The sequence below is a fragment of the Aegilops tauschii genome, chromosome 2, assembly GCF_002575655.3.
Source record: "Aegilops tauschii subsp. strangulata cultivar AL8/78 chromosome 2, Aet v6.0, whole genome shotgun sequence".
NCBI classification, from domain to species: Eukaryota; Viridiplantae; Streptophyta; class Magnoliopsida; order Poales; family Poaceae; genus Aegilops; species Aegilops tauschii.
In genome coordinates, this window is record NC_053036.3 from 198,240,906 (window position 1) to 198,385,084 (window position 144,179).

The window sequence follows — 144,179 nt, forward strand, 5'->3', positions numbered from 1 at the left end:
TGGGGGCCGAACTGAACATGGCCCCCATCGCCAGTCTCCATGGGGATCTGCTCCCCCATGTGTCCGGCGGCCGAGGTTTCGCCCTCTGGCGCTACCCCGACGGCCTCTTGGACCTCTCCCTAGCCCGGGAAGGTCCTTTGAGACAACACCTCGTCGTCGCCCTTGGCCTTGGGAGAGTGAGCGGCCGGCGGAGACTCGCTGGTGATCGCTTTTGAATCCAGCGAACCTCCTGATGAGGATCGCGGGGAGCTGTCATGGGCCGGACTGCAATAGCATAATTTAACATATTAAAACTATGAAGAAGAGAGTCCAGATATATGGACGCATCAGGGTTTTTAGTACTTACGATGCGGCCAGGGGCTTGTTTTGAGGGCGTGGCTCTGGGCTGCTGTCAACACCCCAAGCGGAGTTATCCGCAAGGGAACCCTTCCCCCTCTTGGAAGCCTCTGCCTCTAGATTTGTGGAGGCCGCCCTCTTCTTCCTTCCCCCCTCGGGGGGAGAGCTGCTTTCTTCCTCCTCGTCATCATCTTCAAGGGCGGAGGAGGGAGTCTCGTTGTCTTCGGACGTCCTGTCCGAAGCGCCCTTGCGGCGAGGGCCACTCTTGTCCCCCTTGGCATTCTTCTTGGCCTTCTTCTCTGGCACCTTGTAGGGCGCCGGAACCAGCATCTTCACCAGGAGCGGGATGACTGGTTCCTCGGGCAGCGGAGCCGCACACTGAATCCGCTCCGCCTTCTTCGTCCAGCCCTGAAAAATGAATGGTGAAGCCTAAGTATCTTCGCTAAACAAGCAAGTAAAGGATGCATCTTGAAACGGGAAAACTTACCGGACTGGCAAGATGGGCTAGGGCATGCCCACGATCCTCGGTCGTTGCCGGCGGCGTCTCCTTACCCGTGAAGAGCACCTCCCAGATGTCCTCATGCGTAGTTCCGAAGAACTGTACTGTTGCAGAGTCTAGTGCTTGGCCGGATCGAACTCCCATAAATGGCAAGCCCGGCTTTGGCATGGAAGGATCCGGCGAACTAGCATCACCTGGATCACGTTGATGAGCTTGACGTTCTTGTCCACCATGCTCTGAATGCACGTTTGCAGCGCTATTATCTCGTCTGACGAAGACCAGTTCAGGCCCTTCTCTAGCCAGGAGGTGAGCCGCATTCGGGCACCAGACTTGAATTCGGGAGCCGCGGCCCAAGTGGCGTCGCGAGGCTCTATGATATAGAACCACAACTTCTGCCACTCCTTGACAGTCTCCACGAAGTTACCTTTGGGCCACGTGACATTGGGCATCTTGCTCACCATGGCACCTCCGAATTCCGCGTGTTGGCCGTCCACCACCTTCGGCTTCACGTTGAATATCTTGAGCCATAGTCCGAAGTGAGGAGGAATGCGGAGGAAGGCCTCGCACACGACAATAAATGTCGAGATGTTGAGGAAGGAGTTTGGAGCTAGATTATGGAAATCTAGCCCGTAATAGAACATAAGTCCGCAGACTAAAGGGTTGAGAGGAAACCCTAACCCACGGACAAAATGGGGGATGAACACCACCCTCTCATTGGGCTTCAGGGTGGGGACGACTTGCCCCTTGGCCGGAAGCCGGTGGGCGATTTGTTTCGCCAGATACCCGGCCTCCGGATGCTCGACGATGTCATTCTCCTTGACGGAGGAGGCCATCCACTTGCCTTGCCCTCCAGATCCGTACATGGTTGAGTGATTTCTTGAGGCGGAAAGAATAAGGACTTGGGCGCTGGAGCTCAAGAATGAAAGGGCAGAGAAAGAGAGAACGCGTGGGTGAAGAAAGTGAACCCTTATCCCCTTATAAAGGCAGTGAATATCAACCACCTCCTCACTCGCTTTAAAACTCGCCTGTTTCGAAGGGTTGTGCAAACGGCACGGTTGGATTACCCACGTCCGTATTGATGAGAATCCCACAATAAGGGGACACGATCTCTGCTTTGACAAGACGTGACAATGAAAACCGCATCTCAAAACATGGAACGGCAGATGAAAACAGTTCAAAATAATGAACGGGCAGACGTGATGCACCTTATAAAAAGTTGTCAGCGGATTGGACTCGTGAAATATTATACTCTCTGCGGTTGTGTGTGTGGTACTTGTGTTGCAGATCCGGACACGTTCGTTGCGTCCGAAGACTATCTTGGAGTATTCGGAAAGGGGAACCCGCGTTGCAATGTCGAAGACAATCTGCGCGCCGGACACCTCATCAGTGAAGCCTGGTTCATGGGCTACTAAGGGAGTCCTGGACTAAGGGGTCCTCGGGCGTCCGGCCTGTTGGACATGGGCCGGACTAGTGGGCTGTGAAGATACCAGACCAAAGACTCTCTCCCGTATCAGGATGGGACTCTCCTTGGCGTGGAAGGCAAGCTTGGCGTCCAAATATGAAGATTCCTTTCTCTGTAACCGACTTTGTACAACCCTAGTCCCCTCCGGTGTCTATATAAACCGGAGGGCTTAGTCCGAATCATAATCATAGTCATACAGGCTAGACTTCTAGGGTTTTAGCCATTACGATCTCGTGGTAGATCAACTCTTGTAATACTCATATTCATCAAGGTCAATCAAGCAGGAAGTAGGGTATTACCTCCATAGAGAGGGCCCGAACCTGGGTAAACATTGTGTCCCCTGTCTCCTGTTACCATCGACCTTAGACGCACAGTTCGGGACCCCCTACCCAAGATCCGCCGGTTTTGACACCGACAACAACCGAGACGAATCAGGAGATGATTGTATGTGGAGAGGCTGACAGTAGGGACCCACCAGGGTCATTGTAGTACGCAAGCAAGTGCCTCGTTATTACAAGCCAAAAATAATAATTCCTCCTAATTGTTTGACAACTAGGTCCCACGCCATTGTCAATGTAGTCAATAAACGGGAAAATTACACAACGAGCGGATAACACCAGTGACCCAGCAGCTCGCCCAGTTGTTTTTTAGTTTTAGAGACGGAGCTCAACTGCGCGCTGTGCGGGGGCTGTGGCCCGTCTAGCCGACGCTTATGCTCTTATTTAAGCACATGACGAGCCCAGTTGATATCTTTTTTCTTTCTGAAAATGGCTAGCCCAGTTCTTTTTTTTAGAGTACCCAACCGAGGCCTACTTGCTTTTCTCAACCCTGTTGGGCTACAAATCTTTCAAGACGAGAAGGGATGTAAGTAGTAAGAAATGGGCTTCCCTAGCAAATGGGCTATAAGTTGCAAGAAATGGGTTGTAAATTTTTAAACCAAAGCCAGCCAGCAATTATATTCAAATATCGTTTTTTCTGGATTTCTCTAGTCTTATAAGAAGCAGAGTTGGTGATGATGGTGTGCCGGCCATCCTGCAATATAGGTCGTCCGATCTATATCTAACAGATAGGAAGGAAACTATGAAAATTTACGCGCACTCCTCTCCACATTTGTAGATACGACCTTCCCTCGTTCATCATTTTCTCCCACAAGATAAACTACGCGTACAAATGCATCTTGATGTTCCGTGCAACACACGGGCATCTTGCTAGTCAAGATTTCAAATTTCATTCATTTTTTTGCGAAGAAATTTTTTATATAATTTTTTTTAAAATATTTTAAATGTGACTCAAAATTTCGTGATTAAAAGAGTTCGAACCCCACCAAAATATGCAAAATTTCGTTGAATTTTTTAGCAGTGCCCAGAATATGGTCTGTAATGCTAATAAAAAGAATATGGCCTTCAAAATATCCTTAAAAATTAGCAAATGGGCTGTAAATTATTGAAAATAATAGCTGATGGGCTGTATGTTGTTTTCCATAGATTTGGAGGCTAACTTCTGGGCCTACTAGGTTGACGATGACGCCGTCCTAAAAAATTTGACGTGTACGCAAGGCTTTGTCAACTTAGTCAACACAGAGAAGCGACTGTTGGATGTCCATCCAACGGCCATCGTGCTTCTCCAATCTCTGATTTTCCTGCTCCAGCCGCCCAAACCAGCGCCGGCGGGACTGCTTGCTCCCTCCTCCTGTGGCCAGTTGTGCTGCCACCAGGCCATCCCTCTACCCACCCGCACATCCTGTTATTTTCCAGCGATGTCAGCCTCACCCCACAGCCGACCAGTCAGCGCCGGCTCCGGGTCGTTCCCTTCCTGGGCCTCGCCCTCGTCCATCGTGTGCTCTCGGTGCTGCATGGTCAACATGGTCAACCAAACAACAACCATTGGAAGAGCGATGTAAGTGGAGAGGCTGACAGTAGGGACCCACAAAAGCAAGTGCCTCCTTATTACGTGCAAAATAATGATTCCTCCACCTGACAACTGGGACCCACCGGAAGGGCCTCTGTATTTCGCGAAACAAATGTTCCTCCCGCTGACAGCTCGGACCCACTAGCTATATCTTCGCACGCAAGGAAGTGCCTCCTTATTACGCAAAAAATGAATACCCCCCTGCTAGCTGGGACCCACCATAGTGGGAGGCTGATAATCCCCAAGTGCAGGGAATCATCATAGCAATTCCCAAAGGTGGAAGTGATAAGTATGGAGTGTCGAACCCACAAGGAGCTAAAGGTAAGATCAATATTCTCTCAAGTCCTATCTGCCACTGATACGACTCTACGTACACCGAACGTTTGCTTCCAACTAGAAATGAGAAATAAAACTACGTTGTGTGTATGAAGGGGATAACTTTGCATGATATCAGAGAGCTAAAATATAAAAGTAGGTGATGTCATCATAAAGTTATAATATATTACTAAATATTATAAATAGCGAGTATGGACTAATGATGGATCGGTGTGCGGAATTGTCCTAAGAAATTGTTAACAAGACCGGTGGTCGTCATTGCAATTTCATATGAGGGACAAACATAAGCTAACATACTTTCTCTTCTTGGATCATACGCACTTATGATAGGAACTCTAGCAAGCATCCGCAACTACTAAAGAGCATTAAGGTAAAACCCAACCATAGCATTAAAGCATCAAGTCCCCTTTATCCCACACGCCACAACCCCCTTACTCCGGTTTATGCTTCTTTCACTCAAGCAACCCACTATAAGCGAATCATGAACGTATTGCAACATCCTACAGCGGGAATCACTCACGCTTGCGCGACACGGAGGGCACAATAGGACAGCACCAAAATAAGACATACAACTCGTACCAATCTAGATCATCAATCAACCCAAAGACAAAGGATATCTACTCAAAACATCATAGGATGGCAACACATCATTGGATCATAATTTGTCGCATAAAGCACCATGTTCAAGTAGGGATTACAGCGGGGTACGGGAGAGTGGACCGCGTAAAAGAGATGAGGATGGTGATGATGATGGTGATGTTGATGAAGATGATCACCGCGATGATGATTCCCCTCCCGATGGCACTCCGGCGCCACCGAGAGAGGAGGAGGAGAGGTTCTCCCCCTTGTGCTTCCTCCTCCATGGCCTCCCCCCTAGATGGGGAGAGGTTCTCCCTCTGGTCCTTGGCCTTCAGGGCGATGATGGCCCCTCCGGGATCCTCCTCCATGGCCTCCGGTGATGATGGCCCCCTCCGGTAGGGTGCCAGAGAGGGCCTAGATTGATTTCTCGTGGCTACAGAGGCTTGCGGCGGCGGAACTTCCGATCTAGGTTATTTTCTGGAGGTTTCTTTATTTATAGGAATTTTTGGCGTAGGTCTCACGTCAGGGGGGTCTCCGAGTCGTCCACGAGATAGGGGCCCATGCCCAGGGGGGTGGGCGTGCCCCCCACCCTCGCGGACAGCCCGGGACTCTTCTGGCCCAACTCTTTTACTCTGGGGGCTTCTTTTGGTCCATAAAAAATCAACGAAAATTGGCACGTCAATTGGACTCCGTTTGGTATCCCTTTTCTGTGATACTCAAAAACAAGAAAAAAAATAGAAACTGGCACTGGGCTCTAGGTTAATAGGTTACTGCCAAAAATCATATAAAATATCATATAAATGCATATAAAACATCTAAGATGGATAATATAATAGCATAAATACTTCATAAATTATAGATACGTTGGAGACGTATCAGCATCCCCAAGCTTAATTCCTGCTCGTCCCCGAGTAGGTAAATGATAAAAGAAATAATTTATGAAGTGTGAACGCTAGCAGGTGCACAATTTTGATCAATGATAATTCCAGTCACCTTTTCTAGCATCATTATATGTCATAACAGTAGCTCATCTCATAAAACTTTTCATGATCAAGTAACAAGCTATTCACATGTTAAAGTATAGATCATAAACTTTCTTGAAAACTAACAAACAGTGCTCTTAGTCATCAAACAATTGCAATTCATCTTATTTCTTGGAAGGGTCTATGTAAGAGCTTTGATTCATCAAACTCCACATACTCAACTATCATTTAATCTTGCAAAACTGCTAACATTCATGTGATATTTATGGGTTCAAAGTTTTAATCGGACACAGAGAAAGATAGGGGCTTATAGTTTCGCCTCCGAACCTTTTACCTCAAGGGTAATGTCAATAATAATAATTTATGAAAACCTACATCCAAGTGGATATATATATATATATCCGGATCGCTCCAACACAAAGTGCTTGCCAAATGAAAAAGTATAAAAAGGAAAGGTGATGATCACCATGACTCTTGTATAAGGGTAGAAGATAAAAGTAAAAGATAGGCCCTTCGCAGAGGGAAGCAGAGGTTGTCATGCGCTTTTATGGTTGGATGCACAAAATCTTAATGCAAAAGAACGTCACTTTATATTCCCGCTTGTGATAAAGACCTTCATTATGCAGTCCGTCGCTTTTATTTCTTCCCTATCACAAGTTCGTATAAAGCTTATTTTCTTCGCACTAATAGGTCATACATATTTAGAGAGCAATTTTTATTGCATGCACCGATGACAACTTACTTGAAGGATCTTACTCAATCCATAGGTAGGTATGGTGGACTCTCATGGCAAAACTGGTTTAAGGGATGTTTGGAAGCGTAAGTTGTATTTCTACTTGGTGCGAAGAATTTGGCTAGCATGAGAGGGAAAGGCAAGCCCAACATGTTGGATGATCCAAGACAATATAACGTTTCGGATATAGGAAAACATAACCCATTAAGTTGTCTTCCTTGTCCAACATCAACCTTTTAGCATGTCATATTTTAATGAGTGCTCACAATTACAAAAGATGTCCAAGATAGTATATTTATATGTGAAATCTCTCTTCCTTCAATATTCTTTCATGAATTGTTCAAGTGACCAATTCTGCGTTTGCTAACTTTCAATAAGTTTACTACCTATACTTATTCTGTGTGAAGTCATTACTCCCCATGGTATAAGCATATGAAATGTATATAAATTCAGATTTATGATATTCAATTCATTCAGCCATTTACTCATAGGATATACATGAAGCACGTGAGTAAATGACAAACTACTCCAAAAAGATATAAGTGAAGAACACTGAGTAGTCAAAAAAATTAACTAGCCATGGGAGGATTCTTTTTCATTCAAGATTTCAGATCCAATGATTTTATTCAAACAGCAATTAAAATTGAAAATACGCTCCAAGCGAAACACATATCATGTGACGAATAAAAATATAGCTCCGAAAAAGGTATACCGATAGTTTTGAAGACGAAAGAGGGGATGCCTTCCAGGGCATCCCCAAGCTTAGGCGCTTGAGTCTTCCTTGAATATTACCTTGGGGTGCCTTGGGCATCCCCAAGCTTAGGGTCTTTCCGCTCCTTATTCTCCTCATATCAATATCTCACCCAAAGCTTGAAAACTTCAATCACACAAAACTTAACGGAACTTCGTGAGATAGGTTAGTATGATAAAGAGTAAACCATTCACTTTGGTACTGTCAAAGACAAGGTTCATAATTGTTCTCACACAATGCCTACTGTACCATATCATTTCTACAATTTATATTGAGAAATATAAGCCATAGAAACTAGAAAACAAGCAAACTATGCAATGAAAACAGAATCTGTGAGAAATAGACCAGTCTGTAATGATCTGAACAGAAACCATACTTATGCTACTCCAAAAATTATGAAATAAATTGGTGGACGTGAGAAATTTATCTATTAATCTTCTGCAAAAATAATCAACTCAAAAGCAATCTTCTGTCAAAAATGACAGCTAATCTCGTGAGCGCAAAGTTTCTGTTTTTTTACAGCAAGATTACATTAACTTCCACCCAAGTCTTCCCAAAGGTCTGACTTGGCACTTTATTGAAACAAAAGCTATAAAACATAATTACTACAGTATCTTAATCATGTAAACACACAAAAATAGTAAGGGTAAATATTGGTTTGTCTCCCAACAAGCGCTTTTCTTTAATGCCTTTTAGCTAGGCATGATGATTTCAATGATCCTCACATAAAAGGAAAGAATTGAAACATAAAGAGAGCATCATGAAGAATATGACTAGCATATTTGAATCTAACCCACTTCCTATGCCTAGGGATTTTGTGAACACATAATTTATAGAAACAATAATCAACTAGCATAGGAAGGCAAAACCAGTATAACTTCAAAACTTTAAGCACATAGAGAGGAAACTTGGTATTATTGCAACTCCTATAAGCATATATTCCTCCCTCATAATAATTTTCAGTAGCATCATGAATGAATTCAACAATATAACCATCACATAAAGCATTATTTTCATGATCTACAAGCATAGAATTTTTTCTACTCTCCACATAAGCAAAATTCTTCTCATTCGGAATAGTGGGATCACTAATTCCTAAAGTTGACACTCTTCCAAACCCACTTTAGATGATAGTATTATTCATACTCCAAAAGATATAAGTGAAGTTGATGGAGAATTCTACAATTAATATAGACTAACTAATATCCAAGCTCAAAATATATAAGTGAAGCACACGAAGCATTCTATAAAACCATACTCAAAAGTTTTAAGTGAAGCACAAAGAGCATTCTGTAAGGTCATACTCAAAAGATATAAGTGAATCACATGAATCATTCTAAAAATTGATGAAGTGATATCTCATACTAGCATGGTTCTTAAAGAAAAAGAAAAACACAAAGGACACAAATCGTGTGAACAAAACAAAAACCGAGGTATACCGATAATTGTTGAAGAAGAAAGATGGGATGCCAACCGGGGCATCCCCAAGCTTAGATGCTTGAGCATCCCTGGAATATTTACTTGGGGTGCCTTGGGCATCCCCAAGCTTGAACTCTTGCCTCTCATTATTCTTCTCACATCGGTAACTCCTTGTTCTTCGAACACTTCATCCACAAAAACTTTGTGAGATCCGTTAGTATACTAAAGCAAATCACTACCTTTAGGTACAGTTGCAAACTCATTCCAATTTCATATTAGCACTTTATCTACTGTATTCCAACTTCACCATGGTTCGTACCCCCGATACTACCCATAGATTCATCAAAATAAGCGAACAACTCATAGAAAACAGAATCTGTCAAAAACAGGACAGTCTGTAGTAATCTGGAAGTTTAGTAAACTTTTGTAACTCCAAAAAATTCTAAAACAAATATGAAAATTTAAAAAATTCGTACAGAAGTAATGTGAAAAAAGTTTCAGACCCATTTGACTTTGCAATAAAAAATGTAAATTCACGCGCTACAGCCAAAGTTTCTGTTTTTGTACTGCACAAAGTAAACAAGCAATCTAATCATCCTAAAACCAAATCTTGGCACATTATTTTTATAATACAATGGATATATACAAGGGGATAATTATTTACAGAGAAACTTCCATGAAAAATTCAACATTGTTTCCGTGAGCATGAACACAAGTGCTCAAGGTCGACCCTCACTTCTTCAATGCATAACTTTCCAATCACTTCTCTTTTTGAAAAACTTTTTAGGCATGAGAGGCAAGTATTTTTTTGTTGTATTTTCATTCTTGTAATTTTTTTTGTATGTTTCACCCACATCTAAACAGAAACAAAAAGGAAAAACAAAATCTACTTAGTGAAGAAAGCAAACAAGCACTTATGATTGGAACTCTAGCAAGCATACGCAACTACTAAAGATCATTAAGGTAAAACCCAACCATAGCATTAAAGCATCAAGTCCCCTTTATCCCATACGCCACAACCCCCATACTCGGGTTTATGCTTCTGTCACTCAAGCAACCCACTATAAGCGAATCATGAACATATTGCAACACCCTACAACGGGAATCCCTCACGCTTGCGCGACACAGAGGGCACAATAGGACAACACCAAAATAAAACATACAACTCGTACCAATCTAGATCATCAATCAACCCAAAGACAAAGGATATCTACTCAAAACATCATAGGATGGCAACACATCATTGGATCATAATATGTGGCATAAAGCACCATGTTCAAGTAGGGATTACAGCGGTGTGCGGGAGAGTGGACCGCGTTAAAGGGATGAGGATGGTGATGTTGATGAAGACGATCGCTGCGGTGATGATTCCCCTCCCGATGGCACTCCGGCGCCACCGAGAGAGAGGAGGAGAGGTTCTCCCCCTTGTGCTTCCTCCTCCATGGCCTCCCCCCTAGATGGGGAGAGGTTCTCCCTCTGGTCCTTGGCCTTCATGGCGATGATGTCCCCTCCGGGATCCTCCTCCATGGCCTCCGGTGATGATGGCCGCCTCCAGCAGGGTGCCAGAGAGGGCCTAGATTGATTTCTGATGGCTACAGAGGATTGCGGCAGCGGAACTTCCGATCTACGTTATTTTCTAGAGGTTTCTATATTTATAGGAATTTTTGGCGTAGGTCTCACGTCAAGGGGGTCTCCGAGTCATCCACGAGATAGGGGCCCACGCCCAGGGGGGTGAGCGCGCCCCCCACCCTCGTGGACAGCCCGGGACTCTTCTGGCCCAACTCTTTTACTCCGGGGGCTTCTTTTGGTCCATAAAAAATCATCAAAAATTGGCACGTTAATTGGACTCCGTTTGGTATTCCCTTTCTGCGATACTCAAAAACAAGGAAAAAAACAGAAACTGGCACTGGGCTCTAGGTTCATCGGTTAGTCCCAAAATCATATAAAATATCATATAAATGCGTAAAAAACATCTAAGATGGATAATATAATAGCATGAATACTTCATATATTATAGATATGTTGGAGACGTATCAGAGGCTGTATTGTGGGCCTACTGACGCGGACGGAGCGCTTTGTCAACTTAGTCAATATGAACGATTCTAGCTCCAGTGACCGTACAATATCCATCCAACGGCCGTAGTGCTTCTTCAACTTTCTGGTCTTCTTGCTCCAGCCACCCAAACTAGCGCCGGTCCTACCGCCTGCTCCTGCCTCCCGTGGCCGGCTCTACTGTTGTGCAGGCTTGACCGCCCCACCCTACTCCAACCTCTGGCCAGGCCATCCCTCTACTCACCCACAACCCCTGCTATTCTGCGGTGACGGCAGCCTCAGATCGTAGCCAAACCAGTCAACCCTCGTTCCTCTCTCTGCGTGGGCATCCATTGCCGCGTCTTGCCCGGCTCCGTGCGTCCCCTTCCCAGGCCTCGCCGTCGTCCACCGCCTTGGTTCTCTCAGCATGGCATGGTCAATGTGGTCAATGAATGACTTCCATCGAAAGAGTACTGTACGTGGAGAGGCTGGTAGCTGGGTCCCCGGTCGCAGCAAAGAAGTGCCTCCTTATGACGCGCAAAATAATGATTCCTCCACCTGACAGGAGGGACCCACAGGATGGGCCACCGTATTTTGCGAAAGAACGTTTCCCCTTGACTGCTGGGACCCACCAGCTACATCTTCGCACGCAAGGAAGTGCGTCCATATTATGGGCAAAAAATATGATTCTCCCCCTGACAGCTGGGACCCACCAGCTATATCTTCGCACGCAAGGAAGTGCCTCCTTACCTCCCTGACAGCTGGGACCGACCCTGTCGAACCGTACATAGGGTTGTCTATCTGGTAGCGAACGTGTACGTACATACTGGTCGATCGGATTGTCTGCAGGCTGCAGTGATGAACCGTGGCCGAGTAAGGAAGGACACGGGTCGTAGTAGAGGCGCGGACGTAGCATGTCTCGCAGTCGCGTCTATACCGTGTACACGTACGTACAGCCAGGGTGCTAGAAAGTAAATACGGCCATGTACATACATACGGGCGGGGTCTCGAACGCCTACTCGCACATACGTATGGCCAGTACTCGTGTACATGGAGAGGCACCGAAGAGCAGCGATGGCGTTATGTTCATCAGCAGCCAGCCGGCTGGGTCGAAACGGAGAAACTGCGTCGTGTTCATCGGGAGGCAACAGAATGCTTCCTGTTCATTGGGAGCCAACCGGCTTGGACGGAACAGCCGAAACGAGGCCTGGTGTACCGCAGAATGGAGGAAATGGCCTTCTGTTCGACCGCCTACGGTCGAAATGAGATCCTGTTCATCGGGAGGGGTCTGGCGTACCGCAAAACGGAAGAAACAGACTTCTCTTCGACCTCCTATGGTCGAAACGGGGTCATGTTGATCGGGAGGGGTGTCGCGTACCGCAAAAACGTTCTCCATGGCCTACTGTTCATCCACCATCAACCTCCTCTAGCCTCCACCTGCTACTGTTCATCCACGACGTCTCCCACCTTCCTCCACGGGCTCCTGTTCATCCAGCCTCCACTGGCTACTGTTCAACCAGCCCTCCACAGGGTCCTGTTCATCCAGCCTCCACCGGCTACTATTCAACCAGCCCTCCACACGGGGTCCTGTTCAACCAGCCCTCCACGGGGTCCTATTCATCCACCCCAAACCGGCTCGGGTGTGTGGCGGCCTCCTCTTGATCGGGGTCCTGTTCATCTAGCGGCAACGACCTCTACTACCACGGGGTCCTGTTCATCCAACCCCCACCGGGAACTGTTCATCCAACCCCAACAACGCTCACTGTTCATCAAGAGGCAACAGGTTCGATCGGCTTCAGTTAGAAGGAGTAATGCGTAGCCTGCAGTGCAATTGCTCGGGTTCAGTTAACAGCCAGGGATCGATCGATCACTCGGGTTCAGTAACGCATAGCCTGCAGTGCAATCGCTCGGGTTTAGTAGGTGAACGCCTTGCTCTGGTTCAGTTAGAGCCCAATGCCTCGCACCCACGTGTGTACGTGTACGAGAGAAACGCGCATCGCTCGGCGCCGACCACCCATGTAACCGGGAACTCCCCGATATTTTCCTCGCCCTCGCTTCTACCACAGTTTTTTCCATCATGGACGGCCCAAAGAATGTCATGCAACTGTGTCTCCGGCCCGCCCAGGACGAAAGGCCCATTTTCTGCCATGAGTTTTTGTCATAGAAGTAGGAGCCCACCACATCTATGATGATACCGGGTTTTGTAAAAATTATCGTCATAGGAGTGTCATAAGCATGACAGAAAAAATTCGTTCGGCCCAAAATGTCACGGATGTGTCTTTTTTTGTAGTGTGATATTGCTCCCTAGACCATGAGAATATCGGGGTCACTTCTTACCGTACGATGGGCTTTGGGGTTGCTCAAATGTCACATGTAACACGGTGATCAAAATGACAACTTACGGATTCATCAGAAAGTTTGACAAGTGGTCGGATAGCTCAAGAGTGGGATTTGCTCCTTCAACGATGGAGACATATTTTAGGGCCCTCTTTGTGTGACGGCATCAATCATAGTCTAGCCATACACAAGTGACTTCATCACGGGTTTGAGGGAGTCATGGACTAAGGGGTCCTCGGGGCGACGACCCATTGTGCATGGGACGGATTTGTGGAGCCATATATTGACATGAGATCTATGAAGCCGTGGTGTGCCCTCCAAGTCAAGAAGACGGACGATCTCTTTAATTCCTTATTGTAATCTATCTCCTGTAACCCTAACCCTAATGGTGTCTATATAAACCGAGGGTTCTTAGTCTTTAGGGCTAGAGCTACATTCATCACATCATAGCCTTAGGGTTTAGCTCCTGCTGATCTCGAGGTAGATCTACTCTGTAAACCACGTTATACATTCAATACAATCAAGCAGAACATAGGGTTTTACCACTTCGGGAGGGCCCAAACCTGGGTAAATACTGTGTTCGTCGTCCCTTGTTACCCATCGATCCTAGATCCACAGCTCGGGACCCCCTACCCCAGGGTCTGCCGGTTTTGACACCGACATTGGTGCTTTCATTGAGAGTTCCACTATGGGGTCGCCAAAAGGATTAATGGCTCGCCTGATCATAGGAGAAGGCATCGGGTCCAGGGACTTCTTTGTCCCTGGGCAACTCTTCGCGTTTGGAAGCATCGTGCTGCACACCGACCCGACTGGCCGCTTGGGTCAGATCGACACCTTCGCTCCTGGACACCGAATTTGATTCGGCGGTCTGGAATATGGTGCGGACACGCGGGGCGATCTGGATTTCACTGGATTCACTTCCCCCTCCGCCCCTTCGCCATGCCCGACCCGGAATCCCTTTTTGATTTGATCAGCAGATCAGCCTCAACGGCTTCAAGCCAGGAGAGCCCCGCTTCGAGCGAGGGCCAAGCTTCACCTCCATCTGGGCACATCATGGCCGTGGAGGACCTATCCCCGGCTATCAAGGTAGAATCAGGAGGCAAAGCAAAAAGAGTCAACCTTGGCCGAACCTTGCTTTCACAACGCTCGCCTCGCCCCAAGCCCTTACGACAAAGCGGCAGCCAACGGCCAGGGGTCACCCTTGGCCCAAAGCAGCCCGATCTCAAAACCTGGCGGGGAAATCACATGCAAGGACCAAAGCTCGTCCTTGACCTATAGTGATGTGCCAGACCCCTTCAAGGATCAGGCTCCGCACCTCGAGCTTAATGCGGCTAGCGGACATCAAGGACCGGCCAGGGCATTGACTGCCCCCACCCCGTCACAACTGAATTCGGCCCGGAACCATTGAGTTCGGCGACCCTTGCAATGGTAAACGAGGCGTTAGACCGAATCCAGAAAATGACCATCCAGGAGGACCTACCCTCCGTATTCAACCACCAACTAAGTGGGTGTGCATCTAATCCTATAATGAAAAATTCCAACAAGTATATGAAAGTGACAATATAGGAGATTCTCCATATGAAAAACATGGTGCTACTTTGAAGCACACGTGTGGTAAAGGATACTAACAATGCCCCTTCTCTCTTTGTTTATTTTTTCTTTTTCTTTTTCTTTCTTTTCCTTTTCTTTTCTTTTCCTTTTTTTCCTTTTTCTTTTTCTCTCATTGTCCGGAGTCTCATCTCGACTTGTGGGGGAATGATAGTCTCCATCATCCTTTTCTCACTGGGGCACTGCTCTAAAAAGGAATAATGTTGTTCATCACACTTCTATTTACTTATAACTTCAAAGAAATAAAAATTACAACTCGATGCCTATGACAAAGTATGACTCTATATGAATGCCTCTGGCATGTACCAGGATGTGCAATGATCTAGCGTAACATGTATGAAAAATGATGGATAGTGGCTAAGCCACAACTACTATGTCAGCTATATGATCATGCAAAGCAATATGACAATGAATGCTCAAGTCATCAAACGGAAGTGGTGGAAGTTTCATGGCAATATATCTCGGAAAAGCCATAATAGGTAGGCGTGGTGGCTGTTTTGAGGAAGATATAATAAGGCTTATGTGTGATAGAGCGTATCATATCATGGGGTTTGGTTGCACCTGCGTAGTTTGCACCACGTCTCGATGTGAGAAAGGGCGATGCATAGTAGCGTAGAGGCTAGCAAATTGTGGAAAGGTAAGGGTGCGTCTAATCCATGGACTCACATTAGTCAGAAAGAACTCATATACTTATTGCAAAAGTTTATTAGCCCTCGAAGCAAAGTACTACTACGCATGCCCCTAGGGGGATAGATTGGTAGGAAAAGACCATCGCTCTTTCCCGACCGCCACTCATAAGGAAGGCAATCAATAATAAATCATGCTGCAACTTCACAGCATAACAAGAGGCTATACGTGCATGCTTCAGGAATCACAAACCTTAACACCAATATTCTTACGAACCACAACCGTTCACTAGTACCTCCCACATATCATACTCAGTGATCCATAAGTTTTATGTAGGATTTTATGACTAACCATGCAATTGACCAATTCCTGTTGACTCTCTAAATAGGTATGAGTGAAGCATGAGAGTTTAATTCTTTCTACAAAATACAATGCTCTAATAAATATAAGTGAAGCAAATGAGCATTCGTCAAACAACGGTTTTCTATGTGAAGAGAAACAGGCAATCCAAACTTCAAATGATATAAGTGAAGCACATGAAGCATTCTATAAAGCTACACTCAAAAGATATAAGTGAAGTGCAATGAGTATTCTATAAATAGACCATGGACTATCTCATACCAGCATGGTGCATAAAATAAAAATTAAAACTAAACGCAAAAGACGCTCCAAGATTCACACATATCACATGAACGAAATGAAGACGAAAACATATCGATACTTGTTAAAGAAAGATGGGATGCCTTCAGGGGCATCCGCAAGCTTAGATGCTTGAGTCTCCTTGAATATTTTCTTGGGGTGCCTTGGGCATCCCCAAGCTTGAGCTCTTGCCTCTCCTCATTCTCCTCATATCGTGACCTCCTTGATCTTTGATCACTTCATCCACACAAAACTCAACAGAATGCTCGGTAAGATCTGTTAGTATAATAAAGCAATTCACGACTCTAAGTACTGTTAAAAACCAATTCCTATTTTGTTTTTTCATTGTAGCTACTGTAATATAACTTTTTCATGGCTTAATCCACTGATAGAATCGATAGTTTCATCAAAACAAGCAAAACAATGCATCAAAAACAGAATCTGTCTTAAACAGGACAGTCTGTAGTAATCTGAAAATTCACCATACTTCTATTACTCCAAAAATTATGAAAGAATTAGGAAAAATAAATATTTTGTATATCAAGACTTTGCAAAATGTTTCATAAGCTTTCGACGTTCCAGTAAAAAATGTAAAATCGCGCACTACAGCCAAAGTTTCTGTTTCTGCACCGCACTTACCAACAAGCAATCTAAACATCGTAAAGGCAAAACTTGGCACATTATTTTTATAATACAATGGAATTGTACAAGGGGATAATTATTTTTGTTGAAAATTTTCTGCAATTCAAGATTCCCAAAGTTTTCATGGGCATGAACAAAGTTCTAGGCATGCTCCCGCTTCCACGTTGCTCGTCTATCTCACTTTCACTTTGCTTTTTGTGAAGTTTTAAGTTCCCCTCTATTTTTTAAAAAAAATTATAAAAGCACTCAACAGAAATAAATGGCTCTCTAAAACTTCCGGGTTGTCTCCCTGGCAGCGCTTTCTTTAAAGCCATTAAGCTAGGCATAAAGTGCTCAAGTAATGGATCCACCCGGATCCAAAGGTATATCAAAGCCAATTTTAATTAACTATGATTCGACATTAGTAATGAGTACAAAGCAACATATGTCATGCAATGACGAAGTCTAACTCTCTTCCTATGCATCGGCATGTCATACAAGAACAATTCATGCACATCAAGTAAAGGCTAATACATAGCATAAGCAGTTTCTTGCAATTTTATCGTGTTGTTAACATAGAGAGGTGGAGATGTAGTTCCTCTCTCATAATAATTGCAAGTAGGAGCAGCAAGCACATGCATATTATATTCATCAAAATAATCATGTGTAATGGTAGAATGCAACCGATCAATGTAATCCTTAATAACTGCAAACTTCTCCGATATAGTGTAGTTGGGAGAATTCAAAAAGATAATAGGACTATCATCTATGGGTGCAATAGCAACAATTTCATTCTTAACATAAGGAACTATAGCAAGTTCACCTCCATAAGCATAATTTAAATTGGCATCATGACCACAAGCATAGCAAGCATCATGAAAAAGGGATATTTCAAACGAATCAACGGGATCATAGCAATTATCATGGCATTCATCCTTCGGTAAGAACGAAGGGACATTAAACAATGTATGAGTTGAAGGGTTACTCTCATTAGAAGGTGGGCACGGGTGATCAATCCGCTCTTCCTCCTTTTGTTCTTCATTCTCCTCATCATCTTTTTCATCTAATGATCTCAAAGTTTCATCAATTCCTTCTTCCATAGACTCCTGCAAAATATTAGTCTCTTCTTGGACAACACAGACTTTCTCAATAAATAAATCAATATCGTAATTGTATTTATAATTATCATAGCAATATTTAAGGATAGCAAAACTTCCAGGTCTATAAACTGAATCATCAAAATCTTCAAACTTTTCAAACAAAGATTCAATTTCATAAGCACCCTTAAAAGCAACAAATTCTTCTATTCGTTCCACATCATAGTAATCATATATACCTCTAGCATAAGAAGCCAATGTTTCATTATCATTAAATTCACATGAAAAGGGAAGATGTGGAGTGTTCATCCTAGAGCAACAAGTATAATCATATCTCAAGCATAGCTCCCGAGCATACCAATGCAACATATGAATTTGATCCCATAATAATTTCCCTTTATGAGTCAAGCGATAATACCTAAAGTATTCACGTTGATCCAACGTTACTCCCATTATATAGTAGAATGGGGTTTTCTCAGGATTATCAAAGTAGTGCATAATATCTTTTACATAACGAGCATCGAGGGTTTTAGGAGGTTCCCCTTCACCATGAGTTGCAAGTACAACTATTTTTTGTGTGTTTCGTGTTCCATATCCATAACTAAAGATAGAGAACAACTTGGAAGAGGAAATAAAAACTACTAAGTGATAAAGCAAACAAGCACACACGAGAATATTCACCCCACGCTATTGCTCCCCGGCAACGGCGCCAGAAAAAGGTCTTGATAACCCACAAGTATAGGGGATCGTTTGTAGCCTTCTTTGATAAATAACAGTGTCGAACCCAACAAGGAGCTAAAGGTAGAACAAATATTCCCTCAAGTTCTATCGACCACCGATACAACTCTACGCACACTTGACGTTTGCTTTACCTAGAAAAAGTATGAAACAATTTTGCAAGAATTAAACTATGAGTAATTTGCGAGAATAAAACTATGAGTAAATTGCAACTTAATAAAAGTAGATAGATTTTGTCAACGAGAAAGTCATTTGTCCCTAGGCAATCGATAACAAGTACCGGTAATCATTCTTGTAATTTTACATGAGGGAGAGGCATGAGCTAACATACTTTCTCTTCTTGGATTATATGCACTTATGATTGGACCCCTAGCAAGCATCCGCAACTACTAAAGATCATTAAGGTCATGAAACTCAACCATAGCATTAAGTATCAAGTCCTCTTTACTCCCATACGTCATACTCCACCTACTTGGGTTTAAGTTTCTGTCACTCTCGCAACCCGCCATAAGTGAACCATGAACATATTGCAACACCCTACAGCGGGGGACCCTCACATTTTGCGAGACGGAGGGCACCGTAGGACAGCATCATAAATAAAATATGTAATCATACCAACGAAGATCACGATTAACCCACAGGACAAAACGGATCTACTCAAACATCATAGGATAACCATAGATCATTGGGAAATAATATATGGTGTTGAGCACCATGTTTAAGTAGAGATTACAGCAGGGAGAAGAGGTGTTACACCGCTGCATAGAGGGGGAGAAAGTTGGTCTTGACGGTAGCAGGATTGTTGATGTAGATCGGCGTCCCGATCATTGCCCCGGTGGCACTCGGGCGCCACTAGAAGCGAGGGGGAGAGAGGCCCCTACTTCTTCTTCTTCCTTGGCCTCTCCCTACATGGGAGGAGAGTTACCCCTCTGGTCCTTGGTCTCCATGGTGGTGGAGGGGCGGGAGCCCCTCCAAGATTGGATCTCCCTCTCTGTTCCCTTCTGTTTCACGTTCCCCCTGATCTGGCCGAAAACCGTTTCTTATATTCTGGGAGATCTGTAACTCCGATTGCGTTGAGAATTTAACACGATTTTATCCGGATATAAGCTTCCTTGCGCCCGAAGTAGAGCTCCAACCGACGTACGAGGTGAGCACAACCCACCACTGCGAGCCAGACTCCTCTAGCGTGCCCTGGTGTCTTGTGGGGTGTGTGGGTCTCCGTTTGCGGTGACTCCAACGCCCAAAAATCACATATATTCCAAAATTATTCTCCGTAAAAATTTATTGCATTTGGACTTCATTTGATATGGAATTTTTGCGATACAAAAAATATGCAGAAAGCAGGAACTGGCACTGGGTACTGGATCAATAGGTTAGTCCAATAAATCATATAAAAAGTTGCCAAAAGTATGTGAAAGTTGTATAATATTAGCAATTTAGCATTGAACAATCAAAAATTATAGATACGAGGGAGACAGATCAAGCTCGAGGACACTTTTCAAGCAAATTTTCAAGGCACCTATGTCCGGCCTCTGGATGCTGACGACCTAAATTGCATCAAGCAACAACCTAGAGAATTGGCCCAACAGTTTTGGAACCGATTCCTGACCAAGAAAAATCATATCGTTGACTGTCCGGATGCTGAAGCCTTGGCTGCCTTTAAGCATAGTGCCAGGGATGAATGGCTCGTATGACAGCTCGACCAGGACAAACCAAGAACCATGGCAGCCCTCACTTCCCTCATGACCTGCTTTTGCGCGGGCGAAGACCGTTGGCTTGCTCGCAAAAACACCAACCCAGACACACCGATACCTCCAAGGTTCATGACAGAAACGGAAAGCCCCAACGAAGCAAGAACAACCATCGCCAGAATGACGGCGAGGGTGAGGATACGGCAGTAAATGCCGGATTCCGAAACCAGAAGTCTGGACCCCGAAAGAAAGCCCCTAAAGGCAACGGTGATAACCTGTCCAGACTGGACACAATTCTGGACATGCCTTGTCAGATCCACGACACATCAGAGAAGCCCACCAACCACTCCAACCAAAATTGTTGGGTGATCAAACAGGTCGTTAAACTCACAGCCGAAGACTCGGGCAAAAGCCCCGAAGCGAGGACGATGATGAGCCCAGCAGGCCGAATAGTGGAGGCCAGAAACCCTTCCCTTCCGAGGTCAAGATGGTAAACATGATCTACGCAACCCACATACCGAAGGAGAGGAAGTGAGCGCTACAGGACGTATACTCCATCGAGCCAGTAGCGCCGAAGTTCAAACCATGGTCAGCTTGCCCAATCACATTCGATCGCAGGGATCATCCCACCAGCATACGCCATGGAGGGTCCGCCGCCCTAGTGTTCGACCCCATCATCGATGGATTACACCTCACTAGAGTCCTAGCTGATGGACAGAGGAAGCAGCCTCAATCTGATATACGAGGATACAGTGAGGAAAATGGGGAGCGATCCATCAAGGATTAACCCAGTTAACACCACCTTCAAGAGGGTCATTCCGGGAGTGGAGGCTGATGCTTGAAGTAGTGTTCGGATCTCCGGACAACTTCGAAGCGAGGACTTGATCTTTGATATTGCACCTTTTTGCAGTGGCTATCACGCCCTCCTCGGTCGAACCTTGTTCGCCAAATTCAATGTTGTTCCACATTACGCATGCCCCAAGTTGAAGATGTCGGGTCCTTCAGGCGTCATAACTATCAACGACAACACATAACACTCACTTCGAACTGAAGAGCACACTGCGGCCCTAGAGGTCGAAGACCACATCAGCCCATATAGGCCCGGATGCCGACCCGCCGTAAAGGCCGGCGACAATAGTAAATGGGTTCGAACCCGTTCCCCATCATGGGAACCCGCATGCGTTCGTCGCAAATAGGGATACGCGCCTCACAGTATGCCCACATTCTTCACGCTCCACGTGCCTCGTCAGCACAACTTTGCAGTCAAAATACCATGGGCGGCCATGAGGCATACATCAATCCAAAGTACATGCTCGGTTAAACCAAACTTCGGAATTATCTCGTCCTCGAACGACCCGGGGAGCAATTCCGGATACCCCCAAGCATAAAGCTCCACTGGCAGGGCCCTCGCCCATCAAGGTCTCATCGAAGGTCCCAACCCCCACCTATCAGAAGCAAAGGCGCAGACGTGCAGCAGGGCATAGTGAAGGCTTCAACTCACGCACCAAGGCCCTGTGTCAACCTTTACTCTATAAACTTTTGTTTTCTTAGAAGTACTGCCTTCGCAGTTCGAATTGTACAGTTAGACGTCCTGAGCTTATGAGAAATAATAAAAATACCCTTTGTGGTGTTCGGTATCCGCATCTTGCAATTCTTTCTGTCTCTTTTCGGATTCCCCACTCGCTCTTCAAACAGCCCGACATGAAAATATATTAATTAATCAAGAGTTCTCTCAATATCTTCAAGTCCGGCACCTCTTTCCGCTAGGTATTCGGCGTCTCATATATTGCACTATATGCATCTGTTCCGAACTATGTCTTGGGTCAATAATTGGCCTGGCTCCTGTGCTTGCCTCTTATGCTCCGCACGTTCAGCTAAGAGGGCAAAGGGAGAACCCCTGCGATAGTACTTCTGGTTTGCCCGGTCAAGTACCTCAGGAGGAAAAAGACCGTGATAGTAAGCGCGAATGGGTCCGCCATCCAATGCTGAGGTTTGACTCTAAAAATCGTTGGCGATTTTGCCGTGTCACACGAAGGGTTTGTCTTAACACAAACCATGTGATCGGAAAGGGCAGGCTTTGATCCCGAAGTACATCACAAATACACTAGGGGACTAGTCCCTAGTCACCACCGTCAAGCTCCTATGGCTAAGTGAAAGTATTAAAACCGAATAGTATGATCGCCTGGTTTCACTCCCGCACTACCGCCTCTGGGCACCAAGACGTTGGCTATGGATAATAGTGCGGAGATGAACACCCTTCGTGATATTCACTTGGGGCCTGAAGCCGACGATTGGTAGCTTTCAGAATAAACATACAGCCACACGGGAGTCAAAATTTAATCATTACAATATCAAATAAGTCCGTCGGGCACATAATGAAGCATAAGTCCCACCTGATACAAACTTAATACAACTACTCAAACATTACATCTTTCGAACACTAGCCCTCTGTCGCTCGCGCTCCGGTTATCTCCTGCGTGAAGTACTGCTCTGGGCAGTGATGTTCCTTCCTCTCGGGCGGAGGACCAGTGGCCATATCCATTGGATTAATCCTCGGCCAATGCACCATGGTCTTCGCAAATGCGAGCCTCGCCCCCTCAAGGCACGCTGACCGCTTTACAGCGTCAATCCGGAGCGGTGCCTCCTGTAGCTTCTGCACAAGGCCGAAGTAGGTGTCCGAAATGGGCTCGGTCGGCCACAGGATGATATAGAGGTCCTTCAAGAGCTAGCTCAGACGTCCGATGCATCTCCATCAGCTGCTTCATTTGATCGCCGAGGAGAGGCGGACGCTCGGAGTCCGGAAACTATGACCAGAAGAGCCGCTGCGTCGAGTCCTCCTCGAGGGTGGCATAGTGCCTCGCCGCAGCCGCCGCATTCTTCGAGAGTTCGGCGAAGACGCCTGCGGAGCGCCAGACCCTCATCAGCAAGTGAACCTGTTGCCTCCGAACGCACTCTGCAGTAAGTATTTCTTACCATTGGCAATTTGCGCGGCTTGCTGAAGCTCCTCCCGGACGCCTCGTGCTCCAGTCCTCGCCTCTTGGAGCTCCTTCTCCGCCTTGGATAGATGGGAGGATTGCTCCTCCCGCCCCTTCTCAAGGGCCTCAAGCTTCTCGGCAGCATCCTGGAACTCCACCTAGACCTCGACTACCCGAGCCTCATGCTGCTCAGCAGCAATCTTGGCCCGCTCAAACTCGGATACCGCCTTCTTAGCGGTTGTCTTCTTCTCGGCCGCCTCGGCCTCGACCTCCTTCAGGGCCTCCCTCAAGCCCTCTACCTCGGCGGCAGCAGCTGCAAGATCATCAAGATAAAAGGTCAGCAAACAATCCGTCCTGTCAATATCCGGCAAATAAAATCTTCTCATAGGGCTTACTTTGTGCCTCATCAAGACGTTTGTTGACAAGGTCAAGGTCTTGATCGGAAAGCTTAAGATTCCGATCCATCTCCTCTAACACCGCGACATTAGCAGCCGCAACCACGAAAGATGCATGCGTCAGCAAAAGATATGTCGACATTATTGTTTGGCCTACCGAATTTGATCCTCTGTAGGTCTCTCTGAGGTCCTTGTTGAGTCTCGGGGGCTGTTATATATACGGCCTACCAAAACTAACAATTACAACTACTTTATGAGGAAACAACATTACTTGACTTGCCTCAAAGCCTGTTGAACGGGTCGAACACTCTGCATAACCGCACCCATAAGAGTGTGGTGCCCTTCAATGATGACGGAGTTGTTCACCAACTCCTCCAGCTTGTCTGGCCAACCAACCGCCGCCCATTTGGAGGTGTTCAGCGCTGGCGTTGGCTCCCCGACCCCTTCCCCGCTAGGAGGAGTCTGTGCCGTTGAAGGCCTTGGGGGCTCAGGAGCGGTCGGCGGAGGGGTTCCAGATGGTCCTGACTCTTTTCCGTCGTCAGCCAGGAGGGATGCCCCCTATTGGTTGCTACCTCTTGAGCTTGCGTTGGTTTTTCCCTTGAAGAGGAAAGGTTGATGCAACAAAGTAGAGTAAGTATTTCCCTCAGTTTTGAGAACCAAGGTATGAATCTAGTAGGAGACACCGCACAAGCCACCGAATACCTGCACAAACAAACACCAACTTGCACCCAATGCGATAAAGGGGTTGTCAATCCCTTCATAGTTATTTGCAAAGCGAGAACTGTAGATGGATAAACGGTAAAGTAATATTTTTGGTATTTTTGGTTTATGGAACGGAAAGTAAAAGATTACAAAGAAAATTAATAGGAAACTAAAATTGTAGACCGGAAACTTATATGATGGAAAGTAGACCCGGGGGCCATATGTTTCACTAGAGGCTTATCTCAAGATAGAAAATATTACGGTGGGTGAACAAATTACTGCCGAGCAATTGATAGAAAAGTGCAAAGTTATGACGATATCCAAGGCAATGATCATGAATATAGGCATCACATCTGTGTCATGTAGACCGAAACGATTCTACATCTACTACTATTACTCACACACATCGACCGCTATCCAACATGCATCTAGAGTATTAGGGTCATAAAGAACCGAGTAACGCATTAAGAAAGAGGACATGATGTAGAGGAATTAACTCAAGCAATATGATAAAACCCCCATCTTTTTATCCTCGATGGAAATAATACAATACGTGTCGGTTCCCCTTGTGTCACTAGGACCGAGCACCACAAGATTGAACCCAAAGCTAAGCATTTCTCCCATTGCAAGGAAAACCAATCTTTTTGGCCAAACCAAATCGATAGTTCGAAGAGACTTGCAAAGATATCAAATCATGCATATAAGAATTCAGAGGAGATTCAAATAATATTCATAGATAAGCTTATCATAAATCCACAATTCATCAGATCTCGACAAACACACCGCAAAAGAGTATTACATCGAATAGATCTCCAAGAACATTGAGGAGAACTTTGTATTGAGAATAAAAGAGAGAGAATAAGCCATCTAGCTACTAGCTATGGACCCATAGGTCCGTGGTAAACTAATAACGCTTCATCCGAGAGGCAATGGTGTTGATGTAGAAGCCCTCTATGATCGAATCCCCGTTCGGCAGGACGCCGAAAAAGGCCCCTAGATAGGATCTCACGGGTACAGAAGGTTGCGGCGGTGGAAAAGTGGTTTCTTGGCTCCCCTGGAAGGTTTTGGGATATTTGAGAATATATAGGCGGAAGAAATAGGTCCCTGGAGTCACGAGGGGCCCACAAGGGTGGGGGGCGCGCCCTACCCCCCTGGGCGCGCCTCCCGACCTTGTGGCCGCCTCGTGGCATTCCTGACATGCACTCCAAGCCCTCTGGATATCTTCTGGTCCAAGAAAAATCATCGCGAAAGTTTCATTCCATTTGGAATCCGTTTGGTATTCCTTTATTGCGAAACTCTAAAACAAGGAAAATCAGGAACTGGCACTGGGCTCTAGGTTAATAGGTTTAGTCCCAAAAACCATATAAAATAGCATATTAATGCATATAAAATATCCAAAACAGATAATATACTAGCATGGAACAATAAATAATTATAGATATGTTGGAGACGTATCAAGCATCCCCAAGCTTAATTCCTGCTCGTCCTCGAGTAGGTAAATGATAAAAACAGAATTTTTGATGTGGAATGCTACCTAACATATTTATCCATGTAATTCTCTTTATTGTGGCATGAATGTTCAGATCCGTATGATTCAAAACAAAAGTTTAATATTGACATAAAAAACAATAATACATCAAGCATACTAACAAAATAATTATGTCTTCTCAAAATATCATGGCCAAAGAAAGCTTATCCCTATAAAATCATATAGTCTGGCTATCCTCCATCTTCATCACACAAAATATTTAAATCATGCACAACCCCGATGACAAGCCAAGCAATTGTTTCATACTTTTAACGTTCTCAAACTTTTTCAACTTTCACGCAATACATGAGCGTGAGCCATGGACATAGCACTATATGTGGTATAGACGGTGGTTGTGGAGAAGACAAAAAGAAGGAGATAGTCTCACATCAACTAGGCATATCAACGGGCTATGGAGATGCCCATCTATGGATATCAATGTGAGTGAGTAGGGATTGCCATGCAACGGATGCACTAGAGCTATACGTTTATGAAAGCTTAAAACAAAAACCAAGTGGGTGTGCATCCAATCGCTTGCTCACGAAGACCTAGGGCAATTTGAGGAAGCCCATCATTGGAATATACAAGCCAAGTTCTAATGAAAATTCCCACTAGTATATGAAAGTGATATCATAGGAGACTCTCTATTGTGAAGATCATGGTGCTACTTTGAAGCACAGGTGTGGTAAAAGGATAGTAACATTGCCCCTTCTCTCTTTTCTCTCAATTTTATTTATTTGTGCCTTCTCTTATTTATTTTTTGGCCTCTTTTGTTTCGTCCGGAGTCTCATCTTGACTTGTGGGGGAATCATAGTCTCCATCATCATTTCCTCACATGGGACAATGCTCTAATAATGAAGATCATCACACTTTTATTTACTTACAACTCAAGAATTACAACTCGATACTTAGAACAAAATATGACTCTATATGAATGCCTCCGGCAGTGTACCGGGATGTGCAATGAATCAAGAGTGACATGTACGAAAGAATTATGAACAGAGGCTTTGCCACAAATACGATGTCAACTACATGATCATGCAAGGCAATATGACAATAATGGAGTGTGTCATATAAACGGAACGGTGGAAAGTTGCATGGCAATAAATCTCGGAATGGCTATGGAAATGCCATAATAGGTAGGTATGGTGGCAGTTTTGAGGAAGGTATATGGTGGGTTTATGGTACCGACGAAAGTTGCGCGGTACTAGAGAGGCTAGCAATGGTGGAAAGGTGAGAGTGTGTATAATCCATGGACTCAACATTAGTCATAAAGAACTCATATACTTATTGCAAAAATCTATTAGTCATCAAAAGAAAGTACTATGCGCATGCTCCTAGGGGGATAGATTGGTAGGAAAAGACCATCGCTCGTCCACGACCGCCACTCATAAGGAAGACAATCAATAAATAAATCATGCTCCGACTTCATCACATAACGGTTCACCATACGTGCATGCTACGGGACTCACAAACTTTAACGCAAGTATTTCTCAAATTCACAACTACTCACTAGCATGACTTTAATATCACCATCTTCATATCTCAAAACAATCATAAGGAATAAAACTTATCATAGTATTCAATGCACTTTATATGAAAGTTTTTATTATATCCCTCTTGGATGCCTATCATATTAGAACTAAATTATAACCAAAGCAAATTACCATGATGTTTTAAAGACTCTCAAAATAATATGAGTGAAGTGAGAGAGTTCATCAATTTCTTCAAAATAAAACCACCGCCGTGCTCTAAAAGATATAAGTGAAGCACTAGAGCAAAATTGCCTAGCTCAAAAGATATAAGTGAAGCACATAGAGTATTCTAATAACTCACGATTCATGCGTGTCTCTCTCAAAAGGTGTGTACAGAAAGGATGATTGTGGCAAACTAAAAAGCAAAGACTCAAATCATACAAGGCGCTCCAAGCAAAACACATATCATGTGGTGAATAAAAATATAGCCTCAACTAAAGTTACCGATAGACGAAGACGAAAGAGGGGATGCCTTCCGGGGCATCCCCAAGCTTAGGCTCTTGGTATCCTTGAATATTACCTTGGGGTGCCTTGGGAATCCCCAAGCTTAGGCTCATGCCACTCCTTATTCTATAGTCCATCAAATCCTTATCCAAAACTTGAAAACTTCACAACACAAAACTCAACAGAAAATGTCATAAGCTCCGTTAGTATAAGAAAATAAATCACCACTTTTGGTACTGCTGTGAACTCATTCTTTATTTATATTGGTGTAATATCTACTGTATTCCAACTTTTCCATGGTTCATACCCCCCGATACTAGCCATAGATGCATCAAAACAAGCAAACAACACGCGAAAAACAGAATCCGTCAAAAACAGAACATTCTGTAGTAATCTAGATAGTTCACATACTTCTGTAACTCCAAAAATCCTTAAAAATTAGGACGACCTAAGAAATTTGTATATCAATCTACTATAAAAAATTCAGAATTTTTCTATACTCCTATGATTTTTAAAAATTCTGGGACTGAGCGCAAAAGTTTTTGTTTTTCAGAAAGATCAAATCAACTATTACCGCAAGCTATCCCAAAGGTCTTACTTGGCAGAAACACTAATTAAAACACAAAACCACATCTAACCAGAAGCTAGATGAATTATTTATTGCAAAATAGAACCTAAAAATCAAAAAACAAAAATAAAGTTGGGTTGCCTCCCAACAAGCGCTATTGTTTAACGCCCTTAGCTAGGCATAAAACACGAATAGATCTAAGTGTAATCGTAATAATGATAGGGCAAATCTCGAAAACTCACCTCATACTCCCTTCATTCAGCGGCAAGTTTTCTTTGTGGTAAGCAAAAGTAATCAAAAGTGCTAAATTTAATAGGATAAGAATCGCCAAGCTCGATCTTGGGAGGAATTGGTTCCTCCTTTGGCCCTTCATATTGTATGACCAACTCATCATTATAAACATTCTTTTGGCAAAAAGTCATGAGCTTGTGTCAAAGAGATAAACCCAATCCATTGTTTTGTATAGCAAAATCGTCATTAAGCTCAAAAATCTTATCAATTAAAACATCGGTAGGGACCCTCTTTCTTAAATTTTCGTTATAAGCAACATGATCTAAAAAACGTAAACGCATTATGGCCTCTTCATTAAAAAGAATTCCCTCTATGGGAGGACGACCACCATCTACTTTATAGTGAGCGAAAATTTCACTAGCTTCTTTCAGAATAAATCTAAATTCATGAGCTAGAAATATAGTGGCGGCGCGCTTAATAGAAGAATGCTCAATATTAGAAAACTCTAGTAAAATACTTTGTATGGATGGATGCATGTGAACAAATTGTCTTTCTAGTTCAACAACAAGCAAAGTTATAGCATCCGCAAGACTACTAGTTTTATGGAGGATAGATCCACCCATGGTGGGGAGTGCACTGGCACAAGTAAAGAAGTCTTGAATAACCCCCTTTCCAATAATATTTCCGCTACCTATGCGGAATTTCTTAGCATGCAAAATAGTAGTTTCTTCATGTGGTCTAGAATTAGCAAAAGCATCAAAGTTTCCCCCATCCTTACTACTATTCTTTTCAGCGATAACCTCCCTAGCTTCAGACATGGTGGCAGCAAACAGATCTAGCAAACGAGCAAACAAAAGGCACACGAAAATGACGAACGGAAAAGGGGCGAAGAAAACGCAAATCTTTTCAAAAATCGTTTTAGAAGTGGGAGAAAGGAAAACAAGAGGCGAATGGCAAATAATGTAATGCGAGGGATGAGAGTTTATGATGGGTACTTGGCATGTCTCGGCTTGGCGTAGATCTCCTCGGCAATGGCGCCAGAAATTCTTCCTGCTACCTCTTTGGCTTGCGTTGGTTTTTCCCTTGAAGAGGAAAGGGTGATGCAGCAAAGTAGAGTAAGTATTTCCCTAAGTTTTGAGAACCAAGGTATCAATCCCGTAGGAGACAACGCACAAGCCATCGTACCTGCACAAACAAACACCAACTTGCACCCAACGCGATAAAGGGGTTGGCAATCCCTTCACGGTTATTTGCAAAGTGAGATCTGATATAGATGGATAAACGGTAAAGTAATATTTTTGGTAGTTTTGGTTTATGGAATGGAAAGTAAAAGATTGCAAAGAAAGTAAATAGGAAACTAAAATTGTAGATCGGAAACTTATATGATGGAAAGTAGACCTGGGGGCCATAGGTTTCACTAGAGGCTTCTCTCAAGATAGAAAATATTACGGTGGGTGAACAAATTACTACCGAACAATTGATAGAAAAGCGCAAAGTTATGACGATATCTAAGGCAATGATCTTGAATATAGGCATCACGTCCATGTCAAGTAGTCCGAAACGATTCTGCATCTACTACTATTACTCCACACATCGACCGCTATCCAGGATGCATCTAGAGTATTAAGTTCATAAAGAACGGAGTAACGCATTAAGAAAGATAACATGATGTAGAGGAATTAACTCAAGCAATATGATGAAAACCCCATATTTTTATCCTCGATGGCAACAATACAATACGTGTCGATTCCCTTTCTATCACTAGGATCGAGCACCGCAAGATTGAACCCAAAGCTAAGCACTTCTCCCATTGCAAGAAAAACCAATCTAGTTGGCCAAACCCAATCGATAGTTCGAAGAGACATGCAAAGATATCAAATCATGCATATAAGAATTCAGAGGAGATTCAAATAACATTCATAGATAAGCTGATCATAAATCCACAATTCATCGGATCTTGGCAAACACACCGCAAAAGAGTATTACATCGAATGGATCTCCAAGAACATCGAGGAGAACTTTGTATTGAGAATCAACGAGAGAGAACAAGCCATCTAGCTACTAGCTACAGACCCGTAGGTCTGTGGTAAACTACTCACGCTTCATCGAAGAGGCAATGGTGTTGATGTAGAAGCCCTCCATGATCAAATCCCCCTCCGACAGAAGGTTGCGGCGTTGGAAAAGTGATTTCGTGGCTCCCCTGGAAGGTGTTGGGATATTTGAGAATATATAGGAGGAAGAAATAGGTCAGCGGAGTCACGAGGGCCCCACAAGGGTGGGGGCGTGCCCTACCCCCTTGGGCGCGCCTCCCGACCTTGTGACCGCCTCGTGGCTTTCCTGGCGTGCACTCCAAGACCTTTGGATGTCTTCTGGTCCAAGAAAAATCGTCACAAAAGTTTCATTCTGTTTGGACTCCATTTGGTATTCCTTTTCTGCAAAACTCTAAAACAAGGAAAAAACAGGAACTGACACTGGGCTCTAGGTTAATAGGTTAGTCCCAAAAATCATATAAAATAGCATATTAATGCATATAAAACATCGTAAACAGATAATATAATAGCATGCAACAATAAAAAAATTATAGATACGTTGGAGACGTATCTCTAGTCTTCGGTGACCGAGGTGTTAACCTTGGCCATTATGGCGTCTGCCTCCCCCTTTGTGTTTGGGGGAGGAGTCCTTTGGGACCGCACCTCCTCAACCTCTTCGAGGATCAAAGGAGGTGCGGAGTGCGCCATAGACCCACTGTCCGCCAGTTCGGCGGGCGGAGACGTCCCCTCCGAAGTCTGCTCGGTGGGGCATTCACGTGGGGGACTGCAACTCGGAGGGGTTAGCCTTCAACTAAAGCAAATTACTGAAAATGAGATAGCTAAATGCCAAAGCCTTACCTGCTGGCCAGGGGCTTGACCCTGGGTTCCTTCTTCGGAACCTTCTCAGACACTTCGGACTCCTTGTCGGAGTCTGAACTGTCGGAGAGGATCAGCTTGGGCCGGCATTGTCTCTTCGTGGCCGAACAAGGTTGGACCTCCTCGACGTCCTCGGCCGCCACCCTCTTCTTGGAGTGTGAGGAGGCACTCTCCTCTTCGCCCCATCCTGCACGGATAAGGCCGCAACGTCTCTGGACAGATTTCCCAGACGAACCTTGTAGCGGAGGCCCTCCCTGGCCTCCGGCACTTCCTTCTTCTTGCCCTTCTTGGCGGGCGCTTTATAAGGCACGACGACCAGCAGCTTTTCCAGCTGCTCTGATCGAGGCACTTCCGGCAAAGGCGTCGGGCCGCGGATATTCTTGGCCTTAGTAAGCCAGCCCTACAAAACCCACGTACCAGGGTTAGACCAAATCAAACATGGTGTAAATAACCGAACATTACTTGAAGAAAAATGCCGCTCACCTCCCTTGGGGGGTTCGTGGCATCGAGGTCGATGTCCTTCCCCTCATCAGCCACTCCTTCTGGGGCTGGAATAGTTGGCCCTATATTTTGTCAGGAGTCGTGCCGTAGAGGTGTCGCACGATGGCTGGATCCTCAGGCTCATGCTCCCACATGGGCTTGGCCCTCTTCTGGCAAGGGAGGAGCCGGCGGTGGAGCATGATCCGGACCACGTCGACCAGCTCCGCACCGGTCTCTATTATGCTGTTGACGCGCTTCTACAGCACCTTCATGTTGGCAACACACCCCTAGTCCGGGCTCTTGGTGGTCCAAGAGGCCAATCTGGTAGGGGGTCCGGACCTGAATGCGGGAGCCGCTCCCCAGGCGGCCTCCCTCGGGTCGGTGATGTAAAACCACTCCTTCTGCCACATCCGGACGATGTCAACAAAATGGTCGTCCGGCCACTAGACCCGCGTCAGCTTACTAATCATGGCCCCGCCACAGTTCGCATGCTCGCCGCCGACCACCTTGGGCTTGACATTGAACACCTTCAGCCATAAACCGAAGTGCGGCTAGACCCAGAGGAGTGCTTCACAGACGATGATGAAGGTCGAAATGTGGAGGAGGGGGTTGGGGGCTAAATCGTGAAAATCAAGCCCGTAGAAGAACATCAGCCCCCGCACGAAGGGGTGCAGGGGAAATCCGAGCCCCCTAAGGAAATGGCGAAGAAAATGACCCTCTCGCCCTACTAGGGTGTGGGGATGATCTGGCCCTCTTTGGGGACCCAATGAGCGACATTGGCCGGCAAGTAGCCGGCCTACTTTAGCTTCAGAATGTCCATGTCAGTGACAGAGGAGTCCTCCCACTTCCCATTGGCGCCAGATCCCGCCATGGTCGAAGGAGGTGAGGTGGGGATTCGTGGTGGAAGCAGGGAGAAAGGGCGCTGGAGCTCTGAAGGTCTGCGTGAGCGGAAGGTGGAAGAGGGCGTGAGTTGCAGACTTTAGCAGCCCCCTTTATAGACTGTTGGCAAGCCAGGGATTCCTTTTCCCACGCCGTTGGCTTCTCCACTTCCCAATATCTCTGCAACATTATGAGCGGGGAGGGGAATCGAAATCATTAACCATATCCCTCAAAAAGCGGGACACGATCTTCACCTTGAGGGGACGTGTCAAATATGGCGTCGGCCTTGAGCCAGGCTTCGAGAAATAGAACTGCTTGGCGTTATGGCCGGAAGCGACTCTTCATTGAAAGAGAAAAAGTTGTCAGATAAAGGCACTATTTGCGCTTGAACGATGTTTTCTATTATACCTTCGGTGTTAACTAAAACTACCATTTCAGATTTCGGACATCACTTGGTTCCGAACAGGGGAGAGACATACCGAGGAACTCTCCCCGCAAGCCGAATACTGGTTGGATGAATGGATACCGAATACAAGTCTTGGGGTTGGAGGCAAGTTCGGGGGCTACTGAGGGAGTCATGGACTAAGGGGTCCTCGGGGCGATGGCCCATTGCGGATGGGCCGGATTGGTGGAGCCACATATTGACAAGAGACCTATGAAGCCGTGGTGTGCCCTCCAAGTCAAGAAGGCGGAGGATCTCTTTAATTCCTCATTGTAATCTGTGTTCGGTAACCCTAACCCTACCGGTGTCTATATAAACCGAGGGTTCTTAGTCTTTAGGGCTAGAGCTACATTCATCACCTCATAGCCTTAGGGTTTAGCTCATGCTGATCTCGAGGTAGATCTACTCTATAAACCACGTTATACATTCAATACAATCAAGCAGGACGTAGGGTTTTACCTCTTCAAGAGGGCCCGAACCTAGGTATTCGTCGTCCCTTGTTACCCATCGATCCTAGATCCACAGCTCGGGACCCCCTACCCCGAGGTCTGCCGGTTTTGACACCGACAGGGATGCCGGAACACAATAACAATAAAGAAGAACAAAACCGGTAACGAGGATTTCAGTATAAGGTGCATAGTGATGACTCAGGAGGATACCGATGCATCCTAGGTTTTGTGAAGTATCACGAAGCAAAGGGAACATCACATGATAACCAAAGGTTCCCTCGAATATCAGTTGTGTGCTCACAGGGATTGATGTGGACGTCCATGGTCCTGCTATCGGCAAGGAGGCGTCTAATAATGATTAAATTACCACCCTCAAGGTAAGAATGGGCGGGCACCCATGCCGCGGTTGCCCTTCCCCCAGTCTATGGAGGACCGGTCCATGCATGTCATATCAACCATCTTGGTCCTCCTCCTAAGCTTGCGCTAAATGATTTTCCTAATTGGGCCACAAGGGCCCAGAAGGAAGTGGTGCCCCCTTGCCATATATGCACTACTAAAGGATGCTGCTAATGTGACACTACAATCAGAGACCCTTTGACGAAACTGTGTGCGATTGTGACGCCCCCGATTCAATTGTGCATTAATCATACACGCAATTGTACATGATCAAGATCAGAGACCCATGGGAAGATATCACAACACAACTCTAGATACCAATTAAAATAATACAAGCTTTATATCACAAAACAATGACATCTAGATCGAAAAGGTGCATGCCTCCTGCCTGTGAGCCTTCTAACTAGTCCTGGTCGTCGGTGGTCTCCACGTAGTAGTAGGCTCCGTCGGGGTAGTAGTAGTCATCAGTGGGACCAGCTGGTTCCTGTACTCTGACATCTGATCACAACAATCGAGTAGAGGGGAAAATAGGTAGCAAAGCAATCGTGAGTACTCATCCAAAGTACTCACAAGACTTACACCAGATCTACACTACATATGCATCGGTATCAATAAACACTACAAAAGACACATATGTGACATCTTGGGCCGAACGAATTTTTTTTCTGTCATGCTTATGACACTTCTATGATGATAATTGTGACAAAACCCGGTATCATCATAAATGTGGTGGGCTCCTACTTCTATGATAAAAAATCATGACAGAAAATGGGCTTTTTGTCCTGGGCGGGCCGGAGATGCAGCTGTATGACATTCTTTGGGTCGTCCATGACGGAAAAAACCATGGTAGAAGCGAGGACGAGGAAAATATCGGGGAGTTCCCGGTTACTGCGGGTGGTCGGGGGCCGAGCGATGCGCGTTTCTCTCATAAACGTATGTGCGTGGGTGCGAGGCGTTAGGCTCTAACTGAACCCGATAGAGGCGTTCGCCTACTGAACCCGAGCGATTGCACTGCAGGCTACGCGTTACTGAACCCGAGCGATCGATCGATCCCTGGCTGTTAACTGAACCCGATCGAGCGATTCCTTCGCTACTGCTGCTAACTGAAGACGATCGATGTTTCCTCTTGATGAACAATGAGCGTTGTTGGGGGGGTTTGGATGAACAGTTCCAGGTGGGGGGTTGGCTGAACAGGACCCCGTGGTGTTGCCGCTGGATGAACAGGACCCCGATCGATCGAGCCGGTTGGGGGTGGATGAACAGCACCCCGTTGAGGGCTGGATGAATAGGACGATCCCGTTGAGGGTTGGTTGAGCAGTAGCTGGTGGAGGGCTGGATGAACAGTAGCCCGTGGAGGGTGGTTGAACAGGACCCCGTGGAAAGGGCTGGTTGAACAATAGCCGGTGGAGGAGCGGTGGAGGCTGGATGAACAATGGCTGGTGGAGGCAGGAGGGGAGACGCCGTGGATGAACAGTCGCAGGTGGAGGCTGGAGGAGGTCGGCGGTGGATGAAAAGTAGCCCGTGGAGGCAGTCGACGGTGGAGATGAACAGTATCCCGTGGAGTCCTATTTTGCGGTACGCCACACCCCTCCCGATCAACAGGACCCCCGTTTCGACTCTAGCGCTCCAACACAAGTCCGTTTCCTCCATTTTGTGGTAAGCCACACCCCTCCCGATCAACAGGACCACGTTTTGACCGTAGGAGGTCCAAGAGAAGTTTGTTTCCTCCGTTTTGCGGTACGCCAAACCCCTCCCGATGAACAGGATCCCGTTTCGACCATGGCCGGTCGAACACAAGGCCGATTCCTCCGTTCAGCGGTATGCCTGGCCTCGTTTCGATCGGCTGTTCCGTCCAAGCCGGTTGGCTCCCGATGAACACGACGACGCAGTTTCTCCCTTCCGACCCAGCCATGTACATGAGCCCTGGCCATACATATGCATGAGTAGGCGTTCGAGACCCCACCCGTATGTACGTACGTGGCCGTATTTACTTTCTTGCACCCTGGCTGTATGTACGTGTACATGCTACGTGCGCGCCTCTACTACGACACGCGCGCGCCTATACTACGACACCTGCCTTTCCTTACACGGCCACGGTTCATCACTGCAGCCTGCAGACCGACCAATCGTATGTACGTACATGTTCGCGACCAGAATGACAACGCTACGTACGCTTCGACCAGGTGGGTCCTGACAGTCAGGCACTTCCTTGCATGCGGAGATGTAGCTGGTGGGTCCCAGCAGTCAGGGGGCGAATCATTTTTTTTGCCCGTAATATGGACGCACTTCCTTGCGTGCGAAGATGTATCTGGTGGGTCCCAGCAGTCAGGGGGAAACATTTTTTTGTGAAATATGGTGGCCCGTCCGGTGGGTTCCTACTGTCACGTGGAGGAATCATTATTTTTTGCGTAATAAGGAGACACTTCCTTGCTGCAGCCATGGACCCAGCTGTCAACCTCTCCACGTACAGTACTCTTCTGATGGAAGTCGTTCGTTGACCACATTGACCACGCCGCACCGAGAACACCAAGGTGGTGGACGACGGTGAGGCCTAGGAAGGGGACGACGCGGAGCCAGGGAAGACACGGCAGTGGATGCCCACGCGGAGAGGAGTACGAGGGTTCACTGGTTTGGCTGCGGTGTGAGGCTGCCGTCGCCGCAGGGCCTGGCCAGCGGTGGGAGTAGTAGGGGGCGGTGAGGCCTCCGCGGCAGCACAGCCTGCCATGGGAGGCAAGAGCACGCGGTGGTTTGGGCGGCTGGAGCAAGAAAAACAGAGGTTGAAGAAGTAGGACGACCGTTGGATGTTAACAATCCAACGATCACTGGTGATAGAATCATTTGTTGACTAAGTTAACAAAGCCCTCCGTCCGTGTCAACTTAGTAGGCCCAAAAGTCAGCCTCCCACTATGGTGGGTCCCAGCTTGCAGGGGGAGTATTCATTTTTTATGCGTAATAAGGAGGCACTTCCTTTCGTGCGAAGATATAGCTGGTGGGTCCGAGCTGACAACGGGAGTATTCATTCTTTTTGGCGTAATAAGGAGGTACTTGCTTGCGCGCGGCCATGGACCATGTGGGTCCCAACTGTCAGCCTCTCCATGTACATCCCTATTCCAATGTTGTCGTTTGTTGACAACGTTGACCACGCCATGCCGAGAACACCAGCGCGATGGACGGCGGCAAGACCCATGAAGGGAATGACCCGGAGGGGGTGAAGCCACAACAGTGGAGGGATGTGGGTGAGTAGAGGGATAGCCTGGCCAGCAGTGGGAGTAGTAGGAGGCGGTGAGGCTTGTGCCGGAGCATAGCCGGCCACGAGAGGCGGGAGCAGGCGGTCCCGCCGGCGCTGGATTTGGTGGCTGGAGCAAGAAGATCAGAGATTGAAGAAACACGACGGCCGTTGGATTGACATCCAACGGTTACGCCTGCTAGAATCGTTTGTTGACGTATATAATAAGTAAAAAAATCTTGCATACGCGTCAACTTAATAGGCCCACAAGTCAAGCCATTCCCTTTTTTTAATAATTTATATATAGCTTATTGCAAATTCTTATGCAATTTATTGCAGTCCGTTTTTTTGTGGGCCAGGGTTGAAAATTTAAACGAAATTTCGCTTATTTCTGTGGGTTCCAAACGATTTTTAATACCGAAATGTCGAGCTAGATTTAAAGTACTTTGAAGATATATTTAAATTAGGTTAAAGCCGAGTGAAATAGGAATATAAAAATGTGAAAACATTCAGAAATTATAAAGTAATTGCCAATTTGTCATCTGTTTTTATATTTACAACCCATTTCATATTACTTTCAAGATTTGCAGGCGTCTTGAAAGAGTTGCACCCCATCAGGGCGTAGAAAAATAAGTAGGCCTGGATTGGGTATTCTTCCAAAAAATAAACTGGCCTCATTTTCACAAAGAAAAAATAGCTGGGCTAGTCATATGGTGAACATAAAATATAAGCCTCGGACGGGCCACAGCCCAGTTGAAACCCTACTCCGTCTCAACAATAACAAAAAAATACTGCTCGAGCAGCTACGTCCCAGGTGTCAGCCGATCTTGTGTTGTTCTCTTGTCTATTGACTATATACTCTGACAATGTCGTGGGTCCCAGATGTCAGGAAACCACTAGGAGGAAGCATTTTCTTTTTCCATACGCTGACAATGGAGTATATATAACAAAAAATGAGGAACTTCCTTCCGTCCGGCCATGGACATGGTGGGCCCCTACTATCATCCTCTCCATGTACAGTCCTCTGCCGATTCCTGTTGTTTGTTGACCATGTTGACAACGCGAGAGGGAGGCGCCGCGGCGAGCGCACCAAAGCGCGCAGAGGACGACGGCGAGGCCCCGGACGTCGGTGTTAACGATTTAGGAGACAGTGGGGCGGCGATGCGTGCGCTGAGGCGCAGCCAGCCGTGGGAGGCGGAAGCAGGCGGCCCTGCTGGCGCTGGTTTGCTTTTGGCGGCTGGAGGAAGACTGGACTGAAGAAACATGACAGACTGTAAAAGTAGCAGGAGTACTTAACAAGCTTAACTGAAACCAGCAGGGGCACTTAACAACCATAGCTGAAAGCAGTATGAGTACTTATACAGGTTCAACCGTACAAAGCACGCCTTGAACAGTGCTACTTTGCCTACAGTTAACCAAGGGTGAGGCCGCCAAGCCCTAGGACAAGGCCCAGGCGCCACCACGCGCATCCACAACCTTCTAAAAACGGCTTCATCTTGCAATGTGGTTAATAAACAGGATATTCGCTTTGGAGCCATGGAAAAGCAGGAACATAATCTTCTGTCCTATTCTCCAAGATGGACATGCCTTCATTATCTGAGACCACCCATGAATAAGTATCTTTTCACCTCCAAGGGGAATGGAGTAGGTCGACATAAACATCATGTTGTGACCAAGCGCAAGTTTGACCCAACCATGGTCAGGCATATGTATAGGAACAATAGAACTGGGTAGTTTCTGTTTCAATAAGATCACAACTATAAAACTGTGTATAAGCAAGAGTTTATGAACAACATATATAACAGAAAACAGCTCGTACCATAAGTTTCTCGACATAGTTGGACATGTTCAACGAGTGCAGCAGTGGCACACATATCCCACGTGGCCTTCCACCATTGAAATGTCCCACAAGGACCTCAAGACGATCAATGAAGTGTAGGAACTTGTGGATGTCGTCCCAGTCAACTTCAGTGCCATCAGTAACAGCTGAGTTCTTACAGGATAACAAACGAGTAGCTTGCTTAACTCTGAAAAAACCTACACGTGCCACCAATTATAAGAAAATATTAGTTAGAAGTAGCATCTTCATGAGAGATTCGTTGCTACTTCTTAAGTTAAATTGTGATTAGTTAGACAGAATAGGTGGATTAAGAAGTAATCGAGGCAACAAGCAAGAACCAGATACAAAACTAACATGGATGAACAATTGGAACAACGTCGGGGTGGAAGATCGAAGTGAAGATGAGACCAGGTTCTACTATTTCCATCAACATTCGTGCGCCAACTTTCAGTTCGTAACACTTGAGAAAGTTTATCCATGTTCGGCCATAAAAAAGAAGCGATCTTCTTTGTTCATGAACACAATTCAGAAATTATATCCATGGCTTGTCTTCACCGTGACCATTAAACTGGTGTATTCAGTTATGGCAAGGCCGAGCATCTTGAGTACATGTGTTCTGGCAGAGTAAGGAATGCACTGCAGGAAAAGTAATCTGAGAACACAATGTATTCCCTATCCAAATCTAGAAATAATTTCCTCCTTCACGTCAGTGTTGACCATGGTACTAGTACCTTTTATCCAAATATAGCAATCAAAATTTCCAAATTAATCGACAACATGGTCAAAAAAACCCACCTTCCCGGATAGAAAAGCGGATTCTAGGAACATACTGTGCGCGTTTTAAAATCATGTGTTAGGATGAGAATGAACAAGTGTGGCGTCTCGCCAAGGGAGCAGAAACCTGTAGGGTCCTCGCACTTTGGCACTGCAAATGAAACACACTAGATTCAGTAGGAATCAAAATGCATCATCGGCAGCAGCTTCCATCCTAGGATTACCCGCGACCAAGGGACTTGGATTTATTGGGGATGGATGAAGAATTCGTACCTGGTTCTCCATGAGAAAACCCTATGCAATCGCCGAGAGGGGGGTTTCTCTGAACAAGCAGACGAGGGAGAAGGGTATTCAGGCGCAGTGAAATATTGCCGCTTCGTCCGTCCAGCTTACTGCTAAAGCTGGAAAGGTGGGGTTTTTTATGATTTGATGGCTCATTGGGCATTACTACGGCGCTACGACCGGGGTGTGTCTACCGTGCAGTTGTGCACTCTAATTTGGTGCATATGGCATGTGGACCCCGTTGTCGGATGCCCCACATATCAGCGAAAGGAAGTAGAAAGACATGAGTAACTAGTTACACATAAATATATTTTTGACAGAGAGACACTCCCTTTGTAAAGAAATATAAAAATCTTTTATATAACAACTTTATACATAAGAAAAATTAAGGGGGGTATATATAACATATATAATCATAAAAAACAGAGTTTTTTTAACATAGTATAGACGAGTTGGTGATGATGGTGTGCCTGCCATCCTGCAATATAGGCCGTTCAATTTATATCTGATGGATAGGAAGGAAACTATGGCAATTTTGCAAAAAGGGACCCACACACCTCTCCACATTTGCAAATGAGGCCTTCCCTCGTTCATCCTTTTCTCTCACAGGATAAAATACTCATACAAATGCATCTTGTTGTTACGTGCAACGCACGGGCATTATGGGCGATAGGGCGGGTCCTTCCCACATGACCCAGAAACCGTCGGGGGTATGCCCTCCTGGCACACACGTTCGGCAAAATGAGGTCGTGTGCGACCGGCGAGCACTCAAATATGGAAATACGTACAGTAGAGCTAAAAAATACAATTATACGGCAAAATTGTTTTCATTCGCAAGTACATCCCACACAGTCAGTCCCCGCTAAATTTTCGTTCGTATGCACATCCCACAAAGTCGCTCCAAGGAAAACGTTTCCGTTCACAGGTATATCACACACAATTTTTCCCGTTAAATCGTTTGTGTTATTGAATGTATCGCCCATGGTCCGTAGAAGAAACTGTGTGGCAAAGGTTGTCCATCACACACAGTTTTTATTTGGTAAACGTTTGCGCAAGGTGGCCTAACGCAAACAGTTTTCAAGAGAAAGTCGTGTGTGATTGTTCATTGATCCAACACGGTTGATTCCTAGAAACTGTGTGCGTTGCCTGAGGTCATCGCCCACGGTATTTTTTCAACAACCGTTTGCAATAGCAAAACACAATTAGCAGGCTAATTCGCCATTAGCAGGCTAATTATCCAATTATTCATAATCCATTTATTAATCTAATTGTCATTTCATATTAAGCACACAATATATTTCATTTCCATATTAAGGAAGTAGAACTTCATAATTGAAATACATGAGAGTACAACATGATATAGCTTCAGCACTCAGCTACCCCATTACAAAACTGCACCAGCAGCAAGTTCTACATGCAACATGTAGAACCTTTCGAAATTAGCATCATACACGGTATATAGACAGATGCATCTCATCTAGAAAATTGCTGAAGCGGAAGGCAAATATTGATCCTTCATTCATGTTGAAGGTCTATGCAACTTTAGGCCAGTGCCTGTGGATGATTGACCGTCCATCCTTCGTCCTCTTCAGGAACACTTCAATATTGAACCATGGGTGTTGTATGAAAACCTTCCTCGCCTCCTGACCATAGAGGTGGTTTGAGAGGTAATCATCAGTGAACTGCTTTGAAAAGTCTTGAAAACAAGGATGTGCATAAATATCTTCTCTATATTGGAAATGGGGCGAAGGAATAAAAAAAGGCAAGGTATAATAGTTAGTACCATCTTGTAGTGAACTAATGTCTTCTTCATTGTGCAGACAAAGATCTTGTTGTTTTTTGTCGCTAATTTCTTTATCCTAACAATCTTTCTAAGTTTCTTGATTTGATTGATATTCATGGACAACTCATTCCCCATATGCAAAAATGGTCGAACAGTGGGTCAAAACCTCTGACAGTAGGACCTACATGTGCAAGACCAAATTGTTGAAAACCAAAATATTAGAATGGTTCCTGCAATTGCACAATAATGTGCTATTAGACAACGGACCATGCACGTGCTAACCTCGATTGTAAACCTCAGTGCTTCCCATTGTTTCCCTGCAACACATATAAGGTAGTTAGTCATCAGGTTAAGTAAGGGTTCGCATGCTGTCAGTAAAATATGTTGATGAAAAATAAGCACATTGCAGATTCACCAGATTAGTTGAAGCCACACGGAAAACCCATTTACCCAAACCAAGCATGATTAAGAACTAGGAAATATAGCACTTGTATATGTTTCTCATGTATTAAGTGCAGCCAAATTCGATTTATTCCTCACATGCACAACAATACAAAATTCTACCCACGACAATTGGACATCGCATTGCAGAGTTGAACCAAGCAGTTAACTAAACACCACAACAAATGAACCAAACATTAACTGAGCACCACATTGCACAATATAACGTACTCCTAATAGAAGATCAGAGAGTTAACCAAACAGTTAACTACAGCCAATTGTAGCAATTGTATTTGTTTCTCATCTATTTACTACTTCCAAATTCAATTTATTCCGCACATGGTATACAATAACAGAATGCACCCACAATTTTGTAAAGATAAATTCGATTTATTTCTCACATGGAAGATAATACAAAATTGCAGCCTGAAGAATTGAACATCACATTTGCAGAATTGAACCAAACAGTTAACTGAAGATGACAACTAATTAACAAAATAGTTAATAAGTGAGCACCACACTGCACGACATATAGAACATATACACTAGAGCAATAGATTGCATGGTGAAATTAGATAGCACAATTCACTAGAATTTGTGAAGGAAAGGCAGGAGCAGCACATGCAACGGGTAAACCGAGCATGCTTAACCGGCGTAGCTAGCAATTGGCAAGGTGCTCCTTCAAGATCTGCGGGTCGGCACGAATGGCAGCCATCGCAACCTCATCCGCGCGTGCGGCCGTGATTTGCTTCTCCGCTGCCAAATGCTCCTTGAGGTCCTGGCTATACTGCATGCACCATGGCTTAGGTCGGCGCTTTTTTGGTGGAGGGGTTGGTGATTTGGGTGGAAGGTGTCGCGCCGGCGGTCGGGGCATGTGGGATGTGGAAGGAGGAGGATGATGGGGGTCGGGTGTGGATTACCTTCCTGGATAGAGGAGGCCGAGCAGCGTGAAGGAGGGTCGCCGGCCAGGAGGCGGCAGCGCTGCAAGCAAGGAGTGAAGGTTTCAACTTGGAAAGGAAGGCGGAAAGAGGGGAAATGTGGCTTTAGGTAAGGGGGAGGGGGCGGGGAGGTAGATATTTACGCGGAAGCCAAAAATTTTGAATTGCTTCAACCAAAAAACTGGCGCGCAAAGTGTCATCAGACACGGTCCCTTATTCAGAACTGTGTACGATATGTGGACATCACAAACGATTCAGATAGCTTAACCCGTGTGTGATGAGTTTGAACGTCAAAAGTTTTGGTTCGAATTTCCATGGTTAAAGTGGTCATCCACGTCATTGCATAATTTGGGTACACAAAGGAGACTACAACACACCCACACTTCTTAATCGAGCAAGTTCAGCAATTAAACAGAGCTACCTGACCTAAACATTACTCTAACAAATTAAAGACTGCCGCTCTTAATTAAACAAAACAAAGAGTACTACTACAACTGGTGCTCGTCGATCTCCGCCGCTGCCTCCATGTCCAGCTCGCGCCCGACGGTCTCCTGGGGAAGGGGCTCCATTGCATCCATCGCACCATACTCGGCAAGCATCTTGCCATCCTTGTCCGCCATCTCTTTGGAAAAGGCCGCCATGAGCTGGGTGTGGGCGAACGCGATCTGGGCTTGGACGGGCTCCGTCGTCGCAATGTATGCGGCGGAAGAACGAACGGCTGCTCAAACGCTCTCGGCGATTGCCAGCTCTTCGGCCGTGGGTTGCCGACTGTTGTCGGAGAAGCTTCGTTCGATTTGTGCGGTGATCGCCAGGAGCTGGGCGTGGGCGGCCTCCATCAGGGCTAAGGCCGCCGCTGCGGAACGGACAGCTGTTGTGCCGCTCTCGCCAGTTGCTATCCCTGAGGTAGATGTTGCTGCCGCCACCTGAGAAGCAACAACGGCCGTTTGGGCTGCCTTTGCCGCCCGGTCGCAAATTGCGGCCGCGCTCATGCACCTTGTTAGCACGCGCATGGCGGCTGCGACCGCGCTCTCGCTGGAGTGGGCCACCAAAGTTGCCCTCACGACGCAGGTCCATGTGCCCATCTTTCACTGGCGACAATTGAACAGTGAAATGATATTTGGGGAGCAAGCTAGTGTGCTTGAGACGCCGGCTGTGGACTGTAGCCGACGCACCTTCTCGCGTAAGCCATAGGCATACTATACACCGACGATGCTCCAAGATATTTTGTACTACATCTCACACGGTTGCCGATAATAAACTGTGTGCGATCTACTTGATTTTTCATCTTGATTTGAATTACATAATGGGGTCATAGCGGCAATGGACGGTGTTTGAATTGCTAGACCTTTTATCTGGAGTGAACATGCAACTATATGTGTGTCGTAAAAGAATTGGAGTTATTCAGGGTTCGTTTGAACATTTTATACATTAAATTGGTTTTCTAGCCATGTCAGGTGAACAATTCAAATTTGAACTACATGCACATGCTCCAGTGCGTATAAATTGGTTGAAAAATCAAATCTGTGTCCTTGGGTGCATGCTTAGATCCCATGCAAGAAATGGGAATGAATTTCAAACACCAGGGCACCGTTGATTACCAGCAAAACATTGAGATGCCAGGTTTTTAAATTCTAGTAAATCAAAAACTCGTCTAAAATTCATGAAACTTGGCATGCTATCATGGACCGGCATCAACATGCCGTGGTAAATTTTTTGTCCCATTTGGGGCAGGTTTGGGTATATGCTTCTCACAAACCGGAGCTTCTCACAACAACCATGATGGTTTTCGGTAGGGAACGTCCCACCTTTGGGGACGAAATGATATCCATTGCCTCTTATTGCTTTCAAATTTTTTTTCTCGTGTCGACATAGAACAAGAGGAGTGTTGTGTGAATTTTTGTGATTTTTCGGGGTTCGTTTGGACATTTTTTATGCATTAACTGAGTTTTCAATGCATTTATGTGCATAATTCAAATTTGAACTACATGCACATGCTCCAGTGCATATAAATTGGTTGAAAAATCAAATCTGTGTCATTGGGTGCATTCTTAGGTCCCATGCAAGAAATGGGAATGAATTTCAAACATCAGGGCACCGTTAATTTCCGGCAATACATTGAGATGCCTGGTTTTTAAATTCCAGTAAATCCAAAATTCTGTTAACCATTCACGTGACGCCACGTGTCTTGGTTTTAATGGCTGTAGGAGGTGCCGTGCGGACAGCTGCTTGACCTTGACTGAACGGGAGGCGTTCGAGCGCCGTCCAGTGCGCAGGCTGACCGAGAGGCGTGCAAGCTGTCCTTGAGTGCGCAGGCTCATCGGGAAGCGTGTGAGCCGTATGCTGCACAGGCTCACTGGGAAGCGAGCCCTTTGACTTCCATGGCCACCCGCTTTGCTCGCATCCTCTCCATTAATTCGCTTTCTAAATATAAAACACTCATCACAAACATTTTAGTTAGAACACCCGTATGCAAACCGACAGCTTCACTAGGAAGCCAAGAGAAAATGTGCCGAGCAGGATTTCTGCAGCTCTTGATCGCAAACGTTTTAGATAGAACACCCGTATGCAAAGTGAGAGCAGCGCAGGATTTGTGCATCCCTTCAACGCAAACGGTTGTTTTGGATGACCCGTGTGCAACCACGTACAAACAATTCGGTAAGATCTGTCAATCCTTGTAACACTGCGATTTGTCAAAATATGAAGCTAAAAATCACTAGCAGTATGTATTTTTTGAAACTAAAATTTAGTAATTAAGCATACATTTCATTCATAGTTTAAGCAATCATTCTTAATTTATACAAACAGTTCAACTCGACAGCTGAACCGACCAAACTTTTCCCCAATTGTTGCCAACCACATACTGGAATAGCTAATTTTAAGTACGTTGTACAGTTCAACCACATCTATAGTCAGATGAACTGAACAAGATAGCCCCTAGATACTAGTACTACTGCGGAGGGGCTTTGTACTACTTCCAGCTGCCTCTCCTCTGCCGAGCGCGCTCAATAAGAGGCGGAGGAGGAGGAGGCTACCGACGAGCTGGGCAACCGGAATGCTGTGCCTGGCGCTAATGCAGCTTCAGCGACGCTCACCTCGAACACCCTCTGCCGCTCCAAACGACCCCTCCTGAAGCGGTGGTTCCCCTTGTAGATTTCCTAATTCCTTGCCTCTGAGGCGGCATGTGCCGCGGCCACTACAGCGGTAAGGCTCTTTGCGTGCTCGACGAGGCGCTCCTCCTCCTCCCGCAGGAACTCGGTGTAGCGCGCAAGGTCGCTGTCGCACGTGTGGGCATCCACCTCTGCCTCCCGCCTTCGGGCGGCGGTGGCAGAGCGGGTGATGACCCCGGCGGTCGACGGTGGGCTAGCGGCCACGGCGGCCGACGACGGGGTGGTGGCCACGAGCACCACCTCCCGCCTTCGGGCCGCGGTGGTGGAGCGGGTGATGGCCACAGTGGCAATCAGTGGGGTGGCGGCCATGATGGCCACCTCCCGCCTTCGGGCCGCGGCGGCGGAGTGGGTGATGGCCCTGGCTTTCGACGGTGGTGTGGTGGCAACGGCGGCCGGCAATGGCTGCCAACGGGCACCGGCGGCAGAGCGTGTGGTGGGTGTTTCGCGCACACCCAACAGGAACGCCACGTGCACTACACTATGCCGGGGACTGCGCCGCCGCCGCAGAGTAGCCTCCCAACTGGAGCTGTCCTCTGATGACGGCGGAGTGGCTGAGCGACGATGATATACCGGTGCCATTGGTGAATGTGGGAGAAGCGGACGAGATAAGCTACAGGGATGGAGGGGAAAATGCGACGCAGGACTCGCCGGCCATGAGGGTTTTTATAGCAGGCCGGTAAGCATTGCGATTTTGGGTGACTTCACCGAGTCGGGCGGGAAGCTTGCGTGGGAACCTGCAAGGTTGCGCGGGAACAGGCTCACCGACGATTCATTGGCGCCACCGTTTGGCAAAAAGAACGCCCCCGCGCACTGCGCAAGCTTGCGCTGTAAGCCGTTTGCGGCAGCGGGGTGACAAGACGTGCGAGAGGAGGATCAAAGGCCACGTACACATACGGTTAATAGAAAAACGTTTGCGATTTAATTACCTACTATACCACCGTCCTGGTTTATAAGTATGATTTAACTAATAAAATATGAATGCATGTCGCCAAAGATTATATAGTTGGATTTGTATTTGAATATAGTTTCCAATTATATAATTTTTAAAACATGCACTAACATTTTGTTGGTTAAATTTGAGGGCAAAGTATGGCACGGAATATAAAGGAGACTATAGACTAGACGGAGGTGGTACCACACGGCCGCTCTCTATGCAGCGACGCAACTGTAGGCCGACTTGTAGGCGACCATTTCCTGCGTGTTCAACTGCTCTATGCATGTGGTTGCTTGCGGTTCAGGCGGCCGCAGCGCGCTCTGCTCACGTTTCGCCGCGCACGCTCTGCGCTCGCGTCCCTCCGGGTGCTCTACCCTCGTCCCTCCACGCGCACTGCCAGTGTTTGGGAACGTCTCACGATCACGCACGTTCGTGTGCAAGCGGTTGCGCCGGGTACAGCCCGACGATGCAGTTACCCGCTGCAAAAACTGCCATGCGGACGCGCCGAGAATCCACGCCACCCGGCCCCTTTTATTCTCTCGGCCATTTACCTTCATCTCTCGTCTCACACGACATAATAAGCACACCCACGAGGACACATACAGAGAGGACATCCAGCGGTTCCAATGGCGCTCCCCGTGGCTCCAATGGCGCTCCCAGCGGCCGACAACGACAACGGCGGGCAGTTCACCACGCATCACGTAGTGGACACCCACGTGAGGGTGAAGGCCCTCTCGGTGGTGTACATGAACGATCCGGTCTCAGTGGGGAGCTCCATCCAAACTATGGAGTAGTTCCTTGCCGAGGACAAGTACTGAGTGGTCGGCTTCGACCTCGAGTACACCATCGGTCGTGCCGGGCACGATCAGAAGGTTGCCGTCGCCCAGTTGTGCGTGCGACATGACGTCCTCGTCTACCACTTCCACCTTGCCACAAGGCCTTGCGAGCGTTTCTCCAGGTTTATCAACAGCTCCGACTACAGTTTCGCTACGGTGGACACCACCAACGATCTAAAAGCGCTCAAGGTTTCAGACTTGAAATGCCCGAATCTTGTCAACATCCAGCACCACTACAAGGTCTGGGGCAGCGACAAAAGCAAACTGAACTCCCTGGTTGACCTCGCCTCGGCCATCATCGACCCCTAGTACGCGAAGATCAAGCAAGAGAGCAATAAGGACAAGAACGCCTGGCACAGTGTGTGGCATAAGAGACTGGATGAACAACATGTCAAGTACACGACCATGGACGCGTACACAAGCTACGAGATGTACAGGCAGATCATTGACATGAGGAACTGTCTTCTTCCTTACCCAGACGAGGGATCGAGCCACATAGTAGTGGCGGGAGCGTCACAAGAAGTAGATAACTAGACGATCGTTTCTCCTACTTTAGAATGCATGCAATTGTTTATTGAGGTGTGTGCGAATGATCTATATAGTCACTTATGTAATTGGATGTTTAATTCGGTTTTATATATATACATGTATATATATACACACACACACACATATGTTATTCTACTGTAGACAGAGCAATTCACAGGGCTTATTAGCAGCAATTGTTTGTGTTATTATTGGTCTTCGCACACATTTCAGATTACGGACTTGTTTGCCGCGTATCACACACATCTTGTTCAGTTGAACCGTTTCCATTGTGTTGCCTAATCACACACAGTTCATCCCAATGAACCGTATGTTGTATATCGCACACGCCTTCATCTGGCTGCCCGTTTCTTTTGTGCCTCCTCATCACAAACAGTTCATTGAGCTGAACCGTATGCCCTGCATCGCACACGCAACTAAATTCTAAACCGTGTTTGATGCATCTGTCATCGCACCTTTTTTGATAGTTTTTTACACCACCGTTTGCGATTATGGCATCGCACATAGTTTCGTCGAAGGGTCTCTTATCGTAGTGTCGCGTTTGGACCATCCTGCAGTAGTGAACGTCTCTTGTTCTAGGCGATTCTTCTATTTTCCAAGCTTTTTTACTTATAATAACACCACGGCAAGCTGGCGCCACTCTTCGTGTGTGCCCGTGTGTCTAAAGGTTAGACGATGGAGAGGAGAGAGAGATCGTAGACCTGGGACCCACCAGTAAGTGAGTCAACAATCATGCACGTGTTGACGAGGCACTCCCTCTACTCTACTCAATGTAATACTATATAAAATCAAGTTATGGGACAAAGCCAACAACCATTGTTTTGTTTCAGGCTATCGACTTACGCTTTGTAGTCCAGGTTGCCAGTTCGAATCTCGTCTTTCAAATTTGTTAGTTTTAGGTCCAAATTTGATCAATGACAAGTGGGACCCCTGTGTGTTGTTCCGATATTTCAGTGTAGGATGGTTTTTTTGAACAAACACTTTGCGCGGTTAGACAAGTAACAGCACGAGTTACACGTATTTTGCAAGTTTACGAACAAAAATAACAGCGGCATAGAATATCACATCCACCCCGCAGCTTAGATGCTATGGTGATAAGAGTTTTTACATCGTTGGAACTGAGATCCATTGGCTTGGGAGTAGTCTTTGTAATTATGCGCAATTTCCAAATTCTCTCCAAGGGTTTTTTTGCAGATAAAACATTCGGGCCTCGTGTGTGCCGTTGCATCTTGGATCCAACGGCTCCCCGTTGCTCATATTAGGTGCTCCCTATAGCTTAATTAGCCGCTACGGTGATACGAGCAGATAGGTCGTATGATTTGTGATCAGATGCCATATGCGTAGTACTTGTACTTTCTGCGCAATTCCTAAACTCTCTGACGCGTATATTGCAAAAACATTCAAACCTCCTACTTTGAGCCATTAGATCTCTGTGAACTCGTATCACCATAGAACCTACGGTGCGGGAGCACCTCATATTCTCCCGTGCGAGAAAACATCAGGTGCTCTCGTAGGTTGGATGCTACGGTGATACAAGCTTCGAGGTCGTTTGATCTGAGATCCAATGGCATTTGAGCAGTCTTTGTGCTTGTAAGCAGTGGCCGAAATCTTTGGGGGCTTTTCTGCAAAAAAAAACATTCGAACCACCAAGGAGTTGTTGGGTCACAAATCCAATGGCTCCGAAGAGCTTGTATCACCAAAGCATCTAAGGTGTGGTAGCACATGATATTCTTACATACAGGAGAATATGATGTGCTGCTTCATCTTAGATGCTACGGTGATACGAGCTTTGAGGTCGTTGGATATGGGATCCAAGGACATCTGAGTAGTTTTTGTACAAATTGTGTGCAATTCTCAAACTCATTAAGGTTTCCTGTAAAAATATTAAGACATCCTGTGAGCTGCTATATCTCAGATCTACAAGCTCCAAGCAACTCGTATCAGCATATAGCATCTAAGGTGTGGGGGCACATGATATTCTCCCAGGGAGGAGGGGAGTGCACAACCAATCGGTGTTTGGGAGGGTGGGGACAAATATATCTAAACAATCCTAAACAGAGCTTCACAATTTTATCTAAGGTCGAGGGTTAACCCCCGACAATCTATACCACTACAGGAATCAGCTATTTTGCCGTCTGCCATGGCGGACGGCAAAGGCATGAGCGGCGGATGGCAAAGGCCTTTGCCGTCAGCCGCGGACGGCAAAAGGCTCCGGCAAAGTAGGCTACGGTAAACAGCTGCTTTGCCGTCTGCTTCCTGGCGGCTGACGGCAAAGGACCTTTGCCGTCTGCCGCGGACGGCAACGAGAGCAGACGGCAATAATTGTGCTCTCAGTCCGTTAAGTGGCTAACGGCAGGCCTTTGCCATCCGCCACGGATGGCAAACTTTCTAGTGCCTTTGCCGTCCGCTTCCGCCTCGCCCGCTTCCGCCTCGCCCGCCGCATCGGCCGCCCCCGCTTCCGCCTCGGCCTGCGGCACCACTTCCGCCTCGGCCGCCGCGTCACGTCGCGTCGGCCGCCCCCGCTGAGGCGCTGCCGCCTGCCCCCCTGCCCGCTGCCGCCTCGCCTACCCCGCGTGCCCCCCCGCTTCCCACTGCCGCGCTGCCGGCTGCCGCCTCGCCTGCCCCGCGTTCCCCGATGCCTCGCAGTCAACGCCGCCATCTCGTCTTTCGCACGCCGCCCTCTCGTCTTCCGCGCGCCGCCCTCTCGTCTTCCGCGCGCCGCCGTCTCGTCTTTCGCGCGGCCATCTCATCTTCCGCCCGCCGCCCTCTCGTCTTCCGCCCGCCGCTCTCTCGTCTTCCGCGGCCCGGTGCCTCCCTGCCGCATTAAATCCCGGCGCTATAAAACCCGCCCTGCGCGGCGAGTTTGGTCACACCGGCCACCTCCTCTACCGCCCCGCCCCCTCCTCTCCCTCTTCACACCGGCGTTCTCTTCGCGGGATGGCGTCCAGCGACTCGGACTCCGACGGCGCGACACCGGGCGGCCACTGGCCGTCGAGCCTCACGCTGGGGCAGACGGAGGACCTCGCTCCGTTCGGCCTCTACGTGCCGCCGGCGGCGAAGCTGCCGCGGCCGTGGAGGATCTCCGCGGACGGATTCCCGACGCAGGGCGTACCGGCGACGCCGGCAGAGCTTCGCGCGCACCCCGGGGGACGCTACAACCGGAAGGGCCGCCGCCATTTTTGGAAGGGCAAGCGGTTCGACGACGTCATCGGCGCCTTCAAGCGCGCCGCCTGAGGGCTCCCTGTCGGCGATCTCTCTCGTGGAGCCGGGCCCTCCCAGCCGCGCAGGGCACCCGCTCCCACCCCCGCCCCAGCAGCCCCGGCCGAGGTTGTGATCCCGCCGGAGCAGGCGACGCTCCAGCAGGACGGCGACCCGGAGGACACGCCGGGGCTCCTTGCGATCCTGGCGCAGTCAGCGGAGGAGGCCGCCGCGGCGGCGGCGCTGGAGGCCCAGGAGGAGGCGGCGCTGCAGGCGGCGCTGGAGGCCCAGGAGGAGGCGGCACTGCAGGCGGCGATGGCGGCGCAGCAGGCGGCGATGGCGGCGCAGCAGGCGGCGATGGCGCCGCCGGAGTGGCAGCAGGCGCCGGCGGCGGAGGAGGAAGAGGATTCGGACGACGCCCCGGTGGACTGGGACGACGTCGCGAACTGGTCCAGCAGCGACGATCACGGCGGCAATGGCCCGACCGTGATTGACCTAGATAGCGACGCCGAGTAGTTTTTTTACTATTTATGTACGAACTACTTTATGTACGAACTTTTTTTAGTGTGTTGTTTGCGGCCCTAAAACTAAACTAAAACTAAACCTAAAACTAAAAAAACAGCAAAAAAGGGGTATAGCTCACCTGAGGCAGGGCCGGTGGAGGAGGTCGCCAGTGGAGGAGGGGGGCGGGGCGGTGGAGGAGGTGGCCGGTGGAGGAGAGGTGCGGGGCGGCCTGGGGCGGCGGGGCCCCGAGGCGGTGGGGCCGGGGCGCCGGGCGGCGGCGAGTGCTGGGGGCGGCGGCGCGCGGCGGGCGGCGGCGGTGGGGTGGGATGTGGGCTGGGATGTGTGGTGGGATGTAGTGCGCGTCGGCGAGGAGAGAGAGGGAGAGAACAGAGAATAACGGGCGGGGGGGTACGGGCCGTTAGGTAGTCTCCTCTTTGCCGTCTGCCACTATTTGCCGTCCGCCCTTTTGCCTCGTTGTCGTCCGCTGGCAGACGGCAAAGAGCCCGCAGATGGCAAAGAGCTTCTTTGCCGTCTGCCACTTCTTTGCCGTCAGCTTCTGGGTAGCTGATGGCAAAGAGCTTCTTTGCCGTCAGCTAGCAGACGGCAAAGAGCTGGCAGATGGCAAATTAGCTGATTCCAGTAGTGTACATAGCTCCGGCTAAACACATCATTTGCATGTACAGTAGTACTAGAATTACTATTCATGTTTCATTTTCCTGTTCATTTTAAATATTGAATTGAGGACCATGCATGTCTTACATTTTACTCCCTTCGTTCCTAAATATTAGTCTTTTTAGAGATTTCAAATGGACTGTCACATACGGATGTATATAGACATATTTTAGAGTGTAGATTCACTCATTTTGCTCCGTATGTAGTCACTTGTTAAAATCTCTAAAAGACTAATATTTAGGAACAGAAGGAGTATTTTTGAATTCGTGTCATACATGCATGGTTTGGAAAAATAGATGCACTATACTTATTGGATTGTTGTTGTGTTCGTGTGTGTGTGTGTGTGGTCATATGCTTGATACATACAAAGTTTTCTCACCACCATACCGTTCATCTTTTAAATTTGAATTTGCAATGAAAATTACTAGGGATACCATGAAATGTGAAATCCACGTTGAGATCACTATATCACAAACTCATTCTAAGTCAAGAACTCGTCATAAATCAATTACCACGTTCAGATTACTATTTGCAAGAAAAATACGGGCATTGTAATACACATAGATTCGTTCGGCAATTTAAAAGATTCCTTCCGTATTCTCGAATGGTAGGACCCAACGGTGTACCAGCCAGACCATGGCTCATGTTGATCCTAAAAAAAGGGCCCGTGTCCTTCTACTGGCATGAGTGGTATGCACATTAGCCAACCCCAACCAGTCGAGCCTCCGCGTTTCGAGTTGAAATATCTGGCGGCCAGAATTCCAGCCCTAGGAAATTCCCCTCATGTCCCCGGTCCATAATGACTACCGATGAACAATGGAGGGATGCTTTAGTAACTAGACAACGTTACCTACCGTGCCGAGCACAGTTCAATTCCCATGGTCGCCGCTACCCAAGGTCACCCGTCAACTGCATTGCCTAGTACTAATAGGAGTACTACACCAGGATGAGCACAGAATTGAGCCCGTTTGTTCATGCCTAGTACTTGAGTTAATATATTAGGCAATGCACTGGTACGGAGGGATTATCCTTTTACCCTGGATATATAACTTGTTTGAAGTCTAACTAAGCAAAATGTTTGACCAAATCCTTTCTTAAGAAATACAATAGGAAAGATGTATCGCTTGAAAATTTATTGCATGATGCAGGTTATGATATTGTTTCGAATCCTGGATTTTAAATTTCAGAAAATCCAAAAGTGACCAGAAATTCATGAAACTGAGCATGGTCACGTGATATGGCACAAATATTCCTACGTATTTTTTTCTTCAATTTGAGACAAGCTGCTTATGAGAAGTTGCACAAATGAAGATCCAAGGTAGTTTGGAACAAAGACCTGTCACGTTAAGGCGAACGCTTTCACTATTCAAACTATGGGCGTTTACATGCCGCCACGAGTCCTGCTTCTCATCGGCAGGTGCCGTCCGAGCAAGCGTGCGAGTTGACGGGAGGCGTGCGAGCAGACCGCTGCGCCGGCTGACAGGGAGGCGTGCGAGCAGACCGCTGCGCAGGCTCACCGGTGGCGAGCGCTTTGACCAGGCTCCGCCGCCCACCTTCGTCCCAATTGCTCCCATTTTTAATGTCGCCGGCGCCGCAGTTTAAAATCAACCCCACACTACCTGGTGTCACTACAATCTTCTCTCTTCCTCTCCGATTCTCCTGTCATCTACCTCCAACCAGCTTGACCTAACCGTACGCCATGCTGCATCACGATGGTCTGCCCTTAGTCTTCCAGTTTCCTGAGGAAGACACCCAGCCGGAGTCTCAAGAACATAACGCGCTTTGGGACGAGCTTTAACCGGCCTTGCGGGAAGACGCCGCGCCAGTCCCCGCTCCCGTTTCGGCTCCCGCCACCCCGACTGTGCCAGCGCCCATCCCCGTGGCATTGATGGGCTGGGAGCCGCACGTTGTCGCCGAGCTTGATGCCACGGGGTTCCACGAGGTCCCCGCCGACTTTCACATGCCCGTGCACCGGCCAGCGCATGCGCCTGCGCGTGCACTAACGTGCACGCCCGTGCCGGTTCCCGTGCACCTGCCAGCGCATGCGCCTGCGTGTGCACTGACGTGCGCGCCCGTGCCGGTGCCCGTGCACACGAATGTCTCTGCCGCGCCGTTGCCAGCGCCTATCCCAGCGTGGGTGCCAGTGCCCCGCTCAGTGGCATCGATGGCCGCCATCGACCGCTACCTTGCACTAACGCCAGTTGCCTCCTTCCACCAGTTAACTCGCTCCTGGAGAGCGAAGTCCAGAACATTGTGGCCCTCCTTGAAGCTAGGGCCAACGTCCAGGAGTACACCAACAACAGTGCAAGACGCTGCCGTCGCCGTCGCCATCGGTCAGTGGCCCGACGACACACATAGCATGACAGAGGAGCCGCTTCCCACCGCAAGGCGCCCACGCCGTCGCGTAATCTAAATTTGCCATGAAAAACGTTCGGATTGCCATGCTTAAAATCTGAATGTTTACCATTTCCGTTTATTTTAGATCAATCGTCCTATGAATGTAAAGTCAGAGTCAGACTGAATGAAATCTATGGTTTGATCGATTGAATATTCCGCTAGAGCGATATCAAATTAAATATAAAACGTCATCAAACTACATGTATTCCTTCTCATCCAACGACCTAGACTGCTTCAATGTCGAGCGCTCAACACGTTCAGCGTGCAGTTAATTTCATGCCAAAAATAGTGCTAATCACATAATAACACGCAAATAATATCCTACTTAATATCCGCATGCACTTAATATACTTCCAAATTAATGTGCATTGCATGTACACATTGACTAGTACTACTGGTAAGTGAAATGGGTGCCGTAACTTGTGAACGCGTCCAGATATGGTCAATGGCAACATCGCCCGCGAGTTCTTCGTGTTTGCCCGTGCGTCTAAACGCAGAAGGGGGGGGGAGAGAGAGAGAGCACACACGGAACCCACCAGTAAGTGAAGGCGAATAGTACGTGCTAACGAGCCGGTCCAACTAATGTACTAAAAGTAATATTACATGTTATCCATTAAATAGGTTGTGGTAATATAAAAACATTATATGAACAAAGGGGGGTACAACAAACATTGATGTTCTACGTATGTTGCCTATTGACGTGCGGCTTGAAGGCCCTGGTCGCATGTTCGATCCTCGTCCTTTATTTTTTAATTTGTATATGGGTCCAAATTTTTTTCATGACAGGTGGGCCCCTCGGTGTGTAGTTTGTAGCACATTAATTTGTGGGTTGAAATTTTTTCCATTCCAGGTGGACTATCGGTGTGTAGTTTTGTAGCTTATTTGTAATAATTAAAGGGAACAACAGAGTTTTTTTTCAATAATACCATGGTGCGACGTTGAAGGCAAGAAAGGACGTGCAAGAGAGCGATGACCGAGCCAGAGGGAAATCTATTGGGGGAGGTGCGGGGGCTGCAACGGTGTTTGGGGTAGTTGTGGGCCGAATGCTACGAAAATATAATCTAAACCCACCGGAATAAATGGCTACACAAATTAATCCAAGGTTGGAGTCCCCCTGGCAATGTAAATAGCTCCGGCTTTGCGAGGGATGAAGAGGTAGCTTCAATGTGTGGAAGATACGGCGTGAGAAAGCGAGGTCAATCGAGAGACATATAGATAGAGAGACAAAGTGAGTGTGGTCCGACATTCATTGAAAAGATATATATGCTCTGGAGAGATATTATCCGATTGAGCTTTTGGGAAGGGTGAGGGCTGTAAGATAGAGCTTGAGAGATGATCCAGTCACAGACATGTAGATATATTTTGTGCGTGGGAGGAAGCAAGGTCAATCGATTACATATATAAAGGGAGAGAGATTGAGTGAGTGTGGGTCGTTGTGCGATCGAAAGAGTGAGACGGGTTGGAGAGAGTGACCTAGATAGACAATGTGTGTGAGAGAGTATACAGTATGAATATCTCGAACTGGGCTCAAACATGGAGATATATCGTTTGTGTCCGAGAAAGAGCGATGTCAATCGACACATAGAGAGAGAGAGAGAGAGAGATTGAGTGAGTGTGGCCCGCCATGAGGTCGAAAGAGTGGGGCGGCTTGGATGGACTGACCTAGATAGACAATCTTCGTGAGAGAGTATAGAGTGTGTCGATCGAGGCCCGAATAGGGAGATATATCATTTGTGTGTGAAAGAAAACGAGGTTAATCGAGACCCAGATAAAGAGAGTGAGATTGAGCGAGTGTGGACCACTGTGCGGAAGAAAGAGTGAGACAGTCTCGAGGGAGTGGCCTAGATAGACAACGTGCGTGCGTGCGCACGCGAGGTTGGGGGGCTAGATAAGCAATGCATGTATCTAGCGAGAGAGGGTGGGAGGGAGAGAGAGAGCTCGGCATGGGGTGCAATGGCAGGTGTGTGAGGTAAATACATTTGGTAACAGAGTGGAAAAAGGGGGTTGTGTAGTTGAGAGTGTTAGAGATCGAAACATGGAGAGAAAGAATGAATGTGTGTTGGAAACTGATAGCTTCCTAAGGTGGTTAGGAGAGGAAGATTGACCAATACAGGAAGCATGTAGCGTGTGTGCCGAGGAGGGGGGTGGGGGTGGGGGTGGGGCTAAAAACAAAATTTGAATGTAGATAGTACGAGACTTAATATCGATGTTTCCATTCGGTGTACATTGTAAGATTTGAACTGAGGACCATGCATATGGGTAATTATTTCGAATTCATGCCATACTAGGTTTGGAAAAGTTGACATTGACTCGATTGTTATGCTATTTTGTAGGTCATATGTTTGAATCCACCCAAAGTTTTCTCACTACCATGGTGTTCATCATATACATATGAATTTGTATTAAAAAAGTAGCGTGGATACCGTGAAATGCGAAATCCATGTTAGAATTGGAGATCGCTATGTGACACACACTCTAATTCAAATAACTCATTATGTGACACACACTCTAATCCACGTTAGCGTGGATACCATTTCGATTTTTTTCAAATAACCCATCATTAATTAATTTATAGTATCTCGTTTCGAATGACTAATTATTTGCAAGGAAAACACGGGCATGGTAATACATACAGATTCGTTTGCAAATGAAAGAAGATTCGTTTGCATTCTGAAATATAGGCGCACGAGGCAGACCAGGGTCCTGTCGTGGTGGTCGCGTGTGTCGTACGGACGCTTAGCACCCAGCCACCCACCCCCTCCCTCCCTCCCCCTCCTGCCCCCAAAAAAAGAACGACGACAAAATAAGTTCGCGCTTCCATGTTTCGGATTGAAATATCTGGCGGCCCCAATTCCAGCCCTGCAAAATCTCCCTTCTCCACCGTCCCCTTCCGTGCCCAGATTCCTGAAATCCCTAATTCGCTGCCAACCCAAGCAAAGTTCAAATCGCCCCTCTTCTCGTCTCTTTCACAACCTCTGTGCCGAACAACGACGACGAAGACGACGGTCGCGCTTCACCACCGCACCGGAGCTACCTCATCTACACCCTAGTCCACCGCACCGGGTGGTCCACCGACAACGTCGGCCGCCGCAACCGACGTGCCTCACAGAAACCAACTTCCACCACATCAGGTGCGCTTCACCGACGCCGTCTCCCACCTCACCGGGGTTACTTCACCGAGCACATCGTCGCACCTCCATCCGCTGAGGCCATTGGGGCTTCACCAACGGTCTCGTCCACCGCATCATAGCGCTCTGCTGCAACTCAAGATCTTCATCCGTGCGCGGCCAGCCAATGCAAGCGCATCACCCTCAACGGCTCTGAAGTGATCCGCACTCTAGCTAGGCGAGCTTGCCCAAACGCTAGCCCGAACTAGGTATCCACACATCACTCCCTTGTGCACTATTCCAACGATGTTTGGATATCCTTTCACTGCTCTCTTATCTTACACGCCTACGCAACTCTGACTTTAACTCTTATTTCTTCTGGAGATATCATCTGAAACAAGCAAAACCATTTTTTTAGAAAAGCATGACGGTGCTACGGGATCTGGTACAACAGTATAACCTTGTAAGTATAGGTCCTCCGGTACAACAGCAAGGTCGATTCCTCTTATTTGATCAACCGTTCGCCGTGTCAAAAATGTAGAGGGGGATGCAAGGAGCACAAAGCCTGCACATCCAAGCAATTGGTAACACGGACTTGTACATGGAACATCCCAAGTGCAAGCAAAGCTACAGTGAGCCTGTACAACGAGCTAGCGTAAGTCCTTGCATTTCATTTAATTTGTACTGGCGTGCGTGTATGATTTGTGTGTAGTGGCGGATCCATGAATTCAAGTTACTAGGGGCGAACATTTAACTTAAAAAAACGAAGGCACTTGCACTCCGGAAATCAACATAACTTGAGAAATGTGAAGCTACATGCACTTTGAAAACCAGCTAATGATCCAAAGTAGTTCGGATTATAAAACACTAAATGATGTAAGCACCAAAAAACACAAAATGCAACATGGTGTACAAGGACTACTAACATGGTCTGTACCTGCTTGAATAATTCGTTCTCTGGCTGAAAATATCAAAGTGTAATTGCACCTATAACCAGTGCGCAAACTGCATATCAATATATCTATCCTGCACAAGTATGCCAATAATTTCAAACAAAAGATTAGAAAAGTATTTATGCTACGTTGTCATGATACGGGGACTTTCTAGTAGATGGCCTCGACGTTTCCTCAAGCCGTGAAAATGTACAATAATTTGCTCATCAATGCCTTCAATGGGAGCTTGAAAAATGCTTGCATTAGATCCCTCATTAGACACTATATTTTCATCACCAGGAGCATGTAAAATGTTTGCATCAAATACTTCAATAGCAGTCTGTTCATTAGTCACTTCAGGCTCAAGAACAACATGAGCTTGTATGTTTGCACCGGAAACTTGATTAGACACATCAGATTCAATTAGTTCATTATTGATTGGGGGGGTTATAAAATAAGCAGAAATTGGTTTGATTTTATCATAGATTCCCTACATACAAGCAGTTTTACAACACCGTCAGGTTTAACTATTGGCCAGACATTGAACAGTTGAATTAGATATAACCAGGGATGTGATGTACCTGCTCGTTGTGCATGATGCTCTTGCAAGCCGCGACTGTTCGTTTGCGCAAGCTCGATGCCATGCCCATGCTACCGCCGATGCCTCCCACGCAGGCTACACCCAGTGTTGGATCTTCATCTTCTTGTCCTTCCATTCGCTTGAAGCCCGGCGACCGCCTCCAACGAGGGCGCGAGGAAGTGCTGTGTTAGTCTGTCCAGTGGTGGCTAGGTTAGGAGCGAACTAGACTGGAGCTTGGAGCAAACGAATTGGGATTTTTCGTGTTGTCGATCGATATGGGAGGCGCTCGTTTGGGCCGCGAGCCTGCTATAGGGCCTGTCTCGCACTTACGTTATTGGCCCATCCAAATTGAAACGTTTTTCTTCATTTTTTACATTGCCTCCTCGTGCGTTGGGACAAATAAAACTAGCCTGGGCCAACCTAGACGACTCAAACTAGGTGCACACTTTATAGCCACCCAAGGCGGCCACCCATACCAGCCCCTACGGTGGCGTCGCCCCTTTTTGCGTGTATGATTGGGGTAGTGAAAAATATTCCAGTGGCGCTTTCGATTTACCCACAAAATGGTTGAATTGCTTATTTCTATGAACTGAGTTCGCCAATAATGTGAAGGATGCCAGTCTTTTCATCCTATTGTAGATTGCTTAGATCTCGATATGCCAAATGTAATCGCATGAAATATACAGTAAAAGCCAATGTGATGTGTGTGGATACAACTAGTCTAACTACATGTCCTCATATTACATATCAAGGACGCACCATCTTACTAGATTAACCATTCGACTTACCGATGTAGTGTGGGAAGATAGAAGTATTGGGACTGTGTATCCAAGCAATTGATGCTATGGACTCCTTCGTAGAACCTTGTAAGATAAAAAGAAGTTGCAGTGTGCCTGTACAAAGAGCTAGCATAAGTTCAGTTACATGCTTCTCGGAATTTTAGTTAGCCACTTATTGCAAAAAAATTCAATTACGTTGCTTGGCTTAATTTAGTTTGCTACTGTCTACATAATGCCATAGCCTGTTAATCCTATTATAGATTGCGCCTATCTATGTGTTTGATACTTACTATTAAGAATTACCAGTTTGCCTAAACTTAAATAGCTACTTAAGCACGTAGATAGCTGGTCATATGTACTTCTAGGGTGCAGCAGAATTCACGTGGAATTTATGTTTTGATACCCTGTTTGTTTAAATGGTTTGCTGTTATCACTTGTAGCACTAGTAATGTTTGCATGTTCATAGATAGACAACTGTCGGGTTTATATGAGGGATAACGTCTTTTTAACTTATGTATGTGTTGGAATCATTTTGCTTACACCAAAGAAATTTACAGATGTCTGTATTGCTGGTAAATGGTACCAACTTGTTACTTTAATATGTTGCCAAGAACTTGTTAGTTTTACTAGTTCATGTGTAATTAAATACGTTGCCAAAACTAGCTAGTTTTACTAGTTTGATGTTAGTTTCTTATGGCTCTTGCAAAACTTTATTTATTGGTTGCTAACATTGAAGTTTGCAGGATCCAACTGAAACTCCGTTGACACAACAGGTATGTTTTCATAAACTTCCTTGTTTACCTGGTTTGCTACTGTAGCTGTAATCATCTTACCAACTTCAAGTTTTGAGGATCCAATTGGAAGTCCAACTGCACAACAGGTACATTTTCAAAAATATATTTGTGTAACAGGTTTGCTGTTGTAACTTGTTGTTCTAATCAAGTTACTGACTACTCAACTTTTCAGGATCCAAGAGAAACTCCAATGCCACAACAGGTTCCTTTTGCAAAATTTGTTTGTTTAACTGCTTTGCTGCTGCAACCGGTTGCTCTAATCACGTTACTGGCTACTCAACTTTTCAGGATCCAAGAGAAACTCCAATGCCACAACAGGTACCTTTTGCAAAACTTGTTTGTTTAACTGCTTTACTGCTGCAACAACCGGTTACAATGATGTTAATAACTACTTTTCAGCATCCAAATGAAAGTCTTTAATTCGTTGTTTGTTTAACTGGTTTGCTGTTATAACTCCCAGTTGAGATGTTTTGCTAACTTCAACTTTTTGGAATCCAATCGGAACTTTAATGGCAAAACAGGTTAGCCCAAGATCAAAGAGCGAGGTCCCCATGGACGTTGTATCCTCCCACAATTGTGGCACCGGCCCAATCGTGCATCATGAATTGCCAACTGCTGATGCTCTGGAGGCTAAACTAGTGGTAGAAAGAGATTCTACTTCTGCACTTAGAGATGAAGTTGACATGTTGAGGAAGCAAACATCACAATCACAAGCAGTACTCAAGAAAACCATTAAATATTTGGTGGATTTCAAAATGAAGCAACCTGAGACTAACCGCATTGTTAAGGTCCTGAAGGAAAAAAGGAAATTAAATTCCCACTTGGTACATCATAGGTGAAATGTTCTTTCCATCGTTGAATAACCTTTGTGTTGTTTGTTCATGTAATCAATCAAACCATTTGTTTTAGAGATCATGTAATAATTGTTTTTTGTTTTTTGGTTTGTAATTTTATTTGAGCACAAGTCTATCACTACAGGAAACAGCTACTTTGCCGTCTGCCATGGCGGACGGCAAAGGCTCGAAAGGCGGACGACAAAGACCTTTGCCGTCAGCCGCGGACGGCAAAAGGCTCCGGCAAAGAAGGCTACGGTAAACAGCTGCTTTGCCGTCTGCTTCCTGGCGGCGGACGGCAAAGGCTCTTTGCCATCCGCCACGGACGGCAAAGAGGGCGGACGGCAATATTTGCGATGTCAGTCCGTTAAGTGGCTGACGGCAGACCTTTGCCGTCCGCCGCAGACGGCAAAGAGCCTTTGGTCTTTGCCGTCCGCCTTATGATGTCATCTACACGTCACTAGATGGTAGGTTCTTTGCCGTCTGCCACTGATGGCAAAGTGCAGGTTCTTTGCCGTCTGCCACTGATGGCAAAGTGCAGGTTCTTTGCCGTCTGCCACTGATGGCAAAGTGCAGGTTCTTTGCCGTCTGCCACGGACGGCAAAGTCTTTGCCGTCTGCCATTGTAGGCAAACTGACCAAATGGGTCAGCTCCCAGGAAGCACAGTTGGCTGCCACGTGGCTTCTTTGCCGTCCGCCGCAGACGGCAAAGGCTCTTTGCCGTCGGTGGCAGACGGCAAAGGCTCTTTGCCGTCGGTGGCAGACGGCAAAGAGGCTGCATATTGTCTGTTTTTTCTGTTTTTTATTAAATCCCACAATTTGCAGCACATATCACATATATAAGTTTCATATCCAGCACATATCCAACACATATCTAGCACATAAGTTTCATATCACATATCACATCAGTTTCATCCATACACATTGTTCATACATAAGGAAGTTCCATCCATACACATTGTTCCATCCATATATATATTACAATGCAAAGTGTCATGAAGATAGCAAGCTAGATACAATGCAAAGTTTCATCAAAGGAAAAGCAAGCACTCCATCATAGCTAGCTAGCTTCCATCAAGTGAATGAAATCTGCAAAATGGTAAATAAGAAAGTTAGAAATAGGTGACTAGAACAAGAAGAAGACTAGAACAAGAAGTATATGTCATTTATGAGCTAACTTAGGTGAAATGGATCATATATGAGCTAACTAAGTTGAAATGGGTTGTTTATGAGCTAACTTAGTTGAAATGGATCATTTATGAGCTAACTTAGTTGAAATGGGTCGTTTATGAGCTAACTAAGGTGAAGGGCATCGTTTTTGAGCTAAGTAAGGTGAAATGGGTCATTTTGGAGCTAACCTAGTTGAAATGGATCGTTTTTGAGCCAACTTAGTTGAAATGGATCGTTTTTGAGGTAACTAAGGTGAAATGGATCGTTTTTTAGCTCACTTAGGTCAAATGGATCGTTTTTGAGCTAACTTAGTTGAAATGGATCGTTTTTGAGCTAACTTTGTTGAAATGGATCATTTTTGAGCTAATTTAGTTGAAATGGATCGTTTTTGAGCTAACTTAGGTGAAATGGATCATTTATGAGCTAATTTAGTTGAAATGGATCTTTTTGAGCTAACTTAGGTGAAATGGGTCGTTTATGAGCTAACCTAGGTGAAATGGGTCGTTTATGAGCTAACCTAGGTGAAATGGGTCGTTTATGAGCTAACCTAGGTGAAATGGGTCGTTTATGAGTTAACCTAGGTGAAATGGGTCGTTTATGAGCTAATTATGCAATTTTTGACATAAGTAAGCTAAGTACATATCGTTTTAGAGCTAACTTAGGTAAAATGGATGGTTTATGAGGTCAGTAAGCTTATTAAGTCATTTTGGAGGAAAAGAAGCTAACTCTAGGTCATTATGGTAAGCATATTGGAGGAAATAAAGCTAAGTCTAGGTCTTTATGCATTTGTTAAGCAAAACACTAGAGAAACTTACCGTGATCAGGGAGGTGTAGGAGCGGGCTGGCTAGTGCCGGTAGCTGGAGAAGGATCATGCGATGCCTTTCTGGAGTTAAGCTGCACCAAAGATCATTTCCAATGTCTCGTTAGCATTATGACACTCAAATGTTAAGACTAGCAAGTAATGTCCATTCAAATTAAACTCACCGTGGTCCCAGGAGCAATCACTGGCATCGGCGGAGCGGTCTGACCGGTCTTCTCGCACACAGACTGCACATTTGGTTTTGACGACTCAGTCATACTAGTTAGTAATGAGACAAACACTACATGAATGTTTTGGCTAATCTGCAGAAGAAACTTACCACAAGGAGCTCGTACATGGCCCTTGCCTGCATGTCATTCCGTGCCCTCTCCTCCTCCATCATCTTTGTCGTCCTCTCCTCCAACTCCCGCTGCCTCTCCGCCGCCTCCGCCAGAAGTTTCTCCATTCTATCTCTCTCACTCTGTATAGCAGCCTGCAACACCACTCACATGACCATTTGTAATCATTGATGGAAGCGCACACAATGTAATGGAGAAAGATAGCTGAGTACGTATCACTAACCTTGATGGCGAGTTGCACTGGCCGTTCACGAGGCCTTATCTCAGGAGCGGAGCTCGACTGGCGCGCCTTGATCTCCGGGAGAGTGCTAGGACAACGGATAAGTCCATCTCCAATGGCTATGGAGCCATGGGACCTCCCGCCACCAGATATCATCACCAGCTCTGGATCAATGGGACCCTGGCTCGGGTTAAAGTCCTCCCCTTTCCTCGCCTTCCCCTCATCTCTATATCTCACGAGCTTGTTGTGGGAGGAGATGTTGGTGAAGTTGTTTGCATCATCGAGGTCAGACTGAGAGAAAGCCTTGACTTTCTTGTAAGAGCCAGTGTGGGCCATGGCATACAGGTCGTACACCTCTGGCACCTTATCCGCCTTATTGTGGCGTGCCTGAAAGAGAGAAACAATGAAAATTAGTAACTAAAGGGCTCAAGCTAGCATGATGAATGAATTGCATGAATCATGAAGCAAACCACATACCCAGTTGCGCCCGAACTGATATAAGTTGAAGCTGCCTTGATGGTGTGGCACACCTTCCATTTGGGCACGTTTGTCCTTGGCCTGGTTGTGGAGGGCTAGCCATTCTTGTGAGCACCACTCATCAACCAACACCTCCCAACAATCCATCCAATCCGCACACCATCTCGGAGGCGCCTAAGTTAGCAAATAGAAACTTGAGCGCTACGGCTAAGAATTACTAAATGAAGGAACTTAAGTAGAAGGCCTTAAGAATTACCTTCATGTACTGCTCCTTACTCAGGAACTTATCGCGGCACGCCGGCTTGGTCTTCTTGATACCACGCAAGGCGTAGTAGTCTCGAACAGCCTGCACCCGAGCCTCGTGCCGTAAGTTCTGGAGTAGGCGCTTGCAGACGTTCTGGATAACATTTGCGCACTCCTCCTCGTATCCCTCCTCACACCTGTAGAATGTCTGCAATCAAATGAGACAATATTGATTAGTACAATTAATAACTAGCTAGTTGAAGATTTTGAAATGTGTAAAGGAGAAATTACCCAGAACGTCCTGATCACCATGTCTGCCCTCGTGTCGCACACGACACCGTCGATAATGACATCCGGCGGGGCCGGGGCAGCCACGTAGTGCTCCCAGCTCAACCCAAGCTCTGGAAGCCGACCCTCACCAGGCAACGTGACAAACCCCGGGAAGTTTTGCCGGCAAAGAACTCCAAGGACGGAGTTGGGCCGGCGGACACTATGATGGTGGTCCCAACCCCTGCAGCATGACAAGGCCAACGCATTAGTTATTTGAAGAAACGTGAATGCAGAAGCTACAAAAATATTAAATGCACTTACGTACCTCTCCCCATCAGGGAAGATCAACCACCTCTGCTCGCGGGTCGCCGGCACGGACGGGAGCCGTGTAGCACCACGCTGGTAGACGGTGCCACCCTCCTCCTCAAGATCAGTCGGCTCCCCGCCATCATCAGCATGGCCACTCGGCTCCTCGGGCTGATCCGGCCAGGTACCCCATCCGGACGTGTGCTCCTCCGGGGTCTCGTGGGCCGAACTCTCGTGGGCCAAAGGCCAGTCGACCCGAGGCTCGTGGGCCCAAGACCCGTGGACCGGAGGCTCGTGGACCGGAGTCCGTGTAGCCTCCTCCTCGGACGAGTCCACCCTAGCAGTCACGTGCTCGGGTGAAACAGCTGGGGGTGGCGGCGAGGAAGGCTCCCTAGCAGTCACCCTACCTCCTCTCCCGCGACCACGTGCCCCACCTCCTCTCTTCCTACCTCGTCCCCTGCTGGGCACCGCGGTGGACGAAGAAGGGCCCGGCGGTGTGGACATACTGTCCAGCAACGCTCGGCGAAGAGGTACGTCTGGAATCGAAGACCTCAGACCACGCGCCGAGGAAGAAGGGGCCTTGGCGCGCTCCCGACCAGCGCCCACCATCTTTCAACACCTGCCATGACAAACAGTAAACGAAATTAGTACAACATAAAAAAAAGACCGACATGAATAATAATATGTGTATCACTTAAGTGTATCATCATCAAGTACAACATTAAAAAATTTAATATCTGACACTACTAATAATCTCGATCAGTATCATCAATAAATGCATAATCATCATCATCACTATAATCAATGACGGGCTCATAGGGTTCAGTGGCATCAACATGTGCAAGGCCACCTTGACGTAATCGGTCAAGCAATGACAGGTCATCCGCAGCAGTAACCTCTTCTTGTTCCGGCTCTTCTTGTTCCTCCTCTGGGGTGATGTCGGATTCACTGTCACTGTCTACTTCAATGTTTTGGGGTGAAGTATAGCGGTTCTTGAAACGCTTTTTCGAAAGACGTGTCTCTTGGAAGAATTCTCCTTCATATGTGTCTGGGTTAATGTGAGGTTCATAATCCTCTTCCTTTGGGGGAGATAGTCTAGCACGTGGCGGCACTTCATAAACGACATCCCAACCTTTCAGATTTGGATTAGTTTGGCAGGCCCACGGTAGATAGAATACTTGGGTCGCCTGTTGAGCCGTAATATAGACATCAGGAACATTTAAATGGGTGCTTTGGTTGATTTCAACTAGCCCTATATGTTCATGAGTTCTTCTAGTCTCCTTCGGCTGAAACCAATAACATTTGAAGACTACGACATTCGGTGGGTTTTCACCATAGAATAGAAGTTCATAAATTGCTTCAACTCTCCCATAATACTCGGTACCTCCTTCGCCGATAGCAGATACACAACTGCATTTTCACCCACAAGATAATTTCCCTCATAGCCGGCCTTCCAAGATTGAACCATGCCTTTGGCTTCGTCCAGTTCTGCTTTCCTTTCGGTTCTTTCATGTTTTGTAACGGCCTATCACATAGCGCCTCCAGATCGACTCTAGCCTTAGTATTATCCTTTGACTTCCCATCTATGCCGAACAATGTACCAAAAAGTGCCTCGGCGATATTCTTCTCAGTGTGCATCACGTCGATGTTGTGTGGGCAAAGGAGGTCTTTGAAGTAAGGCAGATCCCATAAGCATGTTTTGTGAGTCCAGGCGTGCTTAGAATTATACCCCTTGAAGTACCCTGGACGCTCGGGATCTGGCTCGAGAGCGTTTAACTGATCCAGGGTCTGTTGGCCTGTCAATGCATGTGGTGCAGAGTTTTTGACAACTCTACCTCTGATGAAGTTCTTCTTGTCTTTCCTGAACTTATGGCGAGGATTCAGGAACTCTCTATGTATGTCGAAGCAAGAAAACTTGCGACCGGCCTGAAGCCAACGAAACTCAAGAGCTCCCTTGCATGTGGGGCACGGGAACCTTCCATGCACACACCAGCCAACGAATAGCGCATACGCCGGCAAGTCATGCGTCGAGTACATGTACCAGACACGCATTATGAAGTTCCGTTTGCTATAGGCATCGTATGTCTTGAACCCATTATCCCAGGCTTCTTGCAATTCGTCCTTAAGCGGTTGCATGTACACATTCATATTTTTCCCCGGATAGTTGGGCCCTGGAATTATCAACGTCAGGAAAATGTTCTTTCTTTGCATAATCTGTCCGGGGGGAGATTGAGTGGAAAGACAAATACGGGCCAACAACTGTATTGGGCTGCCGTCATACCAAACACACTGAACCCATCCGTGCTGATGCCGACTCGAGGATGCCTCGGATCTGCCGCTTTGTCACCATGTAATTCATCAAACTTTTTCCACGCAACACCATCCGATGTGTGTACAATCATCAGATTCCCATCCGCATCTAGTTCGGTTCTTTTGCCCGTTTTGTGCCATGTCATCTGTCTGGCCGTCTCTTCGACCATGAAAAGACGTTGAAGTCTTGGTACGATTGGCATATACCGAAGAACACTAACGGGGATTTTGGTCTGTGTCTTCTCACCCATACCGTTGTCTACCACAACATACCTGGAAGACTTGCAAATGGGACAACAGTTCAAGTCCGCATAGTCAAGCCTAAACAAGACACATCCTTTCTCACAGGCATGTATCTTATCATAGGGCATCTTCAGTGCACGGAGGATTTTGTCCGACTGGTACAGGTTTGCAGGCATTACATGGCCTTTGGGTAGAAAGCGTCCAAATACTGTCATCATTGCATCGTAGCATTCTCTGCCCAAGTTGAACTGAGCCTTCAGAGCCATTACTTGTGAGATGGCATCCAACTGACAAAGCTCAGTGTGCTCATGGAGCGGACGTTTTGAAGACTCCAACATTTCATTGAAGGCCTTTGCAGATTCCTCCATCTCCTCGTCCGAATCCCGAGCATCATCAAAGTCTTGCACCATGTTTTCCATACCGGTACCATGCTCGTTGGTGCGATGACGATCCACCTCAGCTCGGTCACGTTGGGCAGACTCACCATGAAATGTCCACACCGTATAATCGGGCGTAAAACCACTCTTCTGCAGGTGTTTGCCCATTTCAGCCTCTGTCCTCTTTTCCCAATTGCCGCACCGTAAACAGGGGCACCAGGTTTTCCTCTGGCCATTTGCAAATGCGGCTCACACAAACCCCTTGGTTTTTGTGAACCATTCAGTGCTCCATTTGTTCTGACCAGTGTGACCGGTGTACATCCACGCACGATCACTCATCTTGACTTTCAGAGCTACTAGACACACAACAAATATATATATATATATATATATATATATATAATTCACCATGTATGTATTCATCAGTTGATCTACTTTGTCAATTTTATTACGTCCATGCAACCTACACTCTAATAGGTAATGATAGGTCCTAATCCCACCCGAGTATGTTTAGATTGGGTTCATTTTCCCATGCTATGCCCCGGATCCTACGCAAAATTTCGGCAGCACCTCCCCGCTGTTCTCTTGATACACGTCTCTGCAATAAACAGAGAGGATGTGTACCCGGAGAACAACAGGGGAGGCACTGACGAAATTTATGCGTCGGATCCGGAGCAAAGCATATGGGAAAACGAACCCAATCTAAACATACTCGGGCTGTCCATGGATAGCGTTGGACAATTCGAAAGAATCAAGGTTATAAATATGCAAATGCATGCATATTTATAACTATGACGCTTTTGAACGGGAGACACATATTGGTTACGCATACTGATGATTCAAGACACATATATATCTAGCTATCAAGTTTCATCGAAATAGATCAAATAATTAATGGGGGAGGAGGACATGTCATTTGTGCTCACCCACGAACGAAGGGGCAGAGCTCGTCAAACGCACGGCGAGGTCGTCGAACACCAAACCTCGCAGCGATGAAACAACTGCACATTTAAAACTACCCGATCAACACAATTATATATGATGTTTTTCATAACAAAATCGAAAGATATATGACCTAACTAATAATTCACAAATATATGACCCCGTCGGCTTCTGGAAGGCCAAAGAACACCTTTTCGGGGTCGGGGTCTCGGGGTCGGGGTGTCGGGTCGGGGTGCCGGGTCGGGGTCGGGGTGCCGTGTCGGTGTCGGGGTCGGGGTGTCGGGTCAGGCTCGGGGTCGGGGTGTCGGGGTCGGGGTCGAGGTCGGGGTCGGGGTCTCGGGGTCGGGGTGTCGGGGTGTCGGGGGTGTCGTGTCGGGGGTCGGGGTGTCGTGTCGGTCTCGGGGTGCCGTGTCGGGGGTCGGGGTGTCGTGTCGGTCTCGGGGTGCCGTGTCGGGTTCGGGGTCTCGTGGTCGGGGTGTCGGGTCAGGGTGCCGGGTCGGGGTCGGGGTGCCGTGTCGGTGTCGGGGTCGGGGTGTCGGGTCAGGCTCGGGGTCGGGGTGTCGAGGTCGGGGTTGGGGTCGGGGTCTCGGGGTCGGGGTGTCGGGGTGTCGTGTCGGGGGTCGGGGTGTCGTGTCGGTGTCGGGGGTCGGGGTGCCGGGTCGGGGTCGGGGTTCCGTGTCGGTGTCGGGGTCGGGGTGTCGGGTCAGGCTCGGGGTCGGGGTGTCGGGGTCGGGGTCGGGGTCGGGTTCTCGGGGTCGGGGTGTCGGGGGTGTCGTGTCGGGGGTCGGGGTGTCGTGTAGGTGTCGGGGTGCCGTGTCGGTGTCGGGGTGCCGTGTCGGGGTCGGGGTGCTGTTTCGGGGTCGGGGCTTCGGGGTGTCTCCTCCTCCTCCTCCTCCTCCTCTTCTTCTTCTTCTTCTTCTTCTTCTTCTTCTTCTTCTTTCTCCTCCTCCTCCTCCTCCTCCTCTTCTTCTTCTTCTTCTTCTTCTTCTTCTTCTTCTTCTTCTTCTTCTTCTTCTTCTTCTTCTTCTTCTTCTTCTTCTTCTTTCTCCTCCTCCTCCTCCTCCTCCTCCTCTTCTTCTTCTTCTTCTTCTTCTTCTTCTTCTCCTTCTCCTTCTCCTTCTCCTCCTCCTCCTCCTCTTCTTCTTCTTCTTCTTCTTCCCCCTTCTACTTAACCTAAACCTAAACTAACCTAAACTAAAAACCTAAACTAATTAAAACTAAACTATTTAAACTAATTAAACCTAAACTTAAACAGAAAAAAACAAAAAAACAGAAAAAAAAAAGGGAGGAGGGGCTCACTGTGGGGGAGGGCCGGGGCGGGGCCGGCGACGGAGGGCCGGGGCGGGGCGGTGGAGGAGGCGGGGCGGCGGGGGCCCGGCCGGCGGGGGGCCGGGGCGGCGGGGGGGATGGGGGGCGGGGGCCGGGGCGGGGCAGTGGAGGAGGCGGCGGGGGGCGCGGGACGGCGGGGGGCCGTGGCGGCGGTGGGGCGCGGGGCGGCGGTGGGGCGCGGGGCGGCGGTGGGGCGCGGGGCGGCGGGGGGCCGGGGCGGGGGGGCGACGGGGCGGTGGAGAGCCGGGGCGGCGGGGCGACGGGGCGGCGGCGCGCGGCGGGCGGCGGCGGGGTGGGAGGAGAAGGGCGAGGCGAGGACGAAGTGAGTAACGGGCGGGGGGTACCTGCCGTTAGGCAAGTGCCCTCTTTGCCGTCCGCCTTTCTGCCTCTTTGCCGTCCGCTAGCGGACGGCAAAGAGGTGGGCCGTTAGGATTTTTTCAAACGAGCGGGGGGTGGGGGCCACCACACTCTTTGCCGTCCGCCAGCGGACGGCAAAGATTCTTTGCCGTCAGCTGGCAAACGGCAAAGACCTGGCAGATGGCAAAGAGCTTCTTTGCCGTCAGCCTTTTCTTTGCCGTCTGTTTATGTGTAGCTGATGGCAAAGAGCTTCTTTGCCGTCAGCTAGCAGACGGCAGAGATCTGGCAGATGGCAAATTAGCTGATTCCAGTAGTGTATATTAATTGATAAGACTCGGATACATTTCATTTTGATTATTGTGCCAGACCTACAAATATGCCAATCGGGCTGAATGTGCATTCAACAATAATAGTAGTATAGATGGACCATAAGTGGCACGCATTGGAAAGGGCCAAGATGCTGTACTAGCTTCGCTAAAAAAGGATGCTCTTCTAGCAAAAAAAAGTACAACGGCCTGTCTTATGTATGTTAGTTGATATTATTGATCCATATACTCTATAAGTGTTTATATGTCTGTTAGTTTTGTACAATATTGGTTGATTGACTCGGTATTTGAATCTTGATACAACGCTTGTGTACATATCTAAATGGGAGTGCGTGTGAAATTTGTGTTCGACATAAAGTGTTCCAAATATTCGAATTCACCTTAAACTGGATTCTAGCTTCTGAATTCAAGTATCGGCGTTTGTAAATCATATTCATTATAACAGTGGAATACATCTTTGTCATGCTTTTGAAGATATATAAAAACACATAGAATGATTTATAAAGATTCGTATAGGAATACAAAATGGATTCGAATTTAGTTGCCAGGGTAAACGTGGATGCTTATTGTCCCAAAATTTGAAAGAAGCGGCAAAATGTCCACTCCCACGTCGGCTGCCCGATGCCAAGTGTTTGGGAGATGGAAATTACTGTCTACCCCTTACATGGACAATTCATCAGCCCGATTTCCACTACTCTCAATAGGGGTAGATTAGTAACTTTAATTAGACATGACATGACCGCCTCTAAGCCCATTCCGACACCGTAGGTGCCAAACATGGGCGGCAAAACACATTTGATTCAAGCTCGTCCGAAAGACATCTGTTTCTCCCTCCATTTCCCCATTCATACATGGTGGGCGGCAAAACAAACTCGACTCGGCCGAAATCGATGTAAGCAAATATTTTAAATAGGGGCAGGTTTGTAACTTCACTCAGACGTGACACAACCGCCCTACCTGTCAGCCCCATTCATACACCGTGGGCGCCAACCATGGGTGCCAAAACACCCTCTCCTCGCCTGAAATCGCTCTGGGCAAATATTGGCGAGATGTGAGATTACCGTCCTATCCCCAACCGACGAGACGTCGAAATTTTAAACGGGGGCTAAGTTCGTAACTTTCCCATATTTCAGACAGGCGCATCCCAAAAACATGGTTCCCCGTACCTCTCCCTCCATTTTCCCATTAATACACCGTCCGCGCTAGAACACCATCCCCAGACCAGTCTCCTCCGTCCGCCACCCCATCCATCGCCACCATCCTCCACCCCATCCATCGCCATCGCACCCCATCCGGAGCGCCAACCAAGACTGCATCATCCACTGCTAGAGATGGACGTTTCTCATCCACGGCGACGGACCAAGAGCCTTGCACCGCGTCCTCTCGCTTCATCGATGCCATCGTCCTCTTTGTCGGGGCCACTCACACGACCTTCTCTTTCACCGCAACGGGACGTATCCCCCGATGCACCCATCTACCATCGCAGATCTGCTTCAACGCCACCGACAACCATCACACCCCCGATGCCTACACGGCGCCGCAAGAGAGGTGGTACTTCATATCTCCTCAACCTTTTGATCTCAACCAGAAAATAGATCGTAACTTGGTTACTGTACTTTCTTTTCAGCTCTTAGAATTTAGTTCTTAGTTCGAAGCAAACAATGGATGCTAAATAGCATTTCCCCGGTTTGCAGCTTCAAATCTGCCATGGCGCAGTCATAATAGGGTTTAATTGATCATGCTTAGGGTTTAATTGATCATGTTGGTTCCGTGGTAGTTTCTTTAATAGAAATCGGAGGGGGAACCCTCTTTTGCTAAAAAAATGCTTAGGGTTTCCCCCTTTTATGATCCCTATATGATGAACATACGTGCTTCGTGTCATGATAGCACTGCTCCACCCATCAAGCTAAGCAAGCTTAGTTGTTCAAATACGAATCTGATATTATTAAAACAGAGTCATTTAATTGGTCAGCTAAATATTCCTAATTTAGTTTTGAAAATGCATGTTCGCCGCTCGGGAGTGTATCTCTACAGGGTGGCCACGGTGGGCCACGGCCCACCCTAGGATTTTGGGTCGACCCAGGCCCCGATTCCCCTCTGTTCTACTGCGCGCTTCCAATCCCTACTCACCCCCAGCCGCCTGCCTCGCCGGCGACTTGCCGTCCCCAGACGGTGTGACTCTAGGAGGAGACGCCAGACTAACAGGAGGTCAGGAGCCGCTCGCCCAACAGTGTCACCGCTGCTTGGGCACGCCGTCGTGCCTACCTTCCCAGTCCGTTCAGGGCTCAGGCATGTAGCACCCACTAAGCCAACCCGATTTATCCTGAGATACGTCCTCAACACTCCGCAGCCACTCCTCATCACCCATTTTCTAATTGATTCATTACTCATTAGGCAGGACTGTAATTAGGGTTTGTTGTGTGCTGACTGCTACCTACACTTAATGGTTCAGATGTATTTCAGTAATCTTGAGTACGTGTAAAGTTCACAGGGTTTCAAAATTCTGGCCATAGGAACAGACACTAGTCATTTTGGATTGTTGGTCGTAGTGACATTGACCCAGATTACTACTGCAGGCCAGGTTTGTTGACAATTTTACTTGTCTTTCTTACTCATTTGATATGATCTCCAATTATTCACGTCGATTAGTTGCAAACAATAAGTGCTAGACAAACTTCTTGATTCAGATTTTGGACGGTCTCTTACTGCAGTTACAGTTCTGCATACTTGTCCTAGTAAGCTCACAAGTAAATGATTGATTCACTACATCTATGCTTGCCTTGCCATATTTGTTGTCAGTATTCTTTTAGGCTGGACCACCCTGTTTCAAAATACTGGAAACGTAGACATGAGTGAATAGTATTTCTTTGTGTGATCTCTTCCATCATGTGTGGGCAACGAACACTGCATTGTATAGAAAGACAGTGTCATTTCCATCTTTTACATAGACTACGATCTTTTACATGGGATACAATCTGCCTACTTGCTTTGTGTCGCACTTCCAGCACTCCACCCTTGAAGCTAAACATTATGACACTCATAATTCCTTAGTTTATTTGTTCAAATACGAAATTGATATGATTCTAATGTTCCTACTTCAGTTTTGAAATGTGTGTCTGCCTGTTATAGAGACATAAGAGGTTTGTATTTTTGTGTGTGGTCTGGTCAGCACGGTTGGCGGGTGAACTTTGCATGTGCAGGGGTTAATAGGGAGACACTCTTCGATTTGAATCCGCAATGCATTCCATAGATAATCTGACTACTTTTTATGTTTTCATGAATCTCAGATTCTTAACAGCATCATAATGATTATGAGCTTGCGCGCATGAAAAGAATAAAGCAGAACAATGCCATGGCTATCAAACTTGGCATTAAGGGACTGAAATCAAGCCTGGATGCAATGCAATGCAAATGCTCTCCATCTACAGATTCATGCTCAGAATATGATCCTAACAGTGATTCTGAGCTAGAGGGAGACCTAAGTCAATGAGCTCCCTAGTGGAGGAGTCAGAGGTAGATGCCCTATCTTATTCGCCCATCAAGGTGCTTGCTCTAACTTTCCAAGGTTATATTAGTCGCACATATTTTTGCAACTGATGCTTTGCATTGCTTCTACTTTGTTGCACTGCCATTAGCTTAGTTTACACATCGTGTATGTGAATACGCCCTGCCTATCCATTTTCAGTACATATTCCATCTGTCATCATACCATATTTATCCATTCAAATGTTGTTCTTGTGTATCAGACGTTCAAAAGGAAGAGGGCGATTGCTGATCGCGGAGGAACAGGAGCAATGTATTTGGAAAAGGTAGTGACACCTGATAAATCAAATAGCCCATTAGGTGTAGTTGCAATATCACCTGACCCACAAAACACCCCAACTCTAGCAGACTCTAGCCCTACTACACTGGTCATTTCTGATGCCCCAACTCAATTGACCCCAACTGCAGCAAACAGTATGATGATACCAGTTGACATAGCACTAGCTCTACAACGCAAAACCCCCATTCTAGCAAAGAGTACACCAAATCCAGTTGCCAAATCCCTTTTCGAACCAGATAGAGCCCCAATTGCAGCAAATAGGACCCCTGTTCCATTTCTTCCCAGTTTAGAAGACGAAGCTTATATTGTTGTCAGGAACTTTGTGTGCATATTTCCTTCATGGAAAGATTATACCGTAGACACAGAAAGATTTCCAGTCTTCCTCCGCAACTAACGCGTAAGTAATGTCTAATGTTATTCATGGTAATTACTGCATATGTTTCTGCTGATAGAAGGCACAAGATTTCATTCTTTTAAATAGGCGAGGACCAAACTGGTTTGTCAAGATGAGCAAGGGTTGGTTGCACTTTTCAAGCACTCGTTGATGAAGTGTCATTCCTACCTGAGGCAAGCGCGCTTCGATGGCAAGCCTCTAAACGAAATTTCTGTAAAGTCTCCGGTGCTACATTTATCAGACAGTGACTGGAATAATCTTGTTACACATTGCTCTCGTCTGCAGCGTAAGGTACTGTCTATGATATCACATCACAATTTGAACTACATTTCTGCATTTGCCTTAATGTCTCACTTGTACGAAAACTGTTAGCAGAAGAACATTCATTCTCAAGGGACCACAGAATATCGCAACTATACCGCACACTGCATTGCTCTTGTGAGTACCTCTTTCCCTGTATGACCATACTTACTTTCATAGCTATTCGATTATGTAGCATCACTGCACATGTTAGCCTCGTTATTGTCCATTTGGTGGACATTATAAGATCCGTATGGACTCTTACATAAATATAGAATCAACCCAATGCTTTTTGAAGAGGTTTAGCTCTGCAGTCCTCTTGTAAGGACTGAATGTCGTCTATCACCGTACTTACATTAACAGCTACTCCCTCCGTCCCATAATATAATAACATTTTGTACAGTACACCAGTGTTCAAAACACTCTTGTATTATGGGAAGAGGGATTGGTTCATTGTGTAGTATTCAGCATCTTATCTCCCTCGCCCACCATTTACTAAAAAATGTCAGATCTATATTTAATCTTACCAAATATTTGAATACACAGACAATGCTAGTGCAAAAGTGTAGCCCATTGCTCTTGTCAGTACATTTTGTCCTGTAACGCTTGTACTTCCAGGGATTGGTAGTTGATTATGTATCATCAATCTGCATCTTATCTTCATTATCCTCTGTCCCTTCCAGTATTATCATAACTATAATTACTCTCTACAAAATGTAGAGTATAGGCAATGCTTATGAAGAAGATTTTGTGCTAAAATTCTTGAGTTATCCTTCCCTTGACATGGAGAAGGGCATTATAAAGCCGGTGTTAACTGTTAATGTAAGTCAGTCCTTCTAAGCCTTTATCCTCAACTGTTGTTTAATTTGCTCAAACACCCTATCATTTATTGCTGTTTAGTTTGCTATTTCTATCAAAATGCATGTTCGCAAGAACCGTAAGTTCCAAGTTTTACTTGTAAAACCAAATTCCTTATTCATACCATGCACATTACTCAATACTCCCTATATGTATGCTTGTTTTTGTGGATCTATAATCCAGTGTGTGGTGAAGTAGCCCACGTTTGCACCTTGTCATCTCCTGTTTTATCTTACTGATGTGGCTGATGATATGAACAACATGCCATGCACATTAACCAAAATAGATACAATGATTGTCTTTGCCCTTCATCTATGCTTGTTATGTTGACATGGTAATCCAGTAGTGTGGTGAAGCTCCCCGCATTATGAACAATGCCAAATTATGCTATTGATATTTTGAACTTACTCTTTATTTTCTAATTTGAAATTGGATGGAATTGACAGCACAATTATCATCTTTGTTTATACATGTGCAAAACCTGTCATTGCTCTGCTTCTTTCAGGGTGATATGCCTGATGGCATGCACAAGTCTGCTGAAGGCTGTGAGACAAACCCAACATATATTGCAGCAAAGAAGGCAAAACATCTTGATGATAGCGAGACAACCCCAAAGTCTTGTCTTGATGAAGTGTTCAAGTTACTTGAGACTAGCAGTCAGACAAGCTCACATAATTTGTTGTCTGAATCTGTTCGACTTCTTCAGTCCCAAGTTCTAGCAGAAAGGCATTTTGCAACTCAACTTTGACTTGAAGTCCTATCTCTAAGAAAGATTGCGGAGAACACCAATGAGAACCTCATTGCTAAACAGCTACACCTGGAAGCTATGACCGACATGCTAGGCTGGTCTCACAGCCTTGCTCAGTAGCTCGCGTAGCAGTTTCCGCGCAAGGCTAACCTTTCTTGAACTGTCTTGGAAGTGGTCTCGGTTCAATATTATTTTGTTACGCAGCAATGGTGCCCGGTTTTTGTAATCTGCTTCTTCGTTGCGCTTTATGATCACTGGTGGCGAACTTCGAAGCCCAGCGGATGTAATATACCATAAATCCTTTATTGTATAGTGTAGGTTTACTCTAAGTTACTATGTCGTAATTTCTTTATTGTATAGAGTAGGTTTGTTCTTAATTCCTACTAGTTACTGCCATCATTCGCTACATGGAAAAAAAATTGATGTAGTCGACCGGGCGGAAACATTTGCCTCTAACGGGCCTGGTGTTTAGCAGGCCACAATTGGGCCGGCCTGCATCTTTCTTGGGCCTAAATGGCCATTGGGGCCTTCACACTTTGCGCCAGGCCCACAACTTACTCCGCCGTATATTTGACCCAAATTTTAGTTGGGCCTTTTGTGGACCCAGCGCTTAGTTTGGCCCATGTAGCATTGGGCCATTAATAGGCTGAATATTCTGCTGGCCTGTTACGGCCCAGAAGAAACCATAGGCCTTTAGCAGGCCGAAATGCATGTTGGGCCTCAATTTTCACTAGTCGTCGATGGGCCTTCAACAGGCTGAAATGTAGACCGGGCCTTTTTTGGGCCAGTTATATGACAGGTCGTTACCAGGCCGAAACATATCTCGGGCCTTAGTTGGCCCACTGATATCATGGGCCTTTAAGAGGCCGAAAGCTTAGTACAGGCACCAATGGGCCGAATTATACGATAGGCCTTTAACAGGCCCAAAGTCACGTTGGGATGAACTGTTCCCACCTTTATCACGGGCCGTTAGTGGGCCAGATGTTGCGTCAGACCATATATGGCCCATGGGCAGCACAGGCCATTCCCAGGATGAAAGAAACCCCGGGCTGAAATGGGCCCATGTCTACATCGGGCCGCTAATAGGCCAAAAGTCACTAGGCCATAATTGGGCTCAAATATTCGGCAAACAATTAACGGGCAAGATCTGGCTTTGGGCCGTAAATGGGCCTTTATTAAACATGTCGTTATTGGGCTGGCCCACTAGTACCTTAGTAAGTACTACGGGCCTTTGACTGGGCCAGCCTTTTTAACCTATATGGGCCTCTGTTGGGCCCTGCCATGTGTCGACATATCATAGGCATGTCTCCTCCAATGGACGGACGACATGTGGCCCACCGAGGAGCAAACACATGTTTCCTCCAGCCAATGATAATTTTACATGTGGAAAATTCCCATTGGTTTGGGCTGTTAATGGGTTATCGGTTCCAAACCGGAACCCGATAGCATAACGGCGACCCATTACGGTGGATGCCACATGTCGCTCACCCTTGATGAAAGCACTTCTATGACGCGCGATTTATCGTCATGGAAGTGGACACTTCCGTGATGATAATTTTGGTAATGTCATGGAACACTTCTACGACAGCACAGGTATGACTATCTTGATTCTGTCATAAAATTGTCATGGATGTACATGCATGACAGAAAACGTGACCTATTGTGACAAACACGTATCATCATGGAAGTGTGTTTTTTTGTAGTGAAAATTGGTAGTATCTGTGGACTAAACTGTAGAATGCCAGAATAAGGGGGGAAGCTAATCCTATCGAAGACTACATCTTCTGGCAGGCACCATCTTGAAGCAGTAGAAGAGAGTAGCTGGAATGGTAACAAGTATCATCGTATAGCAATAATCCTACCCGGAGATCGTCTCCTCGTCTCTCTATGAGAGAGCAATCACCGGGTTGTATCTGTCACTTAACTAGGTGTGTTTTTATCAAGTATTCAGTTTTGGTTGTAAGAGGTTGGAATACAACTCCAAGTCGTCCTGTTATCATGGACACAACTATTCGAATAGATTACTTCCCTGCAGGGGTGCACCACATTACCCGATACGCTCAATCACCTCTAGTCGGACACACTTTCATGGGTAATGCCCGACCTCGGTAGATCAATAGATCATAGTCCTACCTAGGCTCTCCAAAGAGGTCATCACGTCGGTCTACATTCTAAGTGCTCAAGGGTCTTGGGCCCTCGCCCATTGCACTTCTACATGTTGCATGACTGGCCGGGACCAGACCTCGCTACCTCTTTACAAAAAGCAGGTGCTTACGCGGTCCACCCCAACACTTAGCCCGCATCTCTGAACTGTGACATCTGGATCCTTTCGGAAGGAACTTACGACACCGAATGCCCATAACTCATCCCGCGTGGCTGTTAGTGGGAAAAGGCCAATGGCCAGCTTAGATCAAATACCCAATCTCGTTAAGCGTGTTATTTTAAAGTAACCGCGGACACCGACCAGGGACCATGCCCACCTCTCTCCTACGTGTCTCAACCTATCGTTCCTCCACAAAGAATCGCTCAGGGGGCCATCAGGAGAAATGTCCTTTCATCCCCTAGTCCGTGAATAACTCGCGGGTACTCTACAAGCCAACCTGACTTTAATCATATCATGTATAGTATGTATATATATACTCATGATCACCACCCTAAGGGATCACGACCTGATAGTATAGCATGGCAGACGGACAAGAATGTGGGGCCATTGTTGGAATATTAGCATACCTCTACTAAGAATTCAGGATAACAGGTAAAAGTATCAACAATAGTAGCAAGGACAGGCTATGCAGCAGTATAGGATCAACGGTGAGGCAGTAACAACAACGCTACTCTAATGCAAGCAGTAGAGGGGAAGAGTAGGCAGTATCAAAATGATCTAGGGGGTTTTGCTTGCGTGGAAGCTCTGCCGAGAAGGAGGGGTCATTGACGTCGTAGTCGTACTGGGGGTCACCAACAGTCTCGGGTCTACCGAAAGAAGAGGGAAGAGCGGGAAATAGATAAATAATAGAGCAAACAAATTCAGCACAATGCATGTCATGGCAGCATGTCATGATGAAATGCTCTAACGCATCCCTAGGAATTTTAAAAGAAGAGGGAAAACATCCGAAAATGTTTTCCCAGCTCGAGGCACTACTGCAGGATGGTCCAAATGCAACAGTACAATCAGAGACCCTTCGACCACACTGTGTGTGATGCATTAATTGCCAACGGTGGTGTAAGAAACCCGTAGAAAAGAAATGTTTGTGATGGTAGAGACATCAAACATGTTTAGATTATAGTTGCGTGTGCGGTATGTGGCACACAGTTCACTAGCGTGAACTGTTTGTGATGAGCATAACAATAGAAACGGTCAACCAGACGAAGGTGTGTGCGATATACGGCATATAGTTCACTCGGATGAACTGTTTGCGATTAGGCAACACAACAGAAATGGCTAGCCAGATCAAAGTGTGATATACGACATACAGTTCACTTGGATGAACTATTTGCGTTGAGCCAAGAGAACAGAAACGGTTCAACTTAACAAGATGTGTGTGATACGCGACAAGCAGGTCCCTAATCAGAAATGTGTGCGAAGACCGATAATAACACAGACCAGTGCCGCTAATAAGTCGTGTGTGTTGTGGGCAAACGTGTCCTGTTATACAATTGTCAGCGATTGATGAATTCATCACCGACGGTTTCCCTATTATGGTTCGTGTGCGATATGATTGCATACAGAACAACACCATATATATTAATAAGGACATGATTGCACAACCAAATTAAACGTCCAATAACATAGCCTTGGGCGAGCAATGTGCCCACATGCGCCGTGCTAGCTCGCTATTCCTTCTATGCTAAGTCTCCTTTAATTGATGGCATTTTATGAACACGCCACTGTTTCCCGCCATTTCCTCATCGGTTTCCCGCCGCCACCCAGCGATATTGTGCATAAAACTAGGCGGCACGTGATGCACCGAGGCACACAAGTGCAACCTATAGCACATCCACCTTTTCTAAGCATGCCAACCCACTGAAGCGCCGCCTCTGCCATCAACCTCCTCGATGAGGAAAACTAGAAGGCGCCATGGCCCATCGACACCGAGGTGCTCCCCAGCAACGCGCTGGATGATGCCCATGTTGCACTCATCACCAGGGTTGAGCAGACCTTTGGCACATGGCGCTTCAGTGTTGCGGATCAAGATAGGCATGTCAGCGCCGAGAGGCTGCAACTCACCGCACAACATGATCGATGGTGCGCCGTAGAGCAAGCTAGGCGCGTCTGTGCCAATAGGCTCCGGTTCGATTCACAGCGAACCGTTGGGGCACCGTAGAGCGAGAGGCACAGCACGCCGCACAGCAAGAGCGGGTCCATCAGCACTTGCCTGCTGTTGAAAGCACAAGTGGTCCCTGGGTGATTTTGGTAATTAATGTCAACATATCTCTTGTTGGACTAATATTTTTATCTAGTATATTTCAGAAATTTCAACAAAGGCATGGCATGGACAAGAGGATGTGGAACCCTTTCTAGATTCTAAGGACAGAAGATTGGCAAAAGCTCAAGACTCTTCATTTCTATTTTAGTGATCCAAGATCACATTGAGTCCATAGGAAGCGAATACTATTAAAAGGGGATGAGGTGTTGCTTAATGGATTGCTTTTTCAATGTGCTTAGTGATATTCTCGAAAGCCCTCAACCACTTTCTCATTTCCACATATGTCCTAAACCTAAAGTCAAACTCGGCCCACTGATTTGATACATCTGGCGCCACTGAGTTCACTTAACATAGCCACTGCCAGAAACCCTAATCAGTTTGGTCTCACCGATGGGATCTCGACCTCACCGAGATGGGCTTGCAAACTCTGTGTTGCCTGTTGCAATTATTTTGGTCCCACCAAGATATGTAGTTGGTCCCATCGAGTTTGCTTGACCAACTCTCTGTTTGCTTATTCCCAAAATCGGTCTAACCGAGTTTGCGTACTTGGTCAAACTGAGTTGAGGTTTTACCCTGACCCTAGCACATCGGTCCCACCGAGTCGATCATGTCGGTCCCACTGAAAACTCTAATGTTCACATTTTGAACCAAGTCGGTCTCACCGAGTTTCACTATTCGGTCCCACCGAGTTTGGTAAATTGTGTGTAACGGTTAGATTTTGTGTGGAGGCTATATATATCCCTCCACCGCCTTCTCCATTTGAGAGAGAGCCATCATAACGTGCCTACACTTCCAGCATTCATTTTCTGAGAGAGAACCACCTACTCAGGTGTTAAGACCAAGATATTCCAATCCAACTACAAGAATCTTGATCCCTAGCCTTCCCCAAGTTGCTTTCCACTCAAATCATCTTTCCACCAGAGCCAAATCTGTGAGAGAGAGTTGAGTGTTGGGGAGACTATCATTTGAAGCACCAGAGCAAGGAGTTCATCATCTACACACCGTCTATTACCTTTTGGAGAGTGGTGTCACCTAGATTGGTTAGGTGTCACTTCGGAGCCTACGTCAAGATTGTGGAGTTGAACCAAGGAGTTTGTAAGGGCAAGGAGATCCCCTACTTCGTGAACATCTACCCATGTGAGGCAAGTCCTTCATGGGTGATGGACATGGTGGGATAGACAAGATTGCTTCTTCGTGGACCCTTCGTGGGTGGAGCCCTCCGTGGACTCGCGCAACCCTTACCCTTCGTGGGTTGTAGTCTCCACCAACGTGGATGTACGATAGCACCACCTATCGGAACCACGCCAAAAATCTACGTGTCTCTAATTGTGTTTGCACACTCCAATACCATCCCTATACTTTCTTGCAACTTGCATGCTTTACTTTCCACTTCTCATATACTCTTGTCATGCTTGCTTGAAATGTATTGTGAATGTTTAAACTTGTGCTAAAACTCCACTTAACTTGAAGAACATAAAAATTGCTACTTTTCTTTGTTGAGGGTCTAGTCACCCCCCTCTAGACAGTTCTTCTCGATACTTTCAATTGGTATCCGAGCATTGGTATCCAATGCTTTGGTTTAATCGCCATTGGAGGAAGATGGATGAGTCTACGATGGGGAGTTTTAGACGTAGAGTGCCTATGCTTGATGGGGAGTTCTTTAATTCTTGGAAAATTGAGATGCTTGAGATTTTTTTGACTATTTACTGTAGAGCAACATCCCCATAGTCCTTTTATTCTGGAAATTTTTGCCCAGGCCTGTTTAAATCCGCTCCCACCGGGAGTCGAACCCAGGACCTGGGGTGGTACTAAGGACGCTGCAACCACCAGGCTACAGGGCCATTCGCGATGCTTGAGATTTTCAATGAATATCATTTGAACAATTACATTACTAGCCCGTGTGTACACCTTGTTGACCCCTTGCATCCTACCCCTGATGAGTCTCTTGACATGACCCGCAATCTTAGAACTATCAATCTTATCATTAGAGGATTGCCAAAAAAATTGATTGTTTGCTTGCCTACTCTTGATTGTGCTTACACCATATGGGTATTCCTTGAGGAACTATTTCCAAACTATTCCTTGCAAAGTCTAGATGTGATTTTTCAAAAGTCCATCGCTTTAAATAAGATGAATCCTAATGATCCTAAGTTTGGTGATTGTTTATTTGAGCTTCGTGACCTTATGCGTGCCAAAGGAGATGTTGGAATCATTAGTCACATCATCTCGGAAGTCATTAGAATTCATAAAGATGAACATTGTCATGATCATAAATCTAATGAATCACTCTCTCTAGGTAATGATCAATCACAAGACGATGTTGAACCTGGATACTACGATGAGGATGATGATAGTGACTTCGATATCGATGAGTCTATGAGACACTTTGGTCTTATGGCCAACCTTTGCGGCTACATGGCTGGAGGAAAGGAATGGGTTCTTGATAGTGGATGTACCGATCACACGACCATAGACAAGGATATGTTTCGTGAGCTTGCTGAAAATGACGGCCCTCGAAAGTATGTCACTTTTGGTGATAACTGAAAGGGTAAGGTGGTTGGCCTTGGTAAGGTGGCCATCTCACATGACATCTCCATCCAAAATGTTATGCTCGTTGAATCTCTTGGCTATAATTTAATTTCCGTATCTAGACTAGCTGACTTCGGTTTTAATGTCCTATTTACTGAAGTAGATTGCCAAGTGTTTCGAAGAGATAATCATAAAATGGTCTTTACTAGTATACGTAGAGCTGATATATACATTGTTGATTTCACTAAAAAGGCTCAACCTAGAACTTTCTTAATTGCTAAATCTTCTAAAGGTTGGTTATGGCATAGAAGATTAGTCCATGTGGGCATGCGAAATCTTGATAAGCTTATTAAAGGTGATCGTATCCTTGTAGTGAAAGATGTTATATTTGACAAGGATAGATTGTGTAGTGCATGTCAACCAGGAAAACAGGTTGGAGGAAGCCACCCCGCGAAGAACATCATGACCACGAGAAGACTGCTCGAGCTGCTTCATATGGATATTTTTGGTCCCAACGCCTACAAAAGTCTTGGTAGTAACTAGTTCGTTTTAGTCATTGTCGATGACTTTTCAAGATTTACGTGGGTGTTCTTTCTTGATGATAAATTGCAGGTCCAAAAGATCTTCAAGAACTTCACTAGGAAGACCCAAAATCAATTTGAAGTGAAGATCAAGAAGGTTCGCAACGACAATGGAGCGGAGTTCAAGAACGCAAATGTGGACACCTTTCTTGACAAAGAAGGGATTTCACATGAGTTCTCGGCTACGTACACGCCTCAACAAAATGGAGCTGTTGAGAGAAAGAACCGGACTCTTATTGAGATGGCGAGAACAATGCTTGATGAGTACAAGATGCCAAAACACTTTTCGGCGGAAGCGGTTGAGACAGCTTGTGATGCAATAAATCGTCTATATCTTCACAAGCTACTCGGCAAGACGGCATATGAGCTTCTCACCGGTAACAAACCCCAAGTTGGATACTTTCGAGGATTCGGCTCAAAGTGCTATATTCTTGATAAGCATCGTTGTTCTAAATTTGCTCCTAAATCTCATGAGGGTTTCTTACCCGGCTATGGCTCAAACTCTCACACTTACCGTGTCTACAACAATTTCACCCGAAAGGTTGAAGAGATGGTAGATGTGAAGTTTGATGAATCTAACGGCTCGCAAGTAGAGCAATTGCCAATTGATGTAGGAGACAAAGACCCTTCAGAAGCAATCCAAGACTTGCCTATTGGCAAGATTCACCCAATGGAGGTGAAGGAGAGTACCTCGTCCATCCAAGTGGAAGCTTCTACCTCACGACAAGGTGAACCATGAGTTGACTCGGAGGCATCCACAAGTGGGACACACCAAGATGAAGAAAACGAGGATGTACACCAAGATGAACCTCATCAACCTCCTTCTCCACCTCCACAAGAGAACAACGACACCAACAAAGAAGAAGGCCAAGAGGAAGAACAAGATGATGATGAAGATGTTCCACCCTGACCCAAAAAAAAGCTCTCACGAGTTAGAGCAAGAGTCTCAAGAGACCATCCCGTCAAACAAATCTTTGATGATATTCAAACCTGGAGAATTACTCGCTCTAAAACTTGTTTGGCTAATTTCTGTGAACATTATTCATTCATATCTAGCATTGAAACTATGAAGGTTGAAGAAGCGCTTGATGATCCGGACTGGGTGAACGCTATGCATGAAGAGCCACACAACTTCAATAGGAACCAAGTGTGGACATTGGTAAAAAAGCCGGACAACAACCAAAATGTCATTGGTACCAAATGGGTGTTTCGGAATAAGCAAGATGAAGATGGACAATTTGCACGCAACAAGGCCCGTCTCGTCGCTCAAGGCTACACTCAAGTCGAAGGTATGGACTACGGTGAGACATATGCCCCGTTGCTAGACTTGAGTCCATATGCATCTTACTTGCTTATGTGAATCATCATGATATCACATTGTATCAAATGGATATTAAAAGTGCTTTTCTAAATGGTGAAATTGAGGAGGAAGTTTATGTTAAACAACCTTCCGGCTTTGTTAATCCTAAGAAACCCGACTATGTTTACAAACTTCACAAAGCTCTTTATGGTCTCAAACAAGCTCCTAGAGCGTGGTATAAATGCTTGACCAAGTTCCTTATTGAAAAAGGCTTTGAGATTGGAAAAATTGATTCTACTCTTTTTACTAAAAGGGTTAATGGTGAATTATTTTTGTGCCAAATTTATGTTGATGATATCGTATTTGGTTCGATTAACCCTCATTTTAGTGAAAAGTTTGGAAGGCTAATGTCGAAGAAGTTTGAGATGTCTATGATGTGTGAACTCAAGTTCTTTCTTGGTTTGCAAATCAAGCAAACTAAGGAAGGTACCTTTGTTTCTCAAAAAAAGTATACCAAGGACTTATTCAAGAAGTTCAACATGCAAGAAAGCAAAGGTATGCAAACACCCATGCCTACTAGTGGACATCTTGACTTGACTAAGGATGGCAAACCGGTTGACCAAAAGGTTTATCGCTCTATGATTGGTTCATTGTTATATCTATGTGCCTCCCGTCCCGATATTATGCTAAGTGTGTGCATGTGTGCACGATATCAAGCGGCCCTAAATAATGTCATCTTAAGGCTGTGAAAAGGATAGTGAGATACTTAATTCATACACCAAAGTTTGGAATTTGGTATCCTAAGAGGTCTTCCTTTGATCTTGTTGGCTACTCCGATTCGGACTATGCCGGTGACAAGGTTGATAGAAAATCCACTTCGGGTACTTGTCAATTTCTTGGTAGATCTCTTGTGTCTTGGTCCTCCAAGAAAAAAACTCGGTATCCTTATCCACCGCCGAAGAGGAATACATTGCCACCAGTTCATGTTGTGCTCAATTACTTTGGATGACCCAAACTCTTAAAGATTATGGGATATATGTGAAACATGTTCCATTGCTTTGTGATAATGAAAGTGCTATTAAGATTGCTCACAATCCCTTGCAACATTCTCGAACTAAGCATATTGAAGTTTGTCATCATTTAATTCGAGATCGTGTTGCTAAAGGAGCATTGATCTTAAGCATGTTCGTACCGATAACCAATTGGTGGATATATTCACCAAACCGTTTGATGAGAAAGTATTTTGCCATTTGAGAGGTGAATTGAACATCATTGATGCTTCAAACATGGAGTAGAAACTCCATTTGGATGCATGCAAGGCATCATGAGCTTTTAACTAATCCTTTATATTTCTCTTATGATGATGATCATATGTCTTGGATCTATATTTGTACCCTTGCATGTAATCTAACCCTTGTAGGTACTTGGATGAATCCAAATCTATGAGATTGCAACTCATTCATATCTTGTGCAATCTCTACATCACCAAGCCTCCACAATATGGTCGTTGAAGACAAGGAAGCATGAATCCTTTCAATATATCCTTTGACAATTTCTTTATATCAAATTTCATTTGGTATCAAATTTCATGATTGTCACTTTGGATACACAAGTGTTCTTCCTTGCAAGACTAACCCATGTAGGTAGATGAACTCAAATTACAAGTGGTGCTCCCAACCATTGATGAGCTACATCAACCTTGAGCATCCTACACAAGATCAACTACATGACCAAGATCAACACCACCACCCAAGGTATGTCATTCCATCTTAGAGAAGCTTTACCCCAAGTCATGGGTCAAAACAGCTCAACAAGATGTCAATACATCAAAATGCTTAAATGAAAAATGGTAACCCTATTTTGAGCTTAAATGATGAGTATAACCTATGATCAAGTGTTCTCACTGGACTCCTCAGTCAAAATACTCTAACATAGGTGACTTTGTCGCAGACCCTCTCTAAATGAAGTTCTCTAGTGTTTCTTTGTGTTCTTGCATCTGTGCCTAGAATGTTTCCCTTTCACTTCATCTAGATTTCTTTTATTTTTATCTATTATGTTCTGCATTCCCTGCATCCAATTCATTGCAAATCCTTCAGTTAATTCCTTGCAGATCTTTGTGAGATCTTATTTGCCTAGTGAGCTGAGATGACAACTGTTTTCTCCCTGTGTTGAATTCGGCCTCACCAATTTGTTTCTTATCGGCTAAACCGAAACAACTCGGTGCAACTGAAGAAAAGAACTCGATGTTACCTATTTCAATACCGAGAAAACATTTTGCCATTTGCATCATGCATATTTATTCCAGCTCCACTCGATGATTCTTGTCCTCTACAAGCATCTTAAAATTACATGTTGCTTTGTAATGTGACTCAAGGACCAGACCTACTTTGACTCATGTTCCAGAAGGTCCCTTCTTGGAAATTGATGTGAAAGGGGGAGAGAGAGCACATCAAAGCTTGTCACATAAGAGAGAATAACCACCTTAAGCATCTCCAGATGCTTATTATCCATAAGGAGAGAAGCCACATGTCTTCAAGAGGGGAAAGACATGTTAGTATGTGTTATGGTTGTTATGATTGTTTTGCTCTGATTTTCTCTTCCCTGTCTTCTCCCATTATCCAATATCAGATTCAGGGGGAGAATGAGCTCATTTCTAAGGGAAGAAAATCTTTGGAATTCATTGCATATATTTACTCTTTGGGGACATGTCTATATCCAAATAGAGTACTAAGTACTCACTCACTACATGTCATCCCAATCTTGGTACTTTTGTGGTTTTCTCAATTTGCTTTGTTTAGTAGGTGTTCTTGTGTTATCTAACCCTGTTTTCTCAAGTTCACCTCCTCCAAAGCCAGCTCAAGACCACAAGGTATGTATATGCATCACACTCATGTGCATGATGATCTCTTGCTGATGTACATACTGTTTGCAAGAAGGACCAATGAACATGAAGGTATATTTCCTGTATCTACATCATTTGCTCTGATGCATATAGCCAAAATACATGTAACTCATTGCTTGCTTTAACATACTTATGCATTCACATGCTCTTATATTTTATATTTACATGATTGCATACATGTAGGGGGAGCCTATGCATGTTACATGTCCTTCCAAAGCTTTACTTGTTATTCTTCATATCTTTATCTAAAGCTTTGATGTATGTTGTCATCAATTACCAAAAAGGCAGATATTGAAAGCACAAGTGCTCCTTGAGTGATTTCGGTAATTAATGTCAACATATCTCTTGTTGGACTAATATTTTTATGTAGAATATTTCAGAAAGTTCAACAAAGGCATGGCATGGACACGAGGATGTGGAACCCCTTCTAGATGCTAAGGACAGAAGATTGGCAAAAGCTCAAGGCTCTTCATTTTTATTTTAGTGATCCAAGATCACATTGAGTCCATAGGAAAGCCAATACTATTAATAGGGGATGAGGTGTTGCTTAATGGCTTGCTTGCTCAAAGTTCTTAGTGATATGCTCCAAAGCCCTCAACCACTTTCTCATTTCCACATATGTCCTAAACCTAAAGTCAAACTCGGCACCACCGATTTGATATATCCGGCGCCACCGAGTTCACTTAACATAGCCACTGCCAGAAACCCTAATCAGTTCTGTCTCACCGATGGGATCTCGACCTCACCGAGATGGGCTTGCAAACTCTGTGTTGCCTGTTGCAATTATTTTGGTCCCACCAAGATATGCAGTGGGTCCCATCGAGTTTGCTTGACCAACTCTCTGTTTGCTTATTCCCAAAATCGTTCTAACCGAGTTTGCGTAATTGGTCAAACCGAGTTGAGGTTTTACCCTAACCCTAGCACATCGGTCCCACCGAGTTGACCATGTCGGTTCAACCGAAAACTCTAATGTTCACATTTTGAACCAAGTCGGTCTCACCGAGTTTCACTATTCGGTCCCACCGAGTTTGGTAAATTGTGTTTAATGGTTAGATTTTGTGTGGAGGCTATATATACCCCTCCAACCCCTTCTCCATTTGAGAGAGAGCCATCAGAATGTGCCTACACTTCGAGCATTCATTTTCTAAGAGAGAACCACCTTCTCATGTGTGGAGACCAAGATATTCCAATCCAACTGTCGGATCACGGTTCCGGAAAAACCCTTAAGGTTCGAACTCTGGGGTGCGTGCAAAGTTCTTTCCCCCTACCGATCCACGCCCTCGCTTTCTAAGATCTCGCGGACGAACTCAACGAACTCACAACACAAGAGACACGAGGTTTATACTGGTTCGGGCCACCATTGTGGTGTAATACCCTACTCCAGTGTGGTGGTGGTGGATTGCCTCTCGGGCTGATGATGAACAGTACAAGGGGAAGAACAGCCTCTTGAGGTTGAGGTGTTCTTGTGCTTGGTGTGCGGCTAAGGATCAGCTCAAGATCTGATGCCTCCGAATGAGTTATCTCCTATGGTGGTGTCTAGTTCTACTTATATAGGCCCTGGTCCTCTCCCCAAATATTGAGCAGGAAGGGAGCCAACAACGGCCAATTTGAAAGGGGACAGCTAGTACAACTTATCCTGACAAAAGCGGTCTTCGCCTGCAAAAGGCTCTGGTGGTGACGCCGCCTTGGGCTCCATGGTGACCTCTGTCTTGCCGTCCTGCTGGTCTTGGTCTTGTTGCACTGATATGGAAACCTTTGCTTGACGCCTCGGTACTCCGCGCCTGCGCTTGCTTCCTTAGCACCAAGGGGGAACTAAGGACACTGCGTGCGCTGGCGCCCGCCTGGTCTCGATCGTCATGGCTCACGTCACGAGAACCTCGCGAGGTTTGCCTTGCCTTGATCTCTCCGCTCCTCGTGAGCCAGCCCGGTGAGGCCGCTCCTGAGGAGGTCTTGTGTCGTCCGCCTCGTGAGGCTTGGCCCCTCGCGAGGGTCTTGAACGCCTTGTTGATGAATATGGGCCGTACAGGCCTGCTGGCACAACCACGCCATGGGCCGCAGGCAGGCAAGTCTGGGGACCCCCGTTCCCAGGACGCCGACAGTAGCCCCCAGGCCCAAGGCGTGCTCAGGCTTGGATTCAAGGCAAAGCCAAAGGTCAAGTACGGAGTGCCGCGGGCCCCAAAAGCCTGCGGCCTTGGTCGACGCGTGGCGGTTGATTGGGCGTGGGCGTCTCCGCTTCCCCACGCTGCCTCGGCAACTGCCCGACTTAACAAAAGGCTGGTGCAGACAGTGCTAGCCTTCATTGCTTCTCTTTGCCTTGCTCAGATCCCCTTTGTTGCGCCCTTCTTCCAAAATCCTTAGATCTGCTTCCATCCTCGCCTGCACCAGCGACTAATGGCGCCGCGCAAGGTCAAGCCCTCCGCATCGCCGGCTTGGTACGAACCTGCTCTCGACGCGCCCAATGTTTCGTAGAAGAACCTCGCCGCCACGTGCTTGCTGTTGGCGGGGGAGAACAACGAGAGGGGGCAGACGGAGCTCCGGGTCGGCTCCGATGTGCCGAAGCCCGAGGGGAGCATGTTCTTCCCCTTCTTCACGAGCAGTACCGCCGCCGGGTTGGTTCCTCCCTTCTCCGACTTCTTCTATGAGGTCCTCGGCCATTACAGGCTGCAGGCGCTGCATCTTCATCCCAACTCCATCCTTCTCCTGGCCATCTTTGCCTACTACTGCGAGGCGTATCTGGGCGTGATGCCGTCCGTGGCTCTGCTGCGCCACTTCTTCTTCCTCCACATCAGCGAGGGCCATATCTCCGGGTGCGCCAATTTCATTGCGGCCGGCAAGGCCATCTCGATCTCGAACACCGGGAAGAAGGCCGATAACCTCAGGGCCAAATGGGTCATGATGGGTGCCAAGTGCGTCCACCCGCACTTGGCGCTACCGACGGAGATGCCCCAATCTGACAAGGGGTGGTCTCGTGCAGACCTTACTGACGAGCGAGCATCGTCGGTGTTGGAGCAAATGAAGGCCGACCTGAAGCCGGGAAACGCGAGGGCGGCCAAGGTGACGGGGGCCATGCTCCTGAGGGAATTCTTGACGCTACATGTTGCTCCTCTTCAGGCGCGTGCGCACCCCTTGTGGAGGCTTGGAGATGAAGAAGACAAGACTTGCCTAAGCTCGGTGGCCTTGCCCGACGAGGAGCTATCCGCAGTCTTGCGCCTCTTAGTCGGGGACAACCAAGAGTACCCACCGAGCGCCTTTGTTCCTTTGTTCCGCCTCACGGACTGGGAGCAGATCGTAGCCGCCCGGCCGACTTTTGACGCGCGCGGGCTGGTGCCGCCGGCGCCTACCGGGGCCTCTGCAGCCCCGAAGCCGGTGGAGCTGTCTTCCGATGAGTCCCACGGGGAGGAAGAGGGGGAGGAGGAAGGCACGGAGGTGACCCCCGAAGAGATGGGGGAGACCTCCCCCTTGAGCAAAGCTGACATCCTCCGCGCCCTTCCTGATGACGCTGAGGTCGACACTCGCCAGGAGGAGGGAGAGCTGCCCGTTATCCCGATGAGGGGCAGGTCGTCGCTGGTTTCTCGAGGTGCTGCCTCCGCCTTGACGCCGCCTGGAGCTGCCACCGGCCCTTTTGCTGCGCCGTCTTCTGCTCCCGGAGCCCGTGTGCCCACTCCTCAGGCTCCGAAGCTTTCGGGTTTTAGGCTCCCCAAGCGGAAGGTGGACTATGTCGTGGTGGATCAGTAAGTGCTTCGAGCTTCATCTTGTTCCTGCTCGTACTTGCTATATTCTGACGTTCACCCTTGGTTGATCAGGCCGATGCCTTCGGCGAAGAAAAGGAAGGAGGATACAGAGGCCGCACCCCCTCTGGGGAGAAAGGAGGCGAGAACACTCACACCTCCCCAGCCCGGTGGCCCTCGTGAGGCCAAGAGGAGCATCGTCGGGAGGAGTCAGCCCCCGTGGTCCCTGTGGCTCTGGAAGTAACGGTGCCTAGCTTGGCTGATGAGGTCCCAAAGGCTCAGGACCCCTTGATCTCCCAGGCTCTGGTGACAACGCTGCCCCCTCCTCCAGCTGCGCCTCTGACCCCAGGTTCTTCTGCTTCCTCTGCCGCCTTAGAGCGAGTCCTTTCGGAGATGGCCCAGCTGCGGGAAGATCTCCTGGGCGCGGACCCGCGCGTGGTAGCTGGGCGCCTGCAGCTGGCCTCTGGTTGGCTTCACTCTGACTCGGCAGTTCGAGCATCGCTGAGCCAGGCCGCGGCGACCTCCGAGAAGGAGAAGCAGGCTGCCGCCAAAGCTGCGGCCGATCACGAGGCGGCGCGGAAGGACGCCGAGGCCGCCCGCGACCGCTGCCGAGAGCTGAAGGATTAGCTGAAGAGCCTGTGCGACCAGCGCGCAGAAGAAGCAAGTGGCCGCCAGGCAAAGGAGGAGGAGATGAGGGCCCGGGAGGACGCCATCAAGGGCCACGACGCCTAGCTGGGGGAGCTGGCGAAGGCGCAGGCCGCGGAGCGCAGCCGGCTGGAGGAGTTGGAGCGGAAGGCGAAGGCGAAGGAGGCCAATCTTGACGCCAAGGAGAAGGTCCTGGCTGAAGACCGCGTGGTCTTCTCGCTTCTTGAGGAGAGGTCCCGCGTGGTGCTGAAGTCACTGTACGAGAAGGGCTTGGAGAAGCTGCCGACCACCGACGAGGATGGCCCTGCTCAGCTGCTTCCCCACTTGGTGAAGGCGCTTGAGGAAGTCGTGGAGGGCATCGGTCCCATGGCTGAGGCAGAGGCTCGTGTCCTTTCTTCAGATGCACTGACGCGTGTCTTCAGCCATCTGTACCTTCGCGACCCGAGTGCCCGTCTTGCCGAGCTGCTGGAGCCTGTAGCCGATGAACACTGCACAGCTGCCACCGCAGTCGTGAAAGGTCAAGTGGAGGCCCTGCTGAAGATGTCCCGTGGCTTCGTCCTCGCGCCCTCGACCAACGATGCCACCGATCCTGCGGCTCCATCTGGCGGTGTAGGTGAAGGCGATGCTACCAAGGGAGGAGCACCTTCTGCGGGTGATGGCGGTGTCCAGGGGTGACTTGCTTGCGGCTGCTTCCCTGTTTTATCCCTGCAATATGTATCATGCCTTGTGGAGGCGTTTAAACTCGTGCTTGGTATTTGGGAGAACGATATAGCTTGTAATATTTGCTTTGAGATTTTGCGATTTTCTTCCTATTTGCTTCGTGTTCTGCGTCGGCAGAGCCCGGCCCCGCGTATACCTCAACCGCCATTGGGCCGACCGGAGACCAGGACGGACCAAGGAGTGAGGGGCTACGTGACCAGTTAGGCTCCTGAGTCGCGATGCTCGGGAGTCCCCCTTGACGCGCAAACAGCTTATAGAAAGAATACGCGAGGAAAGGTTAATGTTCTACGTCGGCAGAGCCCGGCCCCGCGCATACCTCAACCGCCGTTGGGCCGACCGGAGACCAGGACGGACCAAGGAGTGAGGGGCTACGTGACCAGTTAGGCTCCTGAGTCGCGATGCTCAGGAGTCCCCCTTGACGCGCAAACCGCTTATAGAAAGAATACGCGAGGACAGGTTAATGTTCTACGTCGGCAGAGCCCGACCCCGCGCATACCTCAACCGCCGTTGGGCCGACTGGAGACCAGGACGGACCAAGGAGTGAGGGGCTACGTGAGCAGTTAGGCTCCTGAGTCACGATGCTCGGGAGTCCCCCTTGACGCGCAAACAGCTTATAGAAAGAATACGCGAGGAAAGGTTAATGTTCTACGTCGGCAGAGCCCGGCCCCGCGCATACCTCAACCGCCGTTGGGCCGACCGGAGACCAGGACGGACCAAGGAGTGAGGGGCTACGTGACCAGTTAGGCTCCTGAGTCGCGATGCTCAGGAGCCCCCCTTGACGCGCAAACCGCTTATAGAAAGAATACGCGAGGATAGGTTAATGTTCTATGTCGGCAGAGCCCGGCCCCGCGCATACCTCAACCGCCGTTGGGCCGACCGGAGACCAGGACGGACCAAGGAGTGAGGGGCTACGTGACCAGTTAGGCTCCTGAGTCATGATGCTCAGGAGTCCCCCTTGACGTGCAAACAATCTCCATACCTGCCCTCGCCGAGGCTCCGCTCAGGAGGGGCGGGCGATGACCAGGTCCAAGGGACCTGGCATGGGCGGCGTGCGCTTGGGCGTGACCCGAGCGCAGCCCCGTGCCCAGCCCCCTCGCTCGACTCTCCCGAGGGGAGGCATTGCGGTGAGGCCGGACACTGAGCTCTGGGCTCCCTGAGGTTGGTACGGCCGTGAGGCCGCCCTCAGTTGTTTATCACCAGCGCGGAGCGTAGTGCTTCCGCTTGTGCACGGCATAGCCGCTCCTCGGCAGTGTTGACGGCCAGCACGGAGCATGGTGCTTCCACTTGTGCGTGGGAGGGGGGCTCCCTAGTGCGGAGAGCCCCCGGGGCATGTACAGCCCTGCCCTGACACGTGGCTTGCACGGCAGGGCTAGACGAGGTGTATCTAGGCACTCGTGAGCCAGCGCAGGACTCACGAGGCCCTACCTCAAGGTGGGTTGCACCTGGTCTTGGTTCTTGTTCGCTGTCCTGGTCCTGCGACATGGTCAGACAACCTTCATCGAACGAATCTCCTGAGGTTATCGCGTGAGGGGGCCAAGCACTAACTGCCCCAGGAGGTGACCTGAACAGGGCCGGCCCACCAGACAGAGCTCAGCCGTTGGATTTATCAACGCTGCAGGGAAGGGCCCGAGCACAGACGTCGTGCCTAGCCTACTCACACGAAGGATCCTGAAGAAAGATGGCCGGCGCGCGGCTCCCATGATGGGTGGCGATCGAGCAGGTAATAGTCATAGATAGGTTAGGCATGGAAAGCATACTGGCTTAGGTAAATGCAGAGAAGATACATGCCACCGGGTCCGGCCCGAGCAGCTTGGGGATGATGCAGCCCGAGGGGCGCCCCCAGCAAGGTAAGCTATAGACATGAAAAAAGGGATACATGCCATAGGGACGGACCCACGCGGCCTGGGAATGACGCAGCCCAAGGGGCGCTCCCAGCTAAATAAACTTGCAAAATGGCTAGAAAATCACTTAAATGTCTGAAAAATGTCAAATGACCCCTGAAATTTTCCAAATTTTGACATGACAGTATTATTAGTGCATGTTAACTGTTGAAAAAGTTTGAAGGCCATAAGAGAAAGCTATCGTCGATATGTCTTCAAACATGCATTGTACCTCTCGGAACCACGAGACTTCTAGTGAGTTGCTCTGGTTTGTGAGGGGTGTGTATCCAAACTTTCGTCAAATAGGCCAATTTTTTTACCACAGCATCTTGGTGTCATGCCATTACGTTAAGCAAGGTTTCACGTATTTCTAATCATTTTTTATTTTTTTGGAATTTAAATGCATGGCACTCGATGCTTGTGTCCAAGTCGTGACACCAATATGTTTAAAAATTCTTTCCAATTTACTGCACATGGGATTATCTCCCACACAAGTACACAAATACGATTTTTCAAACCCTTATTGTTAGCTGTTGCATGTACATATAGTTCAAATTTGAATTACAGCCATTAAATGGCTAGCAAATCACTTAAATGTCTTAAAAAGGTCAAATGAGCCCTGAAATTTTCCAAATTTTGACATGACAGTTGTATTAGTGCATGCTAACGATAGAAAAAGTTTTAAGACCATAAGAGGAAGCTATCGCTGGTTCGTGATCAAACATGCATTGTGCCTGTCAAAACCACGAGCCTTCTAGTGAGTTGTTCCGGTTTGTGAGGGGTGTGTGTCCAAAGTTTCGTCAAATGGGCCAATTTTTTTACCACACCATCTTAGTGCCATGCCATTACATCAAGCAAGGTTTCATGTATTTCTGATCATTTTTTAATTTTTTTGGAATTTAAATGCCATGGCACTCGATGCTTTGTGTCCAAGACGTGACACCAATATTGGAAACTGCGGGCGACTCAATATGCCGGTTATAACTACGACTAGGCAAAGGGGTTGGGTGCACACGCTGCCGACTGTAGGAATAGTTAGTTGGTTGAGCGACTGTCGTCTGCAACAACTCAATGGTGTCCGGGTCTCTATTGCAACTGGCGACTCACCGGTGACTGGAATTGCAGCAAGCCGGGTTGCCACCGCCACCATGTTATCCATCGGATTAGAAAAATGACCTAGTGGTGTTGGAAAGTGCGGCGGCGGTGTCCGACCAGGGAGCAGGTTAGATCCTGGCTCCTCCCTCCGGACCGGCTCTGGACGGTGAGGCTGAGCAGTCGTTCTGTTTCCATGCACATCCATGGTTAATTGGGGTATAACCGGCGCTCCAGCCATGCTTGGTCCTGCCCTCGCGTGTTGAACAAATTCATGGGCTCATAATTCAAGGGTAAACGGGTCTGGTGCCTCCTCCGAAGGACTGCATTGGAGGCGTTTTGATCCAGACTTAAACACCAAGCCTCTGCCTTTAGGCGTTCTAACTCGGCATGAACCTGAGCCTGTAACTCGGCCATCCGGGTGTTCTCGGCATTGATATCTTCTTGGGCCTTGGTCATCTACTCCCTAGGCTTTGCTATCTCTGTGTTACGTTCCGCTTGGTTTTCCGCTATGACCTCGGTACCCATTAAAGTCATCAACTCATTAACCAACTCAGATAAGACCTGAGCCAGCGACCTGACTGAGGCGGATCCTGAGGGGTCAGTAGCTGCTGTCGCTCCAGCCGTCGTGCTGTTGAGAGCCGGCGCCGTGCTTGCCATAAAGATGGCGACTCGGTTTGGCGGCTCGTATGGGTCCGGAATACTGTTGCCATCACTACAGCCCCAAGCCCGCCATCCTGAAGCTGGTAGATTAACTCCGTCTCTCTAGTTGAGGACTCATCACCTGAGTAGATGAGAGTCTCTCCTCCAGATGTAGAATCTTCCACAAGTTCCATAGCTTGCGTGCAGCTGACGGCTTGTATCCGCGTTAGTATTTCCTCGAAGAGGAAGGGATGATGCAGTACAACTTCAATAGGTATTTCCCTCAGTTATGAAACCAAGGTTATCGAACCAGTAGGACAACTAAGCAACACTATGTAAATAGTACCTGCACACAAAGAACAAATACTTGCAACCCGACGCGTAAGAGGGGTTGTCCATCCCTCTCAGGTACAAGATAGATTGGTTTGTATAATTTTGGATAAAGAGATCTCGCAATAAAACAAAATAAAATAAAGAAAGAAAAAGTGTAGCAAAGTATTTTTGGGTTTTTAGAATAATAGGTCTGAAAACAAAAGCAAATAAAAATAGATCTCAAAGCAAATGTGATAAAGAATAGACCTAGGGGCCATAGATTTCACTAGTGGCTTCTCTAGAAAAAAATAGCATATGGCGGGTAAACAAATTACTGTTGGGAAATTGATAGAACTTCAAATAATTATGACGATATCTAGGCAATGATTATTATATAGGCATCACGTCCAAGATTAGTAGACCGACTCCTGCCTGCATCTACTACTATTACTCCACACATCGACCGCTATCCAGCATGCATCTACTGTATTAAGTTCATGGGAAAACAGAGTAATGCAATAGAAGGACGACATGATGTAGACAATATCTATTCATGTAGGAATAGACTTCATCTTGTTATCCTTAATAGCAACGATCAATACATGTATTGCTGCCCCTTCTGTCACTGGGAAAGAACACCGCACGACGGAACCCATCACAAAGCACCTCTTCCCATGGCAAGAAAAATTGATCTAGTCGGCTTAACTAAAGCAAAGATTCAAAGAAGAAATACGAGCTATAAGTAATCATGCATATAAGATATCAAAGAAACTCAAATAACTTTCATGGATAAATAGATCTGATCATAAACTCAGAGTTCACCGGATCCCAACAAATACATAACAAAAAGAGTTACATCAAATGGATCTCCAAGGGACCATTGTATTGAGAATCAAAAGAGAGAGAGGAAGCCATCTAGCTACTAACTATGGACCTGTAGGTATACAATGAACTACTCACGCATCATCGGAGAGGCACCAATGAGGATGATGAAACCCTCTGTGATGGTGTCTAGATTGGATATGGTGGTTCAAGAACTTGCGGCGGCTAGAACTATGTTTCGTCGACTCCCCTAGCATTTTTGGATTATCGGGTATTTATAGAGCAAATTGGCGGTGCGGAAGGCAGCCGAGGTGGGCACAACCCACCAGGGCGCGTCTGGGCCCCCAGGCGCGCCCAGGTGGGTTGTGCTCAAGTACAATCATAGTGCCCCTTAGTTGGTGCTTTATAAGAGAAGATGAAGACTCAAATAAAAATAAAAATTGCATAAAGTAAATAGAAAGGCCCTTCGCAGAGGGAAGTAGGGATTGGAAGAGGTTCCAGAGCTCAAAGTGAAAAATATAGAGATAAAACATTTTGGGTGGTGTCGTGGAATTGTCACGGCAGATGTCGTATTGAAAGGACTTAGTTGTGGAGCCATGACGACGAGGTTAACTTAAAGGGGTTAAAACGGGACAAAGGACGTGAGGAGTTTATACTGGTTCGGCCCCTTGCGGTGAAGGTAAAAGCCTAATCCAGTTTGAGGTGGTATTGCTAGGGTTTCGATTACCAGGGAGCGAATACACTTTGCCTGGCTTTCGATCTGTTGTTTTCTTGCCCTAAGCCGTTGCCGGGTCGTCCCCTTATATACATGGGTTGACGCCCTGCGGCGTACAGAGTCCCGGCCGGCTCATACAAAGGTGTTCGGCCCGGTGACTCATCTTACATGCCTTACAATACAAGTTATGCAGATATGGCGGTTTACACTTACGGGCCATAAGCCGCCTTCGGGTTTGGGCCCTTTAATAAGCCTACTTCGTGAACCGCCATCTTCAACATACTCCTGGGCTTTAAAGAGATGAACCGCCATTGGGATAACCCGGCCCCTCCTGGGTGGGTCATATCCAATAGTCATATCCCCAACATTAGGCCCCAGGTTGATTTGAACTTGTTCATGTCAATCTTCAACACTTAGAAAAAATCCTTCTTCATCTTCCTATGTTATTTGTAACCCTCCATGATGTCATCTCCTGAAATTGCGGTAACCCACCATGACGTCACCTGTTATTAATATTACATACGGCCCAAATCTTAATAAATCCTTTCCTTTACTGAACCTCCGAAAATCGAGGCGCCCGCGCTGTCACATATCCATTTTCTTGTCTCCTCGATTCCCGCGCATGCCACTTATCCTTCCAGCCTTATAAATAGGGCCACAGGTCCTCTTTTCATTCTCCCCCTTCTACCTTCTCGCCTTCTTCTTCCTCCTCACAATGCTCCAGCACGCCCGAGCTTCGCCGCCGTCGACCTTTGTCTACTGCTTCGACTCCGGCCGCTGCATCACCCTGAACGGACCACAACGCCGCGGCGCCCCTCCGCTGTCCATCAGCATCGGTAAGCCTTCACCTTTCCTCGTAGTAGATCTATCTTTAGGGTTTCCTTGTTCGTCGGTGTTGATCACCGTTCCTCCTTCTCTTTCCTAGATTGCTGAGTTTTGATCTGAAAAACAACACAGATCTTGCGCTGTAGCAGTTTTAGCACTTGTTTTTTGATATTAGAACATATCCTCATTGCAACAGATCTCATCTGGGCACCCCCACTTTTCTGCTGCCGCCACCTTAAGGTTAGATTTTATTTCCTTTTTCTGAACTGCCGCTGATCCAATCTTATAGCTTTAATTTGTGAAACCTGTTTGTCCCAACACTTAGTAAAATTCACTCCTATCAGATCTTAGTTAACAGTACTTGTCATGGCGGCTTACATCACCGGCTTATAATTACCCAGATATCATTAGGCCCCATCTAAGCCGCCATTCTGAATATATACTGTAACTTTTGCTTCCGGCTTAATGAATCAATTTAAACCGGCAATTTCTTTCTTTCTTTTAGGCTTCTTCACAATGCCGCCAAAGACAGTCACTTCCTGTAACTGGGTTCCCTCCATCGTTACGGAAAGCACACTTAAAGACTTCGTCAAAATCTGCTACTTGCCTGCAAAAAATTTCATGCACTATCGCACCCCTGATCCTGGCGAAGAATGACCTCAACCAAAGGATGATGAAGTCATTGCATTTTCTGATCATATGAATCGGGGCTTCTCACCGCCCGGTTCTAAATTTTTCCGAGATGTTCTGCACTTCTTTCAACTTCATCCTCAAGACATCGGACCCAATTCCATGTCAAACATCTACAAATTTCAAGTCTTCTGCGAAGTATACCTTCAAGAGGAACCCAGTGTCGAACTCTTTAGGGAATTTTTCTATTTGAACCGCCAAAACGAGTTCACAAACGGGCCCAGCTTGGAACTTGGTGGAATCTCAATTCAACAAAGAAGAGACGCCATCTTCCCTTATGATCGCATGCCGAGTCACCCCAAGGATTGGAACCAGACATGGTTTTATTGCAAGGATACCTCTCCGGCTGACGAGAATCCATTGCCGGGTTATTGTGCTGAACGTCTTGACCCGAAGCATAATCTTCCTGAAAAGCTTACAACCACTGAACGTAAAAAGCTTGCCCCCACTATTGCGAAGGTCAAGGCTTTGCTGGGAAAGGGATTAACCGACATTGATTTAGTTCGGTGCTGGGTCTCGTGGCGAATCATACCCTTGAGCCGCCGATTCGGCTTAATGTGTACCTATACCGGCGGTACAAAGGAACCATTACGCCACAGCCCCTTGCGTTTTACTGATGATGCAATTACTGAAATGACCAAGACCCTTCCGAATGAAGACTCATAAGACTGCCGCAAAGTGGGTCTGAACCCTTTCTGCAAACTTAACCCGCCGCCAGATGTAAATCTCTAACTTACTTTACTTTTATCTCATTGTTCAAATATTGTATTAAGTCAACTTTGCTGACTTCTACAGGCTAAATCTGATTTCTGGAAGGCAAAATATGACCATGAAGCCGCCAAAAAGGCCAGGGCGGCGAAGAAAGCCGCCAAGAAAACCACCAAGAAGCATAAGAAGAAACCAACTGCCTCTGAAATGCTTAATCTAGATGACACCTCTGAGTCGGAGGTAGCCCTTGACTCTCTTTGCTCTTTTTTCAATTATCTTATTGACATTGATTACTGTCAGGATGATACGGGGGCCAGTCAAGCAGTTGAAGAAGAGGTAACTATTATTCCCTCCGGCTCAGCACATTTGCCAAGACAGAAAATTCAACGAGTAACCCGGAAAGTAAGCTTTTCACACCCCTTAGCTCATTTGGATCCTCACTTTCTTTTAAAGCAACAGCAGCATGAGAGCCGACGCCAGACTCAGAACAACGAAGGTGAAGAATTGTCCTCCGGCTTACCGAATACTCCAGTTCCACGAAAACGCCAAAATGAGGTCCTTTCAAACTTAAATTCTCTTTACCCGCTGGCGGGTCTCATTCGCCAGCCACTCAATTCCTCTGATTCAAACTACCAGGAGGTTTCCCTCTCTTCCTCTGGCGACTCATCACAGACCCAGTTGCTGGCTTTCAAGACTGCTCCAGGGTAACCATAATTACCTTTTATTCTGTACCTCTTTATACTCTTACAATCATACCAACTTGTCACAACCCGTGCAGTGGACAAGCAAAGCCTAGCAAGAAGGCAAGGGTGACCAAGCCTGCTGAGGATCCAAAAGTTGTTGAACTGGAATAGCAAATCTCTGCACCCGATGCTTCTGAAAAACAACCAGATGAACCTGCCCCTGATGTTCCACCTTAAATTCCTGATCTCCCCATTGATGATACCAATATCAATTCTTCGAACACTGCACCATCAAGCCCACTTAAGCCATCGGAGACTCATACTGATGACGTTCTGATCACTGGCACCAGCTTTACAGAACCGGGAAATCCAACAGCTTTGGCCAAGCACTCTACCAAACAAGAGGTTATTGAAAGGCAGAAAGTGAGGTTTGACGTCTCCCATTATGCACAATTGAGGAGCAGTGAAATACTCTCTGGCTACCTCAGCCAAGTACACTCCAGCCGCGATCTTGAAATTGATATGGTGAAGCAAATGCATCAGAAATATGAGTTATGACTTCCTGCTTAAATAAATTATGTCCATCTGGCCGACCCCCAAGTCTACTGGGTATGATAAGATTGAATAGGCTGTAGACTTAGAATAACCATAAACATCTGTAGTGAAATCCTTCCAAAGCCGGCTTTCATCTTTATAATTGAATCGGATTTTCCAACAATTAATTTTGCATCTGTAGCCCCCAAGGGCCGGTTTAATCTGTATGAATGAACCGGTCCTGTCCACCATTGTTTAGAAAGAGAGCTGACTTGTATAGCCCCCATCACCCGGCTATGATTATTACAACATAACCGGGTTATCATAAGCAGTAAATAAACACAAGCAATATGCATTAGCCCCCAAGTGCCAAGTACTCTTGCTTGCAAAGTGCTTGGGACTTTATTGACATGAGCCGTTGTATAGAGAATTGTTTCGGCAAGCATTAGCCCCCAAGTGCCAAGTGTTGTTGCTTGCAAAAGGTTTGGGACTTATATTCCTGTAACCTGAATAAAAATATTTTTGCAATTCTTGTGTTTGTCCAGGATGCCACTGCTGATCTTCAATCAAAATTGTCTGATGCAAAGGCCCGGCTGGAGAATCAAGAATCTGAGACCCGGAAAGCTGGGTCAAAGTTCCAATTTAGCATAGCTGAAATGGAAAAACTGAAAACCAGCTTTGAGGCAGAGAGAAACACTTGGGCTGAAGGAAAGACTGCTTTGACGCAGCGAACTGAAAAGGCGGAGGCGGCTCTTCAAGAGGTGACCACTGAGCTCACCGGTTTAAAACACCGTGTATCTCAGATGGTTTCTGCTACCTTTGGTGAGTCACCTTCATAAGCATAAAAAAAGTGAATCTTTCCTTAATAGTATAAACCGCCTCTAACCAATCTTATGACTTACTCAGGTCCCAGGAGCAGTAAACTGAACCAAGATATGCTTGTGAAGCTCAAAGCTGTTTATACTCTTGTTGAATGGCTATATACTGAAGCTCAGTGTGCACTGGCTACTATTTCTCCAACCAATCAAGCACCTACTCTATTGATAGATGTCTTGAAAAACTTTCTGTGCTGCCTGCTAGGGTAGATGAAATGAAGCGGTCGTCTGCAGGAGCCGGTGCCGTGACGGCTTTGAGCCGGGCCAAGGCATGGGTACCAGAGTTAGACCAGTCTGAGGTAGCCACTGGATACCCAAGCTTAAAAGAAGATGGTACTCCATTTGACCAGAAGGACTTCTCAGCTTGCGTGAAAGAAATATGTCCAATGGCGACTCTGATTCCCAATGACTCGGACCTTTCAATGTACCATCCGACTTATAATAGGGAGAATCAGAAGATGCCTACGCCAACTTATAGAGTGATGGGCCTAATCCCTCCAATCCTTAAGCATACTTTGCCCCTGAAGTTGAGCCGTCTAAACTTATAGAAGATGAAGCTAAATTTCAAGCCTTATGTGGCATCGATTGGTCATCACCAAACTTCCAGATGGCGGAAGAAGACGAAGAACCGGAAAAGGATGACCCAGAAGCCTCAAGTCAGCAAGGCCAAGAAGAGTGAACCGCCGGGCGGTTTATATATTTGATCCTTGGAAAAAACACTTTGATCTGTTTGACTCACGGAGTCATGTAATAGGGTAGTAAAACTTTAACCTGCCGTGCCATCGTGCACGTTTCTGTTTTGCGCAATACTGCTGATCCGACAGTTTAAGAAAACCATCACTTTATTCTTATGACATCAATGATTTATGCAGATTTGATTGATCATTACCCTGCACACAAAGAGATCACAAGTGCCCTGGTGGCTTACCGTCGGGCGGTCATGATACCACTACTGGAATCAGCTAATTTGCCATCTGCCAGCTCTTTGCCGTCTGCTAGCGGATGGCAAAGAAGGTCTTTGCCATCAGCTACCCAAAAGCAGACGGCAAAGAAATGGCAGACAGCAAAACAGGCCTTTGCCATCAGTCACTTCTTTGCCGTCAGCTGGCGGACGGCAAAGAATCTTTGCCATCAGCTGGCGGGCGGCAAAGAATCTTTGCCGTCAGCTGGCGGACGACAAAGAGAGAGGTGGCCCCCCACTAACGAGCCGTTTACGGAAAAAAACGCCCCCTCTTTGCCGTCTGATAGCAGACGGCAAAGAGACAAAACAGCGGACGGCAAACCAGATCCACACCCACCGCACGTTATCTCTTCTCTCCCTCTCTCCCCCTGCCGTTATCTCTTCTCTCCCTCTCTCCCCCCTGTCGTTATCTCTTCTCTCCCTCTCTCCCCTCCCCGACGCCCACCAGATCCGCACCCACCGCCGCCCCCGCCGCTCCTCGCTCCACCGCCTCCTGTCCTCGCCGGCCGTCTCTGCGGCCTGCCTCCTATTCGGCCTCGCCGGGTTCCTCGCCGCCGCGGTCTCCCTCTCCCGGGCGCCCGCCGAGGCCCCGCGGGGCCGCTGCCCGGACTCCTCGCACCAGCTCTCCGTCTCCGTCGCCTGGGACCGGCGCCCCGGGGATGCCGCGGGCGGCGCCATCGACCTCCCGGCGGGCCTCGCCACCGGATTGCGCGGCAGGCACAAGGTCATGGCCTTCGTCGGGATCTTCACCGGGTTCGGCTCCGTCGGCCGCCGCCGCGCGCTCAGGCGGACGTGGCTCCCCTCCGATCGGCAGGGTCTCCTTTTGAATTGCTGCAATCTTCTCACTACTACTGATAAATAGTGATTAATTAGTTTCTTTCCTGAGTTCGAAGAATGATGCATGAAGTTGGACAATCTATTGTTCTGTACAGGGAATTTGTACATTTGCTTCTAGAGTTCTAGTGGTAAACGTGCCCAAGTTCTGTTGCTTGATGATTGTCACAACTATTTTTTATTTTGGTTTCTATCCAGTGATGATGCCGCTTAAGTGCTCTTGCAATTCTCATCATGTTCACTTTAGTGCAGGTTGGAGGAAGCTACTGGTCTGGCATTCAGATTTGTGATCGGCAAAAGCAATGACAAGTCTAAGATGGCAGCTCTTGAAAGAGAGGTTGAAGAATATGATGATTTTGTGCTTTTAGATCTTGAAGAGGAGTATAGCAGGCTTCCATACAAAACGTAAACAGTATAGCTAGTATCATATCATTATGTTATCTCTTCATATGGGAACTGATTTGATCTTATGTTTTAGGTTAGCATTCTTTAAGGCTGCCTATGCGTTGTTCGATTCTGATTTCTATGTTAAAGCTGATGATGACATTTACTTGAGACCAGGTGACCAAGAAACTGACAACATCCAAGATATATGCTCTCGGTGGCTTTGACCAACATACACAAATTTTATTTTTGTAAGGTACACATACACAAACATACATTGGATGCATGAAGAAGGGGCCTGTTTTTACTGATCCCAAATTGAAATGGTTAGTTTCTTCTTTTCATTTTTTACCTAACACTTTTCCTTGTGAAGGATGTCTAACTCTAAGAAGCAATACATGCTGTTACATGCTAAATATATGGAAAGTACTCCCTCCATTCGGAAATACTTGTTGGAGGAATGGATGTCTCTAGATGTATTTTAATATTGCAAAACCTGAACCAAAAGTGATTTTTTTTCTACGACATAACAGTAGTGCATCAAAACTGTAGTCTTATGGTCTCACAAGTATTTGTGTTAAGATTCGTAATAGTTATCTGAAACCAAAATGGTTGGCATTGTCTGGTGGGCAAGGAGTGATGCCGCCAGTGATCCTTGTTTCACCTATCATAGGAGATATGGAAGCAGTGGAGCTCACATGGATTGGTCTAGTGGGCAACATTTGCCATAAGGGCCTATTTTTTTCCCATGTTCAGCGCTGATAACTGCTTTGGATTGGATCTAGTACTTTCATATCATAGGATATAAAGAAGTAGTGGGGCTCACTTGGATTGGTCTAGTAGGCAATATTTGCTGTAAGGGCCTAAATTTGTTTTTATATGTTTAGCGCTGACTGTTTTGGATTGGGTATAGTACTTTCGTATCTGCATTTTTTTCATAGTTAAGTTCTGAGCTTCCTGAGATATGTTTCTTTTAGAGCCAACAATTGTGCTCGAGTATTGGAAGGGAATGCAATGGTTAGCATGGAATGAGGTACTGGACTGTTTAGAATAGGTTAAGCAGCTTGTTGTTCTCAGTGAATAGGGTATGTACTACTAGCATGGACATGTATGTAATGGCCGGGAGAAAGTTGGTTATAGTGTTTCCATTTAATAACTGGATCCGGTGGGGGTGGGGGGGCTGTCTAAGAAAAACAGTGCGAACTTAGAGAAAAATTGTGTGGTTAACTGGTTAAGAACCTGAGAAATGCAACTGCAAGTTTAGGGGTACATAAAACATACGGTGTACAAGTTGAGGGAACAAGAGCGCAATTCATACCATATGTTTTTTTGTATTTGCGAACGCTCACCTGGGCAATTATACTGTGTAGCACTCGTCGCTGCCTGCTTATTGTTTTGATTGTTCTCTTTTGATGAACGCAGGTATGAGCCACAGTCCTTCCTACTTGGATCAGAATACTTCCTTCATGCATATGGGCCTATTTATGCTTTATCAGCTGATGTGGTGGCAAGCTTAGTTGCTCTGAGAAACAACAGGTAAATATTCTAAAACTCACCAAAATGTACCAGTAAATATTATTTTTTGGGTCTTAGCATGCCAACTAGTACCAAGATTTTTTTTAACTTGGTACCACAGAAAGATGTATACCTAAAAAGTGCCCTGGGGCCACATGTTAGTGACACATGAATGGCACTTCACAACTTGAATGTGCCGTGGTTGTGGTTGTGGGATGTGCCGTGGCGCGGTGGTGCTGGATGTGCCCACGTCGCCGGCGGTGCTGGATGTGCCGTGGCGCAGTGGTGCTGGATGTGCCCACGTCACCGGCGGTGCTGGATGTGCCGTGGCGCGGTGGTGCCCCTAGGTGGCGCCTCCGTGCTGCGGTGCCCCTGGTTGGCGCCTTCGTGCCCGTGCTCTCACTGGTGCCGCCGTTGTGGTGCTCTCTGGCAAGCTCCGGCTTGTTGTGGTGGTGTTGGTTGTGATGCTGGTCACACCATAGTGATGGTGTGGCTGCATCCTACTTCGGCTACAACTCCTTTTGGTGAGCTTCTCCTTGCTCCCCTCCTGATCTCTCTAATGCATAGCTCTAGATCTTGATCTTGTGGGATGTGAGGCTCTATTAGCTGTGGTTAGCTGTTGTAGATGAGCATCAACTTGTATTGGAGCTCTCTGTGATGGATTCTTGCTGTGTCAGGGTTTTGGTCAGTGACCATCTATGTGTATTTGTGAAGTATATATACTCCTGTACTGCTCTGTTCTGTTTAGTTGATCCTGGAGTTGTTACTTTGGTCAGTTACTTTACTCATGAACGGATACTCACTTGTTCTTAGTTATTTTACTTATAATACTGATATGAACAGATACCACTTGGTTTGGCTATTCCTATTTGTCTCTTTCTAATAGCCTATGAACATATGCTATACTTGGTTTTGGCTGTTACTTTCCTAGTTTTCTACTGATAAGACAGATACTACATCTGATTTGGGCAGTGATGCTGGTCTGAGCCCCCCTCTCTTAGGCTTAATTTACATGTGACTATCCCTGTGCTGTGATGAACTAGCCCTGGCACATCCAGGCTGTCTGAGCACATAATCCCTCAAGTATACCTTGAGGTCTTCTGTAGCTCTCCTTAATAGTTATCTCTTCTAAGCTGCTGGTGGTTGGATGTGTTGGGACTTGGTCTGGTTGGCTGATTATCTTGATCTCAAGTACCGGCTCCTAGGGCATTGCATTTCACCAAGTGAAATGCTACATTTCTACTCCTAACCCATTCTCTCTTTCTTAGTGTTTTTGTTATGCAGGTTGGAAGAAAAGTAGAAGATCCGGAGAAGATCTTAGTAATAAGATAGTCTTTTAGGAAAATAGATATTTAGTTTTAGATCATTCCTTGTAATATTTGTTGGATATGTGTTGGATATATATGTGTTCATGACTATATATTGGTAACATGTGTTGGATATATATGTGTTCATGAGTATTGGTAATATGTGTTGGATATGCTATATTGGTCATATATATATATATGTGTTTGATTTTCTGTGAAATGAATTGATATAAGAAGAAACAGAATTAATGCCTATTTGGTCTCTTTGCCATCTGCCAACAGATGGCAAAGAGCCTGCAGCCTTTGCCGTCAGCTGGCGGACGGCAAAGGCTGCCGTTAGCCACCTAACGGACACTAACACTACTCATTTTGCCGTCCGCTTCTTTGCCGTCCGCGGCAGACGGCAAAGGCGCCTTTGCCGTCAGCCGCCGAAAGCAGACGGCAAAGTAGGTCTTTGCCGTAGCCTACTTTGCCGGAGCCTTTTGCCGTCCGCGGCTGACGGCAAAGGCCTTTGCCGTCCGCCGTTCATGCCTTTGCCGTCCGCCGTGGCAGACGGCAAAGTAGCTGATTCCTGTAGTGTACCCAATTGAAACCACTGGGGATAGATAGTCCATAACCAGGGCCGGTCTAACCATAATGCTGACATAACAGAATATCGTACATGTGGTGTATGCTTACACTGCCGGCTTAGCAGCTTTATGCAGTTAAAGTTTGTAGAGCTATAACTCCAAACATAAGATGATGAGGCTCTGAAGACTTAGAGTCTACCATCCTGGCGGGTTGTAGAGACCCAAAAGATGCTTCAAATATGAGCCATAAGTAGGGCAGCGTGGCCCGATTTGTAAAAACCAGATGGCAAAAAAGAGATCATATAAAGAAAAGAAATAAAAAATAAAAAATTCGAGGCTTTTGCAGGACGCCAAGCCAAAGTTTCTTCTTCAATGAAACTAGCCTGATGGCCACTGGAAGGTACGCGCTATCCGTGAGCCGGCACTCACAGTACCCAATCGACATTTGAACCCAGATAAGTTCAGGTCTTATTGAAAGATAGACTTATCAGGAGTACGCGGGGTCAGAGTAGTAGCATGCATCATAGGACGATTTATCCAAGTTTCAAGGAAGGCGGCTTATGAAGCATGGATCTATCCTGACAATCTGTAAGCCATGCTCTCATGTGACAAACCGGTGTTTTAACCTTAACAAGCTCAGGATCTTTGATGAATACACCATAAAAGACTGATTGTTAAGAGTTCGGCGGGTCAAACAGGATTACCAGATGGAGTTGAAGCAGCTGGTATACAGGTAGGATGACCCGGAAAGGTTATGTCCTCTTTGGTGAATACACCTATGTTTGAACAAGATAACCTGGCCAAGAGGGTAGTAGCGCTATGTTCTCTTTGGTGAATACACCTATGTTTGAACAGGAAGCCCCCAAGTGACATACTGACAAGCTGTGCTCGTCAGGGACCTATGTTTGAGTTGTGCCGTGCATCCAACTCTCTTTGATCCCTGTGATTTGGGTGTCAAGCCTCTTAAATGAACATGTAGGACGATGATAAAGACTCAGCTTGGAAGAAGTAAAACGATAGAGGCCCTGAATTATCAGGGATGCCGGCTTTATTATACTGTTTATAATATAGACATCATCAGGCTATGTACATCATGAGAGCTGGTGGCTCAAGTATAGTAGGGCCGAAGGTGAGCAATATTCCACGGCCGATGGGTCTCCTCCTCTGATTTGCGTGAGTCCTTGTGGTCTCGAATGTCGATAAGATAGTATGACCCATTATGCAGATTCTTGCTGACCACAAAAGGTCCTTCCCAAGGCGGTGATATCTTATGCATGTCCGTTTGATCCTAGATGAGCCGGAGTACTAAGTTGCCTTCTTGAAAGGTTCTGGTTTTGACTCGGCGGCTATGATAATGACGTAGGACTTGCTCATAAATCGTCGAACGAGCCACTGCGAGGTCATGCTCCTCATCCAACAGGTCAAGTGCATTCTGACGTGCCTTTTCATTATCAGCTTCAACATAAGCCGCCACGCGGGGTGAATCGTGACGGATGTCACTAGGGAGAACCGCCTCTGCCCCATAAACCATGAAAAAAGGTGTGTAACCCGTAGACCTGTTGGGGGTTGTATTTATACTCCATAACACTGAAGGCAACTCCTCCACCCAACACCCCGGTGTTCTTTGCAAAGGAACCATAAGCTGGGGCTTGATACCTCACAGAATCTCTTGATTAGCTCGTTCCGCTTGACCATTGAACTGAGGGTGAGCCACAGAGGAAACATGAAGCGGAATATGCTCCCGTTGACAAAATTCTTTCATAGCGCCTTTAGAGAGATTAGTACCATTATCTGTTATAATGCTGTGTGGAAAGCAAAACAGAAGATCACCTTCTTGATGAATTGAACCGCCGTTGCAGCATCACACTTACTGACCGGCTCTGCTTCAACCCACTTAGTAAACTTATCAACTGCCACCAAAAGGTGGGTCTTCTTATCCTTGGACCTCTTGAAAGTGCCAACCATATCAAGCCCCCAAGTCGCAAACGACCAAGTAATTGGAATCATCCTCAACTCTTGAGCCGGAACATGATCTCGTCATGAAAACTTCTGACAACCGTCACATTTGCTGACCAAATCCTCAGCATCAGCATGAGCTGTCAACCAAGAAAAACCGTGACGAAAAGCCTTGGCTACGAGAGATTTATATCCGGCATGATGACCACAGCCTCCTTCATGAATCTCTCGCAAAATCTCACAGCCTTCTTCAGGAGAGACACAATGTTGAAACACCCCTGTGGCACTGCGATGGTGCAACTCCCCATTAATAATCGTCATTGACTTAGACCGCCGGGTTATCTACCTGGCTAAGATCTCATCCTCGGGTAATTCGCCCTGGGTCATGTAAGCCAAATACAGCACTGTCCAATCAGGAATGGCATGAAGAGCCGCCACCAACTGCGCTTTTGGGTCAGGAACAGCAAGATCCTCCTCAGTAGGTAACTTGACAGAAGGGTTGAGCAGAACATCCAGGAACGTGTTGGGTGGCACCGGCTTACGCTTAGACCCCAACCGACTTAAAGTGTCAGCCACCTCATTCTTTCTACGATCAATGTGCTCAACTTGGTAACCCTTAAAATGACCCGCAATGGCATCAACCTCTCGACGATAAGCCGCCATGAGCGGATCCTTAGAATCCCAAGTACCAGAAACTTGCTGAGCTACCAGATCTGAGTCACCGAAACATCTCACCCAGCTTAAATTCATTTCCTTAGCCATCCGAAGACCGTGTAGTAAGGCCTCATACTCAGCTGCATTGTTAGTACAAGGGAACATTAACCGTAAATAAGAAAACTTGTCACCTTGTGGGGAAGGCAAGACAACTCCAACCCCCGAGCCTTCCAACTGCCTGGATCCATCAAAGTGAATAGTCCAATATGTGTTGTCCGGCTTTTCCTGAGGCGTTTGCAACTCTGTCCAATCATTGATAAAATCCAGAGTGCTTGGGACTTGATGGCCGTACGAGGTACATACTTCAAACCATGGGGTCCAAGCTCAATGGCCCACTTGGCAACCCGGCCTGTGGCTTCTCTGTTTTGGATGATGTCCCCCAAAGGAGTAGAGCTAACCACCGTAATGGGATGACCCAGAAAATATTGCTTGAGCTTCTGGCTTGCCATGAAGACCCCATACACAAGCTTCTACCAGTGCGGATACCACTGCTTGGACTCAATAAGTACCTCAGTGATGTAGTAAACTGGCCATTGAACCGGGTACTTCTTGCCTGCCTCTTTAATTTCCACCACAATAGCTACACTGATGGCCCGGCCATTGGCAGCCACATATAACAATAGAGGCTCCTTATCAATAGGGGCAGCAAGAACCGGTGGCTCAGCCAGTTGCTTCTTAAGCGCCTCAAACGCCTCATTAGCCGCATCACTCCAGACGAAATTATCTGTCTTCTTCATCATCTGATATACAGGAATAGCTTTTTCTCCCAGACGGCTTATGAACCGGCTCAAAGCCGCAATCTGACCCACCAAACGTTGGACGTCATTAACACACTTTGGCTTAGCCAGGGAAGTAATGGCCTTGATTTTTTCCGGGTTAGCTTCGATACCTCGGTTTGAAACCAAGAAACCCAAAAGCTTGCCCGCCGGCACACCGAAAACACACTTTGTCGGGTTAAGCATAATCTTATACACCCGGAGATTGTCAAACATCTCCTTCAAATCACCAATCAGGGTCTGCTTATTTCTGGATTTTACCACAATGTCATCTACATAAGCATGAACATTACGCCCGATCTGATTGTGAAGGCAATTCTGCAGACACCGATGGTAACACTACAAAAAAAATACACTTCCGTGATGATACGTGTTTGTCACAGTAGGTCACGTTTTCTGCCATGCATGTACATCCATGAAAAATTTATGATAGAATCAAGATAGTCATACCTGTGCTGTCGTAGAAGTGTTCCATGACATTACAAAAATTATCATCACGGAAGTGTCCACTTCCATGACAATAAATCGCGCGTCATAGAAGTGCTTTCGTCAAGGGTGACCGACACGTGGCATCCACCGTAACGGGACGTCGTTAAGCTATCAGGTCCAGTTTTGGATCCGATAACCCGTTAACAGCCCGGACCAATGGGGATTTTCCACGTGTAAAATCATCATTGGCCGGAGAAAACATGTGTTGCCTCACCGTTGGGACAGATGTCATCCACTCATTGGACAGGAGGCGCCTATGATAGGTCGACACATGGCACGGCCCAACAGTGGCCCATTCCGGTGAAAAAGGCCAGCCCAGTAAAAATTAGCAGGTCGGCCCATATAAGGCCTACTTGTGTCAGGTCCATTTAAGCCCACGGCCCATACGAGATGTGCCAATTCGGCCCGTCAACGGCCCGTTAAAGATTTGACACCATTGCAGCCCATCGTCAGTTCGAGCCCGTTAACAGCCCGCTATATATTTGGGCTCAATATCGGCCCGATGAGATTTCGGCCTACTAAAGGCCCATTCAATGGATGGGCCAATTTTCACGATGTACATCTTTTGGCCTTTTAGCGACCCATTTGAATGTTGGGATAATTTCTGGCCCGGTGTGTCTTTCAGCCTGTTGACGGCCCATAAATCAGTTGGGCCATTTGTAGTCAGACCTAAGTTTCGGCCTTTTAGCAACCCATTTAAGTGTTGAGCCAATTTCCGGCCCGGTGTGTCTTTCAGCCTGTTGAAGGACCATATATCAGTTGGGCCATTTGTAGTCGGACCTGAGTTTTGGCCTTTTAGCGACCCATTTAAGTGTTGGGCCAATACCCGGCCCTGTGTGCCTTTCAGCCTGTTAACGGACCATAAATGAGTTGGGCCATTTGTAGTCAGACCTGAGTTTTGGCCTTTTAACGACCCATGCCCTTCATGGTCCAATACCAGCCCGGTTTCTCTTTCGGCCTGCTAAAGGCCCATAACACAATTGGGCCATTTACAATACGACCTGACTTTCGGCCTCTTAGCGGCCCATGCTCTTCATGGTCCAGTACAAGCCCGCTGTCTCTTTAGGCCTACTAAAGGCCCACAGTATTGTTGGGCCATATGTAGCCCGAACTTAGTAACGGCCTGTTAACGGCCCATGGAATCAATTGGGCCCACCTATTGCCCGCTTTGATGTCGGCCTGTTAACCACCCGGGAGTTAAGAGGGCCGACCATTAACTTTCGGCCTGGTAACGGCCCATTAACTTAATCGGCCCACTAAAGTTCCTACATGCCTTTAGGGCAAATTAGATCATTTGAGCCCATTACGATGAGCAATTATGCACAGGGCCAAAACCGATGAAGCAAAGGTACGTCATACAGGGAAAAATGTTGCACATCCAGCATATATTACAGGAAATTACATCCACTGGGCTCAAAGATTGATGCCAGTGCAAATAAATCAACAGAACCTAATGATCTACAACATCACAATCTGCAACCTCAGCACGGATGATGCCCATAAGCATGTGGGCAAGTTCTTGCTGCTTTGCTACACTGTCTCTGAAAACATTGATCAGTTGTTGTGTCGCACGACTCTGCACCTCTGATTCCTCCACCATTTCCATCATTGCTTCAGCCATTAATTGGTTCACAACCATACATTTTTTCCATTGCATTCGAGACAGAGGATACTGAATAGATTCAGATGGCAATTTTGGCAGGCATGTATTATTGATAGTGGAGAGTGTCTCGACCACTGCATCATAACATAAATTAGGAGGGGAACCAAACAGATTAATCATGTGTTATTGCCATATTACCTGGCCTAGATTTATTGGAAAGAAACAATGGGGTTGCCTTGCTGTTTTTAGAGTTTGTCTTCTTATCTTCAGCAGCCTGCACCAAATTAACACACTAGCATTGCTATCATTGGCCAAGTCAGATAATAGGAAAGCAACATTGTCACAACGAACGTTTGGGCAATTAGCCAACACCAAATTAACACAATATGGCACAGATATCATCAGCCAGGTAAGGTAATACGAAAGCAACATTGACACAATGAATGAATGGGCAACCAGAGCAGCACTACAATTCAGTAATGTGCATGATATGAGATAGTACACTCATGCAGCTCAGTATGCAAAACTACCAGGCAGTTTTCTTTACAAAAATCAACATTGGCGCCTTTAACATTTTGCTACAACTAATTTTAGATTAGATAAAGGTTGGATTCACGCCGATTAACAAAATACATGCTGATGTTAAAATATAGTGATATGCAACAGGTGCTTACATTAGCATTGGAGCACAGAGAATTCCCGCAAGATATTTTCCTCGAATACAATCCCAATGAAGGAAGTCTTCTATCATTTAACCTTATTTTCTAAAAGAGAGATGGGTAAGAAACATGTAGAAAATATGATCAGAATGCTATAAACTTTCATGATGCGAGGATACACACACGCTTCTTAGAATGGAGTTGACATTATTTTGCTGGACTGGAGCGGACTAGTTCTTTGGCCACTGGAATCTGCTTATTATCAGTGGGAGTTGGGTTTCTCTGTGCTGGAGCAGTATCTATGAAAAATGGAGTTGGTTTATTATCTCCTGGCATTTGGATCTCTTGCAAAGACCTGGTTTGTAACCCTTCAGATTCTAACATAGCCATCTTCCCCTTGCATGCCTTATATAGAAGAATGGTGCTTCAATTATAAAACATGCTACAGTAGAAATGGAATAGGTACTGAAGAATAGAAAGGCATGAAATATTGACATGTATTCCCTCCATCCGGAAATAAATGGATGGGTCTAGGCGTTTTTCAGTTCTAGATACATCCAGTTTTATCCATTTCTGCGACATGTAATCTGGATGGAGGGAGTATGATGTAAGAGCTAGGGATACGACAGGACAACATAGTAAAAAAACACTAAAAACCCACTGCAGAACCAAAGTATTCAAACCCACTGATATGAGATAGTACACTCATGCATCTCAGAATGCAAAACTACCAGGAAGTTTTCCTTACAAAAATCAACATTGTGGCCTTTAATCATACATTTTGCTACAACTAAATTTAGATCAGATAAAGGTTGGATTCACGCCGATTAACAAAATACACGCTGATGTAAAAATATAGTGATATACAACAGGTACTTACATCTGCATTGGAGCATAGAGAATTCCTGCAAGAATCTTTCCTCACAGACGACAGTGCAGAAATTCTTCTATCTGTTAAGCTTATTTTCTAAAAGAGAGATGGGTAAGAAACATGTAGAAAATATGATCAGCATGCTATAAAATTTCATGATGCAAGGATACGCACACGCTTCTTAGAATGGAGTTGACATATTTTTGCTGGACTGGAGCGGACTAGTTCTTTGGCCACTGGAATCTGCTTATTATCAGTAGGAGTTGGGTTTCTCTGTGCTGGAGCCGTATGTATAAAAACTGGAGTTGGTTTATTATCTTCTGGCGTTTGGATCTTTTGCAAAGACCTGGTTTGTAATCCTTCAGATTCTAACATATTCGTCTTCCCCTTGCATGCCTTGTATAGAAGAATGGTGCTTCAATTATAAAACATGCTACAGGAGAGAGATGGAATAGGTACTGAAGAATATAAAGGCATGACATATTGACATGTATTCTCTCCATCCGGAAAAAAATGGATGGGTCTAGGTGTATTTCAGTTCTAGATACATCCTTTTTTATCCATTTCGGCAACATGTAATCCGGACGGAGGGAGTATGGTGTAAGATCTAGGGATACGACAGGACAACACAGTGAAAAAAACACTAGTTGAATGTAAAATTGTATGCTAGCGGAATACGTACAGAAAAAACTAAGGCAACATACACGTGTATGATTGGGAAACTAAGATGGCATTGCAACAGAGCACTAGAACATCACTTCAATGTAAAAAAACATGGTATGGTAGAAAGATGAAGTACATACTGATGAATAACAATGCATAAGATATTCAGAAACATGATGTCCAAATTAAGCAGATGGCATTGCGATAGAGTAGAATGACAGTACTTGAATTTGCAAACATGTTATCATGAATGGAATAGGTACTTAAAAACGGGAAGGCATGACATATTTTTTTTGAATATTTACTGTGGAGCAAAGCTCCACAGCCCTTTATTATTAAAAAGAACAAGGTATCAACTGTACAAGCTAGAGGAAATTACAAGGGTTAAAAGGAAGAAAAGCAGAACCTACCTACCTACCTGTAGTTAAGTGAGAGAGTTAATCCAAGCAGACAACTTGGCCCTATTATCTACTCTCATATTTACATGCATGATCAGCATGCTAAGCACATGGCATTGCAACAGAGTAGATACACTCCAGGACATTATATGCATGTTGTACCCATATCACGGGCCAAGTTAGAGCAAGGACCTTGTGGGGTGAAGAGGATTCAACATCTTTCTGCAACTCTTCTGAAGAACTGCCTTTACATGTTCCATCATATTGGGTATCATTGACATCAAGTTTATTGGCCCTTACATTGCTCCGTGAGGTTCTTTTGGATATATCAGTGTGTGCAATTATATCTGACATGCATGGAAGACAACTAGTAGTTAGATTTATGTAATGAGTGCCTGTAGGAGACGACATAAATAGTAGGACTGGGTTAACTAGCAGCAACAGGTCTCAAAAACTAAAGGGAGAACACAGATAAAAGCTACAGAATACGTATCGTTTGTACTCAAGATTAACTAGATGGCACACAAAAGTATTAAAGAACAACATAGGTAATACTAGAAGTGGTATAATACTATAATCACCAGCCTGTGGGATAGCATTGGCGGATGGATGATAACTATGGAACAGCGTTACCTAAAGAACAAGTATCTTAGCTGAACTATCGAACAACGTTAACTCCTGAACAAGACCCGTAAGAGATCAGCATGAATATACAGTGAAATGTGATAATCTATTTTCCATGCTTAGATGAATAACAAAGCCATAAAATGTTGCACACAAGTAAGATGAGGGTACAACCTATTTGGCCGCCATCCATAGGAGTGAGCATCATGTGCTGACTTGTCGATGGCCCTGTAGTTGTTGTGGCTGTCCATGTTGGGCATGCGCATTCGATGCAGGGAACTGTTGAGTGGGGACTATAGCTCCCTTCTGGTGTATGCTTCCCTTGTTCGAGCAGCTGCGGTGAGTCGGAAGACGGTGTGGCTGAAGATGCAGATAACGCATAATGTTAATAACGACACATCTCTTTGATCTGAAGAAATACACTAAGAGATCAACAGCAAGGTACGAGAGTGGTCACACGTCTGTTGACTGAAGACTAAATTGGGGTCACACGATTTTATTTTATTTTGGTACTGTCCGATCTACGCCGGATGGCTTGATGGTCGTCTTGTGCCTCCCGGCTGACACTATTAGGAATCTTCCCCAAAGAGCCAGCGACCAATGGCAGAGCAGCCTGCCTCCGCCGTCCGTGGCCCCGGCCAAAATCCCGCTCCCCACACCACCGCACTGTCGTGGTTGCGCCGCCCCCGGGCCAATCCACAAAGACTCCCCATCATCCAGATCTGGCGACGACAGTACCTTCAACCCACACAACTCTAAGATAGCCATCTAAGCGTTGCTTCCGCGGTGAACTTGCGGCCCCGCACCCTTACGTTAGACACCAGCCAACCGGCACCCTAGGAGCTCCGCCGCCTCGAGGGGTGTTGCTTCCCATTGGGAATCGATTGGCCCGGAATAAAAAAATCAGACAACTGACGCCTAAATAAAGTGATTTGAGATGAGGGTGCGACCTATCTGGTGGCATGGTGAAGTAGGCAGGTCCAGCTGCCGAGTCGGTGAGGCCGGCGCAGTTGCGGTGGCCACCGGCGGTAGGGAAACAACAATGTCGCGACGGTCGACGGCTACGGGGAAGCAGCGCCGGGACTCTGGACGGATCTAAAGTTGGAGCCGCTCCGGCGCCGTGAACAACGATGGGGGTGAATCGGCTCCGGTACTGTTCACGCGGCCGTCGTCGAGGCAGCTCCAGTAGCACGGAGTAAGAGGAACACGGACTAGTGCACGACGACAAATGGACAGCGTCTCCGGCATTAGGGAGGAGGGCGGCTGTGAAATTGGTGCGGTGGGGGGCGCCATGGAGGAGGGGCTGAGGTTTCGCGGCTCGGGAGAAGGTGATTTGGCGCCCACGAGGTATGAATGGGGGGGATTGGGAGGGGAGTGGAACCATGTTTTACGGACGCATTTGTCGAAAATGTGAGGGGGAGATACAGTTCTACCCCTGCCTTTAGGCTTCTTGGCTTGGGTCTGTGTACTGAGGGTCGGGGATAGTAGAGTAACTTTGCTTCTCCCCAAATAGTGGGCGGGAGCGATTTTGGGCGAGGAGGGCATGTTTTGAAATATAGTGGGCTCGAGCGATTTCGGGCGAGGAGAACGTGTTTTGAAATAGTGGGCGCGAGCTATTTCCGGCGAGGAGAGCGTGTTTTGCTGGCCATGGTTTATGAATTATTCGGCACATGTCATTTCGGCCGAGAAGGCGCACTTGGATGAAGTTACGAACCTACCCTCGATGTACAACGGGCCAATTGATGCATGTCCCACATAGGACGGTAATTTCGCGTCTCCCATTTATTTGCTCGGGAGAATTCCAACGAGCAGAGGATGTTTAACGGTTCATTCAAAATTTGGGAGAACGAGCATCCACGTCTACCTTACCAAGTTGATTCAAATCAAATTTTGAAATATTAGCTTGCCACTTCTTTTTTAGATGGAGAGATGATGCACGGGAGTAATGTGTTTTTACATGCTCGTTGCTAGCGATTTACTATATGACAAATAGTTGACCCACTCAAAAATGGGAATCAAACCCAAAATGAAATATCTCGATTCAATGAAATAGCTCGTTCACCAGGTCAAAATAGTGAACTAAATCCAAAATTGAACACCTCAATCGAGTAGCATGTTGTACAGTATTATAGTACTCCATGAACATGTTGAAAGTCAAATTAATGAACTTGTTTGATATACGCATATATCCGTTCATGTGTGGATTGTAGACAACATGTTCTCCAATTTAAATATTTGAATGCAAGTTTATATCAGTCTTTGGTGCATAAAATGCGACCTCCCCCTCTCCCGGACTCTCTCTCTCTCTCTCTCTCTCTCTCTCTCTCTCTCTCTCTCTCTCTCTCTCTCTCTCTCTCTCTCTCTCTCTCGCCGACAATCTTCAATTATGTCACACGCATCCAACACACAAACCTTGTTGGTCCCTCTCGCTTTCTATCCATCTCTCCCTCCCTCTCTCTTTGTGTGTGTGTGGGGGGGGGTCTTTCTAGTTCGCATGCATATATACTCCATCTATAGGTCTCTCTCGCACACTATGTATGATTCTCTAGTCCAAATTTTGACTTCTAAAAAATTTACATGCACTGCATTATCGAGCGGATGGAATATCTCTTTCCCCCCTCTCAGCTATCTGACACACCACTCAGCCTTATCGGGGCTCCTCAATCTCTCTCAAACTTTATATCTCCCTGGTTCACACATACACATGTCTCGCTCGCGCTATACATATAGACCCATCCAACACTCTCCGCCCTTGTTCTCTCTCTATGTGACACGCACCCCCCTAATAAGTACCATAATCCCTCACTCCATCATAAGCGCAAGCACTCCACCCCTAAGTATGATTATCTCTCACTAGCCATGAGGAACACACGTATTGTCTCCTTCCATCCATACGTCTATCTCGATATCTCTCGGGGTATCTTCTATCACGCACACACCTTGTCACTCGATCTCCCACCCATGTAGTCCAATCACGATCTCCAGGGGATCTCTCTATGACAAACATACACTCTCTCCTCCCCATGTCTACATTTTTTTCCGTACGTCTCTCTCGACCTCTCTCCCTTGTTTGTCAGACCCCTCTGGCCACGTGCTAGGGGTCTTGCTCTCTCGGTTGCAAACAACCACACACTATCTCCTCACCTTGCTTCCGTTGTCGAAGATGCATGTGTGATATGTTTGCATAAGACACACACATTTTTTGTCGACTTTTATCGAGTGTTGTCCATGCATCTTTCACACACGCACACACACCTTTTTTACTCACTCTTTCTATTTCACTCTCTCTCTCTCTCGTTAGGTACTCTCTCACGTCCATAAGCATATGGATGTTTTGAAAAGTCAAACCTCAGCAAATTTGACTAGGTATATGTGGAGAGAAACATTTACATCTGGAACGATCATTAGATTCATCACAACATGTACTTACTTCATACTATCATTTATCTTTGGTATTGTAGATATAAGTAATTTCTTTATAAACTTGGTCAAAGTTTCAAAAGTTTGAGTTTTAAAAAAATGGTGGAACTACATTATCGAATGGAGGGACTAGCTCTTTCTCTCTCTCTGCTATCTCTCATGGGCCTCCCCTCTCACTCGAACACTCTATACCGACGGATTATATGCTCACTGTGTCAGCGTATAGCTCCGTATATTGTTTAATTGACCGGTCAACCAATCCACATGCTGCCTTGTCAGCTCGTGTTATGTATCTTCGTGTGCTGGCCCATGTGGCAGTGGGTGAAAATAAGAAAACTAGAGGCCCATCTGACACGCGGTGAAGTAAACAAAGTTGAAACCACTCGGTCGGGGTAGCACCCCACGCGCTAGTAAATTGAAGGCGCATTGAGGACACACTTCTTCCGCGTGAAGGACGCACTCGCGCACAATTCACCACTGCGCGGCGGCATGCATAGAAGGACGCACTCACGCACACCCAGCACACAACACAAACCAGCACACGTGTACACCAGCGTCGCCGCCGGTTGAGATGGACGGCGAGGCAGCCAACAAGCGGAGGCGGCTCGAGCCAAAACCGCATCCGATGAGCCTGGACTTCATCAGCGGCCTCCCCGACGACATGCTGCTCGTCATCATCGGCCTCCTCCCCACCAAATATGCCGTGCGTGTTGGGGATCGTTGCAGAAATTAAAATTTTCTACGCATCACCAAGAACAATCTATGGAGTCTTCTAGCAACGAGAGGGAAAAGAGTGCATCTACATACCCTTGTAGATCGTGAGCGGAAGCGTTCAAGTGAACGGGGTTGATGGAGTCGTACTCGTCGTGATCCAAATCACCGTTGACCGAGCGCCGAACGGACGGCACCTCCGCGTTCAACACACGTACAGTTGGGGAAGACGTCTCCTCCTTCTTGATCCAGCAAGGGGAGGGAGAGGTTGATGGAGATCCATTAGCACGACGGCGTGGTGGTGGAAGCAGCGGGGATCTCGGCAGGGCTTCGCCAAGCTCAGCGAGAGGGAGAGGTGTCACGGGAGGGAGAGCGAGGTGCCAGGGGCTTGGGTGCGGCTGCCCTCCCTCCCCCTCTTTATATAGGGCCCCTGGGGGGCGCCGGCCCTAGGAGATCCAATCTCCAAGGGGGCGGCGGCCAAGGGGGTGGCTTGCCCCCCAAGCCAAGTGGGGCGCCCCCACCCCTAGGGTTTCCAACCCTAGGCGCAGGGGGGGCCCAAGGGGGGCGCACCAGCCCACCAGGGGCTGGTTCCCTCCCACTTCAGCCCATGGGGCCCTCCGGGATAGGTGGCCCCACTCGGTGGACCCCCCGGGACCCTTCCGGTGGTCCCGGTACAATACCGGTGACTCCCGAAACTTCCCGGTGGCCGAAACTGGACTTCCTATATACAATTCTTCACCTGCGGACCATTCCGGAACTCCTCATGACGTCCGGATCTCATCCGGGACTCCGAACAACTTTTGGATTTCCGCATACTAATATCTCTACAACCCTAGCGTCACCAAACCTTAAGTGTGTAGACCCTACGGGTTCGGGAGACATGCAGACATGACCGAGACGACTCTCTGGTCAATAACCAACAGCGGGATCTGGATACCCATGTTGGCTCCCACATGTTCCACGATGATCTCATCGGATGAACCACGATGTCGAGGATTCAATCAATCCCGTATACAATTCCCTTTGTCAATCGGTACGTTACTTGCCCGAGATTCGATCGTCGGTATCGCAATACCTTGTTCAATCTCGTTACCGGCAAGTCACTTTACTCGTACCGTAATGCATGATCCCGTGACCAAACACTTGGTCACATTGAGCTCATTATGATGATGCATTACCGAGTGGGCCCAGAGATACCTCTCAGTCATACGGAGTGACAAATCCCAGTCTCGATTCGTGCCAACCCAACACACACTTTCGGAGATACCCGTAGTGCACCTTTATAGCCACCCAGTTACGTTGTGACGTTTGGCACACCCAAAGCACTCCTATGGTATCCGGGAGTTGCACAATCTCATAGTCTAAGGAAATGATACTTGACATTTGGAAAACCTCTAGCAAACGAACTACACGATCTTGTGCTATGCTTAGGATTGGGTCTTGTCCATCACATCATTCTCCTAATGATGTGATCCCGTTATCAATGACATCCAATGTCCATAGTCAGGAAACCATGACTATCTGTTGATCAACGAGCTAGTCAACTAGAGGCTCACTAGGGACATGTTGTGGTCTATGTATTCACACATGTATTACGATTTCCGGATAACACAATTATAGCATGAACAATAGACAATTATCATGAACAAGGAAATATAATAATAACCATTTTATTATTGCCTCTAGGGCATATTTCCAACAGTCTCCCACTTGCACTAGAGTCAATAATCTAGTTACATTGTGATGAGTCGAACACCCATAGAGTTCTGGTGTTAATCATGTTTTGCTCTAGGGAGAGGTTTAGTCAACGGATCTGCTACATTCAGGTCCGTATGTACTTTACAAATATCTATGTCTCCATTTTGAACATTTTCATGAATGGAGTTGAAGCGACGCTTGATATGCCTGGTCTTCCTGTGAAACCTGGGCTCCTTGGCAAGGGCAATAGCTCCAGTCTTGTCAGAGAAGAGAGTCATCAGGCCCGACGCATTGGGAATAACTCCTAGGTCGGTAATGAACTCCTTCACCCAGATTTCTTCTTGTGCTGCCTCTGAGGCCGCCATGTATTCCGCTTCACATGTAGATCCCGCCACAACGCTTTGCTTGCAACTGCACCAGCTTACTGCCCCACCATTCAAAATATACACGTATCCGGTTTGTGACTTAGAGTCATCCAGATCTGTGTCGAAACTAGCATCGACATAACCCTTTACGACGAGCTCTTCGTCACCTCCATAAACGAGAAACATATCCTTAGTCCTCTTCAGGTACTTCAGGATATTCTTGACCGCTGTCCAGTGTTCCATGCCGGGATTACTTTGGTACCTTCCTACCAAACTTATGGCAAGGTTTACATCAGGTCTGGTACACAGCATGGCATACATAATAGACCCTATGGCCGAGGCATAGGGGACGACACTCATCTTTTCTCTATCTTCTGCCGTGGTCGGGCATTGAGCCGTGCTCAATTGCACACCTTGCAATACAGGCAAGAACCCCTTCTTGGACTGATCCATATTGAACTTCTTCAATATCTTGTCAAGGTACGTACTTTGTGAAAGACCAATGAGGCATCTTGATCTATCTCTATAGATCTTGATGCCTAATATAAGCAGCTTCTCCAAGGTCCTTCATTGAAAAACACTTGTTCAAGTAGGCCTTTATGCCTCCCAAGAATTCTATATCATTTCCCATAGTATGTCATCCACATATAATATGAGAAATGCTATAGAGCTCCCACTCACTTTCTTGTAAACACAGGCTTCTCCATAAGTCTGTGTAAACCCAAACGCTTTGATCATCTCATCAAATCGAATGTTCCAACTCCGAGATGCTTGCACCAGCCCATAGATGGAGCGCTGGAGCTTGCATACCTTGTTAGCATTCTTAGGATCGACAAAACCTTCCGGCTGCATCATATACAATTCTTTCTTAAGAAAGCCGTTAAGGAATGCCGTTTTGACGTCCATTTGCCATATCTCATAATCATAGAATGCGGCAATTGCTAACATGATTCGGACGGACTTCAGCTTCGCTACGGGTGAGAAAGTCTCATCGTAGTCAACCCCTTGAACTTGTCGATAACCCTTAGCGACAAGTCGAGCCTTATAGATGGTCACATTACCATCTGCGTCTGTCTTCTTCTTAAAGATCCATTTATTTTCTATGGCTCGCCGATCATCGGGCAAGTCAGTCAAAGTCCATACTTTGTTTTCATACATGGATCCTATCTCGGATTTCATGGCTTCTAGCCATTTGTCGGAATCTGGGCCCGCCATTGCTTCTTCATAGTTCGAAGGTTCACCGTTGTCTAACAGCATGATTTCCAAGATAGGGTTGCCATACCACTCTGGCGCGGAACGTGTCCTTGTGGACCTACGAAGTTCAGTAGGAGCTTGATCCGAAGTACCTTGGTCATCATCATCATTAACTTCCTCTCTAGTCAGTGCATGCACAACAGGAACATTTTCCTGAGCTGCGCTACTTTTCGCTTCAAGAGGCAGTACTTCATCAAGCTCTACCTTCCTCCCACTTACTTCTTTTGAGAGCAACTCTTTCTCCAGAAAGGATCCGTTCTTAGCAACAAAGATCTTGCCTTCGGATCTGAGGTAGAAGGTATACCCAATGGTTTCCTTAGGGTATCCTATGAAGACGCATTTCTCCGACTTGGGTTCGAGCTTTTCAGGTTGAAGTTTCTTGACATAAGCATCGCATCCCCAAACTTTTAGAAACGATAGCTTAGGTTTCTTCCCAAACCATAATTCATACGGTGTCGTCTCAACGGATTTCGACAGAGCCCTATCTAAAGTGAATGCGGCAGTCTCTAAAGCATAGCCCCAAAATGAGAGCGGTAGATCGGTAAGAGACATCATAGATCACAGCATATCCAATAGAGTGCGATTACGACGTTCGGACACACCATTTCGCTGAGGTGTTCCAGGCGGCGTGAGTTGTGAAACTATTCCACATTTCCTTAAGTGTGTGCCAAATTCGTGACTCAAATATTCCCCTCCACGATCTGATCGTAAGAACTTTATTTTTTTGTCACGTTGATTCTCAACCTCACTCTGAAATTCCTTGAACTTTTCAAAGGTCTCAGACTTGTGTTTATTAGGTAGACATACCCATATCTACTCAAGTCATCAGTGAGAGTGAGAACATAACGATAGCCACCGCGAGCCTCAACACTCATTGGACCGCACACATCAGTATGTATGATTTCCAATAAGTTGGTTGCTCGCTCCATTGTTCCGAAGAACGGAGTCTTGGTCATCTTACCCATGAGGCATGGTTCGCACGTGTCAAATGATTCGTAATCAAGAGACTCCAAAAGTTCATCTGCATGGAGCTTCTTCATGCGTTTGGCACCAATGTGACCAAGACGGCAGTGCCACAAGTATGTGGGACTATCATTATCAACCTTACATCTTTTGGTATTCACACTATGAATATGTGTAACACTACGTTCGAGATTCATTAAGAATAAACCATTAACCAGCGGGGCATGACCATAAAACATATCTCTCATATAAATAGAACAACCATTATTCTCGGATTTAAATGAGTAGCCATCTCGAATTAAACGAGATCCTGATACAATGTTCATGCTCAAAGCTGGCACTAAATAACAATTATTGAGGTTTAAAACTAATCCCATAGGTAAATGTAGAGGTAGCGTGCCGACGGCGATCACATCGACCTTGGAACCATTCCCGACGCGCATCGTCACCTCATCCTTTGCCAGTCTCCGTTTATTCCGCAGCTCCTGCTTTGAGTTACAAATATGAGCAACCGCACCGGTATCAAATACCCAGGAGCTACTACGAGTGCTGGTAAGGTACACATCAATAACATGTATATCACATATACCTTTGGTGTTGCCGGCCTTCTTGTCCGCCAAGTACTTGGGGCAGTTCCGCTTCCAGTGACCACTTCCCTTGCAATAAAAGCACTCAGTCTCAGGCTTGGGTCCATTCTCTGGCTTCTTCCCGGCAACTGGCTTACCGAGCGCGGCAACTCCCTTGCCGTCCTTCTTGAAGTTCTTCTTACCCTTGCCTTTCTTGAACTTAGTGGTTTTATTCACCATCAACACTTGATGTTCCTTTTTGATCTCCACCTCCGCTGATTTCAGCATTGAATATACCTCAGGAATGGTCTTTTCCATCCCCTGCATATTGAAGTTCATCACAAAGCTCTTGTAGCTCGGTGGAAGCGACTGAAGGATTATGTCAATGACCGCGTCATCCGGGAGATTAACTCCCAGCTGAGTCAAGCGGTTGTGTAACCCAGACATTTTGAGTATGTGCTCACTGACAGAACTATTTTCCTCCATCTTACAACTGAAGAACTTGTCGGAGACTTCATATCTCTCGACCCGGGCATGAGCTTGGAAAACCATTTTCAGCTCCTCGAACATCTCATATGCTCCGTGTTGCTCAAAACGCTTTTGGAGCCCCGGTTCTAAGCTGTAAAGCATGCCGCACTGAACGAGGGAGTAATCATCAGCACGCTGCTGCCAAGCGTTCATAACGTCTTGGTTCTCTGGGATGGGTGCGTCACCTAGCGGTGCTTCTAGGACATAATCTTTCTTGGCAGCTATGAGGACGATCCTCAGGTTCCGGACCCAGTCCGTATAGTTGCTGCCATCATCTTTCAGTTTGGTTTTCTCTAGGAACGCGTTGAAGTTGAGGGCAACATTAGCGTGGGCCATTTGATCTACAAGACATATTGTAAAGATTTTAGACTAAGTTCATGATAATTAAGTTCATCTAATCAAATTTTTCAATGAACTCCCACTCAGATAGACATCCCTCTAGTCATCTAAGTGAAACATGATCCGAGTCAACTAGGTCGTGTCCGATCATCACGTGAGACGGACTAGTCAACATCGGTGAACATCTTCATGTTGATCGTATCTTCTATAAGACTCATGTTCGACCTTTTGGTCTCTTGTGTTCCGAGGCCATGTCTGTACATGCTAGGCTCGTCAAGTCAACCTAAGTGTTTTGCATCTGTAAATCTGTCTTACACCCGTTGTATGTGAACGTTAGAATCTATCACACCCGATCATCACGTGGTGCTTCAAAACAACGGACTTTTGCAATGGCGCACAGTTAGGGGGAACACTTTCTTGAAATTATTATAAGGGATCATCTTACTTACTACCGTCGTACTAAGAAAATAAGAAACAAAATATGATAAACATCACATCCAATCAAATAGTGACATGATATGGCCAGTATCATATTGCTCCTTTGATCTCCATCTTCGGGGCGCCATGATCATCTTCGTCACCGGCATGACACCATGATCTCCATCATCGTGTCTTCATGAAGTTGTCACGCCAACGATTACTTCTACTTCTATGGCTAACGTGTTTAGCAATAAAGTAAAGTAATTTACATGGCGTTATTCAATGACACGCAGGTCATACAAAAATAAAGACAACTCCTATGGCTCCTGCCGGTTGTCATACTCATCGACATGCAAGTCGTGATTCCTATTACAAGAACATGATCAATCTCATACATCACATATATTTCATTCATCACATCCTTTTGGCCATATCACATCACAAGGCATATGCTGCAAAAACAAGTTAGACGTCCTCTAATTGTTGTTGCATGTTTTTTACGTGGCTTCTATAGGTTTCTAGCAAGAACGTTTCTTACCTACGTAAAACCACAACGTGATATGCCAATTTCTATTTACCCTTCCTAAGGACCCTTTTCATCGAATCCGATCCGACTAAAGTGGGAGAGACAAACATCCGCTAGCCACCTTATGCAACTAGTGCATGTCAGTCGGTGGAACCTGTCTCACGTAAGCGTACGTGTAAGGTCGGTCCGGGCCACTTCATCCCACGATGCCGCCGAAACAAGATAAGACTAGTAGTGGCAAGAAAATTGACAACATCTACACCCACAACAAGTTTGTGTTCTACTCGTGCATAGAAACTACGCATAAACCTGGCTCATGATGCCACTGTTGGGGATCGTTGCAGAAATTAAAATTTTCTACGCATCACCAATAACAATCTATGGAGTTTTCTAGCAACGAGAGGGAAAATAGTGCATCTACATACCCTTGTAGATCACGAGCGGAAGCGTTCAAGTGAACGGGGTTGATGGAGTCATACTCGTCGTGATCCAAATCACCGATGACCGAGTGCCGAACGGACGGCACCTCCGCGTTCAACACACGTACGGTTGGGGAAGACGTCTCCTCCTTCTTGATCCATCAAGGGGAGGGAGAGGTTGATGGAGATCCAGCAGCACGACGGCGTGGTGGTGGAAGCAGCGGGGATCTCGGCAGGGCTTCGCCAAGCTCAGCGAGAGGGAGAGGTGTCACGGGAGGGAGAGGGATGCGCCAGGGGCTTGGGTGCGGCTGCCCTCCCTCCCCCATCTTTATATAGGGCCCCTGGGGGGCGCCGGCCCTAGGAGATCCAATCTCCAAGGGGGGTGGCGGCCAAGGGGGTGGCTTGCCCCCCAAGCCAAGTGGGGCGCCCCCCACCCCTAGGGTTTCCAACCCTAGGCGCAGGGGGAGGCCCAAGGGGGGCGCACCAGCCCACCAGGGGCTGGTTCCCTCCCACTTCAGCCCATGGGGCCCTCCGGGATAGGTGGCCCCACCCGGTGGACCCCCTGGGACCCTTTTGGTGGTCCCGGTACAATACCGGTGACTCCCGAAACTTCCCGGTGGCTGAAACTGGACTTCCTATATACAATTCTTCACCTCCGGACCATTCCGGAACTCGTCGTGACGTCCGGGATCTCATCCGGGACTCCGAACAACTTTCGTATTTCCGCATACTAATATCTCTACAACCCTAGCGTCACCGAACCTTAAGTGTGTAAACCCTACGGGTTAGGGAGACATGCAGACATGACCGAGACGACTCTCCGGTCAATAACCAACAACGGGATCTGGATACCCATGTTGGCTCCCACATGTTCCACGATGATCTCATCGGATGAACCACGATGTCGAGGATTCAATCAATCCCGTATACAATTCCCTTTGTCAATCGGTACGTTACTTGCCCGAGATTCGATCGACGGTATCCCAATACCTTGTTCAATCTCGTTACCGGCAAGTCACTTTACTCGTACCGTAATGCATGATCCCGTGACCAAACACTTGGTCACATTGAGCTCATTATGATGATGCATTACCGAGTGGGCCCAGAGATACCTCTCCGTCATACGGAGTGACAAATCCCAGTCTCGATTCGTGCCAACCCAACAGACACTTTCGGAGATACCCGTAGTGCACCTTTATAGCCACCCAGTTACGTTGTGACGTTTGGCACACCCAAAGCACTCCTATGGTATCCGGGAGTTGCACAATCTCATGGTTTAAGGAAATGATACTTGACATTTGGAAAACCTCTAGCAAACGAACTACACGATCTTGTGCTGTGCTTAGGATTGGGTCTTGTCCATCACATCATTCTCCTAATGATGTGATCAAGTTATCAATGACATCCAATGTCCATAGTCAGGAAACCATGACTATCTGTTGATCAACGAGCTAGTCAACTAGAGGCTCACTAGGGACATGTTGTGGTCTATGTATTCACACATGTATTACGATTTCCGGATAACACAATTATAGCATGAACAATAGACAATTATCATGAACAAGGAAATATAATAATAACCATTTTATTATTGCCTCTAGGGCATATTTCCAACAGTGCGGACCGCCCTGCTCTCCCGGTGATGGCTCCCCCTCTGGCGTCGCGTCCCCCACAACCTCACCGTCGACAGCTGCCTCTGCGACGGGGATTGCAAACGCATGGCCGCAGTCTCCAAGATCCTTTCATCACACCCTGGGCCAGCCAGACGCCTTGACATCGCATGTTCAGTACCAACTACAAGGTCCAACCCAAGTTCGACGAGTGGTTCTTATCCCCCGCCCTAGATCAGCTCGAGGAGCTCAGCTTTGAAGCTGGACGATGTCGCTCTCTGCCGACGTCCGCGCTCCACCTCACGCCAACGCTGCGCCGCACTAGCTTCAGCTCCTGCTATCTTCCCCAGATTAATGCCGCGCCCGCCCTTCTTCTCCCTCAACTCAAGCAGCTCGACCTCTTCGACGTTGTCATCTCGAAGAAGGCTATGGAGCACATGCTCCGCAGCTGTACTGCGCTCGAGTACCTTCGTCTTGAGCAGATCCACGGGTTCATTAGCCTCCACATCGCCTCGACCAATCTCCGATGGATTTATGTGTCTTGCTGGCCCCACAACAAGACATCAATTGGGAAGAGATCACTCCAGCTATTCCACGTTATGGTCATTGAGAATGCGCCTTTCCTTGAGAGATTGCTTGTATCAGATCTAGAAGGTCCAACAAAAATCAGTGTCATTGACGCGCCAAAATTGACAGCGTTGGTGCACTCGTCTTCCAAATTCTCGGAACTCTTTATTGGATCCATAACCGTTCAGGTACATCACTCAACTTCTTCTCTGTCTTCTTGAACTTCACATTTTTAAATTTCTTCTTGATGTATTTACGACCGTCTTCCAGAAAATGATTCCCACAAGCTTGACCCAGTCTATGCGCACAGTGAAGATCTTGGCAATAAAATCTATCGGCCCCAATCTGGATCAAGTTGTTGGATTCCTTACATGCTTTCCATGCACGGAGAAGCTAATCATCGAGGTGAAACTTCTTTCCTATTAGTAAACGGTAATCACAACGTAGCTCAATTTTTTCGTAATTTTCCCAAATTACGATGACAAGTGTAGTGTTCAAAACTGCATCTACGCACTGCACCGAAAGAAATGTTTTTAGTATTTTTTTCTCACATGATCACCTGCATCTTTTTTGGGTGTACTACTATAGTAGCCTAGGCTAGTCATAGTGGAAAGTAACTTAGACTACTCCAGTAACTCTATGGTTACCCTAAGAGCAAGTACTACCTCCGTCCTGGTTTACTCTTCCTATTTTGTAGTATCAAAATTTGACCATAGATTTCACTGACAAAATGTTAATGCATGTCACTAAGAACTATATCGTTGGATTCGTATTTGAACATAATTTCAAATGCTGTAATTTTTAGTGACATGCATTGGCATTTTCTTACGTAAATCTATGGTCAAAATTTTATACTAAATAAGAGGTAGTACAAAAGTGGGCTATAACGGCCCTCCACTATGTAGGCCAAAACACGTGCGAAATCCACTTGTGATGCATTTGGCATCGATGCCCCTCCATTGCTCACCTGGTGCCCCAATCCGGATCACCTACTTTGCTCTGGTGCCAAATTGACTCACGCAATGAAAAAACACTTGCGTGGAAGAGAGAGAGAGAGGACTAAGGCAATAAAAACACTTGTTTGGGAGAGTGAGAGGCTGGTGTAGTTGGTTTGATTGATTTGTTTATACATGTGGGTCTGTGTGCACAGCGGTGCCAACTCTCTCACATCACGAGAGCGGTGCCAAAATCTTTTGATTTGACATCGATGCGTATTATGTGGCATACTTTTGCGAAATATGGCATCGGCCACATAGTGGAAGGCAACAAATGCCCAAGCTCTTCACGTACTCCTAGGTAACTGAGAGGAAAGCGAAAGAGAGAGTGAAAAAATATCACTAGCCAGCCAACCCTATCGTATGAGAGAATGATATTGGTACCTCTTGATGACACGGCAATCTTATATAGCCAGCTGCTCTAATATGTTCTCTTCTTTTGCAGATAAAAAGACCCGAAAGTGAAAAATGTGCTGCACTATAACAATCTCATCGAATGCCTTGATCTCCATCTTACAGAAATTGATTTGATCGACTACCGAGGCAGCACATCTGAGATTAAATTGGCCAGGTTCTTTGTTCTGGAGGCAAGTGTGCTCAAGGTAATGAGGTTTGGCGTTCTCTGGCGCAACAATGAATGGCGTGCTGATCACCACAAGCGTCAAAGCCTAAATGACAAAGTCTCCGCAGAAGCTGAATTTTTTTTGAAACATCAAGTGGCCAGAGACTCGAAAACTTATTTTCCCATTAGTGACTTGTGAGGGCGGTGGATTTTAGTATGTACGATAATGCTGCATCCACCTAAAGTAACGAAAGTTTTGACATAAACTTCCTAGTAATTCCCTCTTCGTAGGTGCAGCATTACTCCTAACATTTGTAATATCAGTTTGAAACTTGTAATATTGTCGTGTCCTATTCCTGCGTTTTCAAAATCCTGCGAATCAAACAGGTCCTAAGTTGGTGATGATGTTGTGACTGCCATCTTTCACCAATAGCCATCGGATCTAGATCTGACGCATACAAACCAAACTTCTCCAGTTTTGCAAAAAGATGCCCACACTTGTTCCCCATTTACAAACAACTCCTTGTCTCTCACAATCAGCCTTATCTCCTCCCCACCACATCTAGAAGGCCATGGAAAAATCTGGCGCGATGGCCGCTGCCGCCGCCGTCCACCCCCCAATCTTGGTGTTCCGTGCAATTCACGGGCATCTACGCACGGGAAATTATGTCAAACACGGCTAGTTGTAAGCAGGCTAGGTCTACATCCATGATGATAGTGACTGCAGACAGTGAGGCTGACTATGGTATGCCAAACACAGCGCCTATACTCAGGTGTCATCTCCGGCGTAGGGTCTTGTCACTTCACTGTGAGGAGCAGCACGTAATAATTTGACCAGCGGGTAGTACAGTGCTACTACATTGGTAGTACTACTACTAGTACTAGCACCACCGTCTGGATTTAGTAGTACTACTACGTCCATCTGGATTTAGTATTTGACTAGCAATATCTAGTAATGCATGTCACAAAAAATGTACTACTCCCTCTGTAAATAAATACATGGTGTATTGTTTTATTCCTATCGGCGAGATAACTTAATGTCTTTTTGCTACTTAATAGGATTACATGCAATGAACTAACCACTGCATGTGATGTTTGGTAGTCTCAAGTCATTGAAAGCATGCATGACCCACATCTCTCATTAGTTGATATGTCACGAAATAAGAAATGAGGAGGGAGTTAATGTACCGTGCCTAAGTGTTTTGGGATTATTTGCTTTTCGTAAGGTGACTTACACAATATTTTTGGTTACATGCATTAACATTTTATTAGTTAAATCAAAGGTCAAAACTTGGCGCAAAATGCAAAGGGGACCAATAAACCAGTAAACATCAAAGTTCTCTCGTTTGGCCCCAACTAGAGGTCTGGTGAGATGACTATACTGCACCGGCATGGAGGGGGACGCAGCTTCATTGACTTACTGCACCTGCCTTTGGGTGTATGACACGTGGGCCCAACGGGTGGCTGGCCAACCTGTCATACAGCCAAAGGCATGTGCAGTAGAGGGGCGAGGAGTAGATGGCCAACACGCACGCGAATTCAACGCAGTCTGCACTTCTCGTATAAAGGCTCCCGCCAGTCCAATCTATGAAATCCTACGCACCTACACACCCAAGGGCAAGAGTGATCACTCCAATCGCAAGATCAGTTGACTAGAAGCTAGACCCATGGAGGCGATGAGCGCGAGCATCAGCCGGCTATGCCAGATGGTCCACGACGCCGGCCTGCGGCCCGGCATCGAGGAACGTCTCTAGGTAGTGCTTGAGGCCGCCAGGGTGAGGGGCCGCTTGGACGACAGCTTCGTCTCCTTGTTCGACGAGGTCCTCGTCGGCTTCCTCGACGAGTTCACTATCCTCAGGAAGCTCGCGGACGACCTTGACGTATGCCTCCGGCCCACGCGCCCAGGCTCTGCGATGCCTGCCACCCTGAACAGCCTCTATGGTGACAACCTCTTCGACGCACTGGTGGCCCTGCGACTGCCCGCCGTCGCGCCGGAGAATGTCCACCTCGAGGTCGCGCTCGCCGCACAGTGCCTGGCGCAGCAAGACACCATCGACATAATCACCCACGTCTATGCGCAAATCTTCCACAAGGACTACTAAATGCAAGAGGAGGATGATAGGACGCTGGCCTTCTTGGACCGCAGGGCAACCTTGGATGGCATTGTTCAGAAGCACGTTGAGCTTGCCGCCAACGCCGCTGCTCCTCACACGTCGGTTGGTGACCCGGTGGACTAGGGCGTGAGGATGTCATTGATGGATCCGTATGTATCTTTATCTTTTCGTCAAATCCATGTAGTAGTATATGGTACTACTAGTAATTATCTTACATTTCGCATCAACTTCATAATTTTCGTACGTACTCCATGCATGAACTGCGCCAGAACCAAACTTCTCATTACTCTAGGGAAAAGCGTTATTTCTATCTATCGGTCGCGCTATGGAGCAGAACCAAATTTTACAAGTTACAAGTTCAAAAGGAAAAGCCTGCCGTGTTCGTGTCGCACCCCCACACGGTTGGTCCGGCACGCCGCTCAAGGGGGAATGCGTGTTGTGTTGCATTTTCACTTACAAGTGGGACCGCAGTTGAGCAAACCGACTATCGGCAAACCCCCACCCCGCCCACCATGCGATGGCTGAGAAAACAGGAGGAAGAAGAGAGGGCTGTAGCACGAACTCCAAGAAAATTGGTGTCGGATGGGACTCGTGTGGGTGGCGTGTGCCGTACTACTAGACATGAATGCTAGTTATGGCCCATGCCACCACACTATATCAAGGTGCTGGTTACGTAGAACAAATTTCCTGGAGTCCATGCTCAGCCCTCCTCTATCTCTCTTCTCAGCCAGCCAGCAGACGCGCGGAGCCCATTGTCTGTTTGCTCATATGCGGTCCCACATGTCAGTGAAAACGCAAGAGGACCCACTGAACCTCCACATCATTCACCTTGACGTGCTGGTGATGAAAAACAAATCCAATAAAGATCTTCGGTGGCCGATTTTGGAGTTACTCAAGAGTAGTAAGATTCTATTTACAGTTTAACCCAAGATGCACATCACGTGGCTTCAACTACCACTCAATTTTCTTGCATGACACGACCTGGAAGCTGGATGTCCCACGTTTCATCAAAAGGAGGAAGAACTCGACGAAATCTTCGGTTGTGCTCTCGGATTAGACTAGTTGTGCTAACTTAAAATTTTATTGTGTAGAATGGATGCAAGTTTTGGTATTGGGAAGAAGAGTACAACGATAAATTGATAGAGCGCAATTTAGTAGATGTTCTAGCACTTTTAGCTAGCATAGAGGCTAGAGATGAGACTAGTTCACTTGTTGATAGAATAGAGGCTAGACACGTCTACTTCTTTACACTCGAAGAAGAAAGAAGCACGCAAGATCGAGCCTCCGCAGATCAACAGTGAATGCATCCAGAAGGCACTAATCCAACTTACAGGAGCAGTTATGGAAGTTGGATATCTTCTAAAACGTATTCTTGTGGTTCTTGTTTTCTTTGGTCTTGCTTTTCTAGTCAAAATTTTGGTGATTTATTTCCATGTACCAAAAAGTCAATGATGAAAAAAAGATATGTGTTTGCAAAGAAAAATGTACGCGGCCAGGATGCGTCCGCGCGTTCGGCGCACGGCCAGCGCATCCGAGAAATAGCCCAGACACGACCCCATTGCCCTATCCAAGCAGACAGAATCCGGGAAAAACGGAGGTCCACTTGGGGTCATGCATTGGAGTTGGCCTTACAAGTGGGACCACAGTTGAGGAAACCGACTATCAGCAAACCCCACCTCGCCCGCCGCGCGGTGGCTGAGTTAGAGAAATGACGAGGTTGAAGAGATTGATGTAGCATGGACTCCAAGAAATATGGTGTCAGATGGAAGTCGTGCTGGTGGCGTGTGCCGTACTCCTGGACGTGAATGCTTGTTCTGGCCCGTGCCACCCTACTACTCCTACTACTTATAGTAGTAGTATCGAGAATTCGAGGTGCTGGTTACATACAGTGAACACATTAACATATGGGCCACCTCACACTGTGGCCAAATTTCCTGGAGTCTGTGCTAGGTTAAAAAGTGTTCTTTGTGAGGATGGGTGGCTGATCTCAAGTTTGAAACTTGTTGTATTATGTACGTAGACGTAGAGATAGTGCAGCATGTGAAGCTAGTACAAATAGTGTACTATTGTTGATTGGCCTCATCCGATAACCTGTTGCAATGCACGTACAATTATGTATTCGGAAAATATTTTTTTGCCTCGTCACAGCACCCACTCAGAGAAGCGACTCAAAAGCGATTCATAAATTTAGTAAGTTTATCACAGGCATATCATTTTATTACATAAAGCAGGTCATCAACCCACAACGACAACGAGGATACACTATAAATACTAAAGTTTTCATCACACAACAAATAACAAGCAATGAAATGAACTTCAACTCAACCAATCCTCGGCGTTGGAAACGCTTGCTTTGAACCACAAGTGATTCTCTGGGAAGGGCCAGCTACTGTCAATCCTCGGCCTACTATATCACGACCAGGGTAGGGAACCACCACAATGTCCGACGTATAGATACAGTTGCTTCTCATAAATGGTAGTAACGTTGTGTCAACAGTAGTTGGATCGCCTTTCACCATCATTGGATAGTTTTGTCCAAGGAAGAGCGAGTTTGCTCCAAGACTATCAGTACTGTACCAGGGAGAAGGTGTTGGCGCTAGCACATTAGTATCCATCCCGAATACCATGCAACGGGTGTTGGAATAGGTCCGGAGAGTGCGACCATGGGAGACAACACCTGCTTCCTTAGTAATAACATCAGTAGTGGGCTGTATACAGACAAGAAGGGGTGATCCATCAGAAGTTGCCAGGCAACAGTGAGTATATGGGCCCTCCTCTTCCTCATGCTCGTGATCATCACCATCATCATCTCCCCCTTGGTTATAAAAAATTTTAAATATAGGTGGTGGAATGTTCACAGGACCTTGGAAACACGAGAAGAAGGTTAATTAGTAGACAAGGGAAACTTGCTAACTCGCATGCATGTGGATGAAACAATTATAATTACAGTGGAAGACAAACGTACCGAAACTACGAGGATCCCATGCAAAAGCAGTGCCACGAGTGGTGGCAGCAAACACAAGACCCTCGTATTGAATTGCATCACAGTACACATCCGTGTATAGAAACTGATTTTTGAGCAATATCCATCCAGTCGAACCACGAAGGACGACAACAAGCTTGTCGAAGAGAGCAACAACTTCATAGTTCTTCTAATTCCAAGAGCGGTTGGGAACTCGACAAATTGCTATCTTCCGTAGAAGACAGCCACCATTATCGTATTTGAACGTACGTAGATCATCTGTGTGCTTAACCTCAAGGCACTCTGAGATTTTTGGAAGTGGAATCCGCTGACGAGTGTACACATTCACAAGTTCCCATTGGCAATTATAACCAATAAAACAACCCAATCTCCATTTGCACCAGCCCAGGCCTTACCCTTAAGCGATGGCATCTTGACATCACACGTATCATTATCAAGCGGCATCAACTTGCACAAGACGAGGCCTCCGTCGTCCACGCCCATGCGAACAGGCTTATAGCGAAGAAGATAAGGGAGATCAAATTGCTCCTGGACCCTTGGGTTCCTTGTAATGATGTTATTAGTTGAGTCGAGAATGGTCTTGAACGAACCTGCCATGCTAGCCGAGGTGATGACGTCGCACCGATCAATGAGTTCCCCCACCTCGTCATCTTTCAGATTGGGGCAAGAATAACGGGGTCGTTTCCGGCTTGTTCCCTTCATGGAGAAGACGATCGAACAATGGCAAAAGGAAGGGTGAAGGCAAATGGAGGAGGGAGGAAGAGCATGCGACAGCAGTTCCAAATCGAGAGGGAAAGGCGAAGAGTCGGTGGACGGTTGCCAGTTTGCCACGGTACACGAAGAGGCGCCCCGGCCTACACGTCCTTTCAGAAATTGTACAAAAGGACTCGCCGTCGTCTCACTGACATGTTGGAACGGGACCACATGTCCATGAAACATGGTGTGTAATTTCTCGTGCAAAATTCGATCTGGCCGCGTTGGCCCGAGGTGCCACATTAGTTATCGACCTTTATTTTTTTAACATACAATCTGAGTGGATAGCTCCTGTGGTCATCACACGTGAGCGGATATATAGGTGGGCTAGGTGGGCAAGCGGCAACAATCTAAGTGCTAAAAGAGTTGATCTCGAAAAAAGAGTTGATCCAATGCTTGGTTTTGTTTGGATTGTCCAACTATGACCATTGGATAGAGTGAATCAATGGCTTACGTTCAAAGTTATTCTCATACTATAGAATGGTATAGGAACATGGAGAGATTTGGTTGATTTTATATCGCTGAATAATATAAAAAATTATGAGTGCAGACGCGCCACCCCAAGGTTTGTAGCTCCTTCTCGGTCGTCGGGAATCTATGTTCTTCCACTCTTTTGTTTAAGACATGAGCTTTGTTCATCCTTTTGCCGACACGCGGGACATCTGTATGCCTCCATTTTACAAAATCATACTATATGCCTCCATGACACACGGGACATCTAGCATCAAGGTGGCGTGTCATGCAAGAAAATGGAGATATGCAGTGCGTAAGTGAGTCATGCACTTCGATGTCACCTAGTACTACGCAATATTTTTTCTCCTCGATGGCACGTGAATAGTACACGTACTCAATGACAGAGCACGTGATGTTAGCCATGGACATGGTCGTCCCTTTTTGAAGAGAGTACTAATAAATACGTAACTTTGATGTGTCCCGTCAACTCGCAAAATGACGAGAAGCTTGCTTACTACGCCTTCTCCCTCGCCAACACGTGCGCGGTGGCTCACAGCACGAGGAGAAACGTTTGCTTACAAGCGGTGGATGTGCAGCAGTTCATTTGGTGTCAGATTGCCAGAATAGTACCATCATTATTGTTCGACTTCCAGAAGAGGAGAAGAGCCAAGCGCAAGGTCACCTACTAACCTAGTACAGTACTACTATAGCCAAAGCTGGTCCACCTTTTTAGAGCATGGTTAATTAATATAGGCGGCTCTTGCAGCGGCACATCATTTAGAGCAAGTACTCTCATCGTAGGATCAAAGGAAGTGAAACAAAAGTTGGAGTGGATGCTAGATTTCCAATTAAAACATGATCACATAGGAAAAAAATCCTATAGCATTCTATCCTATGAATCAAACGACCAATGTAGGAAAATTATGAGGGGGGTCTCTCCAACAGTGTTCCTTGGCTTGCACCTAGCATCACGGTGGTTGAACTTGGAGTCATTCATCTGGTACACGTGGCATCTCAGATCTGGACACAAGGTGACGCGACCTCTCAATTCCTCCGCCATTTGAAGCGGCGCGCCGGTGGAGGACTAGCATACTCCAATATTAGGTTGGCTCTATGTGATGTGGCAACTTCATATACTAACCGAATGCGGGCTATACTACTACGGTACTCACACTCCAAGAAGTGACTCGAAAACCATTCATAAATTGAGTCTATGACACGCATTTGCAAATGTACCATTCATTACATACAACAAGTCATCAACACGCAACGACAACGATGATACATGTTGGATTATAGATTATTTCCAACAAAACATTCTAGTAAATACTGAAGTTTTCATCACACAACAAATAACAAGCAATGAAATGAACTTCAACTCAACCAATCCTTGGCGTTGGAAACGCTTGCTTTGAACCATAGGTGCTCTGGGAAGGGCCAGCTATTGTCAATATCGAGAGCAATGCAGGACTGATCATCCAGGCTGAAGCGGCATATATCAGGAGCAGGGTAGGGAACCACCACAATGTCCGAGGTATAGATATAGTTGCTTCTCATAAATGGTAGTAACGTTGTGTCAACAGCAGCTGGATCGCCTTTAACCATCATTGGATAGTTTGGTCCAAGGAAGAGCGAGTTTGCTCCAAGACTATCAATACTGTACCAGGGAGAAGGTGTTGGCGCTAGCACACTAGTATCCATCCCGAATACCCTGCAACGGGTGTTGGAATAGGTCCGGAGAGGGCGACCATGGGAGACAACACGTGCTCCCTCAATAGTAACAATCTCAGTGCACTATATACAGACAAGAAGAGGTGATCCATCGGAATTAGTTGCCAGCCGCCACTGAGTATATAAGTCCTGCTCGTCCTCATGATCGTGATCATCACCATCATCATCTCCCCCTTGGTCATAAATTTTTTTAAGTATAAGTGGTGGAATGTTCACAGGACCTTGGAAACACAAGAAGAAGGTTAATTAGTAAAGGGAAACTTGCTAACTCGCATGCATGTGGATGAAACAATTATAATTACGGTGGAAGACAAACGTACCGAAACTACGAGGATCCAATGCAAAAACAGTGCCACGAGTGGTGGAAGCAAACACAAGATCATCGTATTCAATTGCATCATAGTACTCATCATCCGTGTACAAAAACTGATTTTTGAGCAATATAGATGGACGAACCATGGAATCAGTAACGACGGCAACAAGCTTGTCGAAGATACACTAGTAGAAAACAGGACTTTCATTCGGGCCTGGCTAGCCCATTAGTCCCGGTTCCGCATGAACCGGGACCCATGGGGTGCATTAGTCCCGGTTCGTGAGCCCAGGGGGCCGGCCGGGCCATGTGGGCCACTGGTCCCGGTTCGTCTGGACCTTTTGGTCCCGGTTCAACGCACGAACCGGGACCAATGCGCCTCGCCCCTGGCCCATGACCATTAGTCCCGGTTTGTGCCACAAACCGGGACTAAAGGGTTGGTCCAGTTTAGTCCCACCTCGCCAACCGAAGGGCGCTCACACCGGTTTATAAGCCCGTCCTTCTCTGCCTTGTTGAGCTCCTCTCAAAATGAAAATAGATGCCCTTATATAGGGAATTTGACCTAAATTCATAGTGAGTTTCTCTGAAATTCACAGAAATTCATTATGAATTTAGGTTGAATTTTCTCTATAGGCGCATCTATGCTCATTTTTTTATGTTGGAGTTGGCGATCTTTACAGACTTTTTGTGTGTTGAATATGCACCATTCAAAATCAGTCTCTACTTTGAATGGTTCATTTTGAACATACAAAAAGTCAGGAGTTCAAATAAGTTCAAGAAAATGAAATCCCTTTGTAACAGATGAGTTTTCGTCCGAAACTCTGATACTTCGAAAGAGATTGTCGATTTTGTTCACGAAGTGCATCCACCTTTTGCCGGGACCCTCTCAACTTTCTTGCACATGCTATGTGGATGAAATGATGATACCATGCCAACTTTCAACCTTTTCAGAGTTCATTTGATGATACATTGAAAAATGATGATGTGGCTTTGAAAAATGACGATGTGGCTTTGAATGTGTCCATTAGTGCCGGTTCCAACGGCTAGGCGGGAGGAGCTCTTTAGTACCAGTTTGTGGCGAACCTTTAGCACCGGTTCGTGCCACGAACCGGTACTAATGAGGCTGTGGCCCCACGAGCACCTTTAGTACCGGTTTGTGGCACGAACCGGTACAAGAGTTTCTTACTAAGCTGTTTTTTAGTCCAACCTCGCGAAGAGAGAGG